Source organism: Heterodontus francisci, chromosome 8, assembly GCF_036365525.1.
Source record: "Heterodontus francisci isolate sHetFra1 chromosome 8, sHetFra1.hap1, whole genome shotgun sequence".
NCBI lineage: Eukaryota > Metazoa > Chordata > Chondrichthyes > Heterodontiformes > Heterodontidae > Heterodontus > Heterodontus francisci.
Genome location: NC_090378.1, coordinates 115644604 through 115788782, shown reverse-complemented (window position 1 = coordinate 115788782; position 144179 = coordinate 115644604). Strand labels below are relative to the sequence as shown.

The 144179-nt window shown below is 47.8% G+C and overlaps 1 protein-coding gene, 1 long non-coding RNA gene and 1 gene segment (V, D, J or C); 2 read left to right on the top strand and 1 right to left on the bottom strand.

The window, feature by feature from the left end:
* The first annotated feature begins 59739 nt into the window (after positions 1 to 59739).
* LOC137372591 (dispanin subfamily A member 2b-like) lies at positions 59740 to 60630 on the top strand. The gene has a single exon (XM_068036531.1). It carries the CDS (start codon positions 59817 to 59819, stop codon positions 60237 to 60239), a length of 423 nt encoding a protein of 140 aa, XP_067892632.1. The 5' UTR covers positions 59740 to 59816; the 3' UTR covers positions 60240 to 60630.
* A 10839-nt stretch (positions 60631 to 71469) lies between these two features.
* Positions 71470 to 113318, bottom strand: LOC137373089 (uncharacterized). Its single transcript, XR_010975581.1, has 2 exons — positions 113155 to 113318; positions 71470 to 71530 (listed from the first exon to the last, which is right to left on the bottom strand). It is a non-coding gene; the product is annotated as an uncharacterized lncRNA (long non-coding RNA).
* On the top strand, positions 81058 to 122165 carry LOC137373088 (Ig kappa chain V region Mem5-like). The segment is given in 4 exon segments: positions 81058 to 81168; positions 81355 to 81652; positions 112917 to 112948; positions 120572 to 122165. Coding segments are annotated over 4 exon segments (708 nt in total).
* Positions 122166 to 144179: the final 22014 nt, after the last annotated feature.

Below are 144179 nucleotides of genomic sequence, written 5' to 3'. Positions count from 1 at the left end.
TCTGGCCAACCTGGGGGTCGTTTGAATTGTGCCACACAGAAAGGAACACGCTACAATTTGGAGACAAAAGAGAAGGAAGATCTCTCTCTGTCTTTTTCTCTCCCTCTCTTTGCAAAGTTCCAGGGACCCACAGAAGTAACTCAAACCTCAAGACAGAAGACCAGCAAAACAAGTTTGAAAGTGTGCACTGGACCCCAACGAGAACTGCAAGACTTAACTTCAATCAACGACTTTACATCAAACCCAAAACCAGTAACTGAACTCTCGCTATTACTTCAAACTTTTCCCCTTCTTCCTACTCCTCTGTTTCTATTTGCATGTGTGTTTATCGCGTATGCCTGCTCACATGGTCACACCACGTATTTTTAGTAGTTTTAACTGAATTAGAGTTTTCCGGTTAATCAGCATACACCTTTCTTGCCTACGTCTGAGAATACCTGTCTGGTTGATTTCTTTGTCATTACAATTAGAGAGCAGTGAGCAAGGACTCACTGAGAGGGAAGCTAAAACACGGTGTTTTAAAAGTTAAACCCTGTTACGGCCAAACCAGGAAGAGACTGAGAGGGGGAGCCCTGGACCTCTGCCTCACCTTGCCATAACAGAAATTTGGGGGCTAGCATCCTGGATTGGACCCACAGACAAATGATAAATTGGAAATGGGAAGTCAAATCAATCAAATCAAAAAGAGAAATGATTTCAATACAGATTTTCTTGAGGTTGTGTGTGCTAGAATACGAACATGTCTGTGATTGAAGCCAATAACTTCCCAAACCAGGGTGGAGTAACTTGGGATAAGTTAAAAGCACTGTCTATGGAAGAGTTGAGAAAAAGGCTGACCAGTGTGGGATCACTTTCTGTGCCAAGGCTAGGAAATCAAAACTCCTAGGACTATTGGCCAACCATTTTTCCCTTGTACCCGAAGAATCAGAAACAGGGTTAGAAATGGACTTCGACAGGGTATTGGGAGCAAAGATACAATTGGAACAGAGGAAACTTTAATTAGAAGACAGGGAAAGAGAGAGAGAAAGGGAGAGACAGGAGCAAGACAAAGAGATAGAGAGGAGAGAGAAAGAAAAACAAGACAGAGAGAAAGAAAGAACCTTCCAGAAGGAACGTGAGGAAAGAGAGCTGTGGCGGTTTCAGTTAGCGAGTGGGTGACAGAGTAAACCCAGTGAAAGCATGGAAAATACAAGTGCAGAGCTGTGTACGGAATTGTTAAAGTTTTCCCAACTCATCCCAAAATTCAATGAGGGAGACGTGGAAGCATTTATTGTATCTTTTGAGAAACTGGAAAGGCAGTTAAAATGGCCGGCCGAGAGCTGGACTCTTCTGGTGCAAAGTAAGCTAACAGGAAAAACCATGAGGTTTATTCCTTGTTACCAGAGACAGCCCAGCCAATTATGAACTGACAAAAAATGCTATCCTCGGGACATATGAGCTTGTATTGGAAGCCTATTGCCAGACGTTTCGAACCTCCAAGAAGCAAGCTGATCAAACTAACTTGGAGTTTGAGAGATGTAAGCAGCTGGCTTTTGACCAGTGGCTGAGGGCTCCTGAAGTGCAGCCCGGCTATGAACACCTCAGAGAAGTAATTTTGCTAGAGGAATTTTAAAACTCTCTCCCACCCTCCATAAAGACTCATATCGAGGAACAAAAAGTTTATAGAGCAAGGCAAGCTGCAGTTCTGGCTGATGAGTTTGCTCTAATATACAAGTGGGTTCCCCAGGGAAAACCTCTCCTAGTCACCCCCACAAATCTGAAAAGGACAAAAGATGGGAAGTTGATAGGAGCCCAAGCAGTCCTGGGAGAGAAAGAAAAGCAGGAGATGCAGGGGGCCCTCCTCTCATCAAAAAGGAAGGTGCTGTAAGTAGGAGTGAGACCCTGAGACCTGTGTGCTTCCATTGTAATAAGGCAGGTCATCTAAGAGCTGACTGCTGGAAACTACGGGGAACGCCTGTAGGGTTAATCAAGGCACATCCGCTCAGTGAAGGAGAAGGGACCCTGATGGAAAGCACAGAAGAACAAGCTGTGGCTTTAACTGTAGCAGTAGTAAGGCTCAGAAAATGTACAGCTGTGGGTGCAGGAAAATTTAATAGGATCCCCGAAGGTTATCAGGACTTTGTGTCTGAAGGGAGAGTAACCACATACCCCTCGAGTGGGGCAAGCAAACCCATAGTAATTCTCAGGGACACAGTGGCCACTAGATCCCTTTTACTTGGAAAAGGCCTGACCTTTCCCCCAGAGAAAGCAGTAAATACCAGAATGGTGGTGAATGGTATTGGAGGGCAGTGTATGCCTGTACCTTTACACCGGGTGCACTTGGAATGTGACCTACTTTTGGGACTGGTGACCGTAGGGATTGTCCCTCGTTTGCCTATGGACAGGGTTGACCTGCTCCGGGGTAATGATATGGCAGGGATGAAGGTGGCAGCTTCCCTTGTAGTGAAAGACAGACGGCAGGAGGTCAGAGAGATAGGGCAATGGCGGGAGACGGTCCCCTGCAGTTCCCCTGAATGTGCAATGAATTGGGCAATGACCAAACCAGCTTCCTCAAAGGACACTGAATTGGCACTGCATGCAGGTGACCATGAGGTCTGTCTGTTTGAGACTTTCTTTGGAAAGTTAGAGGACCCAGGGAATGGATGAAATGGATCTTCCCGAGCTGAGGCTCAGCGAGCTGACCCTGTACTGAGAGAGTTAGCACAGCTGCCCAGTCTGAAATTGAAGCAGAGGGAGTCCCTAGTTACTATTATTTAAAGAATGAGGGACTGATGAGGAAATAGAGTTCTCCTCACAGACCTGAGAGCAAGGAGTGGACAGTAGTTCAGCAGTTAGTGCTACCACAGGGGTAAGGAGAGAAATATTAAGAAGGGCCCAGGAGACTACAGTGGCTGTACATGCTGGTATATGGAAGACTAACGCCCACATAAGACATCAGTTTAACTGGCCAAAACCCCACAAAGATGTGGTGGAGTACTGTAGGAGTTGCCACATGTGCCAGGTTGAGGGTAAACCCCAACCTACAGTGAAATCTGCACCCCTAATTCCCGTGTCATCTTTTGCAAAATGCTCCAGCAGAGGGCTGGTGAAATGTAAGGCACCCCTGCTGAGAATAAAAGGGGACAGACAGGCACAGGGCTGGCAAAATGTTAAAGAGGGAAAAGGGACAAAGAGGACAGATTAAAGGAGACCCGAGTGGATTCCCAAATGAAAACCCCTACTGTCTGGTCAGCCAACCCCGAAATATTTGAAAAAGTAGATCCCACATCCTCCTATATATATACAGACACTAGAGGCACCCCACCAGAGTTGCTAACAGCATTTACAGAACCTGCAAAGACAAAGAAAGTGCTCAAGAGGGCAGAGAAACTGTGAGGGTGATGCCTCCCCTAATTGAAGTACCACAGGGGAGTGCAGTATCATCTGGACAAATACCTGCAAGGAGGAATGTCCCAGAGGACAAAGGGAAAATTAGCAAAGAATATTCCCCCACAGTCAGGAGAAAAGGGAATTAACCATCCCCTAAAGTGAAAAGCCCGAACATGACTCATCCGAACACTGAAAGAGGGATCAGAGTGGATCCACCCACTGCCGACTCTCTTGAGCAGAACTCCAAACCAGGGCTAATTAAATCTCCCCCTCACCCTGCAGACCTCAACAGGAACAAAGGTACCCTAGGCAGTCATGGAAATGTGAAAACTGCAGACCTCCTCAAAAATCACATGTTTATTGGAATGCCCAACGCATTGCAGGCTGATGGTGAAGAAACATCAAACACCTTGGGAAACAAACAGCTCGACACACCTCAAGGGAAAAGGGGCAATTTAAAACAGCACTGCCACAAAGGAAAGACAGACTGTAACAATTATTAGGATTTCTGATTGAATGAGCGAAATGCATGTGCGTTTTCTGTACTTTCTCTCCTTTGTCTGGATATGCACCTCAAGTGCTGTAAGCTGCTGGGCTACGGACCAAATACTGGAAGGTGGAATTAGAACAGGTGGATCGTTTTTCAAACCGGCAGAGACACGATGGGCCAAGTGGCCTCTTTCTGTGCCTTAAATTATCTATGATTCTATTTTTATAATGAAAGGCTCTCCTAATATAGCATTTCATTCCGCTGGATGTGGAGGTGTTATGGAAACCACACCTGCCAAAAATGAGACATATTAATTTCATCATTTGGAACATTATTTTTGAACTGTTACTGGACTTGAAATAACTTGTTTAGAAAGAGCACAACAGTGGCTGAAGACATGGCTCACATTTGCATTCTCAATGACAGTGGCTGGAAACATGGCTGCACATTTGCATTCGAAAAGACAGTTGCAGGAAGAAGACAATGGGGGTGCCTCCCTGATTCAATTAGCCAGCTGGTTTATGATCAGAAGATATTGAATATGTAAGAGCGAGCATTCCACCCCCCAACTGAGTGTCTGCGAAGCTTGGGGGAAATCCACAAACCTCACAGAGGAGGTTGTTCCAAATAAGCTGGACAACCTGGGGGTCATTTGAATTGTGGCACACAGAAAGGAACAGACTGCAATTTATAGACAAAAGAGAAGGAAGGTCTCTTTCTGTCTCTTTCTCTCATTCTCACGCAAAGTTCCAGGCACCCACAAAAGTAACTCAAGACTCAAGACAGGGGACCCGTGAAACAAGTTTGAAAGTGTGCACTGGACACCAACGAGAACTGCAGGAGTTAACTTCAATCAAAGACTTTATATCAAACCCAAAGCCAGTAACTGAACTCCAGTTATTACTTAAAACCTTCCCCTTTCTTTCTCCTCCTCTGTCTCTATTTGCTTGTGTGTTTATCGCTTGTGTATGCTAGCATGGTGGCATGGTGCATTGTTAGTAGTTTTAACTGAATTAGAGTTTTAAGGTTAATAAGCGTTCACTTTTCTTGTTTAAATCTGAGAAAACCTGCCTGGTTTATTTCTTTACATTATAATTAGAGAGCAGTGAGCAAGGACTCACTGAGAGGGAAGCAAAACCACAATGTTTCAAAGGTTAAACCCTGTCACGGCCAAACCAGGAAGAGGCTGAGAGGGGGACCCCTCTCACCTGGTCGTAACAATGTTTAGCAATCAAAGTGTGTTTACACAGAAGCTTCTCATATGAGATTCAATGGGGGCATAATCGAGAACAGGGAAGATTTGTACCTTGTTAGTGAAAGGAGCAGGCTTGATGAGCAGAATGGCCTTTTCCTGTTAGATGCTTTCTTATTTTCTTGTGTGTATCTCCCGTTTCCAACAACATTCCAGAGCAACAGACAGTAATTGGAGACCAAGAGACACCTTGAAGCAAATGTCTGCTCAGGGCCCTGGTGGATTATAAACTCCTGTCGACCATACTTGAGTCTGACTAATGGTTCAGTGTATTCTGTGTATGTGACAGTGATGACAGTCAATAGAGGGCACCCTTTACTAAGTAGTTAAACTATCCTGGGCCTAATGCAGTTCACTGCTTTGCTGCTTTATAAACAGTAACATTCTTTGTACAGCTTGCTGGGCATTCGTGCTTGAAGTTAAATTGTGTTTCTCGAAAATAATTTCCGAGCTGGTTCGTGTGATGTTGATTATTACTGATTTCACTGAGAAACAAAGTTCGTGCATCATTTAATAGGATAGGGATGTGGTTTGGGTCTGTCTGAATGTGCTGTGTAGTTCACTCACTGTCAGTGTGGGCAGATTCTGTCATTTGTGATCACATTGGAAGCATTGTGAATTGTGAGGAGGATAGTGTAGAACTTCCAAAGCACATAGACAGGTTGGTGGAATGGGCAGACAAGTGGCAGATGAAATTTAATGTAGAAATGTGTGAAGTGATTTATTTTGGTAGAAAGAATGCGGAGAAACAATATAAAATAAAGGGTAAGATTCTAAAGTGGGTGCAGTAACAGAGGGACCTGGGTGTATACGTGTGTAAATCAGTGCAGTGGCAGGACAGGTTGTGAGGGTGGTTAATAAAGCATACATCATCCTAAGTTTTATCAGTAGGGATATAGAGTACAAAAGCAAGGAAGTTATGTTAAACAGGTATAAAACACTGGTTCATCGTCAACTGGAGCATTGCATCCAGTTCTGGGCACCACACGGAAGGATGTGAAGGCACTAGAGAGGGTGCAGAAAAGATTCACACGAATAGTTCCAGGAATGAGAAACTTCAGTTCTTTTTTTTGTAGAACATTACAGCGCAGTACAGGCCCTTCGGCCCTCGATGTTGCGCCGACCTGTGAAACCATCTGACCTACACTATTCCATTTTCATCCATATGTCTATCCAATGACCACTTAAATGCCCTTAAAGTTGGCGAGTCTACTACTGTTGCAGGCAGGGCGTTCCACGTCCCTACTACTCTCTGAGTAAAGAAACTACCTCTGACATCTGTCCTATATCTATCACCCCTCAACTTAAAGCTATGTCCCCTCGTGTTTGCCATCACCATCCGAGGAAAAAGACTCTCACTATCCACCCTATCTAACCCTCTGATTATCTTATATGTCTCTATTAAGTCACCTCTCCTCCTCCTTCTCTCCAACGAAAACAACCTCAAGTCCCTCAGCCTTTCCTCGTAAGACCTTCCCTCCATACCAGGCAACATCCTAATAAATCTCCTCTGCACCCTTTCCATAGCTTCCACATCCTTCCTATAATGCGGTGACCAGAACTGCATGCAATACTCCAGGTGCGGTCTCACCAGAGTTTTGTACAGCTGCAGCATGACCTCGTGGCTCCGAAACTCGATCCCCCTACTAATAAAAGCTAACACACCATATGCCTTCTTAACAGCCCTATTAACCTGGGTAGCAACCTTCAGGGATTTATGCACCTGGACACCAAGATCTCTCTGTTCATCTACACTACCAAGAATCTTCCCATTAGCCCAGTACTCTGCATTCCTGTTACTCCTTCCAAAGTGAATCACCTCACACTTTTCCGCATTAACTTCATTTGCCATCTCTCAGCCCAGCTCTGCAGTCTATCTATGTCCCTCTGTACCCTACAACATCCTTCGGCACAATCCACAACTCCACCGACCTTAGTGTCATCCGCAAATTTACTAACTCACCCTTCTACACCCTCTTCCAGGTCATTTATAAAAATGACAAACAGCAGTGGCCCCAAAACAGATTCTTGCGGTACACCACTAGTAACTAAACTCCAGGATGAACATTTGCCATCAACCACCACCCTCTGTCTTCTTTCAGCTAGCCAATTTCTGATCCAAAGCTCTAAATCACCTTCAACCCCATACTTCCGTATTTTCTGCAATAGCCTACCATGGGGAACCTTATCAAACGCCTTACTGAAATCCATATACACCACATCCACTGCTTTACCCTCATCCACCTGTTTCGTCACCTTCTCGAAAAACTCAATAAGGTTTGTGAGGCACGACCTACCCTTCACAAAACCGTGCTGACTATCTCTAATGAACTTATTATTTTCAAGATGATTATAAGTTGTGTCTCTTATAACCTTTTCCAACATTTTACCCACAACCGAAGTAAGGCTCACAGGTCTATAATTACCAGGGCTGTCTCTAATCCCCTTTTTGAACAAGGGGACAACATTTGCTATCCTCCAGTCTTCCGGCACTATTCCTGTCGACAATGACGACATAAAGATCAAGGACAAAGTCTCTGCAATCTCCTCCCTAGCTTCCCAGAGAATCCTAGGATAAATCCCATCTGGCCCAGGGGACTTATCTATTTTCACACTTTCCAAAATTGATAACACCTCCTCCTTGTGAACCTTAATCCCATCTAGCCTAGTAGCCTGAATCTCAGCATTCTCCTCGACAACATTTTCTTTCTCTACTGTAAATACTGACGAAAAATATTCATTTAACACTTCCTCTACCTCCTCTGATTCCACACACAACTTCCCACTACTATCCTTGATTGGCCCTAATCTAACTCTAGACATTCTTTTATTCCTGATATACCTATAGAAAACCTTAGGGTTTTCCCTGATCCTATCTGCCAATGACTTCTCGTGTCCTCTCCTTGCTCGTCTTAGCTCTCCCTTTAGATCCTTCCTGGCTAGCTTGTAACTCTCAAGCGCCCTAACTGAGCCTTCACGTCTCATCCTAACATAAGCCTTCTTCTTCCTCTTGACAAGCGCTTCAACTTCTTTAGTAAACCACGGCTCCCTCGCTCGACAACTTCCTCCCTGCCTGATAGGTACATACTTATCAAGGACACGCAGTAGCTGCTCCTTGAATAAGCTCCACATTTCGATTGTTCCCATCCCCTGCAGTTTCCTTCCCCATTCTACGCATCCTAAATCTTGCCTAATCGCATCATAATTTCCTTTCCCCCAGCTATAATTTTTGCCCTGCGGTATATACCTGTCCCTGCCCATCACTAAGGTAAACCTAACTAAATTGTGATGACTATCACCAAAGTGCTCACCTACATCTAAATCTAACACCTGGCCGGGTTCATTACCCAGTACCAAATCCAATGTGGCATCGCCCCTGGTTGGCCTGTCTACATACTGTGTCAGAAAAACCTCCTGCACACCCTGGACAAAAGCTGACCCATCTAAAGTACTCGAACTATAGTATTTCCAGTCAATATTTGGAAAGTTCAAGTCCCCCATAACAACTACCCTGTTACTCTCGCTCCTGTCGAGAATCATCTTCGCTATCCTTTCCTCAGTTCTGTAGATAGATTGGAGAAGCCGGGACTGTATTCCTTGGAGAAGAGAAGGTTAAGAGTTGATTTGATCGAGGTATTCAATGTCATGAGGGGTCTGGACAGAGCAGATAGAGAGAAACTGCTCCCACTGAAGGAAGGATCGAGAACCAGAGGGCACAGATTTAAAATAATCGGCAAAAGAAGCAATAGAGATATGAGGAAAACCTTTTCACACAGCGAGTGGTTAGAATCTGGAATGCACTGTCTGAGAGTATGGTGGAAGCAGATACCAGCATATGAACATAGGAATTAGGAGGAGGAGTAGGCCACTCGGCCCCTCGAGCCTGCTGCACCATTCAATAAGATCATGGCTGATCTGATTGTAACCTTGACTCCACATTTCCACTTCCCTCCGATAACCTTTCTCTCTCTTCCTTGTCAAGAATCTATCTACCTCTGCCTTAAAAATATTTAAGGACTCTGCTTCCACTGCCTTTTGATTATTGTCTGAAAAGGAAGAATGTGCAGGGCTACGGGGAGAAGGCGGGAGTGTGGCACACTCTGAATTGCTCATTCTGAGAACCAACACAAAGAAACATAGAAAATAGGAGCAGGAGTAGGCCATTCGGCCCTTCGGGCCTGCTCTGCAATTCAAAAAAGATCATGGCTGATCGTCTAATTCAGTACCCTGTTCCCACTTTCTCCCCATATCCCTTCATCCCTTTGGCATTCAGAAATATATTTTTCTCCTTCTTCAATATATTTAATTACTTGGCCTCCACTGCCTTCTGCGGTAGAGAATTCCACAGGTTCACCACTCTCTGAGTGGTGGGATTAGGTAGACAGGTCAGGTGTTTTAATGCATCGGTGCAGATTCGATGGGCCGAATGGCCTCTTCTGCACTGTATTATTCTGTGAGTGAAGAAACTTCTCCTCATCTCGGTTCTAAATGGCATACTCTGTATCCTGAGACTGCGACCCCTGGTTCTGGACTCCCCAGCCATCGGGAACATCCTCCCTGCATCTAGCCAGTCTAGTCCTGTTAGAATTTTATAGGTTTCTATGAGATGCTCTCTCATTCTTCTAAACTCTAGTGAATGTAGGCCTAATTGACCCAATCTCTCCTCATACGTCAATCCTGCCATCCCAGGAATCAGTCTAGTAAATCTTCTTTGCACTCCCTCCGTGGCAAGAACATCTTTCTCAGATAAGGAGACCAAAACTGCATAATATACTCCAGATGTGATCTCACCAAAGCCCTGTATAACTGCAGTAAGACATCCTTACTCCTGTATTCAAATCTTCTTGCAATGAAGGCCAACATACCATTCGCCTTCCTAACTGCTTGCAGCACCTGAATGTTTGCTTTCAGTGACTGGCGTACAAGGACACCCAGGACTCGTTGCACCGCCCCATTTCCCCAAATATTACCATTCAGATAATAATCTGCCTTTCTATTTTTACGACCAAAGTGGATTACTTCACATTTATCCACGTTATACTGCATCTGCCAAACATTTGCCTACTCATACAACTTGTGCAAATCACATTGGAGCCTCTTTGCATCCTTCTCACAGATCACTTCCCCCCTATCCCCCCCAGCTTTGTGTCGTCTGCAAACTTGGAAATGTTACATTAAGTTCCCTCATCCAAGTCATTAATATATATTGTGAATAGCTGGGGCCCAAGCACTGATCCCTGCCATACCCCACTAGTCACTGCCTGCCACGCGGAAAAGACCCATTTATTCCTACTCTCTGTTTCCTGTCTGTAAACCAATTCTCAATCCCTGCCAATATATTACCCCCAATTCCATGTGCTTTAAATTTGCACACTAACCTCTTATGTGGGACCTTTTCAAAAGCCTTCTGAAAATCCACATACACCACATTCACTGGTTCTCCCTTATCTATTCTACCAGTTACAACCTCAAAAAACTCCAGTAGATTTGATAAGCATGATCTCCCTTTCGTAAACCCATGCTGACTTTGTCCAATCCCATTTATGCTTTCCAGGTGTTCACAGAAATGATGGGCCAAATGGGTTTTATTCATGTGCTCTACAATTACTGAGGACTGTGGATTATGATTTATGTGCTTTTTCCCTTCAATATTCAGCAGTTTCAAAGTCACTGGCATTCCCTTTCCAGTAAAGTGTCTTTCCAGATCTGATCCCATGATCCGTGATAGTCACCATCTGGATAATATCTCCTCCACCAGGATTTTTGAGATAGTTCAGAATGTAGCTGCGTTACATGGAGCTGCCTCAACCCATTTGGTGAAGTTATCGACCTGAATAAACAGTATTTATTCCCTCTGCTGGAAGTTGGAAGAGATTCTATAAAATCTATCTGCACACTGCCAAGGCCCATCTAATCTTTGGGTGTGCCCCAAAGGTGCCTTTCTCCTCTGTAGGTTTGGATTATTGGCTGCACAAATCAACAATTATGAAAAAATCCTCCACATCCTCTGTCTGTTGAGGCCACCATCCCACCACATTCACTCTTTTCCATGTTCCCTCTGCACTAGGATGTCCTGCTCCTGGTCCCTCGGAGAATATCTTCCCTCTGGGTTGTAGGCACCCACCCACTTGTCATTTTTAAATAACATTCCTCTTTAATTCCCATTTCAGGTCTTCCACAGGGTCCCTCAACAGTCTCCTCCCTTTCTAATTTGTTTAACACCTCCCTGAGTGCTGGATCCAGCTTTTTCACTTCTATAAGATCACTCACTCTCACTGGCTCAACCACTGCCATCATTGCTATTTCTCCCACTTCTTCCATGGGATCCTAAGACTCTCCTCCTATAGCGCCGTTCTTTAATAGTATGTCTATTTTCTCGTTTCCTCCCCATCTCACCTCTGTCTTAGCGTGAGCCTTCATTTTGTGTATAAAATAGTTATATTTTCCCTCATTGTTCCTGATCACCTGCAGCAACGTCTTCAGCATAGTGTTACAAGAATTTTTATTTTTTGTACTAAGAACTTAGAATTCTGTGTGTTTTAAAAACTGAGTAAAGGACTTTCACTCAGTGGACATTGACCTGCAAATAGCTGAATTTTTTGGATGTTGACTGTGCAAAAGAACTGGGAAGCAGACATATTCAAGGAAACAGCAAGGGGTTTTGAACTCCTCCGAGCAACACTTTGAATGACTGGAGAGACTGTCTTGTCATGTGATTGGCTCAGGAAGGTTTGCTTTCACTTTGGACACATTTGAAAACCAATGAGTTGGACAAAGAGCAGTATTTTTGGAATTTGGCTGTGATCTGCCTGGAGAGAGAGAAAGAGAGAGGAAGATTGCATCTCTCGAGAAGAAACCCCTGTATGTCAGAGGTAACAGATTCCTATTGCCTTCTCTCTCTGAAGAATCTCTGCATTAAGTGTGGTTCCTGTTGCCTCCTGTGTTTTGCGAGATCCTGAAATCTGAAGGAAGCTTCTACTGCTATACTGCTGTTGAGACCTAAGCAGACCCGTTGCTACATCCCTATGTGAAGCCTACTGCAGAGGAATTTCCTTGAACGCCTATCCATCACAGACTGCTCATCAAGCGTGCCTGGAGAGACATTGAGTGGCATCTGACTATTCAACTCTGGGACACCTCACTGATCCAAAAACATCCTCTCAGACCATGACAAACCCAATTATTTTATTATTCTTTTTTATTCCTAAGAAACAGTTGCAAACCAAAAAATCCTTTTTCCCCAGTTAACCGGTTTTTGGATGTAGATGTGTGTATGCATGAGGGCTCGGAAGAATAAGGAGTTTTAAAAATCTTTTTCATGTGTAGATTTATCTCATTATTGTTTAAGACTTAGTTTGTTAAAAAATAGTTAGTTTGTTTGTCGATTAAAGAAACTGGTTCGTGTGCTTTATTCCTGGGGACAAATGGAGTATGCAGTTGGCTGTGTTCTGGTTGGTGAGTAAATTTATTGATAGGCTATGACCCTTGGAGAAGTGGGATTGAATTAACAGTGCACTCCTCACACCTCTTTTGTAATAATAGGACAGCACTCTTAATTGGCCCTATCTGCTGATATAAATCCTCGCTTTTCCTAAATTGCTGGAAATTCCGTCAGTGAATTACAAACAAACCTAGAATCTGAACAGACAGTACATGGTGGTGAGAACTCGGTTGGGTGGTTACTACATATGCTACAGCAGCAACTCCACTTGCTGCGCTCTCTGATGATTCATTAACTTCAGTGACGTAGCTATCTCATTACTCAGATTCCAGATTCCACATCCCGTCTGCCTTTCTCCCTTTTCCACAGAACTGAATCCATCTGTAAAGATGTCTCTCCCCTGTGGCTGAATGTCCTTCTAAAATCCTCCTTCTCTTTCCCACACCCCCTCTACTGAACAATGATGTGGTTTCCCCATGTGCTCCATATTTACTGTGGGGGTCGGGTGGTTCAGAGATTCCACCTTCAGATCACATGACCCCAATAACATGGTCCATCTACTCACAGTCAGGCTGGAAACTGTCCTTTATTTAATTCTCCCGTCTATCCATAAACTCATTGGAATATGTCCCGTTGTCAGAGTTATCATGACAGTTCCTGTAAATACAGCAAAGTGTTTAACAGCCCAATCAGTCGTTAAAAGATGTTGCTCACAGGATGATTGTGATATTTCTGCCAGAGTTAATGTCCGAGAAGTGGACGTTACTGGTCTCAGTTTTCCATGGACTGTTTATAAAAGTACTGCACTTAAACTCACTTCTGTGACTGCGCACTCTCACCAGAAATTCAGCAAAGGATCGATTGTTCCAAAGCTGGGGCTGTTTGCAGCTTTTGCGAAAGTGTGTGAAAATCCCTCTCACATTCCTCTGTCCACTCCCATTTGACTGAACTCCATGTTAATGAGGTCCAGATATACCTGCATAATTATCTATAAACTCACCACAATATCCCGTCAGTCTGAAAAATGATCTTAAAGCTGAAACCTCCTGTGGTATCGGTAACTCTTGTACTGCTTTCCTTTTTGCCTCATCTCTGACTCTCTCTCCCAGTTTCAGCGAAAGCCCCAAATATTGTACCTCCTTTTGCCCGATCTGGGTCTTTTTAGGGTTTACCTTCAACCCGTATCACATTAGGAGCTGCAATACCATATGTTCCTCAAGAGTCTGTGTGAATAGTAATAAATCATCTACATACTGGATCAGCTTGTCCCTGCCAGAGAGCCCTTCGATACACTTCACCATTTACTGATTGAATATTGACGGGTTATTATGAAACCCTTGTGACAGACATGTCCACATGTACTGCTGCCCCTTAAGCATACGAATTAGGAGCAGGAGTAGGCCACTCAGCCCCTCTAGCATGCTCTGTCATTCAACAAGATCACGGCTGATCTGATTGTAACCTCAACTCCACATTAAAGGTGAAGACAAATTTGTATTGATCTTCTGTCCTCATCGGAATAGACCAAAACCCATTTGAAATATCCAATAGAGTTTACACTTTCACAGAACTGGGTATACTGCCAATCAAATCTGCAACAGCAGCAACCATTGGGTCACAGACTGGAATGTTCTTATTTAATATTCTATAATCTATCGTCATTCTCCATGATCATCTGGTTTCTTAACAGGCAAATTGGTGAACTTACGTGTGTTATCAGAGGTCTTAAGACCCCTTGATTCACGATGGACTTTACTGCTCTCTCTAAATCCTTCTCTGCTTCTTTGGGGAAATGATATTGCCTCTGTGGGGTTTTCATAGGTTCACCTTCCACTACTACCTCTACTCCTGGCTTTCTCCTGCAGTCGTGTTTGTGCTGGGCAAACGCTCCCTTCTCCTGCTCTACAATGGCTTTACTCCACTCCAGGCTTCTTTTCACTAATGTCTCCCAGTCGGATGCCCCCTTTCCTGAAACCACACACATAATTCCTTGTCCATCCAGCAGAACGCACTGTCCTTCATTCCCCTCCATAAACAGTGATTAACTAGATCTATCACTAACCCATTTGCTTCCATACAGTCTGATCCCAATACTCCTCTCTCCTCATCCCAATTCATTAATATGCATATCCACTTTGTTTCGAGTGGCCCCACTTGTATGTGAAGAGGACTTTAATCCCGTGCCAGCCAGTGTATTTCCTGTAAATCCTCCCAAATTGTAAAGTTTGTCGCTAGACCATTTGGACCTCTGCGGATCCTTTGTGTGGACCACAGTATGTGACACCCCTGTATCTACCAGGTATTCCCCTTTCTTTCCTTCTACTATTAAATCTCCAGTCAGACTTCCATGGCTGTCATACCCGAATGGGCACAGGAATGATAACTGGCTCTGACGACCCCTTCATTGGTCAGAGGGTGCGGAGAGTTCCAGCTCAGGTTCCTCTCCGACTTCTCTCTTGGTGGAATTACATTCACCTCCAGCCTGGCTTCCTACCTTCTCCAAGGTATGGGCCAGATGTACCATTGCATCCTGAGATCCCCCAGCCTCAGGATTCTTTCTCAGTCCTTCCCTGTTACTCGACACATAGCACTCCCATGTTAGATGACTGAATTTCCTGCAGTTATACCATTCCCTGATACCTCTACCTGGCTGGTTACCTACATTCACTTTTCTCACAGATTTTACTCCTTCAGATCTACACTGTCTCCCCAGGTTCTGCTTAGAGGTCGGGTCTGGAGTTACCTGGGGTTTCATCTTCTGTACATTTCATTTCTTCCCCCTTTTCTACCTTATTCCTATCCTGCTTGTCCTGTTAATCCTCCCAAAATATAATCAATTCCTCGACACCGAGCTTCTGTTCTGCCTGTGTTACGTGGACAGATTGGAGAAGCTGAGATTGTTCTCCTGGGGAAGAGAATCTTGAGAGGAGGTTTGATAGAAGTGTTCGAAATCATGAGCGGTTTGGACAGAGTAGATAGAGAGAAACTGGTCCCATTGGTGGAAGGGTTGAGAACCAGAGGACACCAATTTGGTCATCAAACCTGCAGACAAGGGTGGTGCTGTTGTTGTATGGCGTACCGACCTCTACCTTGCAGAAGCTCAACGCCAACTCACAGACACCTCTTCCTACCTCCCTCTGGACCATGACCCCACCACCGAACATCAAGCCACCGTCCAAAGGACTGTCACTGACCTCATCTCCTCTGGAGATCTTCCCTCTACAGCTTCCAACCTCATAGTCCCGCAACCCCGGACAGCCCGCTTCTATCTCCTTCCCAAAATCCACAAACGGGACTGTCCCGGCAGACCCATTGTGTCAGCCTGCTCCTGCCCAACTGAACTTATTTCTTCCTATCTAGACTCTATCTTTTCTCCGCTGGTCCAGTCTCTTCCCACCTACATCCGTGACTCTTCTGACGCCCTACGTCATTTTGACAATTTCCAGTTTCCTGGTCCCAACCGCCTCCTCTTCACTATGGACGTCCAATCGCTCTACACCTCCATCCCCCACCAGGATGGTTTGAGGGCTCTCCGCTTCTTCCTGGAACAGAGGCCCAACCAGTCCCCATCCACCACCACCCTCCTCCGCCTGGCTGAACTTGTTCTCACATTGAACAACTTCTCCTTCAACTCCACGCACTTCCTTCAAGTAAAAGGTGTCGCTATGGGTACCCGCATGGGTCCTAGTTATGCCTGTCTTTTTGTGGGATATGTCGAGCATTCTTTGTTCCAGTCCTACTCAGGCCCCCTCCCCCAACTCTTTTTCCGGTACATTGATGACTGTATCGGTGCCGTTTCCTGCTCCCGCCCCGAACTCGAAAACTTTATCAACTTTGCTTCCAATTTCCACCCTTCTCTCACCTTTACATGGTCCATCTCTGACACTTCCCTTCCCTTCCTCGACTTCTCTGTCTCCATCTCTGGGGATAGGTTGTCTACCAATATCCATTATAAGCCCACTGACTCCCACAGCTACCTCGACTACACTTCTTCACACCCTACCTCCTGTAAGGACTCCATTCCATTCTCCCAGTTTCTCCGTCTCCGACGCATCTGCTCTGATGATGCTACCTTCCATGACGGTGCTTCTGATATGACCTCCTTTTTCCTCAACCGAGGATTTCCCCCCACTGTGGTTGACAGGGCCCTCAACCGTGTCCGACCCATTCCCCGCACCTCTACCCTCACCCCTTCCCCTCCCTCCCAGAACCGTGACAGGGTTCCCCTTGTCCTCACTTTTCATCCCACCAGCCTCCATATCCAAAGGATCATCCTCCGCCATTTTCGCCACCTCCAGCGTGATGCCACTACCAGTCGCATCTTCCCCTCCCTTCCCCTGTCAGCATTCCGAAGGGATCGTTCCCTCCGCGACACCCTGGTCCACTCCTCCATTACCCCCACCACCTCGTCCCCGTCCCAGGGCACCTTCCCTTGCAATCGCAGGAGGTGTAACACCTGCCCATTTACCTCCTCTCTCCTCACTATCCCAGGCCCCAAACACTCCTTTCAGGTGAAGCAGCGATTTACTTGTACTTCTTTCAATGTAGTATACTGTATTCGCTGCTCACAGTGTGGTCTCCTCTACATTGGGGAGACCAAGCGCAGACTGGGTGACCGCTTTGCGGAACATCTCCGCTCAGTCCGCAAGCAGGACCCTGAGCTTCCGGTTGCTTGCCATTTCAACACTCCCCCCTGCTCTCATGCTCACATCTCTGTCCTGGGATTGCTGCAGTGTTCCAGTGAACATCAACGCAAGCTCGAGGAACAGCATCTCATCTACCGATTAGGCACACTACAGCCTGCCGGACTGAACATTGAGTTCAATAATTTCAGAGCATGACAGCCCCCCACTTTACTTTCATTTTTAGTCATTTTTAGTTAATTTTTCTTCCTTTTTTTTTTGCATTCCTTTTTACATTTTTTGCATTTATTTCATTTCATGTTAGTTTGTTCAGTTTGCTTACCCACTGTTTTTTTCAGGTTGTTTTTCTTCAGGTTTGCACTTGCTGATGTTCTATATTCAGTATATTCACACCTAATCTGTACTAATGCTTTGTCTTTCAAAACACCATTAACATATTGTTTGCCTTTGCTCCGTGACCTTTTGGTCAGCTATGTGGCCTGGTCCAATCTGCACCTTCTCCTTTGTTATCTCTTGCCCAACCCCCACCTCACTTGTTTATAATCTGTGACTTTTCTAATATTTGTCAGTTCCGAAGAAGGGTCACTGACCCGAAACGTTAACTCTGCTTCTCTTTCCACAGATGCTGCCAGACCTGCTGAGTGAATCCAGCATTTCTTGTTTTTGTTTCAGATTTCCAGCATCCGCAGTATTTTGCTTTTATTTTAGTGTTTAATTCACTGCCACTTCTCTTCCAGGAATGCCTACCTTGAAGAAGTTCTGCTCTTCTCTCCGACGGGATTTTCGTTTGTCTCTTTTACCTTGTTCACCTTCATTGCTTTCTATTTCCCTCCTGGTGTTTGATAAGGTATCTACCAAAACTCGTTTTCACAGCCACATCTCCTTCCTCAGTGACTGTCTCCGGCTCCGACTGATTCCACGTGGATTCCAACTGCAGTTTCACCCATCATGCTTTGAAACCACCCAGGATCACAGGTATCTCCGAGAAATACAACGTTCCTCGGACTGCTACTCTCGCCGCATCCTGAGATCTACACTCAGTGCTATGCGCCGCCATATGCACACACTGGACCTCTCTCTCCAGCAGCACCGTCTCACCTTATCTCAAATCTGTTCTACTCCGCAGTTTCATCTCATCTTACGTCTCATCCGACGCATTAACAAAAAACTTTTTTTCTTCCTTTCAGGTGTTAAGGAACGCAAGCTCCAGCAGCTGATGGGGACTAATGCCCCTCCAGATCCTCCTTCCGCTTCACTTCCCTCTGACCCCACCCCTTCTGATCTGACCCCTTGCCGTGTATTCACTATACCCTCTGACCTCCCCCTCTCTGATGCTGAGCGTTCTGTACTCAGCAAAGGACTCAGTTTTATCCCCTTACGCCCCCACCTCAATGAATTTCGCGCTCGGCATGACGTTGAGCTCTTCTTCCGTCGCCTCCGCCTCCGGGCTCACTTCTTTGACCAGGAGTCCTCCCCCCGACCAGCAGACCCATTCACCCGCCTCCAGCATTCTCCCTCTACCTGGACCCCTCACCCTGGCCTCTTACCCGCTCTTGATCTCTTCATTGAAAACTGTCGGCGAGACATTGGTCGTCTCAATTTCTCTGCCCCCCTCACTCACTCTAACCTGTCCCCCTCTGAACTTGAGGCACTCCGTTCTCTCAGGTCTAACCCCGACATGGTCATCAAACCTGCAGACAAGGGTGGTGCTGTTGTTGTATGGCGTACCGACCTCTACCTTGCAGAAGCTCAACGCCAACTCACAGACACCTCTTCCTACCTCCCTCTGGACCATGACCCCACCACCGAACATCAAGCCACCGTCCAAAGGACTGTCACTGACCTCATCTCCTCTGGAGATCTTCCCTCTACAGCTTCCAACCTCATAGTCCCGCAACCCCGGACAGCCCGCTTCTATCTCCTTCCCAAAATCCACAAACGGGACTGTCCCGGCAGACCCATTGTGTCAGCCTGCTCCTGCCCAACTGAACTTATTTCTTCCTATCTAGACTCTATCTTTTCTCCGCTGGTCCAGTCTCTTCCCACCTACATCCGTGACTCTTCTGACGCCCTACGTCATTTTGACAATTTCCAGTTTCCTGGTCCCAACCGCCTCCTCTTCACTATGGACGTCCAATCGCTCTACACCTCCATCCCCCACCAGGATGGTTTGAGGGCTCTCCGCTTCTTCCTGGAACAGAGGCCCAACCAGTCCCCATCCACCACCACCCTCCTCCGCCTGGCTGAACTTGTTCTCACATTGAACAACTTCTCCTTCAACTCCACGCACTTCCTTCAAGTAAAAGGTGTCGCTATGGGTACCCGCATGGGTCCTAGTTATGCCTGTCTTTTTGTGGGATATGTCGAGCATTCTTTGTTCCAGTCCTACTCAGGCCCCCTCCCCCAACTCTTTTTCCGGTACATTGATGACTGTATCGGTGCCGTTTCCTGCTCCCGCCCCGAACTCGAAAACTTTATCAACTTTGCTTCCAATTTCTACCCTTCTCTCACCTTTACATGGTCCATCTCTGACACTTCCCTTCCCTTCCTCGACTTCTCTGTCTCCATCTCTGGGGATAGGTTGTCTACCAATATCCATTATAAGCCCACTGACTCCCACAGCTACCTCGACTACACTTCTTCACACCCTACCTCCTGTAAGGACTCCATTCCATTCTCCCAGTTTCTCCGTCTCCGACGCATCTGCTCTGATGATGCTACCTTCCATGACGGTGCTTCTGATATGACCTCCTTTTTCCTCAACCGAGGATTTCCCCCCACTGTGGTTGACAGGGCCCTCAACCGTGTCCGACCCATTCCCCGCACCTCTACCCTCACCCCTTCCCCTCCCTCCCAGAACCGTGACAGGGTTCCCCTTGTCCTCACTTTTCATCCCACCAGCCTCCATATCCAAAGGATCATCCTCCGCCATTTTCGCCACCTCCAGCGTGATGCCACTACCAGTCGCATCTTCCCCTCCCTTCCCCTGTCAGCATTCCGAAGGGATCGTTCCCTCCGCGACACCCTGGTCCACTCCTCCATTACCCCCACCACCTCGTCCCCGTCCCAGGGCACCTTCCCTTGCAATCGCAGGAGGTGTAACACCTGCCCATTTACCTCCTCTCTCCTCACTATCCCAGGCCCCAAACACTCCTTTCAGGTGAAGCAGCGATTTACTTGTACTTCTTTCAATGTAGTATACTGTATTCGCTGCTCACAGTGTGGTCTCCTCTACATTGGGGAGACCAAGCGCAGACTGGGTGACCGCTTTGCGGAACATCTCCGCTCAGTCCGCAAGCAGGACCCTGAGCTTCCGGTTGCTTGCCATTTCAACACTCCCCCCTGCTCTCATGCTCACATCTCTGTCCTGGGATTGCTGCAGTGTTCCAGTGAACATCAACGCAAGCTCGAGGAACAGCATCTCATCTACCGATTAGGCACACTACAGCCTGCCGGACTGAACATTGAGTTCAATAATTTCAGAGCATGACAGCCCCCCACTTTACTTTCATTTTTAGTCATTTTTAGTTAATTTTTCTTCCTTTTTTTTTGCATTCCTTTTTACATTTTTTGCATTTATTTCATTTCATGTTAGTTTGTTCAGTTTGCTTACCCACTGTTTTTTTCAGGTTGTTTTTCTTCAGGTTTGCACTTGCTGATGTTCTATATTCAGTATATTCACACCTAATCTGTACTAATGCTTTGTCTTTCAAAACACCATTAACATATTGTTTGCCTTTGCTCCGTGACCTTTTGGTCAGCTATGTGGCCTGGTCCAATCTGCACCTTCTCCTTTGTTATCTCTTGCCCAACCCCCACCTCACTTGTTTATAATCTGTGACTTTTCTAATATTTGTCAGTTCCGAAGAAGGGTCACTGACCCGAAACGTTAACTCTGCTTCTCTTTCCACAGATGCTGCCAGACCTGCTGAGTGAATCCAGCATTTCTTGTTTTTGTTACCAATTTATGGAGGTTGGTAAAGGAACCAATGATGACATGAGGAAAAACTGTTTTACCCAGAGAGTGGTCAGGATCTGGAATGAACTGTCTGAGAGTATGGTGGAGGCTGATTCAATCGGGGCTTTCAGAAGGGGATTGGATAAACACCTGAAGAGAAACGATTTGCAGGGCAATGGGGGAAAGGCAGGGGAGTGGAATGAGTTGAGTTGCTTTTTTTTTGATTCGTTCGTGGCATGTGGGTGTCGCTGGCTGGGCCAGCATTTATTGCCCATCCGTAATTGCTATTGAGAAGGTGGTGGTGAGCTGTCTTCTTGAACTGCTGCAGTCCATGTGGGGTTGGTCGACCCACAGTACTGTTCGGAAGGGAGTTCTAGGATTTTGACCCTGCATCAGTGAAGGAACAGCGATCGAGTTCCAAGTCAGGATGGTGTGTGACTTGGTGGGGAACTTGCAGGTGGTGGTGTTCCCAAGCATCTGCACCCCTTGCCCTTCTAGGTGGTAGAGGTCGCGCGTTTGGAAGGTGCTGTCAAAGGAGCCTTGGTGCGTTGCTGCAGTGCATCTTGTAGATGGTACACACTGCTGCCACTGTGCGTCGGTGATGGAGGGAGTGAATGTTTGTGGATGAAGTGCCAATCAAGCAATTGCTTTGTCCTTGATGGTCTCGAGCATCTTGAGTGTTGTTGGAGCTGCACCCATCCAGGCAAGTGGACAGTATTCCATCACACTCCTGACTTGTGCCTTGTAGATGGTGGGCAGCCTTTGGGGAATCAGGAGGTGAGTTACTCATTGCAGGATTCCTAGCCTCTGACCTGCTCTTGTAGCCACGGTATTTATATGGCTAATTCAATTAAGTTTCTAGTCAATGATAACTCCCAGGATGTTGATAGTGGGGGATTCAGCGATTGTAATGCCATTGAATGTTGGTTAGATTCTCTTTTATTGGAGATGGTCATTGCCTGGCACTTGTGTGGCGCGAATGTTATGTGCCACTTATCATCTCAAGCCTGGATATTGTCCAGGTCTTGCCTTATTTCTACACAGACTGCTTCAGTATCTGAGGAGTCGCGAATGGAGCTGAACATTGTGCAATCATGAGCGAACATCCCCACTTCTGACCTTATTATTGAAGGAAGGTCTTTGATGAAGCAGCTGAAGATGGATGAACCTGGGAAACTACCCTGAGGAACTCCTGCAGCGATGTCCTGGAGATGAGATGACTGACCACCAACAGCAACAGCCATCTTCCGTTATGCTCGGTACGTCTCCAACCAGCAGAGAGATTTCCCACTGATTCCCATTGACTCCAGTTTTACTGGGGCTCCTTGATGCCAGTCAAATGCTGCCTTAATGTCTTTTGGAAAAAGCTGGCACAGATGTGACAGGCCGAATGGCCTCCTTCTGTGTTGTAGCCATTCAATGAGCCTATGATTCTCACAGCCATTGTGGGATTTGAACTCCCACAGTTTGGATTATTAGTCCACTGGATTCCTAGTTGAGTATCATATCCACTTCATCACCGTACCCATAACAAAGATCAAATTACAGAATGAGAGACAGGTTTTGTTTTAAATGAACAAAACACGAGGCTGGAATGCATTCTGTTTATAACTGGGGACTGAACAGAAACGTGGTGTATGGGCTGGAACTGGTTTGAGGAAGAAACTTGTGAATTTTCCAAGTTTATATCCCAGTTTTCGCTGTCTCCTGTGGACTGTAAGCACTGGGAGGTTGTGTTCTGTCAATGAGAGTGCTGTAGACATGGAACTTGCTTTTTGTCTGCTCATATCTGTGACTTTTCAGCTCATTGTTAAGTTTGAGACCTGGAATCTTGTCCTGTTACACAATTGTAGAATTTATACAGAGTTCCAGTGGCATATAATTGTGCCTTAAAACTGGAAAGTAATTCCATCGCTGAACCTCCTAACATTGAATGTGACTGATGCTGGTTCTGATGTACAATCAGACTCACCAGTTCCAACTCTCAGAAGACACAACAATCAGAGAAAGGTCTCAGTCACAACTTCCAAACTCACTGTTCTCCAGTAACCAGAGCTCCTTTCCTTAATAGACATTGTGAATCCTCAATGGCCAATAAGGACATGGGAACAACCAACACACCAGGATGTATTGTTACCCAGTGGTGCAGTGTAATTCACATGGGAGAACAGCACAGAGTCAGAGAGCTGGACATTTCACCATGAATCTTCTAGAGACAGACAACACTGTAATTTGTGTGGAATACTATGTTAAGTTCAACTTTGGGGGAATGTCCAGATGGAGCTGCCCTGGGACAGAACACAACGTCCAGATGGAGCTGCCCTGGGACAGAACACAACGTCCAGATGGAGCTGTCCTGGGACAGAACACAATGTCCAGATGGAGCTGCCCTGGGGGAGAACACAATGTCCAGATGGAGCTGCCCTGGGACAGAACACAACGTCCAGATGGAGCTGTCCTGGGACAGAACACAATGTCCAGATGGAGCTGCCCTGGGACAGAACACAATGTCCAGATGGAGCTGCCCTGGGACAGAACACAATGTCCAGATGGAGCTGCCCTGGGGAAGAACACAATGTCCAGATGGAGCTGCCCTGGGACAGAACACAATGTCCAGATGGAGCTGCCCTGGGGGAGAACACAATGTCCAGATGGAGCTGTCCTGGGGGAGAACACAATGTCCAGAAGGAGCTGCCCTGGGGGAGAACACAATGTCCAGATGGAGCTGCCCTGGGACAGAACACAATGTCCAGATGGAGCTGTCCTGGGACAGAACACAATGTCCAGATGGAGCTGCCCTGGGGGAGAACACAATGTCCAGATGGAGCTGCCCTGGGGGAGAACACAATGTCCAGATGGAGCTGCCCTGGGGGAGAACACAATGTCCAGATGGAGCTGCCCTGGGACAGAACACAATGTCCAGATGGAGCTGCCCTGGGACAGAACACAATGTCCAGATGGAGCTGCCCTGGGGGAGAACACAATGTCCAGATGGAGCTGTCCTGGGACAGAACACAATGTCCAGATGGAGCTGCCCTGGGGGAGAACACAATGTCCAGATGGAGCTGCCCTGGGACGGAACACAATGTCCAGATGGAGCTGCCCTGGGACGGAACACAATGTCCAGATGGAGCTGCCCTGGGGGAGAACACAATGTCCAGATGGAGCTGTCCTGGGACAGAACACAATGTCCAGATGGAGCTGTCCTGGGACAGAACACAATGTCCAGATGGAGCTGCCCTGGGACAGAACACATTGTCCATATGGAGCTGCCCTGGGGGAGAACACAATGTCCAGATGGAGTTGCCCTGGGACAGAACACAATGTCCAGATGGAGCTGCCCTGGGACAGAACACATTGTCCATATGGAGCTGCCATGGGGGAGAACACAATGTCCAGATGGAGCTGTCCTGGGACCGAACACAATGTCCAGATGGAGCTGTCCTGGGGGAGAACACAATGTCCAGATGGAGCTGCCCTGGGGGAGAACACAATGTCCAGATGGAGTTTCCAAAGTGATACTTGTTGAAAACCTCCCTCAGATAAGAAGGGAAAGCTGTGCTGAGACATCACTGTTGATCACATATTGCACTGAGCCGTCCGATCACTCAGTCACACTCACTCAACTCCTGTTTACAAATAGATCAGATACAATTTTCAAATGAAAACATCGAATAGCAAGTAGGACAATATAATTTATTAATCATTACATCAAACAGTACTTTGCAGGAAATATTTCTCAAGTTCACAATTTTTATACGAAGTATGAAATCTGAACAACAGAAGCTGTTTAAAACCCCACATTGTTGTGTTTGTTTATGGAGTGGGAAATATAGTGAATGTCGTCACGTTTTAACATCAGGAATAGGTCAGTATCTAAACTGGGGAGAGGGAGGGGGAACATGGGAGGGGTAGAGTGTTTGTGGTCACAGTCCCTTTCAACTCAGTGCCCTACAGTAGCAGCCTGCGGCACGTGATAATCCCTCACCCACTGCCACCCCCTGCCCCATTGCCCTCACCTACCCCCTCCCCCATCACCCCTTACCCATCCCTTTCCCCCATCACCCCTCACCCAACCCCAGCCCCCATCGCCCTCATTCACTCCCTCCTTCTATCACCCCTCACCTACCCCCTGCCACATCACCTCTCTCCCACCCCCTCCCCATCCCCCCTCCCCTCTTCCCGCATCACCCCTCACCAACCCCCTCTCCCCATCGCTCCTTAGCCACCCCTCCTTCCATGACCTTGCACCCCCCTACACCCCCCATTGCCCCTCACCAACCCCCTCCTCCAACCACCCCTCACCCACCCCCTCCCCCATTGCCCTCACCCACCCCATTACTTCCATTCTCCCTTACCCACTCCCTCTTCCCATCACCCCTCACCCACACCCACACCCTTCCCACATCACCCCTCTCCCATCCCCTTCCCCCCATTGCCCGTCCTCCCATCGCTCCTCAACCACTCCGCCCATCGCCCTTCACACACACCCTCCCCCACTGCCCCTCACCCACCCCCCTCTGCCCATCGCCCTTCACACACTCCCTCCCCACAATCACCCCTCACCCACCCCAGTCCCCTTCCACCTCACATGCTCCATTCCACCTCCTCCACCTCCACATAATGGAAATGTGGCTTCAATTTGACAAGAACTGGGTGCTCAATATTCAAGGATACAAAGTGTTCAGAAAAGTTAGGGAAGGTAAAAAAGGAGGTGGAGTAGGAGTACTGATTAGAGAAGACATTGTAGTGTTGGAAAGGAAGGATGTTATTGAGGGGACAAAGACAGAATCCATTTGGTTAGTGTTGAGAAACAAAAGGGGATGATCACACAACTGGGGGTTTTCTATAGGCCTCCACATAGACTGTCATGCAGGCCCCGCACCTGCCAAGAATGAGGCACACATTATTTCACCACATGAACATTAAAATTTAACATTGCTGCTGGGATGGAAAGAGGGCCTATCACAAGGAATTGCCAGGCCCCTCGCCAGAAAGACCTTTTTTGCAAACTAGCAGCCAGTGCTGGAACAAAGGAACCAGTCCCTGCTTCTCCAATACACAGAAGACCTGGTCAGACCAGTTTAGTCACATGACTAACTGCCTGTTTGAATTTGAACTTGCCACATAGTGTTTTACACTCAGAAAACTGTTTGCTCCTGGACTGGAAAAAACCTCTCATGGCTGGCTTGCTGCCGCCTCTCTCCTGTCTGCTCATCTCTTTCACCCCAGCTTTGGAATCGATTGAAGACACAGGAACCTCAAGAGAGAAAAGTCTCCTACAGTGAACAAGGTTTAAGAAGAATACTGGGCCCCAACGAAAAGCAAAAATTACCTGCAAGCAAGAACGACCTCGAAAGGATGACAGTGAGCTCGAAGCACAGTAATAAGAAACTCTTCTGATATTGCCTCAAACCTCTCTACTTTATTTTTTCTTTAGCTCTTTTCTGTCTCTAATTGCATGTATGTTTCACACATGCATGCTAGCGTGGGGCACAGCGTGTATGCGTAGGCGTTAACCGAATTAGAGTTTTTAGTTTAAGTTTTAAGTTTTTTTTCAGCATTTGTTGCTCATCCCTAATTGGCCTTGAACTGAGTGGTTACTGGGCCATTTCAGAGGGCAGTTAAGAGTTAACCACATTTCTGTGGGTGTGGAGTCACATGTCGGCCAGACCAGGTAAGGATGGCAGATTTCCTTCCTTAAAGGGCATTAGTGAACCATTAGTGAATGTGCGAGGTTGCAGCCCCTCTTTGAGTACTTGAAGGGGCTGCTCCTCCAGTTCTGGCTGCACTTCTGCCCCACGCTCCTGATCTTTGGGCACCCGGTGCGGAGGGGCATTGGCCGGGGGAGGGATCTCCTCGTCGGTCTGCTCCTGGGCCTGGCCAAGATGGCAATTCACAGGTCCAGGCTGCGGGCGGTCAGGGGGTTTATCCGCCCTGATTGCCTGTCCCTCTTCCCAGGTTACGTTCGTGCCCGGGTGTCCCTGGAGAAGGAGCATGCGGTGATCGCGGGTTCGATCGAGGCCGTCTGCCACCGGTGGTCACCGCAGGGGCTGGAGTGCATCATCAATGCTGAGAATGGCATTTTAATTTGATTTTTGTTCTATTTATCTGTTTTTAGTCAAGTTATTTTATATTTAAAGGGGACCTGAGGAATAAAGGCCCCCTCAGCAAAATAAAAGGGGCCTGGGGTATAAAAGCTTCCTTCAAAATAAATAAGATGCACTGCAGCAACACACCATGTTTCCTTAGACAGAACCTTTCAAACCCGCGACCTCTACCACCAAGAAGGACAAGGACAACAGATGCATGGGAACAACATCACCTACAAGTTCCCCTCCAATCCACACACCATCCTGACCTGGAAGTATATCGCTGTTCCTTCACTGTCACTGGGTCAAAATCCTGGAACTCCCTTCCTAACAGCACTGTGGGTTCACCTACACCACACGGACTGCAGGGGTTCAAGAAGGCAGCTCACCACCACCTTCTCAAGGGCAATTAGGGATGGGCAATAAATGCTGGCCTGGCCAGCGGCACCCACATCCCAAGAAAGAATTTAAAAAATGTAGATCAAAGCAGATTCCAACAACAGGCCCGAGGGGCTGAATGGCCTCCTACAGTGTTGTGTGATTCTCGGATTCGATGGTAAAAGCTGATGACATTAATGGAAAGTAGTGACAGAAAAATTACAACATCGATCAGGTAAATAGTCCTGACTCAGAGGGGAATATGTTTGGAATAATAAGGAAAACAAGGAAACAGAGGGAAAACCGTTGGAATTATTCAGATTACAGTTTGGAGCCATGATGAGAGAGATAAAGTAGCCGAGGGAAAGCTTCACTGGGAGAGTTCAGGTATCAGAGGTTCGGGCTTTCCACAGGTAATGACCCCCTTGCTCTCAAAATCATCATCATCACCATCACCATCTCCTCAAAAAATCCACATTCAACCAATGTGTCCTTGTAAACTACCACATCACTAATCTCCCTTTCCTCTCCAAAGTGTGAATGTATTTTTGCCTCATTAATCAGTGCCCATTTTCCCCAGACTTCCCTCTTTGAATCTCTCCAATCAGGTGGATGGGGCTGGATTTTCATATCAGGGCAGGAAATGGACGTCGGGACTGTTTCCGGGTCCCAAACCCGTCCCTGGGGGGAAACAGAAATGAGTTCCGGTTTTCACAGTGGTGACCAGTTAATTAATGCAGGAACGGGGGTTTTGGGGGGCAGCTCAAGTGTGAGTCCAATTTAAACTCACCACGGCAGCCATTCCTGCGGTCGCTGTTTGAGTGCTCATACTGCAGAGTGGGAGAACACAGAGCACTTGATTTACATAATGGTCCAGCAAAGCCAGAGGCCTGGCTGCCTTTCCGCTGGTCACATGGCCACCCAATTGTCCGTGGCAGCCTCGCCCCCTGTTCTTCTGCCCTCACGATGCCAAGAGGGTGACGATCCTCTCCACTGCCCAATCACTCACAGCCCACTCCAGCCCAACGGAGAGTGATGTCCTCGGGACTTAGTGAGGTTTAGCCGAGTTTAGGATGAGATATGTGAGACTGAGACTGCAGGCTGTTAAACACAAAGGCTTCTTCTTTATTCTGTTTTATTTCCACTTTCCCTTTGCCAGCCTGTGTGTTCTGCAGTGGGTTCAAGTTAACAAAATGTACAATGCAATTTCAAAACACTGCAACACGACATTCCTCCCCTTCTCAGTAAATGAGAGATGTTGTATGTGTCAATGGTTTGTTTCCAAAAATGTAAAGAATAAACTTAAACATAAATAGTTCACTTCGTTATATAGTCACCTATGTATGATGGGCATTTTCTCTCACAAGTAGGATATTGTCTGACATCAGGTGAAGTCTCATTTAACTCATGTTCTTCATCGGAGGTGTTGATGCTGAAATCGGATTCAATGTTTACAAGAGGTGTTTTCAGTGTTTGAAGAATGACACGTTTCTTGTGATAATTTGTGAATTGTGCTCAGCAGTGATCATTGATCCTTTTGTGTTGGTCACAACAAATGGTTGGATGTTATAAGGGGTTGTTTGTTTTCCAACATGACTATCACGTTTCACAAGTACTTTATCTCCTGGCTTTAATGGTGTAGCTCGAAGTTTCATGTTTCGTTCTGCATTTACCTTCAATCTATCCTTCTGATATCGATCGTGTTGATGTATATGTTGTTCATTATCTCCGTAGGGTAATTGAGGAAGACGTGTGCACAGAGGATGTGTAAAGATGAGAGTGACTGGAGGTTTTCCAGTAGTTGAGTTTGGAGTCACTCTGTAATTATGAAGAAAGTGATATAAATCTTGCTCCCATGACTTGTTCACAGCTGTAGCTGTCCGTATCACTATTTTCAAGGTTCACATAAATGTCTCGACTTCTCCATTAGCTCTTGGCCAATGGGGTGTGATTTCCCTATGAGTGAACACTAGGTAGTTTGTGAATTTACTGAACTCATTGCTGTTGAATGGGGGTTCATTGTCACTTCTTACTGTTTGAGGGATTCCAAACAAGGTAAAGATCTGGTCAAGCTTTGGAATCACTGCTTTTGTTGGAGTTGACTTAACTAATTCCACGATTGGGAATCTGCTGTAGTCGTCAGTGACAACAAGCAGGTGTTCACCTGTGGGTAAATCTGTGAAATCAACACTGACACAATCCCTGGTCCTGGAGGTAGTTCAGACATCACGAGAGGATCATGAAGATTTGACATTGTGGGTAGTTGACATGGTAAACACTGATTGATTTTATCACTGCCATGCAGTTCATTCCTGGAACCCAAACCTTTTCCTGAAGGATTTGTTTGGACTTGACTATTCCCTGGTGTCCTTCATGTGCGTTATTGACAACATTGTGCCTCAATGAGTGTGGAATGGCAATACAGTTCATAGAGTCATACAGCACTGAAACAGGCCCTTCGGCCCACCGAGTCTGTGCCGACCATTAACCACCCATTTATACTAATCCTACATTAATCCCATACCACAAATCCACCATTCTCCTACCACCTACCGACACTAGGGGTAATTTATAATGGCCAATTTACCTATTAATCTGCAAGACTTTGGCTGGGGGAGGAAACCGGAGCATCCAGCAGAAACCCACGCGTTCACAGGGAGAACTTACAAACTCTGCACAGGCAGTACCCAGAACTGAACCCAGGTCACTGGAGCTGGTGCTAACCACTGTGCCGCCCAAATATGAGATCAGATGTCGTTGTAACAGTGAGCTCATTTCGAACATTGGTGTGAAGAACTTGTAGTGTGTCAGAATTAATCTGTAAACGCTTTCTCGATCACGAATTTCCAGTTTTGTGATTTGATAACAGGGATGTCCAACCTTTTCATGTCGGGGCCAGATTACAATTTTTACCCTCCAGAGGGGGTCAGTGAGAACACTTCGGATGATAAAGGCATTAAAAATGTATCCTTGTATGAAAACTACAACAAATGTGCATTTTTATGAAGATGTTTCAAATGGGAAATAATGTATTGACTTACTTTCTCGTCACTATGTTGAACATTGCTTTAGTGACCTACCTGGCATTGCTTTTGCTTGCATTAGTACTCAATCTCTGCCTGCACACTTGACGTAGCGATACAGAGTATTCCAGATAGATGTCCATGTGTCAGAGAGATATTGATCTTTCTTCCTCTCTCCTCTTGCTCTCTGTATCTCTCTGTCTCTCTTTCCCCCTCTCTGTCCCTCCCTCTCCCCCTCCATCTGTCTCTCTGTCTCTCCCCCTCTCTGTCTCTCTCTCTCCTCTCTGTCTCGCTTCACAACACTCTGTCTCTCCCTCTCCACCCCCCCCATCAATCTCTTTCCCCCGTATCTGTCTTTGTCTCTCTCCCCATCTCTCCTTCTCCCCATCTCTCTTTCTCCCACCTCTCTGTGCCTCTCACTCTCTCTCCCTCTCACTCTCTCTCCCATGCCTCTCTCTCTTTCTCCCTCTTTCTGTTTCTCCCTCTCCCCGTCTGTATCTCTCTTTCTCACTCCTCTCTCTCCTTCTCTCTTTCCCCCCTCTCTCTGTCTCTCTCTCCCCCTTTCTGTCTCTCTCTCCCCGCTCTCTGTCCCACTTTCATCCCGCTTTTGTCACTCTCCCCTCCCTCCCTCACTCAACCCCTTCCTCTCTCTCCCTCTCTCTCATCCTTCCTCCCTTGCATTTCCCTCTCCCTCCCATTCTCTCTCTCTCCCCCCTTCCCTCATTTACTCACTCTACTCAATCTCTCCCCCTCAATCTCTCTCTCTCCCCAGGCCTCTCCCCCTCCCTCTGTCTATTTCCTCTCCCTCTCTCTTTCCCATCCCTCCCCTCTCTCTTTCTCTGTGCTCCTCTCTCTCTCTATCCTTCTCTCTGTCTCTCTGACTACCCACCCCTCCCATGCTCTCTCTGTCTCTCTCTCCCCCATTTCTCTCTCTGTGTCTCTCTCTCCCATTTCTCTCTCTGTCTCTTTCTCTCTAACTGCCCCCCTCATCTCTTTCTCTCTCTCCACCTCCATCTCTCTACTCTCACAAACGCCTCTCTATGTCTCTCCTCTCCCTCTCTCTCTGCCCCATCTCACTCTTCCTCTCCCCTCTCTCTCTTCCCGCTCTCTTTCTGTGCATGTATCTTTCACTCCCTCTTCCTCACTGCCTGCACTCCACAGCCCACACCATGCACTCCACTCCTCACTGCCCGCTCTCTACTCCCCGCTCCATGCTCTCCACTCCACACTCTCCACTCCACACTCCCTGGTCTCTACTGCCAGTTGCCCGTCTGTTCACTCTCCATCAAAGTTGATGACAGAGACAGGATGTGAATGCCGCTCTCCCGTTGGGCACAGCCGCGTTGTGTGGGACGGGGCTCCGAACATAAAATATAGCTGTCCACCAATGTGCATTGAAGGGCTGAGGTCTGGCCCGTGGGCCGTATGCTGGAAAACCATGTTCTAATTCTTCACCTCCAAGTGTCGAAGTAAGGCCTTTTTCCTTGTGATGTCTGTGATTGTGAAACGTGCAATTGCATCTTCAAAACGTAGCAGCCACACCTACAGACAGTACTGGGTAACACACTCAAACTCAGAGACACACACCTACAGACAGTACTGGGTAACACACCCACACTCAGAGATACACACCTACAGACAGTACTGGGTAACACACTCAAACTCAGAGACACACACCTACAGACAGTACTGGGTAACACACTCAAACTCAGAGACACACACCTACAGACAGTACTGGGTAACACACTCAAACTCAGAGACACACACCTACAGACAGTACTGAGTAACACACTCAAACTCAGAGACACACACCGACAGACAGTACTGAGTAACACACTCAAACTCAGAGACACACACCTACAGACAGTACTGGGTAACATACTCACACTCAGACACACACACACAGACAGTAATGGGTAACACACTCAAACTCAGAGACACACACCTACAGACAGTACTGGGTAACACACCCACACTCAGAGACGCGCACCTACAGACAGTAATGGGTAACATATTCAAACTCAGAGACACACGCACACAGACAGTACTGAGTAACACACTCAAACTCAGAGACACACACACACAGACAGTAATGGGTAACACACTCAAACTCAGAGACACTCACCTACAGACAGTAATGGGTAACATATTCAAACTCAGAGACACACACCTACAGACAGTATTGGGTAACACACTCACACTCAGAGACACACACCTACAGACAGTACTGGGTAACACAACCACACTCAGAGACACACACCTACAGACAGTAATGGGTAACATATTCAAACTCAGAGACACACACACACAGACAGTACTGGGTAACACACTCAAACTCAGAGACACACACCTACAGACAGTAATGGGTAACATATTCAAACTCAGGGACACACACACACAGACAGTACTGGGTAACACACTCAAACTCAGAGACACACACCTACAGACAGTAATGGGTAACATATTCAAACTCAGGGACACACACACACAGACAGTACTGAGTAACATACTCACACTCAGACACACACACCTACAGACAGTACTGAGTAACACACTCAAACTCAGAGACACACACCTACAGACAGTAATGGGTAACATACTCTAACTCAGAGACACACACACACAGACAGTACTGGGTAACACACTCAAACTCAGAGACACACACCTCCAGAGAGTACTGGGTAACACACTCAAACTCAGAGACACACACCTACAGACAGTACTGGGAAACGCACCCACACTCAGAGACACACACCTACAGACAGTACTGGGTAACACACCCACGCTCAGAAACACACACCTACAGACAGTACTGGGTAACACACTCAAACTCAGAGACACACATCTACAGACAGTACTGGGTAACACACTCAAACTCAGAGACACACACCTACAGACAGTACTGGGTAACACACTCAAACTCAGAGACACACACCTCAAGACAGTACTGGGTAACACACTCAAACTCAGAGACACACACCTACAGACAGTACTGGGTAACGCACCCACACTCAGAGACACACACCTACAGACAGTACTGGGTAACACACCCACGCTCAGAAACACACACCTACAGACAGTACTGGGTAACACACTCAAACTCAGAGACACACATCTACAGACAGTACTGAGTAACACACTCAAACTCAGAGACACACAAAAACAGACAGTACTGGGTAACACAAGCACACTCAGAGACACTCACCTAATGGCAGTACTGGGTAACACACCCACACTCAGAGATACACACCGACAGAGAGTACTGGGTAACACACCCACGCTCAGAGACACACACCTACAGACAGTACTGGGTAACACACCCACACTTGGAGATACACACCGACAGATAGTACTGGGTAACACACCCACACTCAGAGATACACACCTACAGATAGTACTGGGTAACACACACACGCTCAGAGATACACACCTACAGACAGTACTGGGTAACACACGCATATTCAGAGACACACACCGACAGACAGTGCAGGGTAACACACCCACGCTCAGAGATACACACCGACAGAGAGTAGTGGGTAACACACCCACGCTCAGAGATAAGCACCGACAGAGAGTACTGCGTAACACAGCCACACTCAGAGACATACACCTACAGACAGTACTGGGTAACACACCCACACTCAGAGCCACACACCTACAGACAGTACTGGGTAACACACCTACACTCAGAGACACCCACCTACAGACAGTACTGGGTAACACACCCACACTCAGAGATACACACCTACAGACAGTACTGGGCAACACACCCACACTCAGAGACACACACCGACAGACATTACTGGGGAACACAACCACCCTCAGAGACACTCACCAACAGACAGTACTGGATAACCTACCAACACTCAGAGACACACAACTACAGACAGTACTGGGTAACACACCCACACTCAGAGCAACACACCTACAGACAGTACTGGCTAACACAAGCACATTCAGAGACACACACCTACAGAGAGTACTGGGTAACACACCCACGCTCAGAGATACACACCTACAGTGAGTATTGGGTAACACACCCAAACTCAGAGACACACACCTACAGAAAATAATGGGTAACACAGCCACACTCAGAGACACACACCGACAGAGAGTACTGGGAAACCTACCAACACTCACTGACACACGACGACAGACAGTACTGGGTAACACATCCACACTCAGAGACACACACCTACAGAGAGTACTGGGTAGCACATCCACACTCAGAGCCACACACCTACAGACAGTACTGGCTAACACACACACATTCAGAGACACACAACTACAGAAAGTACTGGGTAACACACCCACACTCAGAGACACACACCTACAGACAGTACTGGGTAACACACCCACACTCAGAGACACACACCTACAGACAGTACTTGGTAACACACCCACACTCAGAGACACCAATCTACAGACAGTACTGAGTAAAACACCCACACTCAGAGACACACACCTACAGAGAGTACTGGGTAACACAAGCACACTCAGAGACACTCACCTAATGGCAGTACTGGGTAACACACCCACACTCAGAGATACACACCGACAGAGAGTACTGGGTAACACACCCACGCTCAGAGACACACAACTACAGACATTACTGGGTAACACACCCACACTCAGAGACACTCACCTACAGACAGTACTGGGTAACACACCCACACTCAGAGACACTCACCTACAGATTGTACTGGGTAACCCACCCACACTCAGAGGCACACACCTACAGACAGTACTGGGTAACACACCCACACTCAGAGACACACAACTACAGACATTACTGGGTAACACACCCACACTCAGAGACAAACACCTACAGACATTACTGAGCAACACACCCACACTCAGAGACGCGCACCTACAGACAGTACTGGGTAACACAACCACTCTCAGAGACACACACCTACAGACATTAAGGGGTAACTCAACTACTCTCAGAAATACACAACTACAGACAGCACTGGGTAACAGAACTACTCTCAGAGACACTCAATTACAGACATTATTGGTTAACACATCCACACTCGTAGCCACTCACCTACAGACAGTGCTGGGTAAAACACCCACGCTCAGAGATACACATCGACAGAGAGTACTGGGTAACACACCCATGCTCAGCGATACACACCTACAGACAGTACTGGGTAACACAACCACACTCAGAGACACTCACCTACAGACAGTACTGGGTAACACAACCACACTCAGAGACAAACACCGACAGACATTACTGAGTAACACACCCACACTCAGAGATACACAACTGCAGAGAGTACTGGGTAACACACCCACATTCGAGCCACACACCTACAGGCAGTACTGTTGAAGAGACACACACTCAGTGAAACAAACCTACAGACTGTACTGGGTTACACACCCACACTCAGGGACACAAAACTTCAGAGAGTACTGGGTAGCTATGAAGAGAGACTGGATAGGCTAGGGATAATTTCCTTAGAGTAGAGAAGGCTGATGGAGGACCTGATTGAAGTATACAAAATTATGAGGTCCATTGAGAGGATAGATCGGAAGAAACCTTTTGCCTTAGCAGAGGAGTCAGTAACCCGGGTGCATATATTTAAGGTAAGGGGCAGGAGGCTTAGAGGGGATTTGAGGAAAAGAATTTTCACACAGAGAGTGTTGGGAATCTGGAATGCACTGCCTGAAGGGGTGGTCGAGGCAGGAACCCTCACAACATTTAAGAAGTATTTAGATGAGCATTAAAATGCCATAGTATGCAAGGCTGTACAACAAGTCCTGGAAACTGGGATGAGAATAGATAGGTGCTGGATGGCTGGCACAGACACGATGGGCTGAAGGGCCTGTTTCTGTTCTGTAAAACTCTATGACTATATAACACACACACACTCAGACACACACACCTACAGACATTACTGGGTAACCCACCCACACTCAGAGGCAAACACCTGCAGACAGTACTGGGTAACACACCCGCACTCAGAGACACACACCTACAGACAGTACTGGGTAACACACCCACATTCGAGACACACAGCCGCAGACAGTACTGGGTAACACACCCACTCAGAGACACTCACCTACAGACAGTACTGGGTAACACACCCACACTCAGAGACACTCACCTACAGACTGTACTGGGTAACCCACCCACACTCAGAGACACTCACCTACAGACAGTACTGGGTAACACACCCACACTCAGAGGCACACACCTACAGACAGTACTGGGTAACACACCCACACTCAGAGACACTCACCTACAGACAGTACTGGGTAACACACCCACACTCAGAGACACTCACCTACAGACTGTACTGGGTAACCCACCCACACTCAGAGGCACACACCTACAGACAGTACTGGGTAACACACCCACACTCAGAGACAAACACCTACAGACATTACTGAGCAACACACCCACACTCAGAGATACACATCGACAGAGAGTACTGGGTAACACACCCATGCTCAGCGATGCACACCTACAGACAGTACTGGGTAACACAACCACACTCAGAGACACTCACCTACAGACAGTACTGGGTAATACACCCACACTCAGAGACAAACGCCTACAGACATTACTGAGTAACACACCCACGCTCAGAGATACACACCGACAGAGAGTTCTGGGTAACACACCCACACTCAGAGATACACAACTGCAGAGAGTACTGGGTAACACACCCACGTTCGAGACACACACCTACAGGCAGTACTGTTGAAGAGACACACACTCAGTGAAACACACCTACAGACTGTACTGGGTTACACACCCACACTCAGGGACACAAACCTTCAGAGAGTACTGGGTAGCTATGAAGAGAGACTGGATAGGCTAGGGATAATTTCCTTAGAGTAGAGAAGGCTGATGGAGGACCTGATTGAAGTATACAAAATTATGAGGTCCATTGAGAGGATAGATAGGAAGAAACCTTTTGCCTTAGCAGAGGAGTCAGTAACCCGGGTGCATATATTTAGGTTAAGGGGCAGGAGGCTTAGAGGGGATTTGAGGAAAAGAATTTTCACACAGAGAGTGTTGGGAATCTGGAATGCACTGCCTGAAGGGGTGGTCGAGGCAGGAACCCTCACAACATTTAAGAAGTATTTAGATGAGCATTAAAATGCCATAGTATGCAAGGCTGTACAACAATTCCTGGAAACTGGGATTAGAATAGATAGGTGCTGGATGGCTGGCACAGACACGATGGGCTGAAGGGCCTGTTTCTGTTCTGTAAAACTCTATGACTATATAACACACACACACTCAGACACACACACCTACAGACATTACTGGGTAACACACCCACACTCAGAGACACTCACCTACAGACTGTACTGGGTAACCCACCCACACTCAGAGGCACACACCTACAGACAGTACTGGGTAACACACCCACACTCAGAGACACACACCTACAGACAGTACTGGGTAACACACCCACACTCAGAGATACACACCTAAAGAAAGTACTGGGTAACGCACCCACACTCAGAGAAACAAACATACATCAGAACTGGGTAACACACCCACACTCAGAGAAACACCTACAGACAGAACTGGGTAACACACCCGCACTCAGAGACACACACATACCGACAGTACTGGGTAACGCACTCGCACTCAGAGACAAACACTGACAGACAGTACTGGGTGACACAACCACACTCAGAGACACACACCTGCAGATAGTACTGGGTAACGCACCCACTCTCAGAGACACACACCCACAGACAGTACTGGGTAACACACCCACTCAGAGACACACACCTACAGAGAGTACTGGGTAACACAACCACACTCAGAGACACTCACCTACAGACAGCACTGGGTAACACACCGACACTCAGAGAAACACACATACCGAAAGAACTGGGTAACACATCCACACTCAGGGCACACCAACAGACAGTACTGGGTAACACACCCACAGTCAGAGACACACACCTAAAGAGAGTACTGGGTAACGCACCCACACTCAGAGATACACCTACAGACAGTTTTGGATAACCTACCAACACTCAGAGACGCACAACTAAAGACATTACTGGGTAACACACCCACACTCAGAGACACTCACCTACAGACAGTACTGGGTAACACACCCACACTCAGAGACACTCACCTACAGACTGTACTGGGTAACCCACCCACACTCAGAGGCACACACCTACAGACAGTACTGGGTAACACACCCACACTCAGAGACAAACACCTACAGACATTACTGAGCAACACACCCACACTCAGAGATACACATCGACAGAGAGTACTGGGTAACACTCCCATGCTCAGCGATACACACCTACAGACAGTACTGGGTAACACAACCACACTCAGAGACACTCACCTACAGACAGTACTGGGTAACACACCCACACTCAGAGACAAACACCTACAGACATTACTGAGTAACACACCCACGCTCAGAGATACACACCGACAGAGAGTACTGGGTAACACACCCACATTCAAGACACACACCTACAGGCAGTACTGTTGAAGAGACACACACTCAGTGAAACAAACCTACTGACTGTACTGGGTAACACACCCACACTCAGAGACACACACCTACAGACAGTACTGGGTAACACACCCACATTCAGAGACACACACCTACAGACAGTACTGGGTAACACATCCACACTCAGAGACACACACCTACAGACAGTACTGGGTAACACACCCACACTCAGAGCCTCACACCGAAAGACATTACTGGGGAACACAACCACACTCAGAGACACTCACCTGCAGACAGTTTTGGTTAACCTACCAACACTCAGAGACGCACAACAACAGACATTACTGGTTAACACACCCACACTCAGAGACACTCACCTACAGACAGTACTGGGTAACACACCCACACTTAGAGACACTCACCTACAGACAGTGCTGGGTAACACAACTACTCTCAGAGACACACACCTACAGACATTAAGGGGTAACTCAACTACTCTCAGAAATACACAACTACAGACAGCACTGGGTAACAGAACTACTCTCAGAGACACTCAGTTACAGACATTATTGGCTAACACATCCACACTCGTAGCCACCCACCTACAGACAGTGCTGGGTAACACACCCACGCTCAGAGATACACATCGACAGAGAGTACTGGGTAACACACCCATGCTCAGCGATACACACCTACAGACAGTACTGGGTAAAATAACCACACTCAGAGACACTCACCGACAGACAGTAGTGCGTAACCTACCAACACTCAGATACACACACTTACAGACAGTACTGGGTAACGCACCCACACTCAGAGATACACACCTACAGTGAGTACTGGGAAACACAACCACACTCAGAGACACTCACCTACAGACAGTACTGAATAACCTATCCACCCTCAGAGACACACAACTACAGACAGTACTGGGTAACACAACTACTCTCAGAGACACTCACTTGCAGACATTATTGGCTAACACACCCACACTCGGAGACACCCACCTACAGACAGTGCTGGGTAACACACCCACACTCAGAGACACACAACCGCAGACAGTACTGGGTAACGCACCCACACTCAGAGGTACGCACCTACAGACAGTACTGGGTAACACACCCACATTCAGAGACACACACCTACAGACAGTACTACGTAACACAGCCACACTCAGAGACACACACCTACTGAGAATACTGGGTAACACACCCACACTCAGAGACACACACCGACAGACAGTACTGGGTAACACACCCAGACTCAGAGATACACACCTACTGAGAATACTGGGTAACACACCCACACTCAGAGACACACACCAACAGAGAGTTCTGGGTAACACAACCACACTCAGAGACACTCACCTACAGACAGTTCTGAATAACCTATCCACCCTCAGAGACACACACCTACAGACAGTACTGGGCAACATACCCACAGTCAGGGACACACACCAACAGAGAGTACTTGGTAACACACCCAGACTCAGAGAGACACACATACCGAAAGAACTGGGTAACACACCCACACTCAGAGATACACCTACAGACAGAACTGGGTAACTCACCCACACTCAGAGATACACCTACAGACAGAACTGGGTAACACACCCGCACTCAGAGACAAACACCGACAGATAGAACTGAGTAACACACCCTCACTCAGAGACACACACCTACAGACAGTACTGGGTAACACACCCACACTCAGAGACACACACCTACAGACAGTACTGGGTAACACACCCACATTCGAGACACACACCTACAGGCAGTACTGTTGAAGAGACTCACACTCAGTGAAACAAACCTACTGACTGGACTGGGTAACACACCCACACTCAGAGGCACACACCTACAGACAGTACTGGGTAAGACATCCACACTCAGAGACGCGCACCTACAGACAGTACTGGGTAACATAACTACTCTCAGAGACACACACCTACAGACAGTACTGGGTAACACACCCACACTCAGAGACACTCACCTACAGACTGTGCTGGGTAACCCACCCACAATCAGAGGCACACACCTACAGACAGTACTGGGTAACACACCCACAGTCAGAGACACACACCCGCAGACAGTACTGGGTAACACACCCACACTCAGAGACACACACCCGCAGACAGTACTGGGCAACACACCCACTCAGAGACACACACCTACAGACAGTACTGGGTAACACACCCACATTCGAGACACACACCTACAGGCAGTACTGTTGAAGAGACACACACTCAGTGAAACAAACCTACAGACTGTACTGGGTTACACACCCACACTCAGGGACACAAACCTTCAGAGAGTACTGGGTAGCTGTGAAGAGAGACTGGATAGGCTAGGGATAATTTCCTTAGAGCAGAGAAGGCTGATGGAGGACCTGATTGAAGTATACAAAATTATGAGGTCCATTGAGAGGATAGATAGGAAGAAACCTTTTGCCTTAGCAGAGGAGTCAGTAACCCGGGTGCATATATTTAAGGGAAGGGGCAGGAGGCTTAGAGGGGATTTGTGGAAAAGAATTTTCACCCAGAGGGTGTTGGGAATCTGGAATGCACTGCCTGAAGGGGTGGTCGAGGCAGGAACCCTCACAACATTTCAGAGGTATTTAGATGAGCATTAAAATGCCATAGTATGCAAGGCTGTACACCAAGTCCTGGAAAGTGGGATTAGAATAGATAGGTGCTGGATGGCTGGCACAGACACGATGGGCTGAAGGGCCTGTTTCTGTGCTGTAAAACTCTATGACTATATAACACACACACACTCACTCAGACACACACACCTACAGACATTACTGGGTAACACACACACACTGAGACACACACACCAACAGGATATAAATGTGCTGCAATCAATTCAGAGAAGGGTTACTAGACTAATACTTGGAATGCGCAGGTTGTCCTTTGAGGAATGGTTGGACAGGTTAGGTTTATATCCACTGGAGTTCAGAAGAGTTGATGGAAACATATAAGATTCCTGAGGGGTCTTGACAGGGTGGATGTGGAAAGGATGTTTCTTCTTGTTGGAGAATCTGGAACTTGGGGCCACTATTATTTTTTATTCATTCATGGGATGTGGGCGTCGCTGGCCAGGCCAGCTTTTATTGCCCATCCCTAATTGCCCTTGAGAAGGTGGTGGTGAGCTGCCTTCTTGAACCACTGCAGTCCATTTGGGGTAGGTACACCCACAGTGCTGTTAGGAAGGGTGTTCCATGATTTTGACCCAGCGACAGTGAAGGAACGGCGATATAGTTCCAAATCAGGATGGTGTGTGACTTGGAGGGGAACTTGCAGATGGTGGTGTTCCCATGTATTTGCTGCCCTTGTCCTTCTAGTTGGTAGAGGTCGCGGGTTTGGAAGGTGCTGTCTAAGGAGCCCTGGTGTGTTGCTGCTGTGCATCTTGGAGATGGTACACACTGCTGCCACTGTGCGTCTGTGGTGGAGGGGGTGAATGTTTGTAGATGGGGTGCCAATCAAGCGGGCTGCTTTGTCCTGGATAGTGTCAAGCTTCTTGAGTGTTGTTGGAGCTGCATCCATCCAGGCAAGTGGAGAATATTCCATCACACTCCTGACTTGTGTCTTGTAGATGGTGGACAGGCTTTGGGAAGTCAGGAGGTGAGTTACACGCCTCAGGATTGCTAGCCTCTGACCTGCTCTTGTAGCCATGGTATTTATATGGCTACTCCAGTGCAGTTTCTGGTCAATGGTAGCCCCTAGGATGTTGATAGTGGGGGATTCAGCGATGGTAATGCGTGGAATGCCAAGGGGAGATGGTTAGATTTTCTCTTGTTGGAGATGGTCATTGCCTGGCACTTGTGTGGCATGAATGTTACTTGCCACTTATCAGCCCAAGCCTGGATATTGTCCCGGTCTTGCTGCATTTCGACACGGACTGCTTCAGTATCTGAGGAGTCACGAATGGTGCTGAACATTGTGCAATCATCAGCAAACATCCCCACTTCTGACCTTATGATTGAAGGAAGGTCATTGATGAAGCAGCTGATGATGGTTGGGCCGAGGATACTACCCTGAGGAACTCCTGCGGTGATGTCCTGGAGCTCATAAGATTGACCTCCAACAACCACAACCATCTTCCTTTGTGCTAGGTATGACTCCAGCCAGTGGAGGGCTTTCCCCCTGATTCCCATTGACTTCAGTTTTGCTCGGGCTCCTTGATGCCATACTCTGTCATATGCTGCCTTGATGTCAAGGGCAGTCACTCTCACCTCACCTCTTGAGTTTAGCTCTTTTGTCCATGTTAGAACCAATGCTGTAATGAGGTCAGGAACTGAGTTTCCCTGGCGAAACCCAAACTGAGCGTCACTGAGCATGTTATTGCGAAGCAAGTGCCGCTTGATGGCACTGTTGATGACACCTTCCAGCACTTTACTGATGAATGAGAGAAGGCTGAAGGGATGGTAATTGACCAGGTTGGATTTGTTCTGCTTTTTGTGTTCAGGGCATACCTGGGCAATTTTCCACATTGCCGGGTAGATGCCAGTGTTGTAGCTGTACTGGAACAGCTTGGCTAGGGGCGCAGCAAGTTCTGGAGCACAGTTCTTCAGTACTATTGCCGGAACATTGTCAGGGTCCATTGCTTTTGCAGTATCCAGTGCCTTCAGTCGTTTCTTGATATCACGCGGAGTGAATCGAATTGGCTGAAGTCTGGCATCTGTGATGCTGGTGACTTCGGGAGGAGGCTGAGATCGATCATCAACTCGGCACTTCTGGCTGAAGATTGTTGCAAATGCTTCAGCCTTATCTTTTGCACTGATGTGCTGGGCTCCCCCATTATTGAGGATGGGGATATTTGTGGAGCCTCCTCCTCCAGTAGTTTAATTGTCCACCACCATTCACAGCTGGATGTGGCAGGACTGCAGAGCTTAGATCTGATCCGTTGGTTATGGGATCGCTTAGCTCTGTCTATCACATGCTGCTTACACAGTTTGGCACGCAGATAGTCCTGTGTTGTAGCTTCACCAGGTTGACACCTCATTTTGAGGTATGCCTGGTGCTGCTCCTGGCATGCCCTCCTGCACTCTTCATTGAACCAGGGTTGGTCTCCTGGCTTGATGGTAATGGTAGAGTGGGGGATATGCTGGGCCATGAGCTTACAGATTGTGGTTGAGTACAATTCTGCTGCTGCTGATGGCCCACAGCGCCTCATGGATGCCCAATTTTGCATTGCTAGATCGGTTTAAAATCTATACCATTCAGCACGGTGGTAGTGCCACACAACATGATGGACGGTATCCTCAATGTGAAGGCGGGACTTCGTCTCCACAAGGACCGTGCGGTGGTCACTCCTACCAATACAGTCATGGACAGAAGCATCTGTGGCAGGCAGATTGGTGACGACGAGGTCAAATATGTTTTTCCCTCATGTTGGTTCCCTCACCACCTGCCGCAGACCCAGTCTAGCAACTATGTCCTTTAGGATTCGGCCAGCTCGGTCAGTAGTGGTGCTACCGAGCCACTCTTGGTGATGGACATTGAAGTCCCCCACCCAGAGTACATTTTGTGCCCTTGCCACCCTCAGTGGCTTCCTCCAAGTAGTGTTCAACATGGAGGAGTACTGATTCATCAGCTGAGGGGGAGGGGGTGGGGGTGGAGGAGTTGATAATCAGCAGAAGGTTTCCATACCCATGTTTGACCTGATGCCATGAGACTTCTTGGGGTCCAGAGTCAATGTTGAGGACTCTGAGGGCAACTCCCTCCCTACTGTATACCACTGTGCCACCACCTCTGCTGGGTCTGTCCTGCCGGTGGGACAGGACATACCCGGGGATGGTGATGGCAGTGTGTGGGACATTGTCTATAAGGTATGATTCCGTGAGTATGACTATGTCAGGCTGTTGCTTGACTAGTCTGTGGGACAGCTCTCCCAACTTTGGCACAAGCCCCCAGATGTTAGTAAGGGGGACTTTGCAGGGTCGACAGGTTTGTCGTTGTCACTTCCGGTGCCTAGGTCGATGCCGGGTGGTCCGTCCGGTTTCATTCCTTTTTATTGACTTCATCGCGATTAGGTACAACTGAGTGGCTTACTAGGCCATTTCAGAGGGCATGTCAGAGTTAACCACATTGCTGTGGGTCTGGAGTCACCTGTCGGCCAGACCAGGTCAGGACATCAGATTTCCTTCCCGAAAGGACATTAATGAACCAGATGGGTTTTTACAACAATCGACAATGGTTTCATGGCCATCATTAGACTAGCTTTTTAATTACAGATTTATTAATTAAATTCAAATTCCACCTTCTGCTGTGGTGGGATTCGAACCCATGTGCCCAGAGAAATACCCTGGGTCTCTGGGTTACTAGTCCAGTGATAACACCACTACGCCACCACCTACCCTACTTAAAAATGAGGTGTCACCCATTTAATACAGAAATGAGAATCTTTTTCTTTCCAAGGGCTGTGAGTCTTTGGAACTCTCTTTCTCAAAAGGCGATGGAAGCAGAGTCTTTCAATATTTTTAAGGCAGAGGAAGATAGATTCTTGATAAGCAAGGGGGTGAAAGGTTATCAGGGGTAGGAGGGAATGTGGTGTCGAGATTACAATCAGATCAGCCATGATCTTATTGAATGGTGGAGCAGGCTCGATGGGGCCGAGTGGCCTACTCCTGCTCCTAATTCATATGTTCGAATTTTGTTCGTAATCAAAGCTTTTGCTAATGTGCCATTGATTGAGAGTTCAACCAGCCAATCATTAGAATCACTTGCTGAAATACAGCCAATCAACTGACAGGAAGGTGGGACATTTCCAAAACACTCCCGAGACATTTACTGAATATTCTTAATGTTTATTACCTTTTACAGATTTACATTTACAGAAAAAAGACTTGAATAAACAGCCCAGCGAGAGAAAGCTGGAGAAGTTCACAGGGAGAATGGAGGTTTATTAAAACAGTTGTGGAGATTTTCTCAATAACATGAGAATCCTGTCACTTTAAACAGAGACTAAACTTTAAATTGTAACTGCAGAGTGAGCAGGAAGGAGGTCTGGTTTACTGAAGACTTCTGAGGTTCACATTATTTTAGCTCAGCTGACAGTCTTCAGCATCTTAAAGAGGTTTGACTTGGCATCACGAGTCTACATTGGCCAATCAAACACTCCCAGGACAGGTACAGCATGGATTAGATACAGAGCAAAGCTCCCCCTACACTGTCCCATCAAACACTCCCAGGGCAGGTACAGCATGGGTTAGATACAGAACAAGGTGCAAAGTTGACTCCTTCTGGATGTTGTAATCAGAGTGAGTACGGTCATCCTCTAACTGTTTCCCAGCAAAGATCAGTCGCTGCTGATCAGGGGGTATACCTTCCTTGTCCTGAATCTTAGCTTTTAAATTTTCAAAAGTATCGGAGGGTTCAACCTCGAGGGTTATCGTTTTCCCTGTGAGCGTTTTCACAAAGATCTGCATTTTCAAATTCAATCCACTAACTCCTTCCTCCTAAAGGCCAGAAGGAGTCAATTTTGCACCTTGTTCTGAGACTTCGTGGTGGTGCCAAGAAGAGGAAGAAGAAGTCTTATACCACACCAAAGAAGAACCAGCATAAAAGGAAGAAGGTCAAGCTTGCTGTCCTTAAATATTACAAGGTTGATGACTATGGGAAAATTTATCGTCAGCGACGTGAGTGTCCTTCTGAGGAGTGTGGTGCTGGTGTGTTCATGGCCAGTCACTTCAACAGGCAATACTGTGGGAAGTGCTGTCTGACATATTGCTTCAGCAAGAATGAAGATGCATAATGAAATACATTTTAATAAACTATGATGGAAAATGAAAAAAAAATGGGTTAGATACAGAGTAAAGCTCCCTCTACACTGCGCAATCAAACACTCCCAGGGCAGGGTACAGCACAGGGTTAGATACAGAGTAAAGCTCCCTCTACACCGTCCCTATCAAAAAGAAAAAAAAAGAAAAAATGGGTTAGATACAGAGTAAAACTCCCTCTAAATTGTCCCATCAAACACTCCCAGGACAGGTACAGTACGGGGGTTAGCTGTTCTCTGATTGGGAAGCCTGAGTGTTGAGTGCCTCAACGAGGTGCAGCTGAGAGTGCTGGTGACAGTTGGAGGTTGCAGAGGTGGAGAGAGGAGCTACACTGAGCAAGGGAGAGCAGCTACAACTAAGCAGAGGTGAAACTTCAACAACAGTCTCCATTAAAGAGAAGAAAGAGACATTTTTTTGGAAACAAGGCTTTGTCTGGAGGTGGGTGCTGAACACCAGTAATTTACTTTGGACTGTTGGGGGAGGAACAAGTGGCTGGAACAACAAGGGGTGGGGCTGCCAATTCAACAGGAATCTGTGCTGCTGCACAAGCACACAGGAAAGCTCCCTCCCCACCCCAATTGCCAAGCCTTGGTCAGCTGAAGCTGCCCAGCTAAACAGACGGAAGGGGATAGATAGTGCCTGGGCAGCTTCAGCTGACCCAGGTGAAGACGACTCCCCCAACCAGAAGACCGGAAGACCAACTTCAAAGACTGTTTTAAGTGTACTGTGAGCACCACCTCCGGAAAGCAAGTCATCCCATACAGCCTGCCTTTGCCTCTCCTCTATTACCTCAGCCTCTCCACTAACCTGTTGTTGTTTGCTTTGTTTCAATACACATTCAATATTTTTGGTGAATCGCTGATATTTGTGTGCAAGTCCACAATTTGGGGTGGGTTTAGCTCTTAGATCATGGCAAGCCCCTCATCACCGGTGGCGGGGCCCTCTACTACCTACGCAGCTGCAGCTTCTGTGGCTGCCCACGTGGCCCCGTCACCCTTTAAATTGTTGACATGCAGCCATGGGGTGAAGAGCTATCCCCACCCCAACATGTCTATTGAGGCCTGCGTTAAGGCAATGGCCGTGGTTGTCGGCCCCTCGGCCATTGTTGCGGCCTCAAAGATGTTTGGGAAGGCTGTGTTCTTTTTGAAGACCGAGCGGGCGGTGTCCTTGGCCCTGAGTAAAGAGCTCACTGTGGGGGGGACCTTCCTGCCAGTGGACCCTCTGGGGGCCACTGTGCATCGGATAATGTTGTCCAACGTCCCACCCTTCATTCCCAGTGAGCTCCTCCTCCCCCACCTGCACCATCTGGGGGAGGTGAGGTCGGGGATCACCACAGTCCGGCTTGGTCTTCGGGAGCACAGCCTCCAACATGTCTACTCCTTCCGCCGCCAGTTATTTATGCAGCTGGCGCGGGAGGAGGACACGGAGGGCCAATTTAATGTGGAGTTCCAGGGGACGGCCTACCGCGTCTTTTGGACCTTGGACGGGGCGCGGTGCCACGTCTGCAAGGGGGTGGGGCATGTTCGTAAGAACTGCCCCAACCTCCCGGCCGCCAGTTCCACCTCGGCGGCCCAGAGTGGTTCCACAGCACCTCCTCCCACTCCCCCAACACATCCAATAGACACCGCTCAGTCGGTTCCAGAGGCTGTGGTTTTCACAGCCTCCGGCGGGGAGGGGAGCGTCCATCCGAGCGGAAGGAAGACGCGGGGAAAAAAGAAACATCATGAGGCGCGTCCCCTGGACACTTTGACTCAACCCGAGCCTGAGCTCAGCCCAAAGCCCATTCCCATGGAATCCACCTGTCCCAGGGCTGGGCTCAGGCCGAGGGTGACAAGAAAGGAAAAAAAGAAAGTGGAGGCGGAGGCCTCTGATGACATGGAGGTCTCTGAGTCTCCGCGCCCAAGTGCGAAAAAGAGAAGGCACCCCTCCACAGAAATAACACAGGGCCCTGAGGTGCAGGGCCCATCTGTTGGAGGGGAGCTGTCTCCTGTTTCTGGTCCTCAGGTTCCCCCTACTGCCACCACCAAGGCTACAAAGTCCGGGCAGGTGCTCCCTATTCCTCAGGATGGAGGGGAGGGGATGGCCCCGGTACACAGGCCCCTCCTGAAGGAGTAAGTGGGGCCCTGCTTGTGGTGGGGGAGCCTGGGGAAGCCGCCCATTCCGCCACTGCTATTGGGTCGGGTGCCCTAAATGAAGGGGAGGGCGACGCCCCAGAGGGCCAGCCCTCCCAGCCGGAGTCCACCACCAACCAGGAGACACCCGACCTGGTGAAAACTGAGAATGCTGCCCCATCTGCTGGGCCTGTGGGTGCTGGTGGAGCGGAAGGTAGCCTCCTCCCTCCGCCTCCGGTCTCGGCTCCGGCTAGATTTCCGGAGTCGAGAACGTCTGTCCCCCCTGGACCACTCATTGGCCTGGGGGCGGAGGTGGAGGGGGGTCCTGAACTGCTGGCGCCCACAGGCTCCAGTTTCATAACAGAACCCAGAGAGGACTCCTCCGCCATCGATCCTGGGGGTGGGATCATGACGGAGGCAGGACCAGCTGGCGTAGCCGGGACGTCCGCCCCACAGTGTGTGGTGGATGTGTCGGCCGCTGGCTGTGACGACCCGGAGGAGGATGGGGATTCAGTGTTGGGCATGGAGGATGACCTTGATTCTATCGCCAGTGAGGTGGTGGAGTCCCTCATGCCTCCCACCGAATCTCCTCTCATCCCCACGGCGGAACTCCGGGATTTCCTCGCGGCTTGCAGGGGTTGCCGCAATAAAGTTCAGCTGGCCCTCGACCGTTGGTCGAATCTGGCGCTGATCATCCAGTCCGTCCGTGCCGCCCTGAAGAAAGCGGGCAAGCGTGCGGACGTGAAATTGGTTGAGAGGCGCCGTTTTAATGTGTTCCTCAATGGGTTGCTGGGGGAGTGGAGGGCCAGGTGCACTTCCACTCCCTCCTCACAGTGAGGTGTTTGTGAAGGGTTTTAAGTACCTTTTACATGAAGATAACCATAGCCAGCCTCAACATCAACGGCAGCAGAGGGGCTCACCGCAGATTTCACAATCTCTCAGTCCTTAGGGAAGGGAGATACGCGGTGAGCTTTCTGCAGGAAACCCACACCGTTCCGGGAGACGAAGCCACCTGGCTCCTGGAGTGGCAGGGTGGGGTCTACATGAGTCACCTCACCCCTATTTCTAGTGGGGTGGCTATCTTGTTGGCCCCGACTTTTCAGCCAGAGATCTTGGGGGTCAAGGAGCTAGTGCCGGGCCGCTTGCTCCACCTCGCCGTTCGCCTGGGTAGCGTGCCGCTCCACTTTGTGAATGTGTACGCGCCCAGGCCCGGCGCGTTGCAAGCGCGCTTCTTTGAAGAAGTGTCCGCTCTCTTGAGCTCCATCGATAGCGGCGAGTGCATCATCCTCGGGGGGGATTTTAACTGCACCCTCGAGGTGGGGGATCGCTCCGGTCCCCAGCGCGGCCAAGCGTCGGTGGAGAAGTTGAGGGGACTGATCAGCTCCCTTAACTTGGTGGACGTCTGGCGGAATCTCCATCCCGACTCCAGCGCCTTCACGTGGAGGTCTGGAGGAGGGGGGTCGCGAATCGACCGCCTCTACATTTCGCAGGCGTACGTCTCCCGCGTTTCGGCGGCCTCCATGCGGCTGGTGCCGTGCTCGGACCACCGCCTGGTGTGGTCGGAGTTCACTCCGCTCCGCACGCGGGCGGGGTCCGCGTACTGGCACTTTAACAACCGGCTGCTGGAGGACGTGCGATTTCGGGACTCGTTCTGTCGATTCTGGGCCGACGGGGGAAGGAAGCAGGGGGGCTTCCCCTCCTTGAGGCTATGGTGGGATGTGGGCAAGACTCACATCCGCGTCTTCTGTCAGGAGTACGCGAAGGGGTCGACCAAGAGGCGGGAAGCCGAGATCGGGCGCCTTGAGAGGGAGGTGCTCGACTTGGAGTCCCGCCTCGGTCATGCCGTCGTGGACCCGGCCCTGTGGCAGGTGTACAAAGAGAAGAAGGGCGCGCTGAGGGAACTGCAGCTCATAGGGTCCCGAGGCGCGTACGTGAGGTTGCGGATCCAGATCCTGGAAGATTTGGACCGCGCCTCACCCTTCTTCTACTCGCTGGAAAAATGGCGGGGGGTCCGTAAGCAGCTCGTCGAGCTGCTGGCCGACGACGGATCCTCCATCATGGATCCGGAGGGAATGGGCCTCCTGGTCCGGACTTATTACAGTGCGTTGTTCTCTCCGGATCCGTCCAGCGAGGATGCGCGCAGAGTTTTGTGGGAGGACCTGCCGCAGGTCAGCCATGAGAGCGCCGAAGGATTGGAGGCTCCGCTCACGTTGGCGGAACTGACTGGTGCCCTCCACCAGCTCTCGAGGGGCAAATCCCCAGGGCTGGATGGGTTGACCGTGGAGTTCCTCAGGGCGTTCTGGGACGTCCTGGGGGACGATTACGCGCGGGTCCTGGGGGAAAGCCTGGCGACCGGGGAGATGCCCCTCTCGTGGCGCAGGGCGGTCATCGTCCTGCTGCCGAAGAGGGGCGATCTCCGCCTCCTTAAAAACTGCCGTCCGGTCTCCCTCCTCAGCACGGATTATAAGATCTTTGCCCGGGCTATGTCTACCCGCCTGGGCTCCGTGCTGGCCCACATGATCCACCCCGACCAGTCCTACACGGTCCCGGGCCGGTCCATCCAGGACAACATCCACCTGGTCCGGGACCTGATCCATCTTTCCCAGAGGACTGGTCAGTCGGTCGCCTTTCTCTCCCTCGATCAGGAGAAGGCGTTCGACAGGGTGGATCACGATTATCTTTTCGGGACTCTGCGCGCTTTCGGACTCGGGCCGCATTTTGTGGCCTGGGTCCGACTTTTATACGCCGCCGCAGAGTGTCTAGTCAAAGTTAACGGGTCCTTGACGGCGCCCCTTCGATTTGGGAGAGGAGTGCGTCAGGGGTACCCCATGTCCGGCCAATTGTATACCATCTGCGTGGAGCCCTTCCTGTGCCTGCTTCGCAGGAGGTTGACGGGATTGGCTCTGCGCGAGCCGGCCATGCGGGTCGTCCTCTCGGCTTACGCCGACGACGTGCTCCTCGCAATCACAGATCCCGTTGACTTGCGGAGGATGCGCGACTGCCAGCAGACCTTTTCTGCCGCGTCCTCCGCGAGGATCAATTGGGAGAAATGTTCCGGACTCCTGGTTGGTCAGTGGCGGGTGGACTCCCAGCCGGAGGAGATGACACCTTTTGCGTGGAGTACCACGCACCTCCTCTATCTGGGAGTCCACCTTAGCCCCGCTGAGGAAGCCTGGCCGGCAAACTGGCAGGAGTTGGAGGCGAAAGTCACCGCTCGGCTGGGGCGCTGGACAGGACTGCTCCGAGTGCTTTCCTACAGGGGCCGAGCGTTGGTCATAAACCAACTGGTGGCATCCATGCTGTGGTACCGGTTGGTCACTTTGGCCCCGCCCCCTGTATTTGCCACCAAGATCCAGAAGAAACTCGTCGATTTCTTCTGGGGCAAGAGGAAACACTGGGTCTCTGCCGCGGTCCTGAGTCTCCCGATCGAGGAGGGCGGTCAGTCGCTGGTGTGCGTCCGCACCCAGGCTGCGTCTCTCCGCCTTCGGACCCTGCAGAGATACCTGTACGTCGAGCGTCCTCCCAGATGGTGTGCGCTGGCGACGTATTTTTTCCGCCAGTGTCACTGCCTTCAAGACGACACGCAGCTCCCGGTGGAGTCCGTTAGCTGCGCCTCTCTGAGGGAGTTGCCTGTCTTTTACTGGGATCTATTCCGAGTCTGGAACATGGTCGCCTCCAGTCAGGGCGCTCCCCCGCCGGCGGAGGGGAGCGCCTCGGCTGTCCGGGCGGTCGACTCCGGGGACGGTCCGGCGGGCGGAGGAGTAGCCGAAACCCCCGGGACGCCCCTCACTGCAGGTGGCGAGGGGGTTCGGGAGTGCGGGGCGATCCCGGCCGAGCGGGTGTCACCTCGGCCGGAACTGCTCATCGGACCCAGGCCCCGAAACCCTCCTCGGGAGCCGGTCCCGCACAACCCGAGCTGCCTCTTGGAAATGCCCTCCGTGCCATTCCAATCGGCGCGGAGGGGTTTCCTGTACGGGCTGCTCCTGCACACTCTCCACTTCCTCGACCTCGTCAGCCGGCCGGACACGCCCTGGCGGTCCGCGTTGCCATCTGGCGGCGAGGGGAAACCCCGATGGAGGTCTCTCTACGCAGGAGTCTTCCCCCTTTACATCGGGGACCTGGGGTGGAGGGTGCTGCACAGAGCAGTCCCGTGCAATCGGCTTTTAAGTAGGTTCATGGTCTCCCAGGCCACCTGTACTTTCTGCGGCCTGGACGAGTCCGTGTTCCACATTTATACGGAGTGTGCGAGGTTGCAGCCCCTATTTGAGTATCTGAAGGGGCTGCTCCTCAAATTCTGGCTGCACTTCAGTCCCACGCTCCTGATCTTTGGGCACCCGGTGCGGAGGGGCTTGGGCCGGGAGGAGGATCTCCTCGTCGGTCTGCTCCTGGGCCTGGCCAAGGTGGCAATTCACAGGTCCAGGTTGCGGGCCGTCGGGGGTTCCGTCCTCCCCGATTGCCTGCCCCTCTTCCGCGGTTACGTTCGCGCCCGGGTGTCCCTGGAAAAGGAGCATGCGGTGTCCGCCGGTGCGCTTGAGGCCTTCCGCGACCGGTGGGCACCGCAGGGACTGGAGCGCATTGTCGACGCCGAGAATGGCATTTTAATTTGAGTTTTTTCTTTATTTATCTGGTTTTAATAAAGTTATTTTAAAAATATAAGCGTGTATATAAAGGGGGCCTGAGGAATAAAGGCCCCCTCGACAAAAAATATATAAAAGGGGCCTGGGGTATAAAGGTCACCTTAAAAAAAAACGGGTGTTAGATACAGAGTCAAGCTCCCTCTACACTGTCCCCCATAAAATAAAATTAAAAAAAAACGGGGAAGTACAACTGGAGTACTAAAGCCAAAAGGAGAAATACAACTGGTACAGGCCGCATGAGGCACTTGAAGGTGGTGTATCGCAGATTCAGGAATGGATTCCGTGAAGGGACCACCCCAAAGCCCAGACGCACCGCAATGGCTTCCTCCAGCACTGCATAAACTGTCGGTGTATCTGCACGACAAATAAAGCTATGTTTTGCAAAGTTAAAAAAAAAAACGGGGATTGGCTCCTCGGTGATTGGGAATACTGAGTGCCTCAACGAGGTGCAGCTGATAGTGCTGCAGTCAGTTGCTGGAGGTGCTGCTGGAGAGGGAGTGCTGAGGAAGGAACTGCAAAAAACCTTTCAACAGCCTTTGCTGCAGAGGAAAGACTTGGACAAAAAAGCTGTATTTCGAGGTGGGTGTCGAGCACCAAACTTTCATTTCATTTGGAGCGTTGTGGGAGGTGGAAGAGGCCGGAACAACAAGGGGTGGGGGCTGTACAATACTATAGGGAGCTGTGCAATTACACTGAATACACAAGGAAGCTCCCTCCCCACCCTAATTGCCCAGCCTGGGTCAGCTGAAGCTGCCTGGCCACAGAGACATAAAGATTGAACGAGAGCCTGGGCAGCTTTCGGCTGACCCAGGTGAAGACCCCTCCCACAACCAGAAGACCGAAAGACCGGAAGACCAGGAGTGTTTACAGTGCTCTGAGTACCACCCTTTAAGGAGAAAAAAAAAGCAAAGTCATCGCTTGCAGCCTGTCTTTCCAATTTCCTGTATACCCTCAGCCTCTCCCCAAACCTCCTAGTTGGTTTGTTTGTTTGCTTGCCTGCAATTTGGGGGTGGGTTTGGCTCTTGAGCCATGGCAAGCCCATCATCACCGGTGGCGGGGCCTTCTCATACCGATGCGGCTGTAGCCTCTGTGGCCGCCCGTGTGGCCCCGTCACCTTTTAAATTAATTACTTCAAGCCATGGGGTAAAGAGCTATCCCCACCCCAATATGTCTATAGAGGCCTGTGTAAAGGCAATGGTCGAGGTTGTCGGCCCCTCGGCCATTGTGGCAGCCTCAAAAATGTACGGGAAGGCTATGTTCTTCCTGAAGACCAAGCGGGCTGTGTCCCTGGCCCTGAATAAAGGGCTCACTGTGGGTGGGACTTTCCTGCCGGTGGACCCTCTAGGGGCCACTGCGCAGCGGATAATGTTATCAAACGTCCCGCCCTTTATTCCCAGTGAGTTCCTCCTTCCCCACCTGCACCACATGGGGGAGGTGAGATCGGGGAAGACCCCAGTCCGGCTTGGTCTTCGGGAACACAGCCTCCAACTACTCCTTCCGCCGCCAGTTATTTATGTAGCTGGCGCAGGAGGAGGACTCGGAAGGCCAATTTAATGTGGAGTTCCAGGGGACGGCCGACCGCGTCTTTTGGACCTCGGACGGGGCGCGGTGCCACGTCTGCAAAGGTGTGGGGCATGTTCGTAAGAACTGCCCCAACCTCCCGGCCGCCAGCTCCACCTCGGCGGCCCAGGGTGGTTCCACAGTACCTCCTCCCACTCCCCTCACCAATCTAACAGACACCGCTCAGTCGGTTCTGGAGGCTGTGGTTTTCACAGCCTCCAGCGGGGAGGGGAGTGCCCGTCAGAGTGGAAAGAAGACGCGGAGGCAAAAGAAACATCAAGAGGCGCGTTCCCTGGACACATTGAAACAACCCGAGCCTGAGCTCAGCCCAAAGCCCGTTGTCACGGAATCCACCTGTCCCAGGGCTGAGCTCAGGCCCAGGGTGACTAAAAAAAAGGAGGGTGCGGAGGCGGAGGCCTCTAATGACATGGAGGTCTCTGAGCCTCTGCGCCCTGGTGGTAAAAAGAGGAGAAGGCACCCCTCCACAGAGGTAACGAGGGGCCCTGAGGCGCAGGGCCCATCTGTTGGAGGGGAGCTGTCTCCTGTTTCGGGTCCCCAGGTTTCCCCTACCGCCACCACCAAGGCTACAGAGTCCGGGCAGGAGCACCCTATTCCTCAGGATGCAGGGGAGGGGAAGGCCCCGGTACATGAGGCCCCTCCTGAAGGAGTAAGTGGGGCCCTGCTTGTGGTGGGGGAGCCTGAGGACGCGGCAGATTCTGCCACTGCTACTGGGTCGGGTGCCCTGAGTGAAGGGGAGGGCGAGGCCCCAGAGGGTCGGCCCTCCCAGCCGGAGTCCACCACCAACCAGGAGACACCCGACCCGGTTATAACCGAGAATGCTGTCCCATCAGCTGGGCCTGTGGGTGCTGGCGGAGCGGGAGATGGCCTCCTCTCTCCGCCTCCGGTCTCGGCTCCGGCTGGATTTCCGGAGTCGGGAACTTCTGTCTCCCCTGGACCACTCATTGGCCTGGGGACGGAGGTAGAGGGGGGTCCTGAACTGCTGGCGCCCACAGGCTCCAGTTTCACAGTAGAACCCAGAGAGGACTCCTCCGCCATCGATCCTGGGGGTGGGATCGTGACGGAGGCAGGACCAGCTGGTGCAGCCAGGACGTCCGCCCCACAGTGTGTGGTGGATGTGTCGGCCGCTGGCGGTGACGACCCGGAGGAGGCTGGGGATTCGGTGTGGGGCACGGAGGATGACCTTGATTCCATCGCCAGTGAGGTGGTGGAGTCCCTCATGCCTCCCACCGAATCTCCCCTCATCCCTACGACGGAACTCCGGGATTTCCTCGCGATTTGCAGGGGTTGCCACAATAAAGTTCAGCTGGCCCTCGACCGTTGGTCGAATCTGGCGCTGATCATCCAGTCCGTCCGTGCCGCCCTTATGAAAGCGGGCAAGCGCGCGGGCGTGAAACTGGTCGAGAGGCGCCGGTTTAATGTGTTCCTCAATGGGTTGCTGGGGGAGTGGAAGGCCAGGTGCACTTCCACTCCCTCCTCACAGTGAGCTGTTGGTGACGGGTTTTAAGTACCTTTGACATGAAGATAACCATAGCCAGCCTCAACATCAACGGCAGCAGGGGGTCTCACCGCAGATTTCACAATCTCTCAGTCCTCAGGGAAGGGAGATACGCGGTGAGCTTTTTGCAGGAAACCCACACCGTTCCGGGAGACGAAGCCACCTGGCTCCTGGAGTGGCAGGGTGGGGTCTACATAAGTCACCTCACCCCTATTTCTAGTGGGGTGGCTATCTTGTTGGCCCCGACTTTTCAGCCGGAGATCTTGGGGGTCAAGGAGCTAGTGCCGGGCCGCTTGCTCCACCTTGCCGTTCGCCTGGGTAGCGTGCCGCTCCACTTTGTGAATGTGCACGCGCCCAGGCCTAGCGCGTTGCAAGCGTGCTACTTTGAAGAAGTGTCCGCTCTCTTGAGCTCCATCGATAGCGGCGAGTGCATCATCCTCGGGGGGGATTTTAACTGCACCCTCGAGGTGGGGGATCGCTCCGGTCCCCAGCACGGCCAAGCGTCGGTGGAGAAGTTGAGGGGACTGATCAGCTCCCTTAACTTGGTGGACGTCTGGCGGAATCTCCATCCCGCCTCCAGCGCCTTCACGTGGAGGTCTGGAAGAGGAGGGTCGCGAATCGACCGCCTCTACATTTCGCAGGCGTACGCCTCCCGCGTCTCAATGGCCTCCATGCGGCTGGTGCCGTGCTCGGACCACCGCTTGGTGTGGTCTGAGTTCACGCCGCTCCGCACGCGGGCGGGGTCCGCGTACCGACACTTTAACAACCGGCTGCTGGAGGACGAGCGATTTCGGGACTCGTTTTTTGGCCTGGGTCCGACTTTTATACGCCGCCGCAGAGTGTCTAGTCAAAGTTAACGGGTCCTTGACGGCGCCCGTTCGCTTTGGGAGAGGAGTGCGTCAGGGATGCCCCATGTCCGGCCAATTGTATACCATCTGCGTGGAGCCCTTCCTGTGCCTGCTTCGCAGGAGGTTGACGGGATTGGCTCTGCGCGAGCCGGCCATGCGGGTCGTCCTCTCGGCTTACACCGACGACGTGCTCCTCGCAATCACAGATCCCGTTGACTTGCGGAGGGTGCGCGACTGCCAGCAGACCTTTTCTGCCACGTCCTCTGCGAGGATCAACTGGGAGAAATGTTACGGACTCCTAGTGGGTCAGTGGCGGGTGGACTCCCTGCCGGAGGAGATGACACCTTTTGCGTGGAGCACCACGCACCTCCTCTATCTGGGAGTCCACCTTAGCCCCGCTGAGGAAGCCTGGCCTGCAAACTGGCAGGAGTTGGAGGCGAAAGTCACCGCTCGGCTGGGGCGCTGGACAGGAATGCTCCGAGTGCTTTCCTACAGGGGCCGAGCGTTGGTCATAAACCAACTGGTGGCCTCCATGTTGTGGTACCGGTTGGTCACTTTGGCCCCGCCCCCTGTATTTGCCACCAAGATCCAGAAGAAACTCGTCGATTTCCTCTGGGGCAAGAGGAAACACTGGGTCTCTGCCGCGGTCCTGAGTCTCCCGATTGAGGAGGGCGGTCAGTCGCTGGTGTGCGTCCGCACCCAGGCTGCGACTCTCCGCCTTCGGACCCTGCAGAGATACTTGTACGTCGATCGTCCTCCCAGATGGTGTGCACTGGCGACGTATTTTTTCCGCCAGTGTCACTGCCTTCAAGACGACACGCAGCTCCCGGTGGAGTATGTTAGCCGCGCCTCTCTGAGGGAGTTGCCTGTCTTTTACCGGGATCTTTTCCGAGTCTGGAACATGGTCGCCTCCAGTCAGGGCGCTCCACTGCCGGCGGAGGAGAGCGCCTCGGCCGTCCGGGCAGCCGACTCCGGGGACGGTCCGGCGGGCGGAGGAGTAGCCGAAACCCCCGGGACGCCCCTCACTGCGGGTTGCGAGGGGGCTCGGGAGTGCGGAGCGAACCCGGCCGAGCTGACCCCCGCTTGGCCGGAACTGCTCATCGGACCCAGGCCCCGAGTCCCTCCTTGGGAGCCGGTCCCGCACAACCCGAGCCGCCTCTCGGAAATGCCCTCCGTGCCATTCCAATCGGTGCGGAGGGGTTTCCTGTACGGGCTGCTCCTGCACACTCTCCACTTCCTCGCCCTCGTCAGCCGGCCGGACACGCCCTGGCGGTCCGCGTTGCCATCTGGCGGCGAGGGGAAACCCCGATGGAGGTCTCTCTACGCGGGAGTCTTCCCCATTTACATCGGGGACCTGGGATGGAGGGTGCTGCGCAGAGCAGTCCCGTGCAATAGACTTTTAAGTAGGTTCACGGACTCCCAGGCCGCCTGTACTTTCTGCGGCCTGGACGAGTCCGTTTTCCACGTTTATACGGAGTGTGCGAGGTTGCAGCCCCTCTTTGAGTATCTGAAGGGGCTGCTCCTCAAATTCTGGCTGCACTTCAGTCCCACGCTCCTGATCTTTGGGCACCCGGTGCGGAGGGGCTTGGGCCGGGAGGAGGATCTCCTCGTCGGTCTGCTCCTGGGCCTGGCCAAGGTGGCAATTCACAGGTCCAGGTTGCGGGCCATCGGGGGTTCCGTCCTCCCCGATTGCCTGCCCCTCTTCCGCGGTTACGTTCGCGCCCGGGTGTCCCTGGAAAAGGAGCATGCGGTGTCCGCCGGTACGCTTGAGGCCTTCCGCGACCGGTGGGCACCGCAGGGACTGGAGTGCATTGTCGACGCCGAGAATGGCATTTTAATTTGAGTTTTTGTTTATTTCTGGTTTTAATAAAGTTATTAAAAAATATATAAGTATGTTTATAAAGGGGGCCTGAGGAATAAAGGCCCCCTCGACATAGAATATATAAAAGGGGCCTTGGGTATCAAGGCCACCTTGGAAATAAAAATAGGGTTAGATTAAAAAAAAACGGGTTAGATACAGAGTAAAGCTCCCTCTGCACTGTCCCCATCAAACACTCCCAGGGCAGGTACAGATAAAAACAAATGGGTTAACATTCTGAAAGTAAACTGATTGATTAAAACTCAGGAGCATGACAGACTCTGTCAGTTGGTTTGTTGGAGGTGGTTCCAGTCTCTTGCTCCACCCCAGTCTATAAATTGCCGAATCGGGAGCGCTTCACATGCACTTCGCTCTCCCACTGACACTGTATCCAGGATGGAGTACAGAGCGGACCAAGTGCCGATGAATCGCCACACCTCCCCTTACCAGTGCCTGAAGGAGGACGGTCAGTCGGTCCCGTCCACCATCATTAACCTGGCCCCAAATGTTCGCCCGATCCGGGACCACCTGCTCTGGTCTCTCTTCAGCTTCTTCTACATGAATTTCTGCTGCCTTGGATTCGTGGCGCTGGTTTTCTCGGTCATGTCTAGAGATCGGAAAGTTGTGGGAGATGTCGAAGGAGCTCGGCACTATGCGTCTACAGCCCGGGCACTCAACATTGCAACCACAGTGCTGAGCATCCTTGTCTTCCTAATCTTCATCGTGATGTTGTCCGCTGGCGTGTTTCAGGCATTGCAAATCATAAAACAAGAACACCACCAACAACAATACCATGATGTCTTTGGAGGTGGGAATTGAAGCAAATCGATTTTGGCAGGACCTCATTGTCCATGGCGGGAACTGTTTTCTGAGCAAACTCTTTTCAACACTTTGATGCAGTCTTAATCTATTATGGCTTATTTCTATCTGTAACGTCTGTATAGTGCTGATATGTTTAAATGTTCATTTTGCAGCAATACAGATTTCTATAAAACTTGGCCAAGGTGTGGCCTTAATTGTATTAATGTAATTGTTTAGAGACTCTTGGAGTTTAATTGTTAATTGTTCCTGTGTTCAACTGTTAACACTTCCTCTTGACAGAAAAAGCCAAATTGCATAGAATGGGTTAATAATTAATTGCATGGTGAAGTGCTGACATTTCATGGCAGTGATGTACCTTGTTCTGGGAAACAGTTAATGCAAAACTTGATTTGTCGACTCAGTCATTTAGATGCTGCTAATTGCACTTTGGAGTTGCCTTGATTATGTCCTGGGGTGAAAGTGTTGGGGCTTTGAATTGATCTGCTCAATAAATGACTTGAAGGCCAGATAAAAAAAAAAATGGGTTAGATACAGAGTAAAGCTCCCTCTCCACTGTCCCCATCAAACACTCCCAGGACAGGTACAGCACGGGATTGGCTGGGCAATTTGTGAAGCACTTCCTGTCTGCAATCAGGGGGAGCAGCTGCACCTGTGTTGCTGCAACTGCAACTGGAGAGGAGCGAGGAGACTGGAGTTACTGCAGAGAGGTGACTGTCGAGTGGAGACAGCTGTATTTACTGTGGAACTGTTGCACATTTTCAAGACTAAGAAGACCTGAGAGTCATTTTGGAGAGGTGGGTGTTGGAGCACCAGAGAACTGTTGGTTGTTTGGACTGTTGGGGGAGGGAGAAGGCACCGGAAGATCCAGGGGTGGGGCTGCCAAATTCTATAGGGAGCCCCTGTACTAGCTCTTGTGTTTATCTGCCATCCTGCACAAAAGGGGCTCCCTCCCCACCCCCGACTGTGTGGCTCGGGACGGCTGGAGCTCCCCGGCTGAAGAAAATCCTTATACAACAACAGAAAAGGGAGAGAATCGGGCGGCTCTAACCGACCCGGGCGAGAACCCTCCCCTAACTGGAAGAGTGGACTGTCGACTCTGCAGGAAGGTGCTCCAACCACCAATTGAAGAAACATCCTTGCAGCTGTTCTCTCTCTTCCATCACTCGGCCACCTATCCTCTCCTCTCCTTGTCCTTTTCAGCCCTATCCTCCTCTATTCCCATCCCCCCCTCCCCCATCATATTGTTTGTGTTAAAGAAAACTGTCGTGTGCTTTGTTTCTTGGGGGTGGGCGTAGCTCTGCGACCCCATGGCAAGCCCCTCTTCGCCGGTGGCGGGGCCTTCCCATTCATATGCTGCTGCGGCTGCTGCAGCTGCACCTATTGCCCCGTCACCGTTTGCGCTAATAACATCTAAGCATGGAGTCAAGAGCTACGTCCACCCGAACATGACTATCGAGGCATGTGTGAAAGCAATGGCTGAGGTTGTCAGCCCTTCGGCTATTGTTGCAGCCTCTAAAATGTATGGGAAGGCAGTGTTATTCCTGAAGACCGAGCGGGCGGTGTCCCTGGCTCTGAGCAAGGGGCTCACCGTGGGCGGGACCTTTCTGCCAGTGGACCCCCTGGAGGCCACTGCGCATAGGGTCATTTTATCCAACGTCCCGCCCTTCATTCCTGGTGAGCTCCTCCTTCCCCACCTGCACCATCTGGGGGAGGTAAAGACGGGGCTCACCCCAGTCCCGCTCGGTCTTCGGGAGAACAGCCTCCGACATGTGTACTCCTTCCGCCGCCAGTTATTCATGCAGCTGGCACGGGAGGAGGTGACAGAGGGCCACTTTAATGTAGCATTCCAGGGGACGGCCTACCGCGTCTTCTGGACCTTGGATGGGCCGCGGTGCCATGTCTGTAAGGGGGTGGGGCATGTTCGTAAGAACTGCCCCAACCTCCCGGCTGCCACCTCCAACTTGGCGGCCCAGGGTGGCGCAGCTGCACCTCCTCCCACCCCACACCTCCACCAGATACCATTCAGTCGGTACCGGAGGCTGTGGTTTTCACGGCCTCCGGCAGGGAGGTGGGTGACCGTCCAACTGGAAGGAAGGCGCGGAGGAGAAATAAACATCGAGAGGCGCGTCCCCTGGACACCATAACACTACCAGAGTCTGAGCGCAGCGAAAAGCCCGATCTCGGGGAGTCAATTTGCCCCAGGGGTGGGCTCAGGCCCAGGGTGAATAAGAAAAAAGAGAGTTCGGAGGCGGAGGCCTCTGATGACATGGAGGTCTCTGAGCCTCTGCGCCCTGGTGGGAAAAAGAGGAGAAGGCATCCCTCCACAGACGTAATAAGGGGCCCTGAGGCGCAGGGCCCATCTGTTGGAGGGGAGCTGTCTCCTGTCTCAGGTCCCCAGGTTTCCCCTACCACCACCACCAAGGCTACAAAGTCTGGGCAGGAGCTCCCTATTCCTCAGGATGGAGGGGAGGGGAAGGCCCCGGTACATGAGGCCCCATCCTGAAGGAGTAAGTGGGGCCCTGCTTGTGGTGGGGGAGCCTGGGGACTCCGACCATTCCGCCACTGCTACTGGGTCGGGTGCCCTGGGTGAAGGGGAGGGCGAGGCCCCAGAGGGTCGGCCCTCCCAGCTGGAGTCCACAACCAACCAAGAGACACCCGACCCGGTTATAACCGAGAATGCTGCCCCATCTGCTGGGCCTGTGGGTGCAGGCGGAGCGGGAGATGGCCTCCTCTCTCCGCCTCCAGTCTCGGCTCCGGCTGGTTTTCCGGAGTCGGGAACGTCTGTCTCCCCTGGACCACTCATTGGCCTGGGGACGGAGGTAGAGGGAGGTCCTGAACCGCTGGTGCCTACAGGCTCCAGTTTCACAATAGAACCCAGAGAGGACTCCTCCGCCATCGATCCTGGGGGTGGGATCGTGACGGAGGCGGGACCAGCTGGCGCGGCCAGGACGTCCACCCCACAGTGTGCGGTGGGCGTGTCGGCCGCTGGCGGTGACGACCCGGAGGAGGATGGGGATTCGGTGTGGGGCACGGAGGATGATCCTGATTCCATCGCCAGTGAGGTGGTGGAGTCCCTCGTGCCTCCCACCGAATCTCCTCTCATCCCCATGGCGGAACTCCGGGATTTCCTCACGGTTTGCAGGGGCTCCCGCAATAAAGTTCAGCTGGCCCTCGACCGCTCGTCGAATCTGGCGCTGATCATCCAGTCTGTCCGTGCTGCCCTGAAGGTAACGGGCAAGCGCGCGGGCGTGAAACTGGTTGAGAGGCGCCGTTTTAATGTGTTCCTCAATGGGTTGCTGGGGGAGTGGAAGTGCTCCTGGCCAGGTGCACTTCCACTCCCTCCTCACAGTGAGCTGTTGGTGATGGGTTTTAAGTACCTTTGACATGAAGATAACCATAGCCAGCCTCAACATCATCGGCAGCAGGGGGTCTCACCGCAGATTTTTGCGAGGAGCAGCTTTGACAGAACGAGGTGCGGAGCGAACTTACAGCTGAGCGGTCAATTTCAGTGTAAGTTACAAGTTAATCCCCTTTTGTTTCGGAGGACCAGGGGACTGCTGGGTAAGGGAAAACTATTTATTTGGGCAGTTTTAAAATCTTTTTCTTTTTGCGAGGAGCAGCTTTGACAGAACGAGGTGCGGAGCGAACGTACAGCTGAGCGGTCAATTTCAGTGTAAGTTACAAGTTAATCCCCTTTTGTTTCGGAGGACCAGGGGACTGCTGGGTAAGGGAAAACTATTTATTTGGGCAGTGGCAGTACCCGAGACACTACACGTGTAGTGTCTCCCACCCACCCTCCTCCTCTAACCAAAAAAAAAAGGACTCTGGTGTGTTGAAAAGGTAAGCTTTTTATTTAAAAAGTTCAGTCCGTCGGATTGCTAAGCGAACAAGTTTTGACTTTTTTTTTTTCGTTTGGTTTTTCAGTAGATTTGTTGGGAATCTAGAATAGTGGGAATGGAGGTAAAGGCAGTTGTATGTTCCTCCTGCAGAATGTGGGAGGTAGGGGTCGCCAAGAGTGTCCCTGCTGACTGCATCTGCGGGAAGTGCACCCAACTCCAGCTCCTCGCAGACCGCGTTAGGGAACTGGAGCTGGAGCTGGATGAACTTCGGATCATTCGGGAGGCGGAGGGGATTATTGACAGGAGTTATAGGGAGGCAGTCACACCTCAGGTAAAAGAAGAAGGTAGATGGGTTACCGTCAGGGGAAGGAAAGGGAACCAGCAGGCAGTGCAGGGATCCCCTGTGGCCGTTTCCCTCAACAACAGGTATACCGTTTTGGATACTGTTGAGGGGGACGACTTACCAGGGGTAAGCAATGGGGTGCAGGTCTCTGGCACAGAGTCTGTCCCTGTTGCTCAGAAGGGAAAAGGGAAGAGGAGCAGAGCATTAGTCATTGGGGACTCCATAGTTAGGGGAACAGATAGGAGGTTCTGTGGGAACGAGAGAGACTCACGGTTGGTGTGTTGCCTCCCAGGTGCCAGGGTACGTGATGTCTCTGATCGTGTTTTTGGGATCCTTAAGGGGGAGGGGGAGCACCCCCAAGTCGTGGTCCACATAGGCACCAACGACATAGGTAGGAAGAGAGATGGGGATTTAAGGCAGAAATTCAGGGAGCTAGGGTGGAAGCTTAGAGCGAGAACAACCAGAGTTGTTATCTCTGGGTTGTTGCCCGTGCCACGTGCTAGCGAAGAGAGGAATAGGGAGAGAGAGGAGTTGAACACGTGGCTGCAGGGATGGTGTAGGAGGGAGGGTTTTGGTTTCCTGGATAATTGGGGCTCTTTCTGGGGTAGGTGGGACCTCTACAAACAGGATGGTCTTCACCTGAACCAGAGGGGTACCAATATCCTGGGGGGGAGATTTGTTAGTGCTCTTCGGGGGGGTTTAAACTAAATCAGCAGGGGAATGGGAACCTAAATTGTAGTTCCAGTGTCCAGGCTGTTGAGAGTAGTGAGGTAGGGGATAAGGTTACAGGGACGCAAGAGGGCACTGGCAAGCAAGAACTTGGTTTAAAGTGTGTCTACTTCAACGCCAGGAGCATCCGGAATAAGGTGGGTGAGCTTGCAGCATGGGTTGGTACCTGGGATCCTGATGTTGTGGCCATTTCAGAGACATGGGTAGAGCAGGGGCAGGAATGGATGTTGCAGGTTCCGGGATTTAGATGTTTCAGTAAGAACAGAGAAGAGGGTAAAAGAGGGGGGGGGGGAGGTGTGGCATTGTTAATCAAGGAAAGTATTACAGCGGCAGAAAGGACGTTTGAGGACTCGTCTACTGAGGTAGTATGGGCCGAGGTTAGAAACAGGAGAGGAGAGGTCACCCTGTTGGGAGTTTTCTATAGACCTCCGAATAGTTCCAGAGATGTAGAGGAAAGGATAGCGAAGATGATTCTCGACAGGAGCGAGAGTAACAGGGTAGTGGTTATGGGGGACTTTAACTTTCCAAATATTGACTGGAAATACTATAGTTCGAGTACTTTAGATGGGTCTGTTTTTGTCCAGTGTGTGCAGGAGGGTTTTCTGACACAGTATGTGGACAGGCCAACCAGGGGCGATGCCACATTGGATTTGGTACTGGGTAATGAACCCGGCCAGGTGTTCGATTTAGATGTAGGTGAGCACTTTGGCGATAGTGATCACAATTTGGTTAGGTTTACCTTAGCGATGGGCAGGGACAGGTATATACCGCAGGGCAAGAATTATAGCTGGGGGAAAGGAAATTATGACTCGATTAGGCAAGATTTAGGATGTGTAGGATGGGGAAGGAAACTGCAGGGGATGGGCACAATCGAAATGTGGAGCTTATTCAAGGAGCAGCTAATGCGTGTCCTTGATAAGTATGTACCTGTCAGGCAGGGAGGAAGTTGTCGAGCGAGGGAGCCGTGGTTTACTCAAGAAGTTGAAGCGCTTGTCAAGAGGAAGAGGGCGGCTTATGTTAGGATGAGACGTGAAGGCTCAGTTAGAGCGCTTGAGAGTTACAAGCTAGCCAGGAAGGATCTAAAGGGAGGGCTAAGAAGAGCAAGGAGAGGACACGAGAAGTCATTGGCGGATAGGATCAAAGAAAACCCTAAGGCTTTCTATAGGTATATCAGGAATAAAAGAATGATAAGAGTTAGAACAGGGCCAATCAAGGATAGTAGTGGGAAGTTGTGTGCGGAATCAGAGGAGATAGGGGAAGCGTTAAATGAATATTTTTCGTCAGTATTTACAGTAGAGAAAGAAAATGTTGCCGAGGAGATTACTGAGATACAGCCTACTAGGCTAGATGGGATTGAGATTCACAAGGAGGAGGTGTTAGCAATTTTGGAAAGAGTGAAAATAGATAAGTCCCCTGGGCCAGATGGGATTTATCCTAGGATTCTCTGGGAAGCCAGGGAGGAGATTGCAGAGCCGTTGTTGTTGATCTTTATGTCGTCATTGTCGACAGGAGTAGTGCCGGAGGACTGGAGGATAGCAAATGTTGTCCCCTTGTTCAAGAAGGGGAGTAGAGACAGCCCTGGTAATTATAGACCTGTGAGCCTTACTTCGGTTGTGGGTAAAATGTTGGAAAGGGTTATAAGAGATAGGATTTATAATCATCTTGAAAAGAATAAGTTCATTTGCGATAGTCAGCACGGTTTTGTGAAAGGTAGGTCGTGCCTCACAAACCTTATTGAGTTTTTCGAGAAGGTGACCAAACAGGTGGATGAGGGTAAAGCCGTGGATGTGGTGTATATGGATTTCAGTAAGGCGTTTGATAAGGTTCCCCACGGTAGGCTATTGCAGAAAATACGGAAGTATGGGGTTGAAGGTGATTTAGAGCTTTGGATCAGAAATTGGCTAGCTGAAAGAAGACAGAGGGTGGTGGTTGATGGCAAATGTTCATCCTGGAGTTTAGTTACTAGTGGTGTACCGCAAGATTCTGTTTTGGGGCCACTGCTGTTTGTCATTTTTATAAATGACCTGGATGAAGGTGTAGAAGGGTGGGTTAGTAAATTTGCGGATGACACGAAGGTCGGTGGAGTTGTGGATAGTGTCGAAGGGTGTTGTAGGGTACAGAGGGACATAGATAGGCTGCAGAGCTGGGCTGAGAGATGGCAAATGGAGTTTAATGCGGAGAAGTGTGAGGTGATTCACTTTGGAAGGAGTAACAGCAATGCAGAGTACTGGGCTAATGGGAAGATTCTTGGTAGTGTAGATGAGCAGAGAGATCTTGGTGTCCAGGTACATAAATCCCTGAAAGTTGCTACCCAGGTTAATAGGGCTGTTAAGAAGGCATATGGTGTGTTAGCTTTTATTAGTAGGGGAATCGAGTTTCGGAGCCACGAGGTCATGATGCAGCTGTACAAAACTCTGGTGAGGCCACACCTTGAGTATTGCGTGCAGTTCTGGTCACCGCATTATAGGAAGGATGTGGAAGCTTTGGAAAGGGTGCAGAGGAGATTTACTAGGATGTTGCCTGGTATGGAAGGAAGGTCTTACGAGGAAAGGCTGAGGGACTTGGGGTTGTTTTCGTTAGAGAGAAGGAGGAGGAGAGGTGACTTAATAGAGACATACAAGATAATCAGAGGGTTAGATAGGGTGGATAGTGAGAGTCTTTTTCCTCGGATGATGATGGCAAACACGAGAGAACATAGCTTTAAGTTGAGGGGTGAAAGATATAGGACAGATGTCAGAGGTAGTTTTTTTACGCAGAGAGTAGTAGGGGCGTGGAACGCCCTGCCTGCAACAGTAGTAGACTCGCCAACTTTAAGGGCATTTAAGCGGTCATTGGATAGACATATGGATGAAAATGGAATAGTGTAGGTCAGATGATCGGCGCAACATCGAGGGCCGAAGGGCCTGTTCTGCGCTGTAATGTTCTAATTCTAATTCTAATCTCCGCACAGCACCAACCTCTCCCGCTGCTCAGAGTACCATACCCCCATCACTCACCCAATACCAATCCCTGGCACTCAGGATTCACTTCTGACAGTCAGATACTGCACCTCATCCTCACACTCCCACCAATGCCTCCTGAACACCATGCCCACCAACCCCCCCCCCCCCCACCAAGGATCCATGATATCGCTCCTCTGACCCTCCTCTACCGCTAATGCCTCAAGCATCACATCCATCACCCTGGAACCTTTTCTCCCCTGGCATTCAGTTTGAAACCATTTAAATTACATCAATATTATTCAGTTCATATTTCCTTTAAAAGGGACAGCCTGCCTTTAAGAAGAGCAGGCTGGCTGCAAAACATGGGCTGGGATATTATCCAGACAACAGGGCCTTGACCTCCAGCAAAAGACCCACCAAGAACCCCGCGTTTCCCCTTCTGTGGGAGGCCCGCCAAATAAAGTTCCAATTAAACACGTAACTGGACAGCAGTGGGCCTTTCACAGGATCAAGGACCCTGGAAACTGAAGTCCCGCCCTCTGAGAGCTGCCAGCCAATCAGAGGAACTGAGCAACGCCACTGCGGAGGCAGGGGCTACTGACAGTGGAGAACCTACCCGAGGCCTCGGAGCGGTGCAGGAATCAGGTAGGTCAGGGCAGGAGGGTCTCGCGGGGTGGGGGGTCACAAGGAAGGGGTGTGTAGGGGGGTCAGTATCAAGGGCAGGGGGGTAGCTCTCAGCGGGCCCCCATTCCCGATACTGGGTTCCGTGTTCAGGCTCAAAGTGTCTTTTAACAAGGGACTCTCCCCTCCCCAAACGGAGCCAGGAAGTAACTCACACGGTTTTTCTTGTCATGCTTCCCGTGTGGCGACAGGCCCCGCCCACAGCTGGGCTAATTGTGGTGGCAGTGCAATGAGGTAATTGGGAATTAATTACCCTCTAAAGAGCCTCAATTGGAGGTGGTCCCTCCCCCGTCACCATCCCACCTGATTATCGGCTCTCCCACCTCCAAACCTGCCATGTGGGAGGGAATAAAACTCCCCCCATGGTTTGTGAACAACACGACTGGGACCGCCTGAGGAACACAGAGACTGTCATCAGTGTCTGTAAACAATTTCTAATCATCTTGTTCACATCTTGTTTACTCAATTCTGCTTTTTGGTAAAATATAAAATCTACATCTCAACATTGTCCAACTTTAGCACAGCCTGTCTGTATATATTATTCAGCAGGATATATCTTCACTGAGAAGGAGACCTTTTTAACTATAATAATGACACATCTCTGATAATCATCTTCATAATTCTTTTATTGTATCTTTCATCCATTCTGTGTTTATTTGCAGAAAGCTCTGGTTTCTGCTTTGCTGTATGTAGAAACCATTTGTAATGTTTTTGGTGCTGTTCAAATTTACTTCATCAAACTTACATTTAAAATATGCAGTCATTATTCTGAATGGTATTGACTGTAACTAGCTCAGATCTGACTCCCAGCAGCTGAAATAGAGAGAAGGAGGAATGGAGAACAGATGGAGGGAGGGATGGAGATCAGAGAGAGGGAGGGATGGAGATCAGAGAGAGGGAGGGATGGAGATCAGAGAGAGGGAGGGATGGAGATCAGAGAGAGGGAGGGATGGAGATCAGAGAGAGGGAGGGATGGAGTTCAGACGGAGGAAGGGATGGAGTTCAGACGGAGGAAGGGATGGAGCTCAGGGAGGTGTGTATCTGAGAGGAAAGAGGAAGTCCCTTCACCAATCCATGCAGCTCCCTGCTCCCCCATCCTGCGGACAGACTCCACTACAGTTAGATGGTTTTCACCTTGTACTTTTTACTGACATGATGGATGAACGGAGCCCTGGCTGGAGACTGCACTGGATGAATGGAGCCCTGGCTGGAGACTGCACTGGATGAACGGAGCCCTGGCTGGAGACTGCACTGGATGAACGGAGCCCTGGCTGGAGACTGCACTGGATGAACGGAGCCCTGGCTGGAGACTGCACTGGATGAACGGAGCCCTGGCTGGAGACTGCACTGGATGAACGGAGCCCTGGCTGGAGACTGCACTGGATGAACGGAGCCCTGGCTGGAGACTGCACTGGATGAACGGAGCCCTGGCTGGAGACTGCACTGGATGAACGGAGCCCTGGCTGGAGACTGCACTGGATGAACGGAGCCCGCACTGGATGAACGGAGCCCTGGCTGGAGACTGCAATGGATGAACAGAGCCCGCACTGGATGAACGGAGCTCTGGCTGGAGACTGCACTGGATGAACGGTGCTCATTAAATAATGACCAGTGTAACCAAAGGAAACCCATTTATCATTAACACACACTGACACAATTATAATCACTTCAGAAATAGGAGCAGGAGTAGGCCATTCAGCCCACGGAATCTGCTCCACCATTCAATATGATCATGGCTGATCTTCTATCTCAATTCCACCTTCCCGTACTATCCCCATATTCATTAATTGCCACAGTAACCAAACATCTATGGACCCCTGTCTTCAATAAACTCAAGGACTGAGCATCCACAGCTCTCTGGGGTACAGAATTCCAAAGATTTCAAAGATTCACAACCCCTTGAGTGAAGAAATTTCTCCTGATCTCAGTCCGAAATGGCCGACCCCTTATTCTGAGACTGTGACCCCTAGTTCGAGATTCCCCAGCCAGAGGAAAACATCCTCCCAGTAGCTACCCTGTCAATCACATTACAAATTTTATATGTTTCAATGAGATCATCTCTTCTTATTCTAAATTCCAGGGAATAATGTCCCAGTCTATTCAATCTCTCCTCATAGGACAATCCCCTCATCCCAGCAATCAGTCTGGTGAATCTTTGCTGCTCTCCTTCCAAGGCCAGTATATCCTTCCTTAGGTAAAGAGAGCAAAACTGTCCACAGTTCACCAGGTGTGGTCTCAGCAAGGTCCGATCCAACTGCAATAAGACTTCTTCACTCTTACATGTACAGGAGCTGACACAGAGTCTCTCTCTCTCTCTCTCTCTCTCTCTCCATCTCACCCCCTCTCTTTCTATCTATCTCTCTCTCAATCTCTATCCTGTCTTCTACATCTGAAGGTGTTCTATGGATGTGAGTGTTTAATATAAGGTGGTGTTTGTCAGTATATTTTCTCTACTGTATGGTTTATGAACATGGTGAGAGGGGATAAGGGGTCTGTTCTTCGATGTGAGGCAGTGATGTCTGTCCCAGTGACTCAGACTGTGATGCTGTTGTTTTCTGTGACTGACACTATGATATCGATTGTAATTTCACTCAGTGTGACAGGAGGTTACATGGCTTGATCAGTGGTGAGGGCGGAGCAGACTGAACAAGGAGCTGTAATCTTCAGTCACTGCCGAACACCTTCACACACACCGCACAGTCCGGAAACTTCTTCACTAAATATTCTTTCAGCTCCTTAATTACAGCCCTGGACCTGAAAAAGGAAAAAGAGAAAGACATCTTTTAGAGAGGGTCCTGGACACAATGTAGACTGTGCATTACCCACTAATGACACTACGTCCATATTTAACTCATTGTTTAAACTCCAGCACACCTCCTGTTCCAATCCACATGTTTCAGCCAAAGAGCCGCAAATTCTACAGCACAGGAGGAGGCCGTTCAGCCCCTCATCTCTCTGCCAGCTGTTTGCTCGAGTAATTCACAATTAACATCTCAGTTTAAAATCTGTTGTGGGGAAGTTATTTGAATCTGTTATTAGGGACAGAATGACAAACAAATATAAACTGATCAGAGAGAGTCAGCACAGATTTAAAAAGGGTGAAACATGTTTAACTAACCGAGTTGTATTTTTTGAAGCGGTCACTAATGTGGTAGATAAGGGAATGTCTATGGATGTTATTTATATGGATTTCCAGAAGGCATTTGAGAAGGTTCCACACAAGAGACTGTTCGCAAAATGGAAGCAAATGGAATGTGAGGAAATGTTTTGACATGGGTAAGGAATTGTTTAGGAGGTAGGAGACAAAGAGTAGGGATAATGTGTATTTACTCCAGTTAGCAAGATGTGAATCGTGGTGTCCCCAGGGATCTGTGCTGGAGCCTCAACTTTTCACTGTATTGATCAATGACTTGGATGAACGAATAGAGACATCTATCCAAGATTGCTGATGACACAAATATCCAAGATGAGGCAACATCGAGGTGTTGCTGGAACAGGAGCCAATGTAGGTCAGTGATCACAGTGATGGGAGAATGTGACATGGTCTGGGTTCGGACATGGGCAGCAGAGTTTTGGATCAGCTCTAGTTTATAGATGACGGTAACTGTGATGCAAACAGGAGAACATTGGAATAGTCAAGTCTCGAGGTAACAAAGGCATGGATGAGGGTTTCAGCAGTAGATGAGCTGAGGCAGGGAGGACTCGGGCGAGGTTACGGAGGTGGAAATAGGTGGTTTTAATGATGATGTGGTTTAATTGGTCAGTAACACATCTCAGGGTCAAATACAACACCATGGCTGTGAACTGCCTGGTTCAGTCTCAGACAGTCCCTGGGAGAGGGATGGAATCAGTGGCTCGGGAATGGAGTTTGTGACGGGGACCGAAGACAATGGCAGATGGAGTTCAATGTGGACAGTGTGAGGTCATCCAGTTTGGACCCGAGAAAGATAAATCAGAGTAATTTCTAAATGGTGAGAAGCTGAGAACTGTGGAGGAACAGAGAGATTTAGGGGTCCAAGTACAGAAAGCATTAAAATCTAGTGACAGGTACAAAACATATTGAATAAGGCTAATGGAATGTTGGTCTTTCTATCAAGGGGACTGGAATACAAAGGGGTTTTACTCCAGTTGTATAAAGCTCTGGTTTAACTACATCTGGAGTAACTGTGTTCAGTTCTGGGCCCCACACCTCAGGAAGGAGAGATTGGCCTTGGAGGGGGTGCAGCACAGATTCACCAGAATGATACCGGGACTGAAAGGGTTAAATTATCAGGACAGACTGTATAGACTAGGCTTGTATTCCCTTGAGTTTAGAGAATTTAGGGGTGATCTCATTGAGGTATTTAAGATGAATAAAGGATTAAGATGATTCGGAGAGATAGAGAGAAACTGTTTCCTCTGGTGGGGGAGTCGAGAACAAGGAGACATAGTCTTAATATTAGAGCTCGGGGTGATGTCAGGAGGCATTTCTTCACATAAAGGCGAGTGGAAATCGGGAACTCTCTCCGTCATAAAGCTGTTGAGGCTAAAGATCAATTTAAATATTTAACAATGAGCTTGATAGATTTTGTTGGGTCGGGGTATTGTGGGTTATGGGACCAAGGCAGGGAGATGGAGATCAGATACAGATCAGCTGATCTAACTGGAGGATAGAACAGGCTCGATGGGCTGAACAGCCTCCTCCTGTTCCTATATTCCCAATCCCACTACCCTGCTCTATCCCCATAGTCCTGTATTCTCCTCAGATTCACATGTTTATTGAATACAATTTGAATAAAAACCTGAAGTTTAATCCCCGAGAGGCTGCTGAATGTTTAGTGAATTCTCGGTTTTGATTTCAGATTTCTACTATCTGTAGTTTTTAGTTACCAAACGCTGTTGATTGTTTTAATTCAAGGGTTTATCGATCTGCATTTCCACTTTCAAGGAATGATGTAATTGAACCCGAGATCTCTCTGCTTCTACACATCCTTCATCAGCTTTTCACTCCTTTTCCTTCCAAAACCCATCATCTCAAACCCCTCGACATTGAATTGTGTCAGTCTCCGATCTGTCCCTTCCCTGATCCCTCTCCCCGAGTCTTTGTCTCTTCTCCTCCCTGTTTGTCAAACCTCTCCTTCTGTGTAATCAGCACATTCCAATGATCGTGCTCCCTCTGTCCAAGACCAAATCATCGATATATATCAGCAACAAGTCACCTCTTTAATGTAGAGAAACATCGCACGCCACCTCACATGACATCAGGAAAACAGACACAAGTAATAGAGAGATTAGGAGGGGTGACCAAATGCTTGGTTAAAGATGTGGGTTTTAAGGAGGGTGAAGTGTTTCAAGGAGACCAAGGTTAAAGGAGGTTCTAGATACGGGGGTGGGTCAAGACTACGGAGGGATTTCAATCCAGAGAGTAGAATTTTACATTGAAATTTGAGGGTGTTGGGGGATGGAAGCCCAATGTAGGTCAGCATGGACGGGGGTGATGGTGAACAAGACTTGGTTTGGAACAGGATATAGAGAGCAGAGCTTCGGATGAGCTGAAGAATACAGAGAGTGGAGGATGGCAGTCTGGTCAGGAGAGCACTGGAATAGTAAAGTTAGAGGTGACAAAGACATGAAGAAGAGTTTCAGTAGTGGAAGGAGTGAGGGAGGGGCAGAGATGGGCAATGTTACAGAGGGGGAAGTGGATAATCATTGAGATGTGGAGGATTTGGGGTCAGATCAGGGTCAAAGATGAGACTAAGGTTGTAAAGAGTCTGGTTCGGCAGCAGACAGTGTTCAGGGAGAGGGATGGAGTTTGTACCAGGAACTGAAGACAATGGCTTTGATCTTCCCAATGTGTCCCCCAGTGAGACTGGGTCCTCAGTGCTGACTGGTCTTAGCTGCTGTTATTTTCACTGATTGGACAGTTATTATTAGAGACTCCGACCACAGCACAAATCCCCAATGTAAAAAATAACTGCAAAGACTGTCAGATCGGAAGATTAAAACTAAACCAACAGAGGAAGTGAAAGAAGGAGCTCGGAGCAGCTGGACGTTTGTTAATGACACGGGAGAAAACTGTGAACCGCACACACTATCTAGAATTTTACAGCACAGAAGGAGGCCATTCAGCCCATCGTGCCTGTGAGCTACCCAATTAGTCCCACTGCCCCTCTGTAGCCCCATAACCCAGCAAATCTTTCCTTTTCAGGTATATCTCCAATTCCCTCTTCGAGACCTGGGCCCACAGCACGAGACTGCCCCGAACCTGGGCTCAAAATTGGCATCTCATTCATTCATTGGAAGACAAAATGCCTGGTGTGGGAAATGGAGCTCAGGACTCGGAACATTCCCTCTCCCCTCCTGAGGGACACTTCATGCTGGGGTGACAGTTCCATGGGCCCCGACAACACATTCCTACCTCACCCACTTCCACATTCTGTGTATGTAAGCCTGGATCCTGTCAGCAGGATATTTGACCAAAGGGGCCATCACCACCATGTCCCCACCTGAAAGCCACACCGAATTTGCATTTATATAACGCCTTTAATGTACAAAGCGTCACAAGATGCTTCACAGAGCTGCAGTAAGAGCAACGGGGAAAGGGTGAGGTGTCTTTAGGAAGAAGGCTTCTGTGAAATGATGGAGTTTGATGGAGGAGAGAGAGACCTGGCGAGGGAGAGGGCTTAAGGGCGGGAATTCAGAGAGCAGGGCCGAGGCGTCTGAAGACTCTGCTGTCAATGGTGGGATGCAGGAAGCAGCGATGGGCAGGAGAGGAGAGTCAGAAGATGAAAGAGTGAGAGAAGGAATGTGAGTCTGCAGCAGGAGGCAGAGCTAGGGAGGAGTGAGGCCATGAAGGGAAACAGAGGTCAGTGAGGTCAGGGGTAACAGGTTAGTGAGGTCCTGAGTAACAGGTCATTGAGGTCAGGGGTCGTGTGGAAAGGCACTTGGTGTCAGACAGTGGTAACAGGAGTAACAGGTAAGTGAGGTCAGGGGTAGTGTTAGAACATCACTTGGTGTGTGACAGGGGACTGAGCACTGCATTTCAGACAAGTCGGGGTTTATGGAACGTGGATGAAAGAAGCCGGTAGAGGACATGAGAATATTCGAGTTTGGAGAGAAGACAAGCAGGGATAAGGGTTCCTGTGGTTAAGCGACTGATGTAGTGTAGAGACAGGCAACGTTGTGGAGATGGAAATAAAAGGCCAAGTGATGAGAGGATGTGGGGTTTGAAGCTCAGCTACTGGAGGTCCAGTGGGTAGGAGGCCCATGTTTACTGGTTCCTATTGAAGGGTCCAGTGGGTAGGAGGCCCATGTTTACTGGTTCCGATTGAAGGGTCCAGTGGGAAGGAGGCCCATGTTTACTGGTTCCTATTGAAGGGTCCAGTGGGAAGGAGGCCCATGTTTACTGGTTCCTATTGAAGGGTCCAGTGGGAAGGAGGCCCATGTTTACTGGTTCCTATTGAAGGGTCCAGTGGGAAGGAGGCCCATGTTTACTGGTTCCTATTGAAGGGTCCAGTGAGAACGAGGCCCATGTTTACTGGTCCCTATTGGAGGGTCCAGTGAGAACGAGGCCCATGTTTACTGGTCCCTATTGGAGGTCAGTGGGAAGGAGGCCCATGTTTACTGGTTCCAATTGAAGGGTCCAGTGGGAAGGAGGCCCATGTTTACTGGTTCCTATTGAAGGGTCAAGTGGGAAGGAGGCCCATGTTTACTGGTTCCTATTGAAGGGTCCAGTGGGAAGGAGGCCCATGTTTACTGGTTCCTATTGAAGGGTCCAGTGGGAAGGAGGCCCATGTTTACTGGTTCCTATTGAAGGGTCCAGTGAGAACGAGGCCCATGTTTACTGGTCCCTATTGGAGGTCAGTGGGAAGGAGGCCCATGTTTACTGGTTCCTATTGAAGGGTCCAGTGGGAAGGAGGCCCATGTTTACTGGTTCCTATTGAAGGGTCCAGTGGGAAGGAGGCCCATGTTTACTGGTTCCTATTGAAGGGTCCAGTGGGAAGGAGGCCCATGTTTACTGGTTCCTATTGGAGGTCCAGTGGGAAGGAGGCCCATGTTTACTGGTTCCTATTGAAGGGTCCAGTGGGAAGGAGGCCCATGTTTACTGGTTCCTATTGAAGGGTCCAGTGGGAAGGAGGCCCATGTTTACTGGTCCCTATTGGAGGTCCAGTGGGAAGGAGGCCCATGTTTACTGGTTCCTATTGAAGGGTCCAGTGGGAAGGAGGCCCATGTTTACTGGTTCCTATTGAAGGGTCCAGTGGGAAGGAGGCCCATGTTTACTGGTCCCTATTGGAGGTCCAGTGGGAAGGAGGCCCATGTTTACTGGTTCCTATTGAAGGGTCCAGTGAGAAGGAGGCCCATGTTTACTGGTTCCTATTGAAGGGTCCAGTGGGAAGGAGGCCCATGTTTACTGGTTCCTATTGAAGGGTCCAGTGAGAACGAGGCCCATGTTTACTGGTCCCTATTGGAGGTCAGTGGGAAGGAGGCCCATGTTTACTGGTTCCTATTGAAGGGTCCAGTGGGAAGGAGGCCCATGTTTACTGGTTCCTATTGAAGGGTCCAGTGGGAAGGAGGCCCATGTTTACTGGTTCCTATTGAAGGGTCCAGTGGGAAGGAGGCCCATGTTTACTGGTTCCTATTGAAGGGTCCAGTGGGAAGGAGGCCCATGTTTACTGGTTCCTATTGAAGGGTCCAGTGGGAAGGAGGCCCATGTTTACTGGTTCCTATTGAAGGGTCCAGTGGGAACGAGGCCCATGTTTACTGGTCCCTATTGAAGGGTCCAGTGAGAACGAGGCCCATGTTTACTGGTCCCTATTGGAGGTCCAGTGAGAACGAGGCCCATGTTTACTGGTCCCTATTGGAGGTCCAGTGAGAACGAGGCCCATGTTTACTGGTCCCTATTGGAGGTCCAGTGGGAAGGAGGCCCATGTTTACTGGTTCCTATTGAAGGGTCCAGTGAGAACGAGGCCCATGTTTACTGGTCCCGATTGGAGGTCCAGTGAGAACGAGGCCCATGTTTACTGGTCCCTATTGGAGGTCCAGTGAGAACGAGGCCCATGTTTACTGGTCCCTATTGGAGGTCAGTGGAACATGGACACTTTGGTTGATGTGGTGGACAGTTCCTTTATGTTGTAAATGTTTGATTGTCCGCCCCTCATCCCAGTAAAACTCCATGACCCGGAGCCTGACCATGGAAGGGGATGGAGAGGGGAAGGGATTAGAGCATGTTATGAGCTGACAGGATGGGGCAGTGGGTCAGACCCTGTCCTGTCCCTCCAGCTCACACTGATGGGGTGAGGATCTCCTCTCTCTGCTGGGCCTTAATGAAATGAGCTTTCTGTCCAAACCAGTCCCAGTGAGATTAGGCCAACAGCACAGAATTAGAATTAGAATATTACAGCGCAGTACAGGCCCTTCGGCCCTCGATGTTGCGCCGATCATCTGACCTACACTATTCCATTTACATCCATATGTCTATCCAATGACCACTTAAATGCCCTTAAAGTTGGCGAGTCTACTACTGTTGCAGGCAGGGCGTTCCACGCCCCTACTACTCTCTGCGTAAAGAAACTACCTCTGACATCTGTCCTATATCTTTCACCCCTCAACTTAAAGCTATGTCCCCTCGTGTTTGCCATCCTCATCCGAGGACAAAGACTCTCACTATCCACCCTATCTAACACTCTGATTATCTTGTATGTCTCTATTAAGTCACCTCTCCTCCTCCTTCTCTCTAACGAAAACAACCCCAAGTCCCTCAGCCTTTCCTCGTAAGACCTTCCTTCCATACCAGGCAACATCCTAGTAAATCTCCTCTGCACCCTTTCCAAAGCTTCCACATCCTTCCTATAATGCGGTGACCAGAACTGCACGCAATACTCCAGGTGCGGTCTCACCAGAGTTTTGTACAGCTGCAGCATGACCTCGTGGCTCCGAAACTGGATCCCCCTACTAATAAAGGCTAACACACCATATGCCTTCTTAACAGCCCTATTAACCTGGGTAGCAACTTTCAGGGATTTATGTACCTGGATACCAAGATCTCTCTGCTCATCTACACTACCAAGAATCTTCCCATTAGCCCAGTACTCTGCATTGCTGTTACTCCTTCCAAAGTGAATCACCTCACACTTCTCCGCATTAAACTCCATTTGCCATCTCTCAGCCCAGCTCTGCAGCCTATCTATGTCCCTCTGTACCCTACAACACCCTTCGACACTATCCACAACTCCACCGACCTTCGTGTCATCCGCAAATTTACTAACCCACCCTTCTACACCCTCATCCAGGTCGTTTATAAAAATGACAAACAGCAGTGGCCCCAAAACAGAACCTTGCGGTACACCACTAGTAACTAAACTCCAGGATGAACATTTGCCATCAGCCACCACCCTCTGTCTTCTTTCAGCTAGCCAATTTCTGATCCAAAGCTCTAAATCACCTTCAACCCCATACGTCCGTATTTTCTGCAATAGCCTACCGTGGGGAACCTTATCAAACGCCTTACTGAAATCCATATACACCACATCCACGGCTTTACCCTCATCCACCTGTTTGGTCACCTTCTCGAAAAACTCAATAAGGTTTGTGAGGCACGACCTACCTTTCACAAAACCGTGCTGACTATCGCAAATGAACTTATTCTTTTCAAGATGATTATAAATCCTGTCTTTTATAACCTTTTCCAACATTTTACCCACAACCGAAGTAAGGCTCACAGGTCTATAATTACCAGGGCTGTCTCTACTCCCCTTCTTGAACAAGGGGACAACATTTGCTATCCTCCAGTCCTCCGGCACTACTCCTGTCGACAATGACGACATAAAGATCAACAACAACGGCTCTGCAATCTCTTCCCTGGCTTCCCAGAGAATCCTGGGATAAATCCCATCTGGCCCAGGGGACTTATCTATTTTCACTCTTTCCAAAATTGCTAACACCTCCTCCTTGTGAATCTCAATCCCATCTAGCCTAGTAGGCTGTATCTCAGTAATCTCCTCAGCAACATTTTCTTTTTCTACTGTAAATACTGACGAAAAATATTCATTTAACGCTTCCCCTATCTCCTCTGATTCCGCACACAACTTCCCACTACTATCCTTGATTGGCCCTGTTCTAACTCTTATCATTCGTTTATTCCTGATATACCTATAGAAAGCCTTAGGGTTTTCTTTGATCCTATCCGCCAATGACTTCTCGTGTCCTCTCCTTGCTCTTCTTAGCCCTCCCTTTAGATCCTTCCTGGCTAGCTTGTAACTCTCAAGCGCCCTAACTGAGCCTTCACGTCTCATCCTAACATAAGCCGCCCTCTTCCTCTTGACAAGCGCTTCAACTTCTTGAGTAAACCACGGCTCCCTCGCTCGACAACTTCCTCCCTGCCTGACAGGTACATACTTATCAAGGACACGCATTAGCTGCTCCTTGAATAAGCTCCACACTGTCCTAAATTTGACAATAATCTGCCAGTCTTACTGAGAGAGGTCAAAGCATGGTCACTGTGGGGAATGGGGCCTTACTCCAGGAGAAGGCATGTTTCTGAGGTCAAGGCTTAACATCCATTGGTGGGGCAGAGCAGAGGGAGTTTTACCCTTCATTTAACTGTGTTCCACCTGGGAGACTGTGGGAAAGAGAGAGTGAGGTGGAGGCTGTGAGTCAGAGTGAGAGAGAGAGGGAGACATTTAACTGCTGCACCAGGCCTCAAAGTGTTCCAGTCTCCAGTAATAACTCCTGTTATAGAGATCAGTCACAGAATTACAGAACAATGGAGGGGGGAGAGAGAGATGAGTTAGCAGAGAGAAAAAAATAGAGAGGGAAAGAGGGAGAGGGAGGGAATGAAAGAGGGAGGTAGAGAGAGCAAAACAGGGAGAGTGCGATTGGAAGAACATGACAGGCAGACAGTGATGGAGACAGAGATGAGTTGGCAGAGAGACAAACAGACAGAGAGAGGGACAGAGAGATGGGGAAAAAGATAGAGATTGAGAGATAGGGATGGAGAGAGACAGAAAAAGAGAGAAAGAGACAAAGTGAGAAGGAGCGTGAGAGAGAAAAGGAGAAAGAGGCAGGGGAGTGGGAGTGACTGCAAGAGTGTGGGAGACAGAGAGACAGACTGAGCAAGTGAGAGGGAGAGTGCAAAAGAGGGAACGAAATGGATAGAAATGGACAGAGAGGGAGAAAGAGAGGGAGGGAGTGAGGGAAACAGAAAGAGAGAAGAGGAAGTGAGAGTTGCTGACGTGTCTTTCTCTGGGTGATACCATTTACATACTGAGAAACAGGCAGTCAGACTCTCAGGCTGCAGCTTTATAAAGCAGAGCCCAGAGAAGGGAGAGTTTATCAGTAACCAGGCACAGAGACAGGAGCAGGCACCATGATTTCACCCATCCAGCTGATCTGGCCTCTGGCATTCTGCGTCGCAGGTACAAATCTCTCTCCTTCCACGGTTAATATTTTCCTGCTGTTTATTTCAGTCCAATTCTACTGACTTGTGATTGGAGGGAAAATGCTGAAACAAGAGGAACGGTTACTGTCTCTAACAATATCTCATTTTGCAGGGTATTTCTGTCACAGTTCTTACTTCACTCTGTTTCTCTGTTACCCCTCAGGTATCAGTGGAGACATCATCATGACCCAGTCTCCACCGACACTGTCAGTGAGACTGGGACAGACCGCAACTATCACCTGTACGGCCAGCGAGTACGTTAGCAATTTTGTTTCTTGGTATCAGCAACGAGAAGGTCAGAAACCCACTCTCCTGATCAATGCTGGAACATATCGTTTCACAGGAACATCTGACCGATTCACCGGCAGTCAACAGAACACCAAATACACTCTGACAATCAGTAATGTACAGAGTGAGGATGTTGCAAATTATTACTGTATGCAAGGATACAGCAGCCCCTACACAGTGAAACAGAGCCTTACAAAAACCTCAATACACACTGTCCCACCTCCTGTACTGACACATCCCACAGTTATATATAATATATAATAATGGAAACACAGTCCCACCTCCTGTAATGACACATCCCGCAGCTATATATAATATATAATAATGGACAGACAGTTCCACCTCCTGAACTGAGACATCCCAGAGTTACAGATAATATAAAATAATGGACACAAAGTCCCACCTCCTGTACTGACACGTCCCACAGTTATATATAATATATAATAATGGGCACACAGTCCCACCATCTGCACTGACACATCCCACGGTTAGATATAATATATAATAATGGGCACACAGTCCCACCTCCTGTACTGACACATCCCACAGTTAGATATAATATATTACAATGGACACAAAGTTCCAACTCCTGCACTGACACATCCCACAGTTATATATAATATATAATAATGGGCACACAGTCCCACCATCTGCACTGACACATCCCACAGTTATATATAATATATAATAATGGACACACAGTCCCACCTCCTGCTCTGACACATCCCACGGTTAGATATAATATATAATAATGGGCACACAGTCCCACCTCCTGTACTGACACATCCCACAGTTATATATAATATATAATAATGGACACACAGTCCCACCTCCTGCACTGACACATCCCACAGTTAGATATAATATATTACAATGGACACAAAGTTCCAACTCCTGCACTGACACATCCCACAGTTATATATAATATATAATAATGGGCACACAGTCCCACCTCCTGCACTGACACATCCCACAGTTATATATAATATATAATAATGGACACACAGTCCCACCTCCTGTACTGACACATCCCACAGTTAGATATAATATATAATAATGGACACACAGTCCCACCTCCTGCACTGACACATCCCACAGTTAGATATAATATATTACAATGGACACAAAGTTCCAACTCCTGCACTGACACATTCCACAGTTATATACAATCTATAATAATGGGCACACAGTCCCACCTCCTGGACTGACACATCCCACAGTTATATATAATTTATAATAATGGACACACAGTCCCACCTCTTGTACTGACACATCCCACAGTTATATATAATATATAATAATGGACACACAGTCCCACCTCCTGTACTGACACATCCCACAGTTATATATAATTTATAATAATGGACACACAGTCCCACCTCTTGTACTGACACATCCCACAGTTATATATAATTTATAATAATGGATACACAGTCCCACCTCTTGTACTGACACATCCCACAGTTATATATAATTTATAATAATGGATACACAGTCCCACCTCCTGTACTGACACATCTCACAGTTATATATAATATATAATAATGGATACACAGTCCCACCTCTTGTACTGACACATCCCACAGTTATATATAATTTATAATAATGGATACACAGTCCCACCTCTTGTACTGACACATCCCACAGTTATATATAATATATAATAATGGAAACACAGTCCCACCTCCTATACTGACACATCCCACAGTTATATATAATATATAATAATGGACACACAGTCCCACCTCCTGTACTGACACATCCCACAGTTATATATAATTTATAATAATGGATACACAGTCCCACCTCTTGTACTGACACATCCCACAGTTATATACAATATATAATAATAAACACACAGTCCCACCTCCTGTACTGAGACATCACACAATGACATATAATATATAATAATGGAAACACAGTCCCACCTCCTGTACTGAGACATCACACAGTTATATATAATACATAATAATGGACACACAGTCCCACCTCCTGTACTGACATATCCCACAGTTATATATAATATATAATAATGGAAACACAGTCCCACCTCCTATACTGACACATCCCACAGTTATATATAATATATAATAATGGACACACAGTCCCACCTCCTGCACTGACACATCCCACAGTTATATATAATATATAATAATGGAAACACAGTCCCACCTCCGATACTGACACATCCCACAGTTATAAATAATATATAATAATGGAAACACAGTCCCACCTCCTATACTGACACATCCCACAGTTATATATAATATATAATAATGGAAACACAGTCCCACCTCCGATACTGACACATCCCACAGTTATAAATAATATATAATAATGGAAACACAGTCCCACCTCCTATACTGACACATCCCACAGTTATATATAATATATAATAATGGACGCACAGTCCCACCTCCTGTACAGACACATCCCACAGTTATATATAATATATAATAATGGACACACAGTCCCACCTCCTATACTGACACATCCCACAGTTATATATAATATATAATAATGGTCACATGGTCCCACCTGCTGGAATGACACACCCCACAGTTATAGATAATATATAATAATGGACACACAGTCCCACCTCCTATACTGACACATCCCACAGTTATATATAATATATAATAATGGACACACAGTCCCACCTCTTATACTGAGACATCCCACAGTTATATACAATATATATTAATGGACACACAGTCCCACCTCCTGCACTGACACATCCCACAGTTATATATAATACATAATAATGAAAACTCAGTCCCACCTCCTGTACTGAGACATACCACAGTTATATACAATATATATTAATGGACACACAGTCCCACCTCCTGTACTGACACATCCCACAGTTATATACAATATATATTAATAGACACACAGTCCCACCTCCTGTACTGAGACATCCCACAGTTATATACAATATATATTAATGGACACACAGTCCCACCTCCTGTACTGAGACATCCCACAGTTATATACAATATATATTAATAGACACACAGTCCCACCTCCTGTACTGAGACATCCCACAGTTATATACAATATATATTAATGGACACACAGTCCCACCTCCTGCACTGACACATCCCACAGTTATATATAATACATAATAATGAAAACACAGTCCCACCTCCTGTACTGAGACATCCCACAGTTATATACAATATATAATAATGAAAACACAGTCCCACCTCCTGTACTGAGACATCCCACAGTTATATACAATATATATTAATGGACACACAGTCCCACCTCCTGTACTGAGACATCCCACAGTTATATACAATATATATTAATAGACACACAGTCCCACCTCCTGTACTGAGACATCCCACAGTTATATACAATATATATTAATGGACACACAGTCCCACCTCCTGCACTGACACATTCCACAGTTATATATAATATATAACAATGGACACACAGTCCCACCTCCTGTACTGGCACATCCCACAGTCATATATAATATATAATAATGGGCACACAGTCCCACCTCCTGTACTGGCACATCCCACAGTTATATATAATATATAACAATGGACACACAGTCCCACCTCCTGTACTGAGACATCCCACAGTTATATATAATATATATTAATGGACACACAGTCCCACCTCCTGCACTGACACATCCCACAGTTATATATAATACATAATAATGAAAACTCAGTCCCACCTCCTGTACTGAGACGTCCCACAGTTATATATAATATATAATAATGGGCACACAGTCCCACCTCCTGTACTGACACGTCCCACAGTTATATATAATATATAATAATGGGCACACTGTCCCAACTCCTGGACTGACACATCCCACAATTATATATAATACATAATAATGAAAACACAGTCCCAACTCCTGTACTGACACATCCCACAGTTATATATAATATATAATAATGGGCACACAGTCCCACCTCCTGTACTGGCACATCCCACAGTTATATATAATATATAATAATGGACACACAATCCCACCTCCTGTAATGGCACGTCCCACAGTTATATATAATATATAATAATGGACACACAGTCCCACCTCCTGTACTGACACGTCCCACAGTTATATATAATAAATAATAATGGACACACAGTCCCACCTCCTGTACTGACACATCCCACAGTTATATATAATATATAATAATGGGCACACAGTCCCACCTCCTGTACTGGCACATCTCACAGTTATATATAATATATAATAATGGACACACAGTCCCACCTCCTGTACTGACACATCCCACAGTTATATATAATATATAATAATGGACACACAGTCCCACCTCCTGTACTGACACATCCCACAGTTATATATAATATATAATAATGGACACACAGTCCCACCTCCTGTACTGACACATCCCACTGTTATATATAATATATAATAATGGACACACAGTCCCACCTCCTGTACTGACACATCCCACAGTTATATATAATATATAATAATGGACACACAGTCCCACCTCCTGTACTGACACATCCCACAGTTATATATAATATATAATAATGGACACACAGTCCCACCTCCTGTACTGACACATCCCACTGTTATATATAATATATAATAATGGACACACAGTCCCACCTCCTGTACTGACACATCCCACAGTTATATATAATATATAATAATGGACACACAGTCCCACCTCCTGTACTGACACATCCCACAGTTATATATAATATATAATAATGGACACACAGTCCCACCTCCTGTACTGACACATCCCACAGTTATATATAATATAAATAATGGGCACACAGTCCCACCTCCTGTACTGGCACATCCCACAGTTATATATAATACATAATAATGGACACACAGTCCCACCTCCCGCACTGACACATCCCACAGTTATATATAATATATAATAATGGACACACAGTCCCACCTCCTGTACTGACACATCCCACAGTTATATATAATAATGGGCACACAGTCCCACCTCCTGTACTGGCACATCCCACAGTTATATATAATATATAATAATGGACACACAGTCCCACCTCCTGTACTGACACATCCCACAGTTATATATAATATATAATAATGGACACACAGTCCCACCTCCTGCACTGACACATCCCACAGTTATATATAATATATAATAATGGACACACAGTCCCACCTCCTGTACTGACACATCCCACAGTTATATATAATATATAATAATGGACACACAGTCCCACCTCCCGCACTGACACATCCCACAGTTATATATAATATATAATAATGGACACACAGTCCCACCTCCTGTACTGACACATCCCACAGTTATATATAATAATGGGCACACAGTCCCACCTCCTGTACTGGCACATCCCACAGTTATATATAATATATAATAATGGACACACAGTCCCACCACCTGTACTGACACATCCCAGAGTTATATATAATATATAATAATGGACACACAGTCCCACCTCCTGTACTGACACATCCCACAGTTATATATAATATAAACTAATGGACACACAGTCCCACCTCCTGCACTGACACATCCTACAGTTATATATAATATATAATATTGGACACACAGTCCCACCTCCTGTACTAACATATCCCACAGTTATATATAATACATAATAATGGACACACAGTCCCACCTCCTGCACTGACACATCCCACAGTTATATATAATACATAATAATGGACACACAGTCCCACCTCCTGTACTGACACATCCCACAGTTATATATAATATATAACAATGGAAACACAGTCGCAACTCCTGTACTGACACATCCCACAGTTATATATAATATATAATAATGGACACACAGTCCCACCTCATGTATTGACACATCCCACAGTTTTTTATAATATATAACAATGGACACACAGTCCCACCTCCTGTACTGAGACATCCCACAGTTATATACAATATATATTAATGGACACACAGTCCCACCTCCTGCACTGACACATCCCACAGTTATATATAATACATAATAATGGACGCACAGTCCCACCTCCTGTATTGACACATCCCACAGTTATATATAATATATAACAATGGAAACACAGTCGCAACTCCTGTGCTGACACATCACACAGTTATATATAATATCTAATAATGGACACACAGTCCCACCTCCCGTACTGAGACATCCCACAGTTATATACAATATATATTAATGGACACACAGTCCCACCTCCTGCACTGACACATCCCACAGTTATATATAATACATAATAATGAAAACACAGTTCCACCTCCTGTACTGAGACATCCCACAGTTAGATACAATATATAATAATGGACACCCAGTCCCACCTCCTGCACTGACACATAACACAGTTATATATAATATCTAATAATGGACACACAGTCCCACCTCCCGTACTGAGACATCCCACAGTTATATACAATATATATTAATGGACACACAGTCCCACCTCCTGCACTGACACATCCCACAGTTATATATAATACATAATAATGAAAACACAGTTCCACCTCCTGTACTGAGACATCCCACAGTTAGATACAATATATAATAATGGACACCCAGTCCCACCTCCTGCACTGACACATAACACAGTTACATATTAAATATAATAATGGACACACAGTCCCACCTCCTGTACTGACACATCCCACAGTTATATATAATATATAATAATGGACACACAGTCCCACCTCCTGTACTGACACATCCCACAGTTATATATAATATATAATAATGGATACACAGTCCCACCTCCTGTACTGACACATCCCACAGTTATATATAATGTATAATAATGGGCACACAGTCCCACCTCCTGTACTGGCACATCCCACAGTTATATATAATATATAATAATGGGCACACAGTCCCACCTCCTGGACTGGCACATCCCACAGTTATATATAATATATAATAATGGGCACACAGTCCCACCTCATCTACTGTCACAACCCACAGTTACATATTAAATATAATAATGGACACACAGTCCCACCTCCTGTACTGACACATCCCACAGTTATATATAATATATAATAATGGGCACACAGTCCCACCTCCTGTACTGGCACATCCCACAGTTATATATAATATATAATAATGGACACACAGTCCCACCTCATCTACTGTCACAACCCACAGTTACATATTAAATATAATAATGGACACACAGTCCCACCTCCTGTACTGACACATTCCACAGTTATATATAATATATAACAATGGACACACAGTCCCACCTCCTGGACTGACACGTCCCACAGTTATAGACAATATATCATAATGGGCACACAGTCCCACCTCCTGTACTGACACATCCCACAGTTATATATAGTATATAATAATGGGCACACAGTCCCACCTCCTGTACTGACACATCCCACAGTTATATATAATATATAATAATGGGCACACAGTCCCACCGCCTGTACTGACACATCCCACAGTTATATATAATATATAATAATGGACACACAGTCCCACCTCCTGTACTGACATGTCCCACAGTTATATATAATATATAATAATGGGCACACAGTCCCACCTCCTGTACTGACACGTCCCACAGTTATATATAATATATAATAATGGGCACACAGTCCCACCTCCTGTACTGACACATCCCACAGTGAGATATAATATATAATAATGGGCACACAGTCCCACCTCCTGTCCTGACACATCCCACAGTTATATATAATATATAATAATGGACACACACTCCCAGCTCCTGTACTGACACATCCCACAGTTATATATAATATATATTAATGGACACACAGTCCCACCTCTGGTACTGACACATCCCACAGTTATATATAAAATATAATAATGGACACAAAGTCCCACCTCCGGTACTGACACATCCCACAGTTATATATAAAATATAAGAATGGACACACAGTCCCACCTGCTGCACTGACACGTCCCACAGTTATATATAATACATAATAATGGACGCACAGTCCCACCTCATGTACTGACACATCCCACAGTTATATATAATACATAATAATGGACGCACAGTCCCACCTCATGTACTGACACATCCCACAGTTATATATAATATATAATAATTGACAGACAGTCCCACCTCATGCACTGACACATCCCACAGTTAAATATAATATATAATCATGGACACACAGTCCCACCTCCTGTACTGACACATCCCACAGTTATATATAATATATAATAATGGACAGACAGTCAAACCTCCTGTACTGACACATCCCACAGTTATATATAATATATAATAATGGACACACAGTCCCACCTCCTGTACTGACACATCACACAGTTATATATAATATATAATAATGGACACACAGTCCCACCTCCTGTACTGAGACATCACACAGTTATATACAATATAAAATAATGGACACACAGTCCCAACTCCTGTACTGACACATCCCACAGTTACATATAATATATAATAATGGACACACAGTCCCACCTCCTGTACTGAGACATCACACAGTTATATATAATATGTAAGAATGGACACACAAACCCACCTCCTGTACTGACACATCCCACAGTTATATACAATATATAATAATGGACACACAGTCCCAACTCCTGTACTGAGACATCACACAGTTATATATAATATATAATAATGGACACACAGTCCCAACTCCTCTACTGAAACATCCCTCAGTTATATATAATATATAATAATGGACACACAGTCCCAACTCCTGTACTGACACATCCCACAGTTATATATAATATATAATAATGGACACACAGTCCCACCTGCTGTACTGACACATCCCACAGTTATCTATAATATATAATAATGGACACACAGTCCCAACTCCTCTACTGAAACATCCCACAGTTATATATAATATATAATAAAGGACACACAGTCCCAACTCCTCTACTGAAACATCCCACAGTTATATATAATATATAATAATGGACAGACAGTCTCACCTCCTGTACTGACACATCCCACAGTTATATATAATATATAATAATGGACACACAGTCCCACCTCCTGTACTGACACATCACACAGTTATATATAATATATAATAATGGACACACAGTCCCACCTCCTGTACTGAGACATCACACAGTTATATACAATATAAATTAATGGACACACAGTCCCAACTCCTGTACTGACACATCCCACAGTTACATATAATATATAATAATGGACACACAGTCCCATCTCCTGTACTGAGACATCACACAGTTATATATAATATGTAAGAATGGACACACAAACCCACCTCCTGTACGGACACATCCCACAGTTATATACAATATATAATAATGGACACACAGTCCCAACTCCTGTACTGAGACATCACACAGTTATATATAATATATAATAATGGACACACAGTCCCAACTCCTCTACTGAAACATCCCTCAGTTATATATAATATATAATAAAGGACACACAGTCCCAACTCCTGTACTGACACATCCCACAGTTATTTATAATATATAATAATGGAAGCACAGTCCCACCTGCTGTACTGACACATCCCACAGTTATCTATAATATATAATAATGGACACACAGTCCCAACTCCTCTACTGAAACATCCCACAGTTATATATAATATATAATAAAGGACACACAGTCCCACCTCCTGCACTGACACATCACACAGTTATATATAATATATAATAATGGACACACAGTCCCACCTGCTGTACTGACACATCCCACAGTTATCTATAATATATAATAATGGACACACAGTCCCAACTCCTCTACTGAAACATCCCACAGTTATATATAATATATAATAAAGGACACACAGTCCCAACTCCTCTACTGAAACATCCCACAGTTATATATAATATATAATAATGGACACACAGACCCAACTCCTCTACTGAAACATCCCACAGTTATATATAATATAAAATAATGGACACGCAGTCCCAACTCCTCTACTGAAACATCTCACATTTATATATAATATATAATAATGGACACACAGTCCCAACTCCTGTACTGACACATCACACAGTTATATATAATATAAAATAATGGACTCACAGTCCCACCTGCTGTACTGACACATCCCACAGTTATATATAATATATAATAATGGACACACAGTCCCTCCTCCCGCACTGACACATCCCTCAGTTATATATAATATATAATAATGGACACGCAGTCCCAACTCCTCTACTGAAACATCCCACAGTTATATATAATATATAATAATGGACACGCAGTCCCAACTCCTCTACTGAAACATCCCACAGTTATATATAATATATAATAATGGACACGCAGTCCCAAATCCTCTACTGAAACATCCCACAGTTACATATAATATATAATAATGGACATGCAGTCCCAACTCCTGTACTGACACATCCCACAGTTATATATAATATATAATAATGGACACGCAGTCCCAACTCCTGTACTGACACAGCCCACAGTTATATACAATATATAATAATGGACACACAGTCCCAACTCCTGTACTGACACATCCCACAGTTATATATAATAAATAATAATGGACACACAGTCCCATCTCCTGTACTGACACATCCCACAGTTATATATAATATGTAAGAATGGACACACAAACCCACCTCCTGTACTGACACATCCCACAGTTATATACAATATATAATAATGGACACACAGTCCCAACTCCTGTACTGAGACATCACACAGTTACATATAATATATAATAATGGACACACAGTCCCACCTCCTGTACTGAGACATCACACAGTTATATATAATATGTAAGAATGGACACACAAACCCACCTCCTGTACTGACACATCCCACAGTTATATACAATATATAATAATGGACACACAGTCCCAACTCCTGTACTGAGACATCACACAGTGATATATAATATATAATAATGGACACACAGTCCCAACTCCTCTACTGAAACATCCCTCAGTTATATATAATATATAATAAAGGACACACAGTCCCAACTCCTGTACTGACACATCCCACAGTTATATATAATATATAATAATGGAAGCACAGTCCCACCTCCTGCACTGACACATCACACAGTTATATATAATATATAATAATAGACACACAGTCCCACCTGCTGTACTGACACATCCCACAGTTATCTATAATATATAATAATGGACACACAGTCCCAACTCCTCTACTGAAACATCCCACAGTTATATATAATATATAATAAAGGACACACAGTCCCAACTCCTCTACTGAAACATCCCACAGTTATATATAATATATAATAATGGACACACAGTCCCAACTCCTCTACTGAAACATCCCACAGTTATATATAATATATAATAATGGACACGCAGTCCCAACTCCTGTACTGACACAGCCCACAGTTATATACAATATATAATAATGGACACACAGTCCCAACTCCTGTACTGACACAGCCCACAGTTATATACAATATATAATAATGGACACACAGTCCCAACTCCTGTTCTGAAACATCCCACAGTTATATATAATATATAATAATGGACACGCAGTCCCAACTCCTCTACTGAAACATCCCACAGTTATATATGATATATAATAATGGACACGCAGTCCCAACTCCTGTACTGACACATCCCACAGTTATATATAATAAATAATAATGGACACACAGTCCCATCTCCTGTACTGACACATCCCACAGTTATATATAATATATAATAATGGACACACAGTCCCACCTCATGTACTGACACATCCCACAGTTATATATAATATATAATAATGGACACACAGTCCCACCTCCTGTACTGACACATCCCACAGTTATATATAATATATAATAATGGACACACAGTCCCACCTCATGTACTGACACATCCCACAGTTATATATAATATATAATAATGGACACACAGTCCCACCTCAGGTACTGACACATCCCACAGTTATATATAATAAATAATAATAGACACACAGTCCCACCTCCTGTACTGACACATCCCACAGTTATATATAATAAATAATAATGGAAACACAGTCCCACCTCCTGTACTGACACGTCCCACAGTTATATATAATATATAATAATGGACACACAGTCCCACCTCAGGTACTGACACATCCCACAGTTATATATAATAAATAATAATGGGCACACGGTCCCACCTGCTGTACTGACACATCCCACAGTTATATATAATACATAATAATGGACACACAGTCCCACCTCCTGTACTGACACATCCCACAGTTATATATAATATATAATAATGGACACACAGTCCCACCTCCTCGACTGACACATCCCACAGTTATATATAATATATAACAATGGAAACACAGTCCCACCTCCTGTACTGACACATCGCACATTTATATATAATATATAACAATGGAAACACAGACCCACCTCCTGTACTGACACATCGCACAGTTATATATAATATATAATAATGGACACACAGTCCCACCTCCTGTACTGACACATCGCACAGTTATATATAATATATAGTAATGGAAACACAGTCCCACCTCCTGTACTGTCACAACCCACAGTTACATATTAAATATAATAATGGACACATAGTCCCACCTCCTGTACTGACACATCGCACAGTTATATATAATATATAATAATGGAAACACAGTCCCACCTCCTGTACTGTCACAACCCACAGTTACATATTAAATATAATAATGGACACATAGTCCCACCTCCTGTACTGACACATCACACAGTTATATACAATATATAATAATGGACACACAGTCCCACCTCCTGTACTGACACATCCCACAGTTATATATAATATATAATAATGGACACACAGTCCCAACTCTTCGACTGAAACATCCCACAGTTATATATAATATATAATAATGGACACGCAGTCCCACCTCCTGCACTGACACATCCCACAGTTATATATAATATATAATAATGGACACGCAGTCCCACCTCCTGTACTGACACATCGCACAGTTATATATAATATATAGTAATGGAAACACAGTCCCACCTCCTGTACTGTCACAACCCACAGTTACATATTAAATATAATAATGGACACATAGTCCAACCTCCTGTACTGACACATCGCACAGTTATATATAATATACAATAATGGAAACACAGTCCCACCTCCTGTACTGTCACAACCCACAGTTACATATTAAATATAATAATGGACACATAGTCCCACCTCCTGTACTGACACATCACACAGTTATATACAATATATAATAATGGACACACAGTCCCACCTCCTGTACTGACACATCCCACAGTTATATATAATATATAATAATGGACACACAGTCCCAACTCCTCGACTGAAACATCCCACAGTTATATATAATATATAATAATGGACACGCAGTCCCACCTCCTGCACTGACACATCCCACAGTTATATATAATATATAATAATGGACACGCAGTCCCAACTCCTGTACTGACACAGCCCACAGTTATATACAATATATAATAATGGACACACAGTCCCAACTCCTCTACTGAAACATCCCACAGTTACATATAATATATAATAATGGACATGCAGTCCCAACTCCTGTACTGACACATCCCACAGTTATATACAATATATAATAATGGACACACAGTCCCACCTCCTGTACTGAAACATCCCACAGTTATATATAATATATAATAATGGACAGACAGTCCCAACTCCTCGACTGAAACATCCCACAGTTATATATAATATATAATAATGGACACGCAGTCCCACCTCCTGCACTGACACATCCCACAGTTATATATAATATATAATAATGGACACGCAGTCCCAACTCCTGTACTGACACAGCCCACAGTTATATACAATATATAATAATGGACACACAGTCCCAACTCCTCTACTGAAACATCCCACAGTTACATATAATATATAATAATGGACATGCAGTCCCAACTCCTGTACTGACACATCCCACAGTTATATACAATATATAATAATGGACACACAGTCCCTACTCCTCTACTGAAACATCCCACAGTTATATATAATATATAATAATGGACACGCAGTCCCAACTCCTCGACTGACACAGCCCACAGTTATATACAATATATAATAATGGACACACAGTCCCACCTCCTGTACTGACACATCCCACAGTTATATATAATATATAATAATGGACACACAGTCCCACCTCATGTACTGACACATCCCACAGTTATATATAATATATAATAATGGACACACAGTCCCACCTCCTGTACTGACACATCCCACAGTTATATATAATATATAATAATGGACACACAGTCCCACCTCATGTACTGACACATCCCACAGTTATATATAATATATAATAATGGACACACAGTCCCACCTCATGTACTGACACATCCCACAGTTATATATAATATATAATAATGGACACACAGTCCCACCTCCTGTACTGACACATCCCACAGTTATATATAATATATAATAATGGACACACAGTCCCACCTCATGTACTGACACATCCCACAGTTATATATAATATATAATAATGGACACACAGTCCCACCTCCTGTACTGACACATCCCACAGTTATATATAATATATAATAATGGACACACAGTCCCACCTCATGTACTGACACATCCCACAGTTATATATAATATATAATAATGGACACACAGTCCCACCTCCTGTACTGACACATCCCACAGTTATATATAATATATAATAATGGACACACAGTCCCACCTCAGGTACTGACACATCCCACAGTTATATATAATAAATAATAATGGACACACAGTCCCACCTCCTGTACTGACACATCCCACAGTTATATATAATAAATAATAATGGAAACACAGTCCCACCTCCTGTACTGACACGTCCCACAGTTATATATAATATATAATAATGGACACACAGTCCCACCTCAGGTACTGACACATCCCACAGTTATATATAATAAATAATAATGGGCACATGGTCCCACCTGCTGTACTGACACATCCCACAGTTATATATAATACATAATAATGGACACACAGTCCCACCTCCTGTACTGACACATCCCACAGTTATATATAATATATAATAATGGACACACAGTCCCACCTCCTCGACTGACACATCCCACAGTTATATATAATATATAACAATGGAAACACAGTCCCACCTCCTGTACTGACACATCGCACTTTTATATATAATATATAACAATGGAAACACAGTCCCACCTCCTGTACTGACACATCGCACAGTTATATATAATATATAATAATGGACACACAGTCCCACCTCCTGTACTGACACATCGCACAGTTATATATAATATATAATAATGGAAACACAGTCCCACCTCCTGTACTGTCACAACCCACAGTTACATATTAAATATAATAATGGACACATAGTCCCACCTCCTGTACTGACACATCACACAGTTATATACAATATATAATAATGGACACACAGTCCCACCTCCTGTACTGACATATCCCACAGTTACATATTAAATATAATAATGGACACACAGTCCCACCTCCTGTACTGACACATCACACAGTTATATACAATATATAATAATGGACACACAGTCCCACCTCCTGTACTGACATATCCCACGGTTATATATAATATTTAATAATGGACGCACAGTCCCACCTCCTGCACTGACACATCCCACAGTTAAATATAATATATAGTAATGGACACACAGTCCCACCTCCGGCACTGACACATCCCACAGTTATATATAATATATAACAATGCACAGACAGTCCCACCTCATGTACTGACACATCCCACAGTTATATACAATATATATTCATGGACACACAGTCCCAACTCCTGTACTGACACATCCCACAGTTATATATAATATATAATAATGGACAAACAGTCCCACCTCTTGTACTGACATCTCACAGTTATATATAATATATCATAATGGACACACAGTCCCAACTCCTGTACTGACACATCCCACAGTTATATATAATATATAATAATGGACAAACAGTCCCACCTCTTGTACTGACATCTCACAGTTATATATAATATATAATAATGGACACACAGTCCCACCTCTTGTACTGACATCTCACAGTTATATAAAATATATAATAATGGACACACAGTCCCAACTCCTGGACTGACACATCCCACAGTTATATATAATATATAATAATGGACAAATAGTCCCACCTCTTTTACTGACATCTCACAGTTATATATAATATATAATAATGGACACACAGTCCCAACTCCTGTACTGACACATCCCACAGTTAAGTATAATATATAATAATGGACACACAGTCCCACCTCCTGTACTGACACATCCCACAGTTATATATAATATATAATAATGGACACACAGTCCCAACTCCTGCACTGACACATCCCACAGTTATATATAATATATAATAATGGACACGCAGTCCCAACTCCTCTACTGAAACATCCCACAGTTATATATAATATATAATAATGGACACACAGTCCCAACTCCTCTACTGAAACATCCCACAGTTATATATAATATATAATAACGGACACACAGTCCCAACTCCTCTACTGAAACATCCCACAGTTATATATAATATATAATAATGGACACACAGTCCCAACTCCTCTACTGAAACATCCCACAGTTATATATAATATATAATAATGGACACACAGTCCCAACTCCTCTCCTGAAACATCCCACAGTTATATATAATATATAATAATGGACACGCAGTCCCAACTCCTCTACTGAAACATCCCACAGTTATATATAATATATAATAATGGACACGCAGTCCCAACTCCTGTACTGACCACACAGTTATATATAATATAAAATAATGGACACACAGTCCCACCTGCTGTCCTGACACATCCCACAGTTATATATAATATATAATAATGGACACGCAGTCCCAACTCCTCTACTGAAACATCCCACAGTTATATATAATAATGGACACACAGTCCCAACTCCTCTACTGAAACATCCCACAGTTATATATTCTTTTTTCTTTCTTTCTTTTGGGCCTCCTTATCTCGAGAGACAATGGATACGCGCCTGGAGGTGGTCAGTGGTTTGTGAAGCAGCGCCTGGAGTGGCTATAAAGGCCAATTCTGGAGTGACAGGCTCTTCCACAGGTGCTGCAGAGAAATTTGTTTGTTGGGGCTGTTGCACAGTTGGCTCTCCCCTTGCGCCTCTGTCCCAACTCAGTCCCAACTCCTCTACTGAAACATTCCACAGTTATATATAATATATAATAAAGGACACACAGTCCCAACTCCTGTACTGACACATCCCACAGTTATATATAATATATAATAATGGAAGCACAGTCCCACCTCCTGTACTGACACATCACACAGTTATATATAATATATAATAATGGACACACAGTCCCAACTCCTCTACTGAAACATCCCACAGTTATATATAATATATAATAATGGACACACAGTCCCAACTCCTCTACTGAAACATCCCACAGTTATATATAATATATAATAATGGACACGCAGTCCCAACTCCTCTACTGAAACATTCCACAGTTATATATAATATATAATAATGGACACGCAGTCCCAACTCCTGTACTGACACATCACACAGTTATATATAATATAAAATAATGGACACACAGTCCCACCTGCTTTACTGACACATCCCACAGTTATATATAATATATAATAATGGACACGCAGTCCCAACTCCTCTACTGAAACATCCCACAGTTATATATAATATATAATAATGGACACACAGTCCCAACTCCTCTACTGAAACATCCCACAGTTATATATAATATATAATAATGGAAGCACAGTCCCACCTCCTGTACTGACACATCCCACAGTTATATATAATATATAATAATGGACACACAGTCCCAACTCCTCTACTGAAACATCCCACAGTTATATATAATACATAATAAAGGACACACAGTCCCAACTCCTCTACTGAAACATCCCACAGTTATATATAATATATAATAATGGACACAGTCCCAACTCCTCTACTGAAACATCCCACAGTTATATATAATATATAATAATGGACACGCAGTCCCAACTCCTCTACTGAAACATCCCACAGTTATATATAATATATAATAATGGACACACAGTCCCAACTCCTGGACTGACATATCCCACAGTTATATATAATATATAATAATGGGCACGCAGTCCCAACACCTGTCCTGACACATCCCACAGTTATATATAATATATAATAATGGACATGCAGTCCCAACTCCTGTACTGACATATCCCACAGTTATATATAATATATAATAATGGACATGCAGTCCCAACTCCTGTACTGACATATCCCACAGTTATATACAATATATAATAATGGACACACAGTCCCAACTCCTCTACTGAAACATCCCACAGTTATATATAATATATAATAATGGACACGCAGTCCCAACTCCTCTACTGAAACATCCCACAGTTATATATAATATATAATAATGGACACGCAGTCCCAACTCCTGTACTGACACATCCCACAGTTAAATATAATATAAAATAATGGACACACAGTCCCACCTGCTGTACTGACACATCCCACAGTTATATATAATATATAATAATGGACACGCAGTCCCAACTCCTCTACTGAAACATCCCACAGTTATATATAATATATAATAATGGACACACAGCCCCACCTCCTGTACTGACACATCCCACAGTTATATATAATATATAATAATGGACACGCAGTCCCAACTCCTCTACTGAAACATCCCACAGTTATATATAATATATGATAAAGGACACATAGTCCCAACTCCTGTACTGACACATCCCACAGTTATATATAATACATAATAATGGACACACAGTCCCAACTCCTCTACTGAAACATCCCACAGTTATATATAATATATAATAAAGGACACACAGTCCCAACTCCTGCACTGACACATCCCACAGTTATATATAATATAAAATAATGGACACACAGTCCCACCTCCTGCAAATATACATCCCACAGTTATTTATAATATATAATAATGGACACACAGTACCACCTCCTTCAAATATACATCCCACAGTTATATATAATATAAATTAATGGACGCACAGTCCCACCTCCTGCACTGACACATCCCACAGTTATATATAATATATAATAATGGACACGCAGTCCCACCTCCTGTACTGAAACATCCCACAGTTATATATAATATATAATAATGGACACACAGTCCCACCTCCTGCACTGACACATCCCACAGTTATATATAATATATAATAATGGACACGCAGTCCCAACTCCTGTACTGACACAGCCCACAGTTATATACAATATATAATAATGGACACACAGTCCCAACTCCTCTACTGAAACATCCCACAGTTACATATAATATATAATAATGGACATGCAGTCCCAACACCTGTACTGACACATCCCACAGTTATATACAATATATAATAATGGACACACAGTCCCAACTCCTCTACTGAAACATCCCACAGTTATATATAATATATAATAATGGACACGCAGTCCCAACTCCTCGACTGACACAGCCCACAGTTATATACAATATATAATAATGGACACACAGTCCCAACTCCTCTACTGAAACATCCCACAGTTATATATAATATATAATAATGGACACGCAGTCCCAACTCCTCGACTGAAACATCCCACAGTTATATATGATATATAATAATGGACACGCAGTCCCAACTCCTGTACTGACACATCCCACAGTTATATATAATAAATAATAATGGACACACTGTCCCACCTCCTGTACTGACACATCCCACAGTTATATATAATATATAATAATGGACACACAGTCCCACCTCATGTACTGACACATCCCACAGTTATATATAATATATAATAATGGACACACAGTCCCACCTCCTGTACTGACACATCCCACAGTTATATATAATATATAATAATGGACACACAGTCCCACCTCATGTACTGACACATCCCACAGTTATATATAATATATAATAATGGACACACAGTCCCACCTCCTGTACTGACACATCCCACAGTTATATATAATATATAATAATGGACACACAGTCCCACCTCATGTACTGACACATCCCACAGTTATATATAATATATAATAATGGACACACAGTCCCACCTCCTGTACTGACACATCCCACAGTTATATATAATATATAATAATGGACACACAGTCCCACCTCCTGTACTGACACATCCCACAGTTATATATAATATATAATAATGGACACACAGTCCCACCTCAGGTACTGACACATCCCACAGTTATATATAATAAATAATAATGGACACACAGTCCCACCTCCTGTACTGACACATCCCACAGTTATATATAATAAATAATAATGGAAACACAGTCCCACCTCCTGTACTGACACGTCCCACAGTTATATATAATATATAATAATGGACACACAGTCCCACCTCAGGTACTGACACATCCCACAGTTATATATAATAAATAATAATGGGCACATGGTCCCACCTGCTGTACTGACACATCCCACAGTTATATATAATACATTATAATGGACACACAGTCCCACCTCCTGTACTGACACATCCCACAGATATATATAATATATAATAATGGACACACAGTCCCACCTCCTCGACTGACACATCCCACAGTAATATATAATATATAACAACGGAAACACAGTCCCACCTCCTGTACTGACACATCGCACTTTTATATATAATATATAACAATGGAAACACAGTCCCACCTCCTGTACTGACACATCGCACAGTTATATATAATATATAATAATGGACACACAGTCCCACCTCCTGTACTGACACATCGCACAGTTATATATAATATATAATAATGGACACACAGTCCCACCTCCTGTACTGACACATTGCACAGTTATATATAATATATAATAATGGAAACACAGTCCCACCTCCTGTACTGTCACAACCCACAGTTACATATTAAATATAATAATGGCCACATAGTCCCACCTCCTGTACTGACACATCACACAGTTATATACAATATATAATAATGGACACACAGTCCCACCTCCTGTACTGACATATCCCACAGTTACATATTAAATATAATAATGGACACACAGTCCCACCTCCTGTACTGACACATCACACAGTTATATACAATATATAATAATGGACGCACAGTCCCACCTCCTGCACTGACACATCCCACAGTTAAATATAATATATAGTAATGGACACACTGTCCCACCTGCGGCACTGACACATCCCACAGTTATATATAATATATAACAATGCACTGACAGTCCCACCTCTTGTACTGACATCTCACAGTTATATATAATATATAATAATGGACACACAGTCCCAACTCCTCTACTGACACATCCCACAGTTATATATAATATATAATAATGGACAAACAGTCCCACCTCTTGTACTGACATCTCACAGTTATATATAATATATAATAATGGACACACAGTCCCAACTCCTGTACTGACACATCCCACAGTTATATATAATATATAATAATGGACAAACAGTCCCACCTCTTGTACTGACATCTCACAGTTATATATAATATATAATAATGGACACACAGTCCCACCTCTTGTACTGACATCTCACAGTTATATAAAATATATAATAATGGACACACAGTCCCAACTCCTGGACTGACACATCCCACAGTTATATATAATATATAATAATGGACAAATAGTCCCACCTCTTTTACTGACATCTCACAGTTATATATAATATATAATAATGGACACACAGTCCGAACTCCTGTACTGACACATCCCACAGTTAAGTATAATATATATTAATGGACACACAGTCCCACCTCCTGTACTGACACATCCCACAGTTATATATAATATATAATAATGGAAACACAGTCCCAACTCCTCTACTGAAACATCCCACAGTTATATATAATATATAATAATGGACACGCAGTCCCAACTCCTGCACTGACACATCCCACAGTTATATATAATATATAATAATGGACACGCAGTCCCAACTCCTCTACTGAAACATCCCACAGTTATATATAATATATAATAATGGACACACAGTCCCAACTCCTCTACTGAAACATCCCACAGTTATATATAATATATAATAATGGACACACAGTCCCAACTCCTCTACTGAAACATCCCACAGTTATATATAATATATAATAATGGACACACAGTCCCAACTCCTCTACTGAAACATCCCACAGTTATATATAATATATAATAATGGACACACAGTCCCAACTCCTCTCCTGAAACATCCCACAGTTATATATAATATATAATAATGGACACGCAGTCCCAACTCCTCTACTGAAACATCCCACAGTTATATATAATATATAATAATGGACACGCAGTCCCAACTACTGTACTGACCACACAGTTATATATAATATAAAATAATGGACACACAGTCCCACCTGCTGTCCTGACACATCCCACAGTTATATATAATATATAATAATGGACACGCAGTCCCAACTCCTCTAGTGAAACATCCCACAGTTACATATAATAATGGACACACAGTCCCAACTCCTCTACTGAAACATCCCACAGTTATATATAATATATAATAAAGGACACACAGTCCCAACTCCTGTACTGACACATCCCACAGTTATATATAATATATAATAATGGAAGCACAGTCCCACCTCCTGTACTGACACATCACACAGTTATATATGATATATAATAATGGACACACAGTCCCACCTGCTGTACTGACACATCCCACAGTTATATATAATATATAATAATGGACACACAGTCCCAACTCCTCTACTGAAACATCCCACAGTTATATATAATATATAATAATGGACACACAGTCCCAACTCCTCTACTGAAACATCCCACAGTTATATATAATATATAATAATGGACACGCAGTCCCAACTCCTCTACTGAAACATTCCACAGTTATATATAATATATAATAATGGACACGCAGTCCCAACTCCTGTACTGACACATCACACAGTTATATATAATATAAAATAATGGACACACAGTCCCACCTGCTTTACTGACACATCCCACAGTTATATATAATATATAATAATGGACACGCAGTCCCAACTCCTCTACTGAAACATCCCACAGTTATATATAATATATAATAATGGACACACAGTCCCAACTCCTCTACTGAAACATCCCACAGTTATATATAATACATAATAAAGGACACACAGTCCCAACTCCTCTACTGAAACATCCCACAGTTATATATAATATATAATAATGGACACACAGTCCCAACTCCTCTACTGAAACATCCCACAGTTATATATAATATATAATAATGGACACGCAGTCCCAACTCCTCTACTAAAACATCCCACAGTTATATATAATATATAATAATGGACATGCAGTCCCAACTCCTGTACTGACATATCCCACAGTTATATATAATATATAATAATGGGCACGCAGTCCCAACACCTGTACTGACACATCCCACAGTTATATATAATATATAATAATGGACATGCAGTCCCAACTCCTGTACTGACATATCCCACAGTTATATACAATATATAATAATGGACACACAGTCCCAACTCCTCTACTGAAACATCCCACAGTTATATATAATATATAATAATGGACACACAGTCCCAACTCCTCTACTGAAACATCCCACAGTTATATATAATATATAATAATGGACACACAGTCCCACCTGCTGTACTGACACATCCCACAGTTATATATAATATATAATAATGGACACGCAGTCCCAACTCCTGTACTGACACATCCCACAGTTAAATATAATATAAAATAATGGACACACAGTCCCACCTGCTGTACTGACACATCCCACAGTTATATATAATATATAATAATGGACACACAGTCCCAACTCCTCTACTGAAACATCCCACGGTTATATATAATATATAATAATGGACACGCAGTCCCAACTCCTGTACTGACACATCCCACAGTTAAATATAATATAAAATAATGGACACACAGTCCCACCTGCTGTACTGACACATCCCTCAGTTATATATAATATATAATAATGGACATGCAGTCCCAACTCCTCTACTGAAACATCCCACAGTTATATATAATATATAATAATGGACACACAGCCCCACCTCCTGTACTGACACATCCCACAGTTATATATAATATATGATAAAGGACACACAGTCCCAACTCCTGTACTGACACATCCCACAGTTATATATAATACATAATAATGGACACACAGTCCCAACTCCTCTACTGAAACATCCCACAGTTATATATAATATATAATAAAGGACACACAGTCCCAACTCCTGTACTGACACATCCCACAGTTATATATAATATATAATAATGGAAGCACAGTCCCACCTCCTGCACTGACACATCCCACAGTTATATATAATATAAAATAATGGACACACAGTCCCACCTCCTGCAAATATACATCCCACAGTTATTTATAATATATAATAATGGACACACAGTACCACCTCCTTCAAATATACATCCCACAGTTATATATAATATAAATTAATGGACGCACAGTCCCACCTCCTGCACTGACACATCCCACAGTTATATATAATATATAATAATGGACACACAGTACCACTTCCTGCAAATATACATCCCACAGTTATATATAATATATAATAATGGACACACAGTCCCACCTCCTGTACTGACACAACCCACAGTTATATATAATATATAATAATGGACACACAGTACCACCTCCTGCAAATATACATCCCACAGTTATATATAATATATAATAATGGACACACAGTACCACCTCCTGCAAATATACATCCCACAGTTATATATAATATATAATAATGGACACACAGTACCACCTCCTGCAAATATACATCCCACAGTTATATATAATATATAATAATGGACACACAGTACCACCTCCTGCAAATATACATCCCACAGTTATATATAATATATAATAATGGACACACAGTACCACCTCCTGCAAATATACATCCCACAGTTATATATAATATATAATAATGGACACACAGTCCCACCTCCTCGACTGACACATCCCACAGTTATATGTAATATATAATAATGGACACACTGTCCCACCTCCTGTACTGACACATCCCACAGTTATATATAATATATAATAATGGACACACAGTCCCACCTCCTGCACTGACACATCCCACAGTTATATATAATATATAATAATGGACACACAGTCCCACCTCCTGCACTGACACAACCCACAGTTATATATAATATATAATAATGGACACACAGTCCCACCTCCTGCACTGACACATCCCACAGTTATATGTAATATATAATAATGGACACACAGTCCCACCTCCTGCACTGACACATCCCACAGTTATATATAATATATAATAATGGACACACAGTCCCACCTCCCGCACTGACACAACCCACAGTTATATATAATATATAATAATGGACACACAGTCCCACCTCCTGCACTGACACATCCCACAGTTATATATAATATATAATAATGGACACACAGTCCCACCTCCTGTACTGACACATCCCACAGTTACATATAATATATAATAATGGACACACAGTCCCACCTCCTGTACTGACACATCCCACAGTTATATATAATATATAATAATGGACACACAGTCCCACCTCCTGTACTGACACATCCCACAGTTACATATAATATATAATAATGGACACACAGTCCCACCTCCTGTACTGACACATCCCACAGTTATATATAATATATAATAATGGGCACACAGTCCCACCTCCTGCACTGACACTTCCCACAGTTATATATAATATATAATAATGGACACTCAGTCCCACCTCCTGTACTGACACATCCCACAGTTATATATAATATATAATAATGGACACACAGTCCCACCTCCTGTACTGACACATCCCACAGTTATATATAATATATAATAATGGACACACAGTCCCACCTCCTGTACTGACACATCCCACAGTTATATATAATATATAATAATGGACACTCAGTCCCACCTCCTGTACTGACACATCCCACAGTTATATATAATATATAATAATGGACACACAGTCCCACCTCCTGTACTGACACATCCCACAGTTACATATAATATATAATAATGGACACACAGTCCCACCTCCTGTACTGACACATCCCACAGTTATATATAATATATAATAATGGACACACAGTCCCACCTCCTGTACTGACACATCCCACAGTTACATATAATATATAATAATGGACACACAGTCCCACCTCCTGTACTGACACATCCCACAGTTACATATAATATATAATAATGGACACACAGTCCCACCTCCTGTACTGACACATCCCACAGTTATATATAATATATAATAATGGACACACAGTCCCACCTCCTGTACTGACACATCCCACAGTTACATATAATATATAATAATGGACACACAGTCCCACCTCCTGTACTGACATGTCCCACAGTTATATTTAATATGTAATAATCGACACACAGTCCCACCTCCTGTACTGACACATCCCACAGTTACATATAATATATAATAATGGACACACAGTCCCACCTCCTGTACTGACACATCCCACAGTTATATATAATATATAATAATGGACACACAGTCCCACCTCCTGTACTGACACATCCCACAGTTATATATAATATATAATAATGGACACACGGTCCCACCTCCTGTACTGACACATCCCACAGTTATATATAATATATAATAATGGACACACAGTCCCACCTCCTGTACTGACACATCCCACAGTTATATATAATATATAATAATGGACACACAGTCCCACCTCCTGTACTGACACATCCCACAGTTATATATAATATATAATAATGGACACACAGTCCCACCTCCTGCACTGACACAACCCACAGTTATATATAATATATAATAATGGACTCACAGTCCCACCTCCTGTACTGACACATCCCACAGTTATATATAATTTATGATAATGGACACACAGTCCCACCTCCTGTACTGACACATCCCACAGTTATATATAATATATAATAATGGACACACAGTCCCACCTCCTGTACTGACACATCCCACAGTTATATATAATATATAATAATGGACACACGGTCCCACCTCCTGCACTGACACAACCCACAGTTATATATAATATATAATAATGGACACACAGTCCCACCTCCTGTACTGACACATCCCACAGTTATATATAATTTATGATAATGGACACACAGTCCCACCTCCTGTACTGACACATCCCACAGTTATATATAATATATAATAATGGACACACAGTCCCACCTCCTGTACTGACACATCCCACAGTTATATATAATATATAATAATGGACACACGGTCCCACCTCCTGCACTGACACATCCCACAGTTATATATAATATATAATAATGGACACACAGTCCCACCTCCTTTACTGACACATCCCACAGTTATATATAATTTATGATAATGGACACACAGTCCCACCTCCTGTACTGACACATCCCACAGTTATATATAATATATAATAATGGACACACAGTCCCACCTCCTGTACTGACACATCCCACAGTTATATATAATATATAATAATGGACACACAGTCCCACCTCCTTTACTGACACATCCCACAGTTATATATAATTTATGATAATGGACACACAGTCCCACCTCCTTTACTGACACATCCCACAGTTATATATAATTTATGATAATGGACACACAGTCCCACCTCCTGTACTGACACATCCCACAGTTATATATAATATATAATAATGGACACACAGTCCCACCTCCTTTACTGACACATCCCACAGTTATATATAATTTATGATAATGGACACACAGTCCCACCTCCTTTACTGACACATCCCACAGTTATATATAATTTATGATAATGGACACACAGTCCCACCTCCTGTACTGACACATCCCACAGTTATATATAATATATAATAATGGACACACAGTCCCACCTCCTGTACTGACACATCCCACAGTTATATATAATATATAATAATGGACACACAGTCCCACTTCCTGTACTGACACATCCCACAGTTATATATAATATATAATAATGGACACACAGTCCCACCTCCTGTACTGACACATCCCACAGTTATATATAATATATAATAATGGACACACGGTCCCACCTCCTGCACTGACACATCCCACAGTTATATATAATATATAATAATGGACACACAGTCCCACCTCCTGTACTGACACATCCCACAGTTATATATAATATATAATAATGGACACACAGTCCCACCTCCTGTACTGACACATCCCACAGTTATATATAATATATAATAATGGACACACAGTCCCACCTCCTGTACTGACACATCCCACAGTTATATATAATATATAATAATGGACACACAGTCCCACCTCCTGTACTGACACATCCCACAGTTAAATATAATATATAATAATGGACACACAGTCCCACCTCCTGTACTGACACATCCCACAGTTAAATATAATATATAATAATGGACACACAGTCCCACCTCCTGTACTGACACATCCCACAGTTATATTTATTATATAATAAACAGACGGTGTATTAAAACAGTTGCTTCAATCTCCTGTCTTATCTATCTGGGAAATATTTCCTGTTTTGTGCATTGCTGCCACATGTGTCGATGAGAGTGTTGACAAAAACATTCCCCTGAACGGTGTGAGGAATTGGGAAAGGATGGAGGAGTTTCGAGAGGACGAGGAGCTGCTGTCTTCATCAGTGAGAATCTCACAGCTCTGGAGATTTGACATTTTGCTTCATTCGATTCTCTCTGGGTTCTGGTGGAGTCGCTTCATGAGCACAGACTAATTATTGATCATTATTATTGACCCCCCATCCCAGGTCAGACACCCCAGGTCAGTTACTATGGAAACAGGTTTATTCTCATCTGATTGGACAATCTGGGTGACACAATTTCCACCAATCAAAATCCAATTTAGAAAAGTGTCAAAATGAATAAAATTGAAATCATAAATAGAAAGCAAACTGAACAAATTAAAGCCTGATGTTATTTTCACGATCCACTGCACACTCCTGTCCCTGTGGTGCCCACCGCAGCCTGAAGGCCTCAAGTGACCCAGCAGACACCCCCTGCTCCTTCTCCAGGGCCTCCTGAGTGGGGACAAAGCTGTGTTAGAGAGACTGGCAGCCAGTGCCACCACCCCCACGGGTCCCATCCAACTCAGGCCTGTGGATGGACACCTTGGCCAGGCCCAGGAGCAGACCCACGAGGAGGGGCCTCCAACCTGCCCACTCCCCTCTGCACTGGGTGGCCAAAGATCAGGAGCGTGGGCCTGAATTGGAACCAGAGGATGAGGAGCAGCCCCTTCAAATAATGGAACAGGGGCCACAACCTCTCCCACTCCATGTAGACATGATCCACCGACTCTGAAACTCACTCTTTTCAAATGGTCCATGAGGAAGAGCAGAGTCAGCAACAGAGACATCACATTTACAGAAACACCCCTCCCCTTTTTTCCAGGGCACAGGCAGGTGAGCTCGGTTTGCTGGGAGATTTTCATTTTCCAGGAATTGAGTGGCTCCAGGCTTTTCCATCTGATGTGGTGGGAAGAGCAGCTGGAAGATTTATCATCGACAAGTAGAATTCCCAACTTTCCCAAGCACGGCAGCATGGAATTCAAACAGAGAGAGAGAGAAAGAGTGACAGTGGGAGAGAGAGAGAGAAAGAGAGACAGTGGGAGAGAGAGAGAGAGACAGTGAGATTGAGAGAGAAACAGAGACAGTGGGAGAGAGAGAGAGAGAGAATGAGACAGTGGGGGAGAGAGAGAGAGAGAAACAGAGACAGTGGGAGAGAGAGAGAGAAAAACAGACAGTGGGAGAGAGAAAATGAGAGAAACAGCAACAGTGGGGGAGAGAGAGAGAGACAGTGGGGGAGAGAGAGAGAGAAACAGAGACAGTGGGAGAGAGAGAAAGAGAGAGAGTGAGTGAGACAATGGGGGAGAGAGAGAGAAACAGAGAAAGTGGGAGAGAGAGAGAGACAGTGGGGGAGAGAAAGAGAGAAACAGAGACAGTGGGAGAAAGAGAGAGTGAGAGTGGGGGGGGGAGAGAGAGAAACAGACAGTGGGAGAGAGAGAGATAGAGCAACAGAGATAGCTGGAGAGAGAGAGTGAGAGAAAGAGAGAGAGAGGTGGGAGAGTGAGATAGACAGAGGGAGAGAGTGAGAGAGACAGATTGAGGCAGAGTTAGAGAGAAGGAGAGACTTAGCGTGAGCGATAGAGACAGAAAGAGAAGCACAGAGAGAGAGAGCCCAAGAATGAGATACAGAGAGTGATAGAGAGAGAAATGGCTGGATTTCCCAATGGACATGGGGACACTGACGTCGGGCCTATATGAGGGTCCCGAGCCTGCCCATGTCAACAGCACTCGCCAGGACATCCTTCTGGGAGGCAGCCCCCTGATTGGTCTCCTCCGCACTTGCTGTCCTATTAATGATGGCTGTCAGGCTCCCGAGCCTGTAGGCCCAATCAGAGGGCCCGCAGTGATGTCAGGCTGGCAGCTCCACTGGGAGAGGTGGGCCCTGCTGAAACAGGCAGGTGCGAGTGAGGGCCCCTCAACATGAAGACTTCCTCGGCTGCTTGCAGAGGAATAGTAAAATAAAAAGGGCTGAAGCCAGTTGGGCCATTGGGTTGAAGAGGGTCAGGGTTATGGTTAGGAAACCTCACCACAGGATTATTCACAGGCGGGACTGCCGCTTTTCATCCCTGTAGCTCCGTCATTGGGACATGGAGTCTCCGTCTCTGAGCGTCCTCTGGCCTGCTGCCGGGAAGCCACCTCCATTGAGCTGGGCTTCCACACACGGGGGTGGGGAGGTGGGTGGGGAGGCCGCTCCGACGTTGGTAAAATACCATCAGCGGCTCAAAACGGCCCCGAAGTGGGGCCTTCATTGCTCTAATTGTCTGCCCGTCTCCATGGAGCTGCCAGCTGACCCGGTTCCCAGTCCGCCTTGGGGAAAGTAACCCGGAGGCGGGAATGTGTCAGGGAGCCGTGTTGACACGTTTCCCCGCTTTTTTCCCAGTCCCCCCAACCTCCAACCCAGAACCCGTCTCCATGGCACCGGGAAAATTCACCACAGATTAAGAGACAGAGAAAGAGAGTGAGAGAAACTGAGAGAGAGAAAGAGACAGAGTACGGGAAAACAGTAAGAGAGGAACAGAATGTGAGAGAAACACAAAGAAGCAGAGACAGAGTGAAACACACCGAGAGCAACAGAGAAAGAGAAAGATAGAAGCACACCCTCACCAAGGCGTAGACAGTGAGAAGCACACAGAAAGACAGAGACAGATACAAAGGGACAGACATACACAGCCACAGGTAAAGATACACAGAGAGAGACACACAGTGACAGTGAGAGACAGAGAGAGGGTGAGAGTGAGTGAGTGAAACAGAGAGCAGAGGATATTGTACAGCCCCTGCACTGGAAGCTGTCAGTGTGGTTTACGTTCGGTAAAGGAACCAAGCTCAGACTGAGTAAGTAAACTCCAATCCTCCGTTATTAATCCTTCAAATACTGAAACATTCTAAAACACAAATGCTGAATAGTGGAAGGTGTTAGTAAGGAGCTGCAGTCAATGAAATGGTTCATTGAAGAGCACTGTGTATAACAGGGTGCCCAGCTGTATTTCTTTAGTTACATTCCCTCTTTAACCAACAAGATATAAGTAACCAACTTTTACCGAGTGTGTAGAGGAGATCTGGACGTTTGCAGACTGTGGTCACATTCCTGCTCCATGGAGTGAAATCCCTCACTAGACTCCTGCCAGTCTCAGTGTGAGCTCTGGGTCTCTGTCACAGTCTCTGATATAACTGATCTCAGCACCAGCACAGTGAGACACCGAGGTCCCACCTTCCCCAGCTTTAACTCTGTTCTGTCCACTCCCTGCTTATCTCTTGTCAAAGTTCTGATGACAAACAGTGACAGCAGGGCTCGCAATCCAGTGGCTTCAGTGTTCCAGGGTTTTGGGGAGACTCTCAGTTGCTTTGTCTTTGGGTCGAGTTCAGCCGATATTTATCTCTGAACTGACATTGCTAAAAATGTTCATTTACCTCATTGCTGTTTGTGGGATCTTGCTGTGCACAAATTGTCTGCCACATTTCCTACATTCCAACAGTGACTGCTCTTTAAACAAGTCCTTCATTGTCTGTAAATGACTTTGGGAGGTCCTGAGGTGTGAAATACTCGATATAAATACAAGTCTTTCTTTTCTTTTTATTAACCGGGAGCTCCCACAATACCCCAGTTAATTAAAGCTGAACCCAGCAGAAAATCCACAGAAAACTGACTAATGTTTGTCTGATTTGTCTGTGTGTTTATTAGACATGACTGAGCAGATAGCAAGAGTTTCAGCAGCAACAAAGGTGTTACTCTAGTGCCCCTCCCACTTTCCCCATCGACTTACATAATACTTACGGGGAAAGGGCTCAGCACCTGCCATCGACTGGTTAAATGTCACCCCTCTAGACTACAGGTCTCCCGCAATCTGCTCTCCATCTCTCTCCTGAAGGCACTATCTCTGGCTGGGTCACAGCTCCACCCTCCCCAAGTGGCCTCATTCCTCCAAGTGTGAGCCGGGAGGTTGAGAATGGCAGGCTATTCGACTGTGAGGTTTTAGTGTTGTCTCAGTGGGTAACACTCTCACCTCTGAGTCAGAATGTTGTGGCTTCAAGTCCCACTCCAGAGACTGGAGCACATAATCCAGGCTGACACTGCAGTGCAGTATTGAGGGAGTGCTGCACTGTCAGAGGTGCTGTCTTTCAGATGAGACAAACTGACGTCTGCCCTCTCAGGTGAATGTAAAGGATCCCACTGCACTATTAGAAGAGCAGGGGAGTTCTCCTCGGTGTTCTGGACAATGTTTATCATTCAACCAACGGCACTGAAAATCAGATTATCTGCTCAATATCACTCAGCTGTCTGGAATCTTGCTTTGTACAATCAGCCATAAAGCACTTTGGGATATCCTGAGGTGGTGACAGGCGATATAGAAATGCAAGTCTTTCTTTGAGGTTGGAGGCTCCTGATCCTGACCCTCGCCCATTGTCCGCACACTCTCACCTTCCAGGGGTCATGGGATCATTCGGAGCAGTGACCCTGCCTGACCCCAGTACACTGAGACTAATTATAGCCTCACCCTTGACCTCACCCCAGTGCTGGGCAGGAAGGTTTTAACTGAAATCTAGAACCTTCTACCCTGACATCCAACCCTTCTCCATCCCTCCATCCTTCTCCCCCGTCTGAGACTAAACCAGACTGTTCACAGCCTTGGTGTCATATTTCTGACCTCATGTTCCGGCCATCACTAAGACCCCCTATTTCCACCGCAGTAACATCACACGACTGTGTCCCTGCTCAGCTCATCTGCTCATCATCTTCCTCCTTTATCTCCATTTGTGGCTTAGTGTCATATTTCTGTTTTATAATGCTCCTGTGAAGCACATTGAGATGTTTGATTACATTAAAGATGCTATGCATCACAGCTGCCACCATGTAATGAGAAGCTTTTTATGTTGTCTGATGCAACATTAATGAGGTATGTGGAGTTCTGGCTGTTGAAGATCTCAAACAGGTTTATTAACAGCTAACTATTATATGCAGCACAGAGCTAACTATTTACAGAAGCTGCCTCCTGGAGTTACAGTTGCAGAGTGAGACTGGCATGTAGGCACATGACTGTATCCTGGTACTCAGCTCATTTGCATATTAAGATCTTAAAGGTACATTACTCTTAAAAGCAATCACACCACATATAAATACAAGTTATTGTTTTGGTTGTTGTTATTTCTGAAGTGTGTTGATACAAGTCTGCTCCAATGTTCTCAGAGAAAGTTCTCCCGATGTGTATGTGTGATCTGAGATTTGTTAACACTGAGCCTGTTTCCTCCAGATAGACTGATCTATAGTTCGAGCTTCCTGTCAGGTTAACAGTGTCTGAAAGGGACACTGAGTCTTTAAACACTCTTACTATAACCATTTCAGTGCTGAATTGGTGGTAACTCTTCATTACAGATTTTAAAAACTGTCCAACACGATTTAACCACCTGAACATCAAACGATTCAATGTATTTATATTTAGACTAAACTTAGCAAGCAAGGCAAAACAGAAGGAAATCAAGAATTAGTGATTCTCACCTCAAATGGTTAAACACAAACAGGAGTTCATCAACCCAGCTGTCTGTTATCCAATGTGAATTCCAATGTAGAAACACCCACAGAGAGACACAGACGAACATATACATAGACCACTCAAATAGACTCAAAACACACAAATAAACATAGAACACACAAACACACATGACACAGAAATATACACACAAATATCGAGCGATAACACACATACACGCAAAACACACAAATATACATGCAGAACACACTAATATGCACACAAAACGTACAAAAATATACAGAGAACACAGAAACATAGACACAGAACACAAAAATGCACACAGATAACACAAATATATACTGAAACACATAAATATACAAAGAACAGACAAATACAGGAAGAACCAAATAATAGATATTGTTCCGACCAAGGTGGGAGAAATACACTATTAATTCAGTCCCGCTTCTCCACAGGTCACAGCTGTTTCTTAGGAATAGAAGGAATAATAAAATAAGTCAGTTTGTCACGTTCTGGTAGGAAGTTCTTCGGTTGAATGAGGTGTCCCAGAGTTGAATAATTGGATGCCACTCAAAGTCTCTCCAGGAGAGGTTGATGAACAGTCTGTGATAGGTAGGTGTTCAGGGAAATTCAGCTACAACAGGCATCACATAGGGCTTTCAGCAGGGGTGTAGCAACAAGTTTGGGGGGTAGATTGGCCATTATAAATTGCCCCTTGTATAGGTAGGTGGTAGGGAAATATATAGGGACAGGTGAGGATGTGGTAGGAATATGGGATTAGTGTAGGATTAGTATAAATAGGTGGTTAATGGTCGGCACAGACTCGGTGGGCCGAAGGGCCTGTTTCAGTGCTGTATCTCTAAATCTAAAAATAAAATCTAAAATTTGCTTCGGGCTCACAGCAGCAGTATTGCAGTAGAAGCTTTCTTCAGGTTCCAGGATTTCCCAAAACAGCAGGCAACAGGAACCATGCTGGATGCAGGAATTCTTCAGAGACAGGAGGCAATCGGAATCTGCCACCTTTCAAATACAGGGTTTCTTTTCAAGAGATGCAAGTTTCCTTTACAGAGAGAGGTCTTTTTTGGTCTTCAACTTTGATCTCAAGGCAGATCAACAACCACATTTCAAATGCCTGCTTTTTGTCTAACTCATTGGATTTTAAAAGGGTCTGAAGTGTCAGTAAACCTTCCTGAGCCGATCACATGACCAGACATAGAGTATCCACTGTCATTCAAAGTGATGCTCTGAGGAGGTCAAACCCCCCCGGCTGGCTTCCTTGAAACGGTTTGCTTTTCCTATTCTTGTATACAAAGTCAGAATCCAAAAATTTCAGCTAGATGCAGGTGTCCATGTCCACTGGAAATCCTGTTTTCAGTTTTAAAAACACATAGAATTCTAAGATTTTAGTACACAAATAAATCTCTTGTAACAATATACAGAACACACACATATACACACAACAAATAAATATTTGTAGAAAACACAAACGTATACAGAACACATCAATATACACACAGGAGGCGGTGGCGTAGTGGTATTATCACTAGACTAGTAACCCAGAGACCAAGGGTACTGATCTGGAGACATGGGTTCAAATGCCACCACAATTTGAATTTAATTAATAAATCTGGAATTAAAAGCTAGTCTAATGATGGCCATGAAACCAATGTCGATTGTTGTAAAATGCCCTTTAGGGAAGGAAATCTGCTGTCCTTACCTGGTCTGGGCGACATGTGACTCCAGACCCACAGTAATGTGGTCAACTCTTACATGTCCTCTAGCCACTCACTATCCCCGGGTATGTCATGTCCCACCGGCAGGGCAGAGGTGGCGGGACAGTGGTCAACAGTAGGGAGGGAGTTGCCCTGGGAGTCCTCAACATCGACTCCGGACCCCATGAAGTCTCATGGCATCAGGTCAAACAGAGGCAAGGTAACCTCCTACTGATTCCCACCTACCACCCTCCCTCAGCTGATGACTCAGTATTCCTCCATGTTGAACAGCACTTGGAGGAAGCACTGAGGGTGGCAAGGGCACAAAATGTACTCTGGGTGGGGGACTTCAATGTCCTTCACCAAGAGTGGCTCGGTAGCACCACTACTGACCGAGCAGGCCGAGTACTAAAGGACATAACTGCTAGACTGGGTCTGCGGCAGGTGGTGGGGGAACCAACACGAGGGAAAAACATACTTGACCTCGTCTTCACCAATCTGCCTGCTGCAGATGCATCTGTCCATGACAGTATTGGTAGGAGTGACCACCGCACAGCCATTGTGGAGACGAGGTCCTGTCTTCACATTGAGGATACCCTCCATCGTGTTGTGTGGCACTACCACCGTGCTAAATGGGATAGATTTCGAACAGATCTAGCAATGCAAAACTGGGCATCCATAAGGCGCTGTGGGCCATCAGCAGCAGCAGCAGAATTGTACTGAACCACAATCTGTAACCTCATGGCCCGGCATATCCCCCACTCTACCATTACCATCAAGCCAGGAGACCAACCCTGGTTCAATGAAGAGTGCAGGAGGGCATGCCAGGAGCAGCACCAGGCATACCTCAAAATGAGGTGTCAACCTGGTGAAGCTACAACACAGGACTATCTGCGTGCCAAACTGCGTAAGCAGCATGCAATAGACAGAGCTAAGCGATCCCATAACCAAACGATCAGATCTCAGCTCTGCAGTCCTGCCACATCCAGTCATGAATGGTGGTGGACAATTAAACAACTAACTGGAGGAGGTGACTCCACAAATATCCCCATCCTCAATGATGTGGGAGCCCAGCACATCAGTGTGAAAGATAAGGCTGAAGCATTTGCAACAATCAGCCAGAAGTTGATGATTCATCTCGGCCTCCTCCTGAAGTCCCCAGCATCACTGATGTCAGACTTCAGCCAATTCGATTCACTCCGCGTGATATCAAGAAACGACTGAAGGCACTGGATACTGCAAAAGCGATGGATCCTGACAACATTCCGGCAATAGTACTGAAGACCTGTGCTCCAGAACTTGCCGCGCCCCTAGCCAAGCTATTCCAGTACAGCTAAAACACTGGCATCTACCCGGCAATGTGGAAAATTGCCCAGGTATGTCCTGTACACAAAAAGCAGGACAAGTCCAACCCAGTCATTATCGCCCCATCAGCCTACTCTCAATCATCAGTAAAGTGATGGAAGGTGTCATCAACAGTGCCATCAAGCAGCACTTGCTTCGCGATAACCTGATCAGTGATGCTCTGTTTGGGTTCCGCCAGGGCTACTCAGCTCCTGACCTCATTACAGCCTTGGTTCAAACATGGACAAAAGAGCTGAACTCAAGAGGTGAGGTGAGAGTGACTGCCCTTGACATCAAGGCAGCATTGGATCGAGCATGGCATCAAGGAGCCCGAGCAAAACTGAAGTCAATGGGAAACAGGCGGAAAACCCTCTGCTGGTTGGAGTCATACTTAGTGTAACGGAAGATGGTTGTGTTGTTGGATGTCAATCATCTGAGCTCCAGGACATCACTGCAGGAGTTCCTCAGGGTAGTGTCCTCGGCCCAACCATCTTCAGCTGCTTCATCAATGACTTTCCTTCAATCATAAGGTGAGAAATGGGGATGTTCGCTGATGATTGCACAATGTTCAGCACCATTTGTGACTCCTCAGATACTGAAGCAGTCAGTGTAGAAATGCAGCAAGACCTGGACAATATCCAGGCTTGGGCTGATAAGTGGAAAGTAACATTCGCGCCACACAAGTGCCAGGCAATGACCATCTCCAACATGAGAGAATCTAACCATCTCCCCTTGACATTTAATGGCATTACTATCGCTGAATCCCACTCTATCAATATCCTAGGGGTTACCATTGACCAGAAACTGAACTGGAATAGCCATATAAATACCGTAGCTACAAGAGCAGGTCAGAGGCTAGGAATCCTGCGGCGAGTAACTCACCTCCTGACTCCCCAAAGACTGTTCACCATCTACGAGGCACAAGTCAGGAGTGTGATGGAATACTCTCCACTTGCCTGGATGGGTGCAGCTCCAACAACACTCAAGAAGCTCGACACCAGCCCACTTGATTGGCACACCATCCACAAACATTCACTCCCTCCACCACCGACGCACAGTGATAGCAGTGTGTACCATCTACAAGATGCACTGGGCGGCACAGTGGCGCAGTGGTAAGCACCGCAGCCTCACAGCTGCAGGGACCCGGGTTCGATTCTGGGTACTGCCTGTGCGGAGTTTGCAAGTTCTCCCTGTAACCGCATGGGTTTCCGCTGGGTGCTCCGGTTTCCTCGCACAGCCAAAGACTTGCAGGTTGATAGGTAAATTGGACATTGTAAATTGTCCCTAGTGCAGGTAGGTGGTAGGGAATATGGGATTACTGCAGGGTTATTATAAATGGGTGGTTGTTGGTTGGCACAGACTCGGTGGGCCGAAGGGCCTGTTTCAGTGCTGTATCTCCAAATAAAAATAAATAAATAAGATGCACCAAGGCTCTTTCGACAGCACCTTCCAAACACGCGACCTCTATCACCTCAAAGGACAAGAGCAGCAGATGCATGGGAACATCACCACCTATATGTTCCTGTCCAAGTCACACACCATCCTGACTTGGAACTATGTCGCCGTTCCTTCACTGTCGCTGGGTTAAAATCCTGGATCTCCCTTCCTAACAGCACTGTGGGTGTACCTACACCACACGGACTACAGCAGTTCAAGAAGGCAGCTTATCACCACCTTCTCAAGGGCAATTAGGGATGGGCAATAAATGCTGGCCTAGCCAGTGACGCCCACATCCCATGAATGAATAAAAAAAACAATATATACACAGAACACGCAAATATGCACACAGATCCCACAGATAGGAACACAAACACACAAATATACAAAGGGAATGCACAAATATGTACACAACATGCAAAAATACACACAAAGCACACAAACATGCAGTGATTAACAGTTTTTCTCTTCTCTTTCAGGCCAAAAGAAGTCTCAACCCACACTGACCCTGATGCCCCCCTCCCCAGAGGAGGTCAAGGCCAAGGGCACTGCCACCCTGTTGTGCCTTGCCGATCACTTCTATCCCGATGAAGTGGGGGTGGAGTGGAAGAAGGATGGTGCAGCCATTTCGGCCGGGGTTCAGACCAGCAACTACCTGCGAGCTTCGGACAGCACCTACAGTGTCAGCAGCCTGCTGACCATCTCTGGCTCTGACTGGGAGTCCAACGCCCGCTTCTCCTGTGCCCTCACCCACGAGACCCTGTCCTCTCCCCTCAGTAAGAGTGTGAGCAGATCAGAATGTGTGTAGAGTGTTAGAGACAGTCCGCAGAGGAGACACAACTTTAAATATAACAGGGGTGAGCTGGGAGGATAAAGGTCATTGTCAGCACGGAATTTCAACTCTCTTCCTTCTCGTGACTGGGTCTGAGACACTTCTGAGGATCAGGGGTTAAGGCTCGAAATTGGGACAGTGTAGAGGGAGCTTTACTCTGTATCTAACCCGTACTGTACCTGCCCTGGGAGTGTTTGATGGGACAGTGTAGAGGGAGCTTTACTCTGTATCTAACTCATTTTTTTTTCCTGCACAGCGTCTGGGAGCTTCGATTGCCATCTGGTCACCATCAGTCATCTCAGGCAGGGGCTTAGGGGAAAGTGATTCAGTTTTGTAATGTGGTGTGAATAAAGGGAGGAAAATTCCATCTAAAGAGCTGCCCTTCATGTGCTTGTCCTGGGAGTGTTTGATGGGGACAATGTAGAGGGAGCTTTACTCTGTATCTAACCCGTGCTGTACCTGCCCTGGGAGTGTTTGATGGGGACAGTGTAGAGGGATCTTTACTCTGTATCTAACCCGTGCTGTACCTGCCCTGGGAGTGTTTGATTGGACAATGTAGAGGGAGCTTTATTCTGTATCTAACCCGTACTGTACCTGCCCTGGGAGTGTTTGATGGGGACAGTGTAGAGGGAGCTTTACTCTGTATCTAACCCCGTGCTGTACCTGCCCTGGGAGTGTTTGATTGGACAATGTAGAGGGAGCTTTACTCTGTATCTAACCCGTACTGTACCTGCCCTGGGAGTGTTTGATTGGACAATGTAGAGGGAGCTTTACTCTGTATCTAACCCGTACTGTACCTGCCCTGGGAGTGTTTGATTGGAACAGTGTAGAGGGATCTTTACTCTGTATCTAACCCGTACTGTACCTGCCCTGGGAGTTTTTGATTGGACAATGTAGAGGGAGCTTTATTCTGTATCTAACCCGTACTGTACCTGCCCTGGGAGTGTTTGATTGGACAATGTAGACTCGTGCTGTCAAGTAAAACCTCTCTAAGATGCTGAAGACTGTCAGCTGAGCTAAAATAATGTGAACCTCAGAAGTCGCCGCTTCAGTAAACCAGACCTCCTTCCTGCTCACTCTGCAGTTACAATTTAAAGTTTAGTCTCTGTTTAAAGCGACAGGATTCTCATGTTATTGAGAAAGTCTCCACAACTGTTTTAATAAACCTTCATTCTCCCTGTGAATTTCTCCAGCTACCTCTCGCTGGGCTGTTTATTCAAGTCTTTTTTCTGTAAATGTAAATCTGTAAAAGGTAATAAACATTAAGAATATTCAGTAAATGTCTTGGGAGTGTTTGGAAACTTTTGAACTACAAGAAAGCCCCCAGCGATTTAACATCCGCAGCACTTAAAGCAGCCAGAAGTACTGCACAAAGAACAGCTAGGCGTTGCGCAAACGACTACTGGCAACACCTATGCAGTCATATTCAGCTGGCCTCAGACACCGGAAACATCAGAGGAATGTATGATGGCATGAAGAGAGCTCTTGGGCCAACCATCAAGAAGATCACCCCCCTCAAATCTAAATCGGGGGACATAATCACTGACCAACGCAAACAGATGGACCGCTGGGTTGAGCACTACCTAGAACTGTACTCCAGGGAGAATGCTGTCACTGAGACTGCCCTCAATGCAGCCCAGCCTCTACCAGTCATGGATGAGCTGGACATACAGCCAACCAAATCGGAACTCAGTGATGCCATTGATTCCCTAGCCAGCGGAAAAGCCCCTGGGAAGGACAGCATTACCCCTGAAATAATCAAGAGTGCCAAGCCTGCTATACTCTCAGCACTACATGAACTGCTATGCCTGTGCTGGGACGAGGGAGCAGTACCCCAGGACATGCGCGATGCCAACATCATCACCCTCTATAAAAACAAAGGTGACCGCGGTGACTGCAACAACTACCGTGGAATCTCCCTGCTCAGCATAGTGGGGAAAGTCTTTGCTCGAGTCGCTCTGAACAGGCTCCAGAAGCTGGCCGAGCGCGTCTACCCTGAGGCACAGTGTGGCTTTCGTGCAGAGAGATCGACTATTGACATGCTGTTCTCCCTTCGTCAGATACAGGAGAAATGCCGTGAACAACAGATGCCCCTCTACATTGCTTTCATTGATCTCACCAAAGCCTTTGACCTCGTCAGCAGACGTGGTCTCTTCAGACTACTAGAAAAGATCGGATGTCCACCAAAGCTACTAAGTATCATCACCTCATTCCATGACAATATGAAAGGCACAATTCAACATGGTGGCTCCTCATCAGAGCCCTTTCCTATCCTGAGTGGTGTGAAACAGGGCTGTGTTCTCGCACCCACACTTTTTGGGATTTTCTTCTCCCTGCTGCTTTCACATGCGTTCAAATCCTCTGAAGAAGGAATTTTCCTCCACACAAGATCAGGGGGCAGGTTGTTCAACCTTGCCCGTCTAAGAGCGAAGTCCAAAGTACGGAAAGTCCTCATCAGAGAACTCCTCTTTGCTGACGATGCTGCTTTAACATCTCACACTGAAGAATGCCTGCAGAGTCTCATCGACAGGTTTGCGTCTGCCTGCAATGAATTTGGCCTAACCATCAGCCTCAAGAAAACGAACATCATGGGGCAGGATGTCAGAAATGCTCCATCCATCAATATTGGCGACCACGCTCTGGAAGTGGTTCAAGAGTTCACCTACCTAGGCTCAACTATCACCAGTAACCTGTCTCTAGATGCAGAAATCAACAAGCGCATGGGTAAGGCTTCCACTGCTATGTTCAGACTGGCCAAGAGAGTGTGGGAAAATGGCGCACTGACACGGAACACAAAAGTCCGAGTGTATCAGGCCTGTGTCCTCAGTACCTTGCTCTACGGCAGCGAGGCCTGGACAACGTATGCCAGCCAAGAGCGACGTCTCAATTCATTCCATCTTCGCTGCCTTCGGAGAATACTTGGCATCAGGTGGCAGGACTATATCTCCAACACAGAAGTCCTTGAAGCGGCCAACATCCCCAGCTTATACACACTACTGAGTCAGCGGCGCTTGAGATGGCTTGGCCATGTGAGCCGCATGGAAGATGGCAGGATCCCCAAAGACACATTGTACAGCGAGCTCGCCACTGGTATCAGACCCACCGGCCGTCCATGTCTCCGTTATAAAGACGTCTGCAAACGCGACATGAAATCGTGTGACATTGATCACAAGTCGTGGGAGTCAGTTGCCAGCATTCGCCAGAGCTGGCGGGCAGCCATAAAGACAGGGCTAAATTGTGGCGAGTCGAAGAGACTTAGTAGTTGGCAGGAAAAAAGACAGAGGCGCAAGGGGAGAGCCAACTGTGCAACAGCCCCAACAAACAAATTTCTCTGCAGCACCTGTGGAAGAGCCTGTCACTCCAGAATTGGCCTTTATAGCCACTCCAGGCGCTGCTTCACAAACCACTGACCACCTCCAGGCGCGTATCCATTGTCTCTCGAGATAAGGAGGCCCAAAAAGAAAAGAAGTTTGGAAATGTCCCACCTCAATGTCAGTTGATTGGCTGCATTTCAGCAAGTGAATCTGATGATTGGCTGGTTGACCTGTCAATCAATAACATGTCAGCAGCAGATTTGATTCAAAGCCAATTGTAAATCATATTAAAATGATCAGTTTTATCTCAAATCCCTTGAGATTACAAGATTAAAAACAGAAACTGAAAGCACCTGGGATTAAATCATCACAATCCCAGCATTCACACTTCACTCTGCACACTGGAGGTGTTGGTGTAGCCCCAGCTGGTGGGATCGCACTGTGCACTCTGAGCTGACTGCTGAGTAACACCTGAAATGAACCTGGGACAATCTCAGGGCTGGAGACCACAGTCACAATGTTCATTTCTCTAACCTTAACCAGTGGCTCGTGGTAACAGCACAAAACTGAAGCAAGTGAGGTCTCAGTTTAGAGAGAGGAGCAGTCAGGGTATCACTGTGTACATGACCCTGCGTGTGGGTGTGACTGTTACCCAGTACTGTCTGTAGGTGAGTATCTCTGAATGTGGGTGTGTTACCCAATACTGTCTGTAGGTGGGTGTCTCTGAGTGTGGGTGTGTCACCCAGTACCGTCTGCAGGTGGGTGTCTCCGAGTGTGGGTGTGTCACCCAGTACTGTCTGTAGGTGTGTCTCTCTGAGTGTGGGTGTGTTACCCAATACTGTCTGTAGGTGGGTGTCTCTGAGTGTGGGTGTGTTCCCCAGTACTGTCTGTAGGTGTGTACCTCTGAGTGTGGGTGTGTTACCCAGTACTGTCTGCAGGTGTGTGTCTCTGAGTGTGGGTGTGTTACCCAATACTGTCTGTCGGTGTGTGTCTCCGAGTATGGGTGTGTCACCCAGTACTGTCTGTAGGTGTGTGTCTCTGAGTGTGGGTGTGTTACCCAATACTGTCTGTAGGTGTGTGTCTCCGTGTGTGGGTGTGTTACCCAATACTGTCTGCAGGTGTGTGTCTCCGAGTGTGGGTGTGTCACCCAGTACCGTCTGCAGGTGTGTCTCTCTGAGTGTGGGTGTGTTACCCAATACTGTCTGTCGGTGTGTGTCTCTGAGTGTGGGTGTGTTACCCAGTACTGTCTGTAGGTGTGTGTCTCCGAGTGTTGGAGTGTTACCCAGTACCGTCTGTAGGTGTGTATCTCTGAGTGTGGGTACGTTACGCAGTACTGTCTGTAGGTGTGTGTCTCTGAAGGTGGGTGTGTTACCCAGTACTGTCTGTAGGTGTGTGTCTCTGAGTGTGGGTATGTTACCCAGTACTGACTGCAGGTGTGTCTCCGAGTGTGGGTGTGTTACCTAGTACTGTCTGTAGGTGTGTATCTCTGAGTGTGGGTGTATTACCCAGTACTCTCTGTAGGTGTGTGTCACTGAGTGTGGATGTGTTACCCAGTACTGTCTGCAGGTGTGTGTTTCTGAGTGTGGGGATGTTACCCAATACTGTCTGTAGGTGGTTATCCATGAGTGTGAGTGCGTTACCCAGTACTGTCTGTAGGTGTGTGTCTCTGAGTGTGGGTGTGTTACCCAGTACTGTCTGTAGGTGTGTCTCCGAGTGTGGGTGTATTACCCAGTACTGTCTGTAGGTGTGTATCTCTGAGTGTGGGTGTGTTACCCAGTACTGTCTGTAGGTGCGTCTCCGAGTGTGGGTGTGTTACCCAGTACTGTCTGTCGGTGTGTATCTCTGAGTGTGGGTGTGTTACCCAGTACTGTCTGTAGGAGTGTCTCTGAGTGCGGATGTGTTACCCCGTACTGTCTGTATGTGTGTCTCTGAGTGTGGGTGTGTTACCCAGTACTGTTTGTAGGTGTGTCTCTGAGTGTGGGTGTGTTACCCAGTACTCTCTGTAGGTGCGTATCTCTGAGTGTGGGTGTGTTACCCAGTACTGTCTGTAGGTGTGTCTCTGAGTGTGGGTGTGTTACCCAGTACTGTTTGTAGGTGTGTCTCTGAGTGTGGGTGTGTTACCCAGTACTGTCTGTAGGTGTGTGTCTCTGAGTGTGGGTGTGTTACCCAGTACTGTCTGTAGGTGTGTCTCTGTGTGTGGGTGTATTACCCAGTACTGTTTGTAGGTGTGTCTCCGAGTGTGGGTGTGTTACCCAGTACTGTCAGTAGGTGTGTGTCTCTGAGTGTGGGTGTGTTACCCAGTACTGTTTGTAGGTGTGTGTCACTGAGTGTAGGTGGGTTACCCAGCACCGTCTGTAGGTGTGTGTCTCTGAGTGTGGGTGTGTTACCCAGTACTGTCTGTCGGTGTGTCTTTGTGTGTGGGTGTATTACCCAGTACTGTTTGTAGGTGTGTCTCCGAGTCTGGGTGTGTTACCCAGTACTGTCTGTAGGTGTGTCTCTGTGTGTGGGTGTATTACCCAGTACTGTTTGTAGGTGTGTCTCCGAGTGTGGGTGTGTTACCCAGTACTGTCAGTAGGTGTGTGTCTCTGAGTGTGGGTGTGTTACCCAGTACTGTCTGTAGGTGTGTGTCTCTGAGTGTGGGTGTGTTACCCAGTACTGTCTGTAGGTGTGTGTCTCTGAGTGTGGGTGTGTTACCCAGTACTGTCTGTAGGTGTGTGTCTCTGAGTGTGGGTGTGTTTCCCAGTACTGTCTGTAGGTGTGTCTCTGTGTGTGGGTGTATTACCCAGTACTGTTTGTAGGTGTGTCTCCGAGTGTGGGTGTGTTACCCAGTACTGTCTGTAGGTGTGTATCTCTGAGTGTGGGTGTGTTACCCAGTACTGTCTGTAGGAGTGTCTCTGAGTGTGGATGTGTTACCCAGTACTGTCTGTATGTGTGTCTCTGAGTGTGGGTGTGTTACCCAGTACTGTTTCTAGGTGTGTCTCTGAGTGTGGGTGTGTTACCCAGTACTGTCTGTAGGTGTGTATCTCTGAGTGTGGGTGTGTTACCCAGTACTGTCTGTAGGAGTGTCTCTGAGTGTGGGTGTGTTACCCAGTACTGTCTGTAGGTGTGTCTCTGAGTGTGGGTGTGTTACCCAGTACTGTTTGTAGGTGTGTCTCTGAGTGTGGGTGTGTTACCCAGTACTGTCAGTAGGTGTGTGTCTCTGAGTGTGGGTGTATTACCCAGTACTGTTTGTAGGTGTGTCTCCGAGTGTGGGTGTGTTACCCAGTACTGTCTGTAGGTGTTTGTCACTGAGTGTAGGTGTGTTACCCAGCACCGTCTGTAGGTGTGTCTCTGAGTGTGGATGTGTTCCCCAGTACTGTCTGTAGGTGAGTGTCTCTGGGTATGGGTGTGTTACCCAGTACTGTCTGGGTGTGTTGAAGATGGATAATGCTCCAGGATTGAAGTCACAGATGAGTCCATGTGTCACTGGTTCCAGCTGATATGGTGATGTGACAGGGCTGCTAACCTGATTGGAGAAATGCAATGAAGATTTGTGGATAATAGGAATAATGAGGCAAAAATATGAAAAATTACTAAAAGTAGTGACTAAAAGGTGAATAAAGACTTAAACAAAGCAAATCAAGCAGCTGGATTTATTTCCAGAGGGATCGAATTGAAAAGCAGTGAATTTCTGTTGAACTGCTGTACAATCTTGTTGAGGCCACACTTGACGTACACTGAACGGTTCGAGCCTCCATATTCTGAAAAGGATCTCGAGCCAGTGGAGAAGGTGCAAAATAGATTTACCAGAACTGAGAGGATAAACTTATCAGGAAAGGCTAAACAGGCTGGGGCTCTTTGGTGACCTCATGAATGTCTTTCAGGATATGAAGAGGTTTGATAGAGTAGATGTTGAGAAGATTCTTCCAATTGTGGGTGAGATCAGAACATACAATAATCAACATTAAATCCAATAGGGAATTCAGGAGCAACTTTTTCAACCAGAGAGAGCTTAGAATGTGGAACTCATTCTGGCAAACAACACTGAGAGACAGCAATGGTGTAAAATAATAGATTTTATTCTGTTTCATTGGATAGAAAACCTGGTATACTGGAAATTCATGGTTTTACAGTCAATCACCTCCTGATTTTAGCTGAACAGAGACAGAGAAACGCTGACGATGGGAAGACAGTAGAAATTGGGAACAGGAGGTTTGAAAATGGATGAAACAGGATATTTAAATCCAAAATACATGGACTCAGAGACTGTAAAACCCTGCTCCCCCACAATACAGCCAGCTCCCTGCACTGTCAAATTCTGCCAACTCCTGGTTCCCTCCAACACTGCCAGCTCCCTCCAATACTGCCAGCTCCCTGCTCTTCCAATACTGCCCGCTCCCTGCTCCCTCTAATACTGCCAGCTCCCTGCTCCCTCCAATACTGCCAGCAAACTGTTAGCTCCAATACTGCCTGCTCCCTGCTCCCTCCAATACTGCCAGCTCCCTATTCCCTCCAATACTGCCCACTCCCTGCTCCCTCTAATACTGCCAGCTCCATGTTCCCTCCAATACTGCCAGCTCCCTGTTCCCTCCAATACTGCCAGCTCCCTGTTCCCTCCAATACTGCAGGCTCCTTGTTCCCTCCAATACTGCCCACTCCCTGCTGCCTCCAATACTGCCAGCTCCCTGTTCCCTCCAATACTGCCAGCTTCCTGTTCCCTCCAATACTGCCCACTCCCTGCTGCCTCCAATACTGCCAGCTCCCTGTTCCCTCCAAGCCTGCCCACTCCCTGCTCCCTCTAATACGGCCAGCTCCCTGCTCCCTCTAATACTGCCAACTCCCTGCACATTCCAATACTGCCTGCTCCCAGTTCCCTCCAATACTGCCAGCTGCCTGTTCCCTCCAATACTGCCCACTCCCTGCTGCCTCCAATACTGCCAGCTCCCTGTTGCCTCCAATACTGCCAATCCCTGCTGCGTCCAAGACTGCCAGCTCCCTGTTCCCTCCAATACTGCCCACTCCCTGCTGCCTCCAATCCTGCCAGCTCCCTGTTCCCTCCAAGCCTGCCCACTCCCTGCTCCCTCTAATACTGACAACTCGCTACACCTTCCAATACTGCCAGCTGCCTGTTCCCTCCAATACTGCCCACTCCCTGCTGCTTCCAATACTGCCAGCTTCCTGTTTCCTCCAATACTGCCAGCTCCCTATTCCCTCCAATAATGCCCACTCCCTGCTGCCTCCAATACTGCCAGCTCCCTGTTCCCTCCAATACTGCCCACTCCCTGTTCCCACTAATACTGCCAGCTCCCTGTTCCCCCCAATACTGCCAGCTCCCTGTTCTCTCCAATACTGCAAACTCCCTGCTGCCTCCAATACTGCCAGCTCCCTATTCCCTCCAAGACTGCCAGACAACTGTTTCTTCCAATACTGCCAGCTCCCTGTTCCCTCCAATACTGCCATCTCCCTGTTCCCTCCAATACTGCCAGTTCCCTGTTCCCTCCAATACTGCCATCTCCCTGTTCCCTCCAATACTGCCAGTTCCCTGTTCCCTCCAATACTGCCAACTCCCTGCTCCCTCTGATACTGCCAACTCCCTGCACCTTCCAATACTGCCTGCTCCCAGTTCCCTCCAATACTGCCAGCTGCCTGTTCCCTCCAATACTGCCCACTCCCTGCTGCCTCCAATACTGCCAGCTCCCTGTTCCCTCCAATACTGCCATCTCCCTGTTCCCTCCAAGCCTGCCCACTCCCTGCTCCCTCTAATACTGACAACTCGCTACACCTTCCAATACTGCCAGCTGCCTGTTCCCTCCAATACTGCCCACTCCCTGCTGCCTCCAATACTGCCAGCTCCCTGTTCCCTCCAATACTGCCATCTCCCTGTTCCCTCCAAGCCTGCCCACTCCCTGCTCCCTCTAATACTGACAACTCGCTACACCTTCCAATACTGCCAGCTTCCTGTTTCCTCCAATACTGCCAGCTCCCTATTCCCTCCAATAATGCCCACTCCCTGCTGCCTCCAATACTGCCAGTTCCCTGTTCCCTCCAATACTGCCAACTCCCTGCTCCCTCTGATACTGCCAACTCCCTGCACCTTCCAATACTGCCTGCTCCCAGTTCCCTCCAATACTGCCAGCTGCCTGTTCCCTCCAATACTGCCCACTCCCTGCTGCCTCCAATACTGCCAGCTCCCTGTTCCCTCCAATACTGCCAGCTCCCTGTTCCCTCCAATACTGCCAATCCCTGCTGCCTCCAATACTGCCAGCTCCCTGTTCCCTCCAATACTGCCAGCTCCCTGTTCCCTCCAATACTGCCAGTTCCCTGTTCCCTCAAATACTGCCCACTCCCAGCTCCCTCCAATACTGCCAGCTCCCTGTTCCCTCCAATACCGCCAGCTCCCTGTTCCCTCCAATACTGCCAGCCCCCTGTTCCCTCCAATACCGCCAGCTCCCTGTTCCCTCCAATACCGCCAGCTCCCTGTTCCCTCCAATACTGCCAGTTCCCTGTTCCCTCAAATACTGCCCACTCCCAGCTCCCTCCAATACTGCCAGCTCCCTGTTCACTCCAATACTGCCAGCTCCCTGTTCACTCCAATCCTGCCAATCCCTGCTGCCTCCAATACTGCCCACTCCCAGCTACCTCCAATACTGCCAGCTCCCTGTTCCCTCCAATACTGCCAGCTCCCTTTTCCCTCCAATACTGCCAGCTCCCTGTTCACTCCAATACTGCCAGCTCCCTGTTCCCTCCAATACTGCCAGCTCCCTATTCCCTTCAATACTGCCCACTCCCAGCTACCTCCAATACTGCCAGCTCCCTGTTCCCTCCAATACTGCCAGCTCCCTGTTCACTCCAATCCTGCCAATCCCTGCTGCCTCCAATACTGCCCACTCCCAGCTACCTCCAATACTGCCAGCTCCCTGTTCACTCCAATACTGCCAGCTCCCTGTTCCCTCCAATACTGCCAGCTCCCAGTTCCCTCCAATACTGCCAATCCCTGCTGCCTCCAATACTGACAGCTCCCAGTTCCCTCCAATACTGTCCACTCCCTGCTGCCTCCAATACAGCCAGCTCCCTGTTCCCTCCAATACTGCCAGCTCCCTGTTCCCTCCAATACTGCCAGCTCCCTGTTCCCTCCAATACTGTCCACTCGCTGCTGCCTCCAATACTGCCAGCTCCCTGTTCCCTCCAATACTGCCAGCTCCCTGTTCCCTCCAATACTGCCAGCTCCCTGTTCCCTCCAATACTGTCCACTCGCTGCTGCCTCCAATACTGCCAGCTCCCTGTTCCCTCCAATACTGCCAGCTCCCAGTTCCCTCCAATACGGTCCACTCCCAGCAGCCTCCAATACTGCCAGCTCCCTGTTCCCTCCAATACTGCCCACTCCCTGTTCCCTCCAATACTGCCAGCTCCCTATGCCCTCCAATAATGCCCACTCCCTGCTGCCTCCAATACTGCCAGCTCCCTATTTCTTCCAATACTGCCAGCCCCCTGTTCCCTCCAATAATGCCCACTCCCTGCTGCCTCCAATACTGCCAACCCCTGTTCCCTCCAATAATGCCCACTCCCTGCTGCCTCCAATACTGCCAGCCCCCTGTTCCCTCCAATAATGCCCACTCCCTGCTGTCTCCAATACTGCCAGCTCCCTGTTCCCTCCAATACTGCCAGCTCCCTGTTCCCTCCAATACTGCCCACTCCCTGCTGCCTCCAATATCGCCAGCTCCCTGTTCCCTCCAATACTGCCAATCCTTGCTGCCTCCAATACTGACAGCTCCCTGTTCCCTCCAATACTGCCAGCTCCCAGTTCCCTCCAATACTGTCCATTCCCTGCTGCCTCCAATACAGCCAGCTCCCTGTTCCCTCCAATACTGCCAGCTCCCTGTTCCCTCCAATACTGCCAGCTCCCTGTTCCCTCCAATACTGTCCACTCCCTGCTGCCTCCAATACTGCCAGCTCCCTGTTCCCTCCAATACTGCCAGCTCCCTGTTCCCTCCAATACAGCCAGCTCCCTGTTCCCTCCAATACTGCCAGCTCCCTGTTCCCTCCAATACTGCCAGCTCCCTGTTCCCTCCAATACTGCCCACTCCCTGTTCCCTCCAATACTGCCAGCTCCCTATGCCCTCCAATAATGCCCACTCCCTGCTGCCTCCAATACTGCCAGCTCCCTATTTCTTCCAATACTGCCAGCCCCCTGTTCCCTCCAATAATGCCCACTCCCTGCTGCCTCCAATACTGCCAACCCCTGTTCCCTCCAATAATGCCCACTCCCTGCTGCCCCCAATACTGCCAACTCCCTGTTCCCTCCAATACTGCCAACCCCTGTTCCCTCCAATAATGCCCACTCCCTGCTGCCTCCAATACTGCCAGCCCCCTGTTCCCTCCAATAATGCCCACTCCCTTCTGCCTCCAATACTGCCAACCCCTGTTCCCTCCAATAATGCCCACTCCCTGCTGCCTCCAATACTGCCAGCCCCCTGTTCCCTCCAATAATGCCCACTCCCTTCTGCCTCCAATACTGCCAACCCCTGTTCCCTCCAATAATGCCCACTCCCTGCTGCCTCCAATACTGCCAGCCCCCTGTTCCCTCCAATAATGCCCACTCCCTTCTGCCTCCAATACTGCCAACCCCTGTTCCCTCCAATAATGCCCACTCCCTGCTGCCTCCAATACTGCCAGCTCCCTGTTCCCTCCAATACTGCCAACCCCTGTTCCCTCCAATAATGCCCACTCCCTGCTGCCTCCAATACTGCCAGCCCCCTGTTCCCTCCAATACTGCCCACTCCCTGCTGCCTCCAATATCGCCAGCTCCCTGTTCCCTCCAATACTGCCAATCCCTGCTGCCTCCAATACTGACAGCTCCCTGTTACCTCCAATACTGCCAGCTCCCAGTTCCCTCCAATAATGCCCACTCCCTGCTGCCTCCAATACTGCCAGCTCCCTGTTCCCTCCAATACTGCCAGCTCCCTGTTCCCTCCAATACTGCCCACTCCCTGCTGCCTCCAATATCGCCAGCTCCCTGTTCCCTCCAATACTGCCAATCCCTGCTGCCTCCAATACTGACAGCTCCCTGTTCCCTCCAATACTGCCAGCTCCCAGTTCCCTCCAATAATGTCCTCTCCCTGCTGCCTCCAATACTGACAACTCCCTGTTCCCTCCAATACTGCCAGCCCCCTATTTCTTCCAATACTGCCAGCCCCCTTTCCCTCAAATAATGCCCACTCCCTGCTGCCTCCAATACTGCCAACCCCTGTTCCCTCCAATAATGCCCACTCCGTGCTGCCTCCAATACTGCCAACCCCTGTTCCCTCCAATAATGCCAACTCCCTGCTGCCTCCAATACTGCCAGCCCCCTGTTCCCTCCAATAATGCCAACTCCCTGCTGCCTCCAATACTGCCAGCCCCCTGTTCCCTCCAATAATGTCCACTCCCTGTTCCCTCCAATACTGCTAGCTCCCTGTTCCCTCCAATACTGCCAATCCCTGCTGCCTCCAATACTGACAGCTCCCTGTTTCCTCCAATACTGCCAGCTCCCAGTTCCCTCCAATACTGTCCTCTCCCTGCTGCCTCCAATACAGCCAGCTCCCTGTTCCCTCCAATACTGCCAGCTCCCAGTTCCCTCCAATAATGTCCACTCCCTGCTTCCTCCAATACTGACAACTCCCTGTTCCCTCCAATACTGCCAGCTTCCAGGTGCCTCCAATACTGTCCACTCCCTGCTGCCTCCAATACAGCCAGCTCCCTGTTCCCTCCAATACTGCCAGCTCCCTGTTCCCTCCAATACTGCCAGCTCCCAGTTCCTTCCAATAATGCCCACTCACTGCTGCCTCCAATACTGCCAGCTCCCTATTTCTTCCAATACTGCCAGCCCCCTGTTCCCTCCAATAAGGCCAGCTCCCTGTTCCCTCCAATACTGCCAGCTCTCTGTTCCCTCCAATACTGCCCACTCCCTGCTCCCTCTAATACTGCCAGCTCCCAGTTCATCCCAATACTGCCAACTCCCTGTTCCCTCCAATACTGACAGCTCCCTGCTGCTTCCAATACTGCCAGCTCCCTGTTCATTCCAACACTGCCAACTCCCTTTTCCCTCCAATAGTGCCCACTCCCTGCTCCCTCTAATTCTGCCAGCTCACTGCTGCCTCCAATACTGCCAGCTCCCTGTTCATTCCAATACTGCCAACTCCCTTTTCCCTCCAATACTGCCCACTCCCTGCTCCCTCTAATTCTGCCAGCTCACTGCTGCCTCCAATACTGCCAGCTCCCAGTTCCCTCCAATACTGTCCTCTCCCTGCTGCCTCCAATACAGCCAGCTCCCTGTTCCCTCCAATACTGCCAGCTCCCAGTTCCCTCCAATAATGTCCACTCCCTGCTTCCTCCAATACTGACAACTCCCTGTTCCCTCCAATACTGCCAGCTTCCAGGTGCCTCCAATACTGTCCACTCCCTGCTGCCTCCAATACAGCCAGCTCCCTGTTCCCTCCAATACTGCCAGCTCCCTGTTCCCTCCAATACTGCCAGCTCCCAGTTCCTTCCAATAATGCCCACTCACTGCTGCCTCCAATACTGCCAGCTCCCTATTTCTTCCAATACTGCCAGCCCCCTGTTCCCTCCAATAATGCCAGCTCCCTGTTCCCTCCAATACTGCCAGCTCTCTGTTCCCTCCAATACTGCCCACTCCCTGCTCCCTCTAATACTGCCAGCTCCCAGTTCATCCCAATACTGCCAACTCCCTGTTCCCTCCAATACTGCCAGCTCCCTGCTGCTTCCAATACTGCCAGCTCCCTGTTCATTCCAACACTGCCAACTCCCTTTTCCGTCCTATACTGCCCACTCCCTGCTCCCTCTAATTCTGCCAGCTCACTGCTGCCTCCAATACTGCCAGCTCCCTGTTCATTCCAATACTGCCAACTCCCTTTTCCCTCCAATACTGCCCACTCCCTGCTCCCTCTAATTCTGCCAGCTCACTGCTGCCTCCAATACTGCCAGCTCCCTGTTCCCTCCAATACTGCCAACTCCCTGTTCCCTCCAATACTGCCCACTCCCTGTTCCCTCCAATACTGCCAGCTCCGTGTTCCCTCCAATACTGCCAACGCCCTGCTCCCTCTAATACAGCCAACTCCCTGCACCTTCCAATACTGCCTGCTCCCAGTTCCCTCCAATACTGCCAGCTGCCTGTTCCCTCCAATACTGCCCACTCCCTGCTGCCTCCAATACTGCCAACTCCCTGCACCTTCCAATACTGCCTGCTCCCAGTTCCCTCCAATACTGCCAGCTGCCTGTTCCCTCCAATACTGCCAACTCCCTGCTCCCTCTAATACTGCCAACTCCCTGCACCTTCCAATACTGCCAGCTCCCTGTTCACTCCAATACTGCCAGCTCCCTGTTCCCTCCAATACTGCCAACTCCCTGCTACCTCCAATACTGCCAGCTCCCTGTTCCCTCCAATACTGCCAGCTCCCAGTTCCCTCCAATAATGCCCACTCACTGCTGCCTCCAATACTGCCAGCTCCCTATTTCTTCCAATACTGCCAGCCCCCTGTTCCCTCCAATACTGTCCACTCCCTGCTCCCTCCAATACTGCCAGATCCCTGTTCATTCCAATACTGCCCACTCCCTGCTGCTTCCAATACTGCCAGCTCCCTGTTCATTCCAATACTGCCAACTCCCTTTGCCCTCCAATACTGCCCACTCCCTGCTCCCTCTAAGTCTGCCAGCTCACTGCTGCCTCCAATACTGCCAGATCCCTGTTCCGTCCAATACAGCCAACTCCCTGTTCCCTCCAATACTGCCCACTCCCTGTTCCCTCCAATACAGCCAGCTCCGTGTTCCCTCCAATACTGCCAACTCCCTGCTCCCTCTAATACTGCCAACTCCCTGCACCTTCCAATACTGCCTGCTCCCAGTTCCCTCCAATACTGCCAGCTGCCTGTTCCCTCCAATACTGCCCACTCCCTGCTGCCTCCAATACTGCCAACTCCCTGCACCTTCCAATACTGCCTGCTCCCAGTTCCCTCCAATACTGCCAATCCGTGCTGCCTCCAATAATGCCAGCTCCCTGTTCCCTCCAATACTGCCCACTCCCAGCTACCTCCAATACTGCCAGCTCCCTGTTCCCTCCAATACTGCCAGCTCCCTTTTCCCTCCAATTCTGTCCACTCCCTGCTGCCTCCAATACAGCCAGCTCCCTGTTCCCTCCAATACTGCCAGCTCCCTGTTCCCTGCAATACTGTCCACTCCCTGCTGCCTCCAATACAGCCAGCTCCCTGTTCCCTCCAATACTGCCAGCTCCCAGTTCCCTCCAATTCTGTCCACTCCCTGCTGCCTCCAATACTGCCAGCTCCCTGTTCCCTCCAATACTGCCAATCCCTGCTGCCTCCAATACTGACAGCTCCCTGTTCCCTCCAATACTGCCAACTCCCTGTTCCCTCCAATACAGCCAACTCCCTGTTCCCTCCAATACTGCCAGCTCCCTGTTCCCTCCAATACTGCCAGCTCCCTGTTCCCTCCAATACTGCCCACTCCCAGCTACCTCCAATACTGCCAGTTCCCTGTTCCCTCCAATACCGCCAGCTCCCTGTTCCCTCCAATACTGCCCACTCCCAGCTACCTCCAATACTGCCAGCTCCCTGTTCCCTCCAATACTGCCAGCCCCCTGTTCCCTCCAATACTGCCAGCTCCCTGTTCCCTCCAATACTCCCAATCCCTGCTGCCTCCAAGACTGACAGCTCCCTGTTCCCTCCAATACTGCCAGCTCCCAGTTCCCTCCAATACTGTCCACTCCCTGCTGCCTCCAATACAGCCAGCTCCATGTTCCCTCCAATACTGCCAGCTCCCTGTTCCCTCCAATACTGCCAGCTCCCTGTTCCCTCCAATACTGCCAATCCCTGCTGCCTCCAATACTGACAGCTCCCTGTTCCCTCCAATACTGCCAACTCCCTGTTCCCTCCAATACAGCCAACTCCCTGTTCCCTCCAATACTGCCAGCTCCCTGTTCCCTCCAATACTGCCAGCTCCCTGTTCCCTCCAATACTGCCAATCCCTGCTGCCTCCAATACTGACAGCTCCCTGTTCCCTCCAATACTGCCAGCTCCCTGTTCCCTCCAATACTCCCAATCCCTGCTGCCTCCAAGACTGACAGCTCCCTGTTCCCTCCAATACTGCCAGCTCCCAGTTCCCTCCAATACTGTCCACTCCCTGCTGCCTCCAATACAGCCAGCTCCCTGTTCCCTCCAATACTGCCAGCTCCCTGTTCCCTCCAATACTGCCAGCTCCCTGTTCCCTCCAATACTGCCAATCCCTGCTGCCTCCAATACTGCCAGCTCCCTGTTCCCTCCAATACTCCCAATCCCTGCTGCCTCCAAGACTGACAGCTCCCTGTTCCCTCCAATACTGCCAGCTCCCAGTTCCCTCCAATACTGTCCACTCCCTGCTGCCTCCAATGCAGCCAGCTCCCTGTTCCCTCCAATACTGCCAGCTCCCAGTTCCCTCCAATACTGTCCACTCCCTGCTGCCTCCAATACTGACAGCTCCCTGTTCCCTCCAATACTGCCAGCTCCCAGTTCCCTCCAATACTGACCACTCCCTGCTGCCTCCAATACAGCCAGCTCCCTGTTCCCTCCAATACTGCCAGCTCCCTGTTCCCTCCAATACTGCCAATCCCTGCTGCCTCCAATGCAGCCAGCTCCCTGTTCCCTCCTATACTCCCAGCTCCCTGTTCCCTCCAATACTGCCAGCTCCCTGTTTCCTCCAATAATTCCAGTTCCCTGTTCCCACAAATACTGCCCACTCCCAGCTCCCTCCAATACTGCCAGCTCCCAGTTCCCTCCAATACTGACCACTCCCTGCTGCCTCCAATACAGCCAGCTCCCTGTTCCCTCCAATACTGCCAGCTCCCTGTTCCCTCCAATACTGCCAATCCCTGCTGCCTCCAATGCAGCCAGCTCCCTGTTCCCTCCTATACTCCCAGCTCCCTGTTCCCTCCAATACTGCCAGCTCCCTGTTTCCTCCAATAATTCCAGTTCCCTGTTCCCACAAATACTGCCCACTCCCAGCTCCCTCCAATACTGCCAGCTCCCTGTTCCCTCCAATACTGCCAGCCCCCAGTTCCCTGCAATACTGCCAGCTGCCTGTTCCCTCCAATACTGCCCACTCCCTGCTGCCTCCAATACTGCCACCTCCCTGCACCTTCCAATACTGCCTGCTCCCAGTTCCCTCCAATACTGCCAATCCGTGCTGCCTCCAATACTGCCCACTCCCAGCTACCTCCAATACTGCCAGCTCTCTGTTCCCTCCAATAATCCCAGCTCCTTTTTCCCTCCAATACTGCCAGCTCCCTGTTCACTCCAATACCGCCAGCTCCCTGTTCCCTCCAATACTGCCAGCTCCCAGTTCCCTCCAATACTGTCCACTCCCAGCTACCTCCAATACAGCCAGCTCCCTGTTCCCTCCAATACTGCCAGCTCCCTGTTCCCTGCAATACTGCCAGCTCCCAGTTCCCTCCAATTCTGTCCACTCCCTGCTGCCTCCAAGACTGCCAGCTCCCTGTTCCCTCCAATTCTGTCCACTCCCAGCTACCTCCAATACTGCCAGTTCCCTGTTCCCTCCAATACCGCCAGCTCCCTGTTCCCTCCAATACTGCCAGCTCCCTATTCCCTCCAATACTGCCCACTCCCAGCTACCTCCAATACTGCCAGCTCCCTGTTCCCTCCAATACTGCCAGCCCCCTGTTCCCTCCAATACTGCCAGCTCCCTGTTCCCTCCAATACTCCCAATCCCTGCTGCCTCCAAGACTGACAGCTCCCTGTTCCCTCCAATACTGCCAGCTCCCAGTTCCCTCCAATACTGCCAGCTCCCTGCTGCCTCCAATACAGCCAGCTCCCTGTTCCCTCCAATACTGCCAGCTCCCTGTTCCCTCCAATACTGCCAGCTCCCAGTTCCCTCCAATACTGTCCACTCCCTGCTGCCTCCAATACTGCCAGCTCCCTGTTCCCTCCAATACTGCCAGCTCCCTGTTCCCTCCAATACTGCCAGCTCCCAGTTCCCTCCAATACTGTCCACTCCCAGCTGCCTCCAATACTGCCAGCTCCCTGTTCCCTCCAATAATGCCCACTCCCTGCTGCCTCCAATACTGCCAGCCCCCTATTTCTTCCAATACTGCCAGCCCCCTTTCCCTCCAATAATGCCCACTCCCTGCTGCCTCCAATACTGCCAACCCCTGTTCCCTCCAATAATGCCAACTCCCTGCTGCCTCCAATACTGCCAGCCCCCTGTTCCCTCCAATAATGTCCACTCCCTGCTGCCTCCAATACTGCCAGCTCCCTGTTCCCTCCAATACTGCTAGCTCCCAGTTCCCTCCAATACTGCCCACTCCCTGCTGCCTCCAATATCGCCAGCTCCCTGTTCCCTCCAATACTGCCAATCCCTGCTGCCTCCAATACTGACAGCTCCCTGTTCCCTCCAATACTGCCAGCTCCCAGTTCCCTCCAATACTGTCCACTCCCTGCTGCCTCCAATACAGCCAGCTCCCTGTTCCCTCCAATACTGCCAGCTCCCAGTTCCCTCCAATAATGTCCACTCCCTGCTTCCTCCAATACTGACAACTCCCTGTTCCCTCCAATACTGCCAGCTCCCAGGTGCCTCCAATACTGTCCACTCCCTGCTGCCTCCAATACAGCCAGCTCCCTGTTCCCTCCAATACTGCCAGCTCCCTGTTCCCTCCAATACTGCCAGCTCTCTGTTCCCTCCAATACTGCCCACTCCCTGCTCCCTCTAATACTGCCAGCTCCCAGTTCATCCCAATACTGCCAACTCCCTGTTCCCTCCAATACTGCCAGCTCCCTGCTGCTTCCAATACTGCCAGCTCCCTGTTCATTCCAACACTGCCAACTCCCTTTTCCCTCCAATACTGCCCACTCCCTGCTCCCTCTAATTCTGCCAGCTCACTGCTGCCTCCAATACTGCCAGCTCCCTGTTCATTCCAATACTGCCAATCCCTGCTGCCTCCAATGCAGCCAGCTCCCTGTTCCCTCCTATACTCCCAGCTCCCTGTTCCCTCCAATACTGCCAGCTCCCTGTTTCCTCCAATAATTCCAGTTCCCTGTTCCCACAAATACTGCCCACTCCCAGCTCCCTCCAATACTGCCAGCTCCCTGTTCCCTCCAATACTGCCAGCCCCCAGTTCCCTGCAATACTGCCAGCTGCCTGTTCCCTCCAATACTGCCCACTCCCTGCTGCCTCCAATACTGCCACCTCCCTGCACCTTCCAATACTGCCTGCTCCCAGTTCCCTCCAATACTGCCAATCCGTGCTGCCTCCAATACTGCCCACTCCCAGCTACCTCCAATACTGCCAGCTCTCTGTTCCCTCCAATAATCCCAGCTCCTTTTTCCCTCCAATACTGCCAGCTCCCTGTTCACTCCAATACCGCCAGCTCCCTGTTCCCTCCAATACTGCCAGCTCCCAGTTCCCTCCAATACTGTCCACTCCCAGCTACCTCCAATACAGCCAGCTCCCTGTTCCCTCCAATACTGCCAGCTCCCTGTTCCCTGCAATACTGCCAGCTCCCAGTTCCCTCCAATTCTGTCCACTCCCTGCTGCCTCCAAGACTGCCAGCTCCCTGTTCCCTCCAATTCTGTCCACTCCCAGCTACCTCCAATACTGCCAGTTCCCTGTTCCCTCCAATACCGCCAGCTCCCTGTTCCCTCCAATACTGCCAGCTCCCTATTCCCTCCAATACTGCCCACTCCCAGCTACCTCCAATACTGCCAGCTCCCTGTTCCCTCCAATACTGCCAGCCCCCTGTTCCCTCCAATACTGCCAGCTCCCTGTTCCCTCCAATACTCCCAATCCCTGCTGCCTCCAAGACTGACAGCTCCCTGTTCCCTCCAATACTGCCAGCTCCCTGCTGCCTCCAATACAGCCAGCTCCCTGTTCCCTCCAATACTGCCAGCTCCCTGTTCCCTCCAATACTGCCAGCTCCCAGTTCCCTCCAATACTGTCCACTCCCTGCTGCCTCCAATACTGCCAGCTCCCTGTTCCCTCCAATACTGCCAGCTCCCTGTTCCCTCCAATACTGCCAGCTCCCAGTTCCCTCCAATACTGTCCACTCCCAGCTGCCTCCAATACTGCCAGCTCCCTGTTCCCTCCAATAATGCCCACTCCCTGCTGCCTCCAATACTGCCAGCCCCCTATTTCTTCCAATACTGCCAGCCCCCTTTCCCTCCAATAATGCCCACTCCCTGCTGCCTCCAATACTGCCAACCCCTGTTCCCTCCAATAATGCCAACTCCCTGCTGCCTCCAATACTGCCAGCCCCCTGTTCCCTCCAATAATGTCCACTCCCTGCTGCCTCCAATACTGCCAGCTCCCTGTTCCCTCCAATACTGCTAGCTCCCAGTTCCCTCCAATACTGCCCACTCCCTGCTGCCTCCAATATCGCCAGCTCCCTGTTCCCTCCAATACTGCCAATCCCTGCTGCCTCCAATACTGACAGCTCCATGTTCCCTCCAATACTGCCAGCTCCCAGTTCCCTCCAATACTGTCCACTCCCTGCTGCCTCCAATACAGCCAGCTCCCTGTTCCCTCCAATACTGCCAGCTCCCAGTTCCCTCCAATAATGTCCACTCCCTGCTTCCTCCAATACTGACAACTCCCTGTTCCCTCCAATACTGCCAGCTCCCAGGTGCCTCCAATACTGTCCACTCCCTGCTGCCTCCAATACAGCCAGCTCCCTGTTCCCTCCAATACTGCCAGCTCCCTGTTCCCTCCAATACTGCCAGCTCTCTGTTCCCTCCAATACTGCCCACTCCCTGCTCCCTCTAATACTGCCAGCTCCCAGTTCATCCCAATACTGCCAACTCCCTGTTCCCTCCAATACTGCCAGCTCCCTGCTGCTTCCAATACTGCCAGCTCCCTGTTCATTCCAACACTGCCAACTCCCTTTTCCCTCCAATACTGCCCACTCCCTGCTCCCTCTAATTCTGCCAGCTCACTGCTGCCTCCAATACTGCCAGCTCCCTGTTCATTCCAATACTGCCAACTCCCTTTTCCCTCCAATACTGCCCACTCCCTGCTCCCTCTAATTCTGCCAGCTCACTGCTGCCTCCAATACTGCCAGCTCCCTGTTCCCTCCAATACTGCCAACTCCCTGTTCCCTCCAATACTGCCCACTCCCTGTTCCCTCCAATACTGCCAGCTCCGTGTTCCCTCCAATACTGCCAACGCCCTGCTCCCTCTAATACTGCCAACTCCCTGCACCTTCCAATACTGCCTGCTCCCAGTTCCCTCCAATACTGCCAACTCCCTGCTCCCTCTAATACTGCCAACTCCCTGCACCTTCCAATACTGCCAGCTCCCTGTTCATTCCAATACTGCCAGCTGCCTGTTCCCTCCAATACTGCCAATCCCTGCTACCTCCAATACTGCCAGCTCCCTGTTCCCTCCAATACGGCCAGCTCCCTTTTCCCTCCAATACTGCCAGCTCTCTGTTCACTCCAAAACTGCCAGCTCCCTGTTCCCTCCAATACTGCCAGCTCCCTATTCCCTCCAATACTGCCCACTCCCAGCTACCTCCAATACTGCCAGCTCCCTGTTCCCTCCAATACTGCCAGCCCCTTGTTCCCTCCAATACTGCCAGCTCCCTGTTCCCTCCAATACTGCCAGCTCCCTGTTCCCTCCAATACTGCCCACTCCCTGCTGCCTCCAATATCGCCAGCTCCCTGTTCCCTCCAATACTGCCAATCCCTGCTGCCTCCAATACTGACAGCTCCCTGTTCCCTCCAATACTGCCAGCTCCCAGTTCCCTCCAATACTGTCCACTCCCTGCTGCCTCCAATACAGCCAGCTCCCTGTTCCCTCCAATACTGCCAGCTCCCAGTTCCCTCCAATAATGTCCACTCCCTGCTTCCTCCAATACTGACAACTCCCTGTTCCCTCCAATACTGCCAGCTCCCAGGTGCCTCCAATACTGTCCACTCCCTGCTGCCTCCAATACAGCCAGCTCCCTGTTCCCTCCAATACTGCCAGCTCCCTGTTCCCTCCAATACTGCCAGCTCCCAGTTCCTTCCAATAATGCCCACTCACTGCTGCCTCCAATACTGCCAGCTCCCTATTTCTTCCAATACTGCCAGCCTCCTGTTCCCTCCAATAATGCCAGCTCCCTGTTCCCTCCAATACTGCCAGCTCTCTGTTCCCTCCAATACTGCCCACTCCCTGCTCCCTCTAATACTGCCAGCTCCCAGTTCATCCCAATACTGCCAACTCCCTGTTCCCTCCAATACTGCCAGCTCCCTGCTGCTTCCAATACTGCCAGCTCCCTGTTCATTCCAACACTGCCAACTCCCTTTTCCCTCCAATACTGCCCACTCCCTGCTCCCTCTAATTCTGCCAGCTCACTGCTGCCTCCAATACTGCCAGCTCCCTGTTCATTCCAATACTGCCAACTCCCTTTTCCCTCCAATACTGCCCACTCCCTGCTCCCTCTAATTCTGCCAGCTCACTGCTGCCTCCAATACTGCCAGCTCCCTGTTCCCTCCAATACTGCCAACTCCCTGTTCCCTCCAATACTGCCCACTCCCTGTTCCCTCCAATACAGCCAGCTCCGTGTTCCCTCCAATACTGCCAACGCCCTGCTCCCTCTAATACTGCCAACTCCCTGCACCTTCCAATACTGCCTGCTCCCAGTTCCCTCCAATACTGCCAGCTGCCTGTTCCCTCCAATACTGCCCACTCCCTGCTGCCTCCAATACTGCCAACTCCCTGCACCTTCCAATACTGCCTGCTCCCAGTTCCCTCCAATACTGCCAGCTGCCTGTTCCCTCCAATACTGCCAACTCCCTGCTCCCTCTAATACTGCCAACTCCCTGCACCTTCCAATACTGCCAGCTCCCTGTTCACTCCAATACTGCCTGCTCCCTGTTCCCTCCAATACTGCCAATCCCTGCTACCTCCAATACTGCCAGCTCCCTGTTC

Bases quoted from the DNA above. Each gene is read 5' to 3' on its own strand.
- LOC137372591 (XM_068036531.1), top strand. From the start codon at position 59,817: ATGGAGTACAGAGCGGACCAAGTGCCGATGAATCGCCACACCTCCCCT.